The sequence below is a fragment of the Engystomops pustulosus genome, chromosome 1 (genome assembly GCF_040894005.1).
Source record: "Engystomops pustulosus chromosome 1, aEngPut4.maternal, whole genome shotgun sequence".
In the NCBI taxonomy this organism is placed as follows: domain Eukaryota; kingdom Metazoa; phylum Chordata; class Amphibia; order Anura; family Leptodactylidae; genus Engystomops; species Engystomops pustulosus.
This window is the reverse complement of record NC_092411.1, coordinates 256615080-256759258: the sequence shown is the minus strand read 5'-3', so window position 1 is coordinate 256759258 and position 144179 is coordinate 256615080. Positions and strand designations below refer to the sequence as shown.

At 41.8% G+C, this 144179-nt stretch overlaps 2 protein-coding genes across 9 annotated transcripts in view; both read left to right on the top strand.

The window, feature by feature from the left end:
- Nucleotides 1-17929, top strand: part of PGM2 (phosphoglucomutase 2) — an 18180-nt gene extending 251 nt beyond the window's left edge. Inside the window, exons 2-14 of the mRNA XM_072125860.1 lie at nt 1354-1521; nt 2985-3091; nt 5231-5315; nt 5635-5718; nt 7550-7743; nt 8337-8526; nt 9778-9875; nt 10961-11141; nt 11232-11325; nt 11802-11931; nt 13660-13849; nt 17245-17378; nt 17531-17929. Coding sequence (XP_071981961.1) covers nt 1354-1521; nt 2985-3091; nt 5231-5315; nt 5635-5718; nt 7550-7743; nt 8337-8526; nt 9778-9875; nt 10961-11141; nt 11232-11325; nt 11802-11931; nt 13660-13849; nt 17245-17378; nt 17531-17633 — 1758 coding nt within the window. The 3' untranslated portion in view covers nt 17634-17929. The remainder of the gene's footprint in view (nt 1-1353; nt 1522-2984; nt 3092-5230; nt 5316-5634; nt 5719-7549; nt 7744-8336; nt 8527-9777; nt 9876-10960; nt 11142-11231; nt 11326-11801; nt 11932-13659; nt 13850-17244; nt 17379-17530) is intronic.
- A 7493-nt stretch (nt 17930-25422) lies between these two features.
- On the top strand, nt 25423-142592 carry TBC1D1 (TBC1 domain family member 1). Of its 8 annotated transcripts, none has more exons than XM_072125801.1 (22): nt 25423-25504; nt 31343-31857; nt 70905-71420; nt 74778-74867; nt 77304-77408; nt 79996-80128; nt 81182-81273; nt 86885-86995; nt 88226-88351; nt 90201-90287; nt 90686-90963; nt 100696-100845; nt 102635-102751; nt 102975-103114; nt 118623-118808; nt 121763-121924; nt 122576-122734; nt 127464-127708; nt 128906-129065; nt 139115-139284; nt 140249-140422; nt 142113-142592. In XM_072125801.1, exons 2-22 carry the CDS (start codon nt 31444-31446, stop codon nt 142299-142301), a joined length of 3804 nt encoding a protein of 1267 aa, XP_071981902.1. In that variant the 5' UTR covers nt 25423-25504; nt 31343-31443; the 3' UTR covers nt 142302-142592. The 8 variants fall into 8 exon arrangements, with proteins under 8 accessions (XP_071981902.1, XP_071981893.1, XP_071981919.1 ...); XM_072125792.1 differs by lacking the exon at nt 25423-25504 and adding an exon at nt 28968-29063; XM_072125818.1 differs by lacking the exons at nt 25423-25504; nt 100696-100845 and adding an exon at nt 28968-29063.
- The last annotated feature ends 1587 nt before the right edge of the window (nt 142593-144179 follow it).

The window sequence follows — 144179 nt, the reverse complement described above, 5'->3', positions numbered from 1 at the left end:
TTCATTCCTCATGTCAGTGAATGACACATTATACTCCGATGGGAGATGACAGCTGACAGCCTAGTTATCCGTCACCTCTGCGCGCGATCATGATCGCTCGACCACCTTCCGATGAGATCGGTTAAAGGATCATGACTTTAATTCAGTCTTTATATCCAGGAGTAAGTCTCCGGGGATATCGGATGAACGATCATTGTAGGTAGTGTCTGGTTATTTCCGATTGTGCCATAGAATTGTATGCAATGTAGATTGCACAAAATAATTGCATCAACATCATAGTATGTGATTGTACAGAGTGCTGCAAGGCAGATGAGACTAGTTACATCCAAAAAGAGCGCCACACCTCACTCAGGTGGTGTGTGGTATTACAGTACAGACTTGTACTGCAATACCAGACATGACCTAAGGACTGGGATGGCGCTATTCAGTCTGTGAAACTCTGTGTAGGATACATGGAGGATTGGAAATCGCTGCTTCTAATTGCAGACTGTGATGTGGGGCAGTAACCTTGGCACATCCCTGTGTTATCCGATATCTTGTGTTGTGTCTGCTCTACCCCAGTCCTATACCCTGGCTCTGTCTTATACATCCCTAGGATTAGAAAGCAGATGTGTATATAGGTATATGGAAACAGCGCCACTCTTGTTCATGGGCAGTGCCTGGTATTACAGCTCCATGTACTTGTACCATACAAAACTCAAATGTGGTGCTGTTCCTGGACAGGCTGCTGAAAAGAGATAAGTAAGGGTACACGTGCTTGACCAAGTGTGCGTGTAGTTGCAGTGTTTGGTGTAATAGCTATTGGACAGCCGAGTATATGGCACCTTGGTTCATATCACTACTTGTGAATGATAACCTAATATAATAATAATAATAATGTGAACGCTGACTATTAATGTTGTAATATCCTGTATTCTAATATCTTGTGAAATTTGAAATAATTACATTGAATGTACAGGCAGTCCCCTACTTAAGGACACGTGACTTACAGATGTCCCCTAGTTACAGACGGACCCCTCTGCCCACTGTGACCTCTGGTGAAGCTCTCTGGATACATTACTATAGTCCCAGGCTGCAATGATCAGCTGTGAGGTGTCTGTAATGAAGCTTTATTGATGATCCTTGGTCCCATTACAGCAAAAATTCTGAAACTCCAATTGTCATTGGGGCAAAAAAAAAATTTTGTCTGGAGATACAATAATAAAATATACAGTTTCGACTTAATACAAATTCAACTTAAGAACAAAGCCAAGGAACCTATCTTTTATGTAACTGGCTGTTTATGTAATATGTGACAGGATTCTGATACATTATGCATGTTATAATGATGGGGTTTCCTTCTTCTTTTTGTAGAATCCAAAAACATCTGAGGTGGTGAAGAAATTGGTCTCTGCCGGGAATAGGGAAGAGCTGGAGAAATGTTTCGGTTCCAGGATGGAGTTTGGGACGGCAGGACTTCGAGCGGCCATGGGTCCTGGAGTGTCACAGATGAATGACCTGACCATCATCCAGACCACACAGGTACTGACCTTGTGGGCACCTACCTGACCCTTACATTATCCAGACCACACAGGTACTGACCTTGTGGGCACCTACCTGACACATGCATCATCCAGAACACACTAGTACTGACCTTGTGGGCACCTACCTGACACATGCATCATCCAGACAACACAGGTACTGACCTTGTGGGCACCTACCTGACACATGCATCATCCAGACAACACAGGTACTGACCTTGTGGGCACCTACCTGACACATGCATCATCCAGACAACACAGGTACTGACCTTGTGGGCACCTACCTGACACATGCATCATCCAGAACACACTAGTACTGACCTTGTGGGCACCTACCTAACACATACATCATCCAGACCACACAGGTACTGACCTTGTGGGCACCTACCTGACACATGCATCAGCCAGACCACACTAGTAATGACCCTGTGGGAACCTACCTAACACTTACATTATCCAGACCAGACTAGTACTGACCTTGTGGGAACCTACCTGACACATACATTATCCAGACCACTCTAGTACTGACCTTGTGGGAACCTACCTGACACTTACATTATCCAGACCACACTAGTACTGACCCTGTGGGAACCTACCTGACACTTGTATTATACAGACCACACAGGTACTGACCTTGTGAGAACCTACCTGACACATACTGTACATTATCCAGACCACACAACTACTGACCTTGTGGGAACCTACCTGACGCTTACATCCTCAAAAGGTACTCACCTCATGAGAACCTACCTGTCACATACATCATCCAGACCACACAGGTTCTGATTTTTGATACTTGAGCCCCCAATATGTCATTCTCCTCCTCTGGAGCTTTGATCTTCTCCATGGGTGGTATATGGTACAGTATATGATGACACTGAAAACCTTTCATTGGTCATGGTCTGGTGTGTACACAGAGCGTTCACTATGTTCCCATTCAGTATTCATTTCTATCATGTGAATTTCCTAACCGGTCGGAAGTGACATAATCTAATTTCCTGGACGCTGTGATCCTGCGGGGGAATGATTTCCTGATTTTCTGTAATGAAAGAAATCTAGTATTAGGACAGTGTGACGACATGCGGTGACCAGGACTAGTCCTCTACATAAAGGGATGGTAGGAGGATCCTGGACAGCCACAGTAGCGATCCCATGATCAGCTTGGCTGTAGATGTAGCAGAGCCCTCCGCTATTCTCAGTTATTGGTCACTGACCTCCTGAGCAGGTGATGGCTGAACTTCACCTCCGCACAAGCCTCTCTCTACAATCTCTAAACAGTGATGTATTATATACGCGGAGGCTCTTCTTAGGTCATAAGTTAACTGGTAGGTAGGTCAGAAGTGTCCTATATGTCATGAGTTCGCTCCTATCTGAGGACAGAAGAGACAGAGAAGATGATACTCCTCCACATCGTCCAGGTTCTCTGAGTCTCAGGGTCTCTTCCTTTTTGTTTTACTTCCTCAGGGATTCTGCCGATACCTTGAGAAGAACATCAGCGACCTGAAGGAACGAGGGGTGGTCATCGGGTATGATGCCCGGGCTCACCCAGAAAGCGGAGGCAGCAGTAAGAGGTACTGATGGACATTCACATTGAGTGTAATAAGTAAGGTGCACACTCTGCCCAGCCATGGGTCATCATTCAGCAGGTAGTGATGCACATTTGGCTGAGTGCACACTTTCTCAATGAGCTCTGGTTACTTTTCTTCCACAGTGTAGGGGTTAACATGCTCTACATTCACTGAATGGAGCAATGGATGTAAGTACTTTACCCCTGTCTAGTTAAACATACGAAGAAACTGGCTTTTCTGGCAGTCCTATACAGAATAGGTGGAGATGTAACAATCACACAGTAGAATGGGACCCCTGACCCCATGATCTTTTGGGGGTCCCAGTGATGAGAAAGTTATCTAACAGGGATAACATTTATACATTGTGTATTCCTATTTACAAAATGTAGTATGTATAGTCACGGTGAGGAGGCCACGCTGTCCGCTCCAGGACATGACGCTCCCTCCATTCATTCCCCATGTCAGTGAATGACACATTATACTCCGGTGGGAGATGACAGCTGACAGCATAGTTACCCGTCACCTCTGCACACGATCATGATCACCTTCTGATGAGATTGGTTAAAGGATCATCACTTTAATTCAGTCTTTATATCTAGTTGTAAGTCTACGTGGATATCGGATGTACGATCATTGCAGGTAGTGTCTGGTTTTTTCCGATTCCGCCATAGAATTGTATGCAATGTAGATTGCACAAAATAATTGCATCAACATCATAGTATGTGATTCCTAGAAGATTGTACAGAGTGCAGCAAGACAGATGAGACTAGTTACATCCAAATGAGCGCCACACCTCACTCAGGTGGTGTGTGGTATTACAGCACAGACTTGTACTGCAATACCAGACATGACCTAAGGACTGGGATGGCGCTATTAAGTCTTTGAAACTCTGTGTAGGATACATGAAGGATTGGAAATCGCTGCTCCTATTTGCAGGCTGTGATGTGGGGCAGTAACCTTGGCACATCCCTGTGTTATCCGAATATCTTGTGTTGTGTCTGCTCTACCCCTTTCCCATACCCTGGATCTGTCTTATACATCCCTAGGATTAGAAAGCAGATGTGTATATAGGTATATGGAAACAGAATCATATAGAACAAACCTGCACAGCTAAAGAGTAGTACAAAGGTACCAAGAACGGCCAACACACTATAGTACCAAATTTACCAAACAAGAAAGAACAAGAGAAGTGTGTATAGGCAAAAAAATCTATACAAATCTTTATTTATTATTGACACGTATTTTCGCCCACATTGCCCCTTGCGCACGCTCTGTTCATCTCAATCATTATGGATGGGTAACTATGTACCGCTGATCAGTCATTTCTCACTTCAGAGTGTGCCTTTTGTTCCTGTAGCATCATATGCATATTGTCAAAGGTGAACTGTATATACTCACTTCAAACATTTTTATGTACGATTTAAAGTTCCCACTTATTCATTATTTTTGACAGGAACAATAAGACAATACATCTATTGTTTATTGGGGTGATGTGATTTGTATTGATCTATTGTGATCTCAATACATGGGTCAAGGTTGTATGTACTTATGTACTTTTTAGTTGTTTTTAAATGCTTGTTATGTGGTGTCAATAATAAATAAAGATTTGTATAGATTTTTTGGCCTATACACACTTCTCGTGTATATGGAAACAGCGCCACTCTTGTTCATAGGCAGTGCCTGGTATTACATGATATGTTTAGTCCGGAGGTGGGGCATGCTGTAGTATGCTTAGTTATGTAAGTGGGGAATGTCATACTACATTTAGACAGGAGCGGGGGTATTTTATAGTATGTTTAGTCATGTAGGTGGGGCATGTCACAATACAGTTCGGCATTTGGGGCATGTCATAATATGTAGGTGAGGAAAGTCATACTATGTTCAGTCATGTAGGAGGGGCATGACATATATTAAGTCTTGTAGGAGGGGCATGTCATAATACATTTCGTCATATGGGGAATGTCAAAATATGTGTCTCACGTAGGTGGGGAAAGTCGTACTACGTTTAGTCATGTAGGTGGGGCATGCATTGTATATTTAGTATAGATATTCCCCATCACCAGTCCTGGGTACTTTTAGACAATAAGAAGTGGGACATCACTGAATCTTCGTATAAGTATGAATATAATTTTTTTCCACCAGATTTGCAAGACTTGCTGCCACAACCTTTGTCAGTCAGGGTATTCCAGTCTACCTCTTCTCCGGGATCACTCCCACACCATTTGTGGTAAGTTGTACGTATCTCCTCATCTTATAAGGTGATGGGAAATCTCTTGGATCAGCCATTTGTTGCATTTCTTCCTCTCATGGTCCCTAAGAAGAAGTGACCACAGTGGCGCCCCCCTGACCTCCTGGCTGTACAGTGAACTGCAGCTGGCCCTATTGTAGTGGCTTTTCAAAGCTTAGAGAATTTTGAGTGTTGGGAAAGCCTCTTCCAGATTCCTAGATATTTCCATTGTATATGTCTTGTGTCAGTCCCCTATTATGTATTATTATTATTATAACGTTTCTATGAAGCAGACCTCTCTCTTTTTGTTTCTTCGTAGCCGTACACCGTGATCCACCTTAATCTGTGTGCTGGGATAATGGTCACTGCCTCCCACAATCCAAAGCAGGACAATGGATACAAGGTAAGTGGTGCTATTATCACAGCTCTGGAATATTAAAGAGGTCGTTCCATCGATACAATAAACTTATAATGTGTTTTGTTGTTACTAGATTCCTTGTAGATAAAGGTTGACAACGTAATTTTCACAGGTTTAAAGGTTATGGCTAAAGGATAAGATTACCATATGTCTACATATAGGAGCAATTACCTTAAAGGACATCTACCAGGATGAAGGGTTGTACACCAAGCACACTGACATACTGCTGTGTGGCCATCTGGTAGGATCTCCGATTATTTTAGCTTCTTTTTCCCTTGTTTAAAAAAAATGCTTTAACAATTATGCAAATTAACCTGAGGGGCTTCAGTCTCCATTAACAGTATTTGTATCATTTTTTAAGACTTATTATTTGTAAAAACAAGGGCATAAGAAACTAAAAGAAGAGAGGATCCTGATAGAGGGGTCACACACCAGCATCTACGTGTACTTGGTTTACACTTACTCATAGATCCAGGCACCGTGACTGTGGTAATCTTCTTATATTTGTTAGCCATGCCTTCCTTGTAAAATGATCTTTGCAGATTCACAGGCTGTTACACTGTGCAAGGAGAACTTCCCTCCCCCACTGTGTGCTGATCCTGTGTTGCAGTGAGATTACATCGGGAAAAGAGGAAAGGGTCAAGGGCTGAGCAGGAACAAAGTGGGAGGGTGAGACAGTGTAACAGCTTGTAAAGCTACAGCTTGGAGTGTCTCTGGTAAGAGCCCTTCTGGCGTATTAGCATAAATTTGCAAGTTGATATTAGAAGGAAAATTAGCCAAAGATTACTACAGTCACGGTGCCCGGATCTAGGAATAAGTGTCCCTGGTTTAACATGATAGATTTTGATGGTAGATTTCCTTAAAGTTAAAAAATGTTAGGCAGCATATTGCATGTAAACAATACAAAACATACAGTACTAGTTCCTGCAAGAGTTCAGCTATAAACACGTATTGGGATTAAATCCTCCAAGTGGTGTTTGAATTGCGCTTCAAAACACAGTTCAATTGCAGGGTGTGAACGCAGCCTGGGAGTAATACAGTCTGAATGTGAATCGTATACATTGCTGCTACCTACAGCAGATCTCATGAACTGGAACAACATCATTCCTGCAATGTTTAACCCTCGTGACACTGCTCGTGTGTGTTATCTATAGCTTATCTCTAGTCGCCTCCACCTCTGCACTCTGCTGTAGGCCTCGTGTATCTCTGCTGCTGCTACTGTGTGTAGGCGTTCACATTCTCCCTGTCTTTACTGTGATTGAGCCTCTCGGTACATAGCAGGGGGAGCAGACTGTCAGCTCAGTACGGAGCACACCTGTATAATGCTGTCATTCATACAAGAGCCTACAAGTCCTCTCCCGGGAGTTAATTGATGCTGATCCTAATACTCTTGCTATAGGCAGTTATAGAAATGTATGGAATAGACTGTAAGCTCTTGTGTCACCCCCTTCATCCTCATAGACTGTAAGCTCTTGTGTCACCCTTCATCCTCATAGACTGTAAGCTCTTGTGTCACCCCTCATCCTCATAGACTGTAAGCTCTTGTGTCACCCTTCATCCTCATAGACTGTAAGCTCTTGTGTCACCCCCTCATCCTCATAGACTGTAAGCTCTTGTGAGCAGGGCCCTCACTCCTATTGCTCCATATGACTGTTTGTACTCTGTATTATATGTCTATACGTCCCCTATGATTTGTTAAGCGCTACAGAATATGATGGCGCTATACAAATAAATATTTTTATTGTTAATAATCCAAGCTGTATTATACAGGGGTCACCTCCTCCCCGCATAAATGTACTTTTTATTCCTAATGTAGGTTTATTGGGAGAATGGAGCTCAGATCATTCCTCCGCATGACAAGGGAATTGCACTGGCGATTGAGGACAATCTGGAGCCATGGCCACACGCCTGGGATGACTCTCTTATCGATGACAGCCCCCTCCTCAAAGATCCTTTCAGCTCCATCAACAAAGATTACTTTTCTGACATACAGACACATTGCTACCACAGGTAAGTAGGTGGATTTCTAAGACATCTACAAGTAGTATGTTATAGAGCAGGATGAGCTGAGTACATAGTATATGTATATAGTGTCCTATCTGCAGGCTGTATGTTATAGAGCAGGAGGAGCTGAGTACAAAGTGTCCTATCTGCAGGCAGCATGTTATAGAAAAGGAAGAGCTTAACAGATTGCACATAGTGTCCTATCTGCAGGCAGCATGTTATAAAGCAACAAGAGCTGAGCAGATTGTACATAGTGTCCTACCTGCTGGCAGCATGTTATAGAGCAGGAGGAGCTGAGCAGATTGTACATAGTCTCCTATCTGCAAGGCAGCATGTTATAGAGCAGGAGGAGCTGAGCAGATTGTACATAGTGTCCTATCTGCAGGCAGCATGTTATAGAGCAGAATGAGCTGAGCAGATTGCACATTGCACATTGTGTCCTATCTGCAGACAGGACGGTCATGGGTGGTTATGACCATTACTTCTGGCTATTACTAGTTACCACCCATACTTCATTGTGTGTATTAATGTTGCTGTTGTTTGGGGGTTTTTTTGTTGGATCTTGTGTTGTTATTGTCATGAATCGCTGTTTGTTTCAGAGACATAAACAAGAAGTCCAAGCTGAAGTTTGTGCACACATCAGTACACGGCGTGGGCCATGAGTTTGTACAGTCGGCATTCCAGGCTTTCAGCTTCAGCCCCCCACTCGCCGTCCCCCAACAAAAGGACCCAGATCCAGAATTTCCTACAGTCAAATACCCAAATCCTGAGGAGGGCAAAGGAGTTCTGGTACGCTAAACTACACCTCAAATCTTACCTTCAATCAGTTACTAAAATAGCTCTCGTGGCTATGGTGATTCTGCTCTTACAAGTTACTACATGACACACTGACCATTTAGGAGGCCCAATCATTGCTGAGATACACTAAAGGAGTAGAAGCATGCAATGCATTGTCTGGGGTTTTAAAATATGCTGCTTTCCATCAAAAACAGTGCCACCGTGACCATGGGTAGTGTGTGTGGTATTGCAACTAAGCTCCATTCATTTCTATACCGATGAGCTGCAATACCAGCACACACCATGGTCAGATGTGGCGCTATAACAAGGCTTAATACGTGTGGTTAGTTGCTGAATGCAAGCTTTAGGTTTTAATGCATCAACATTCAGGAATTACTTATCCCCGATGCTATTGAATTGTGTTTCTAAATGCAACCAACATACGGGTTAGTTTCCACGGGCTCCTTCACAGAGATTGTAGAGATGTGTTACTTGTAGTCAGAGCTGTAGAGGGCGACATACTCTGCATTGCTTCAGTGTAAGCTGTGCTTTGTCAGTATCTGGCCACCAGGTGGCAGTGTAAGGAAGCTTTAAGGTATAATACACATATTTACTGTATACCAGTGGTGGCAAACCTTTCACATGGGTCCCAGGGATGGCACTCAGACCCCTCTCTTTTGACACCCAAGCCATTACCCAGACTGGACCTCCTCCTGCAGGCCAATGATGTGCTATTCTAAAACATATATTTAATTAATAATAATAATTCTTTATTTAAATAGCGCACACAGATTACGCAGCGCTGCACAGAGCAAATCAGTCCCTGTCCCTTATGGGGCTCACAATCTAATCAAACTGCCAGTATGTTTTGGAGTATGGGAGGAAACCGGAGGACCCGGAGGAAAGCCACACAAACACGGAGAGAACATACAAACTCTTTGCAGATGTTGACTCTGGGACTTCTATTTGGCTGCCTGGGACAGAAGGAGGAGCGAGAAGGTTTGGACAGAGCTAGAATATCATTACGATTGAAAGCTGTGACAGAAAAGGGAGCAATAACTTACTACTTGAATTGCTGTGTTGGCACTTTGCCATAAGTAAGTGGGCTTTGGTTGTAGTTTGTGCACTTGGTCTCTAAAAGGTTCTCCATCACTGGTCTCAAGCCTCATTCACACTGCCACATCATGTTGTACCATTTTACCCATGTGATTGGATAGAAATCACAATATTATCTTGGTTATCTCATAATTCTAAAATTTTCAGAAATTATCCTTCGAGCTGGCTGATAAAGAAGGCGCCCGGATTATCCTGGCAAATGACCCCGATGCTGACCGTCTTGCTGTGGCGGAGAAGCAGGAGAGGTGAGGCGGTGGAGCGGTGCTGAGGGTATGGTCTTATATTGTGGGCAGGACAGATACATTGCAAGGATATTGATTGATCAGATCTGATCAGTGAGTGTGTATTATAAGGGGGTCTGTAGGTTGTTACCTACCAATTATAGTTACACGTGATAACTGCTATTGGAAAGGGGGGGTTTATCCATGTTGGCGCTTGTGTGCAAATATAGGCCACGGCCCCCCTATTGTGTTAGGTAAATCAAGAGTCCTATGCTTCTTGATGTATCCGTTGGGCAGCCACGTCGCTGGGCAAGACTGCGCCAGGCATAGTTTTGGATAAAAACCTGCAAATGTTCACAGATTTTTAGAATGTACACAGGCAGGGGGCAGGAACGGCACATATCGGCAGCCACGTCCACATGGCGTGGAGGTCGCGTAGCTGCAGAAATAATCGCAATGTCTTGCAGTGCACAAGAAATTGCACTTATTTCAGGGCTTCTATGCCAGAAACTAGCATACATTTATGGTTTATGTACCTATATATGATCTCCCCTGACCAGCCACAGTTGCAGACATAAATCTTCAGGACATCATCTTATTATTCAGTGAATAAGATCTGCCGTGACTCGCGAGGATGAATTATGTGATGTGCGGCCATGTGTACATGCTGTGTTATGGGATCCTGCTCACACATCACAGCAATACTGAGCAGTTATTATTCGGGTGGGTGCCTAGAACCCGGACTTATTCCAGAAGTTTCGGCTCACCATTGCCAGTTAACGCTTTAAATGCTGCTGGCAAAATCACCATTTACCCTGGGACTTCTCACTCCAAATGACATGGGGAGTTCCTTGTGAAAAAGCAGCTTTGCTGTTGCCATTTAAGTGTAACATCCACAATCGGCGCTACTAGTGGAAGTTATGACGAAGAAGAGATGATGCAGAAGAGCGAAATACAACGATCTGTAGGTGGAAGTGTAATCCCTAGGTTATACTTTCTTCTTAAAGGGATTGTATCACAAGTGTAGACTATAGAAGGGGCTTGTATCAGATCGTACAGGTGTAGATGGCGCTCCTTCTCTGCACCCAGTAATGTTCATTACTTTTCAGTGGCGACTGGAAGGTCTTCTCTGGTAATGAACTTGGCGCTCTCCTCGGCTGGTGGATCTTCACCTGCTGGAAAGAGCAGAACCCGGAGCGCGGCGCTGTGAAGAACGTCTACATGCTGGCCAGCACCGTCTCCTCCAAGATCCTGCGTGCCATTGCCGTGCAGGAAGGCTTCCACTTTGAGGTTCTCTAAACCCCCTTGTATCTATAGTCAGTATAACTATATAATAATATACTACATGATGTACTAACCGTCCTGATCTTCTACCTGCAGGAAACACTCACCGGGTTCAAGTGGATGGGAAATAGAGCTAAAGAACTCATTGACCAAGGGAAGAGCGTCTTGTTTGCATTTGAGGAAGCAATAGGTGAGGGAATGAAGGGTATGGGGGGGTCGCTGTGGATACACACGGCAACAAATGGATTATTACAAAGGGCATCCATGTCATACTTTACCAGGCACAGCGCCACACACATGGCAGTGGCTGTTCTTGGTTTCCTATATTTTTGTCATATCTTTTATTCAATATATTCAGGAAATGGTGGATGTTCTAATGGAATCCCCATGGACCCCATTATAGTTAGTGGGATTTTTTGGCCTCTATTGGTCCCAGTCAATTTACACATCTGGCCCTGAATTTTCAGTATAAATGTAGCCAAGTATCCATATAGAATTGTACATGTATATGGAGCCTATCTGCTGGACACTATTACTATAGAGACTATGACATGTTGATGGGTTGGAGTAGATGCAGCGTTGTAATGTGACGTGGTAAGTGAATGATCTGTCAATCATGGTAAAGCATACAGTGACTATTAACCTTTTACTTGTCTGATGTCATAGGCTACATGTGCTCCCCCTTGGTGTTGGACAAAGATGGAGTAAGTGCCGCTGTTATCGCTGCAGAAATGGCCAGTTATCTAGCGACCAAGAACCTCACCTTGTCTCAGCAGCTGGATGCCATATTCAACAAGTAAGCTGTGTGTATTGTATGTGCGCTGTACAGTGATTATAACCCCTCACGTCCGTCTATGTGCCTTGTGGAGCTCACAGTCATACACACAGATGAGCGCAATGTTATAGAAAGCCCATTGACATGTCGCTAAGTTGTTAGGTTGTGGGATGAAGACTGCACATAGGGAGACTACATTGACTCCTGGCCGGGCTCTGGTTGTGTTCACACCTAGTGGCCTGCGGTTTCTGTGCTGTTGGCTATAAGTGGATGGTATCAGAGAACACAGAATAGATATAAATATCTAATCACTGAGGGTCCAACATTTTCAAAAACAGGGGGGACTGGAAGTACGACCCTGACCTCCCGTACCCAGAATCTGACTTATTTGCTGTGCTATTTCTGTTTTTATGGGGCTTACAAATTGGTCCCATTATGTATAGGAAAGATAATAATAATTATAATAAATCTTTATCTATATAGCTCCATAATATTCTGCATCCACATGCAGGAAGTACCCGGGTTACATACAAAATAGGTTCTTAAGTTGAATTTGTATGTAAGTCGGAACTGTGTATTTTATGATTGTAGATCCAGACAAAAATTTTTTTGTCCCAGTGACAATTGAATTTAAAAATTTTGTACTGTCATGAGAACAAGGATTATCAATAAAACTCCATTACAGACACCTTACATCTGATCATTGCAGCCTGGGACTAGAGTATCGTATCCAGAAAGGTCACATTGGCAGAGAGGTCCGTCTGTTACTAGGGATCGTCTGTAAGTCGGGTGTCCTTCAGTCGGAGAACGGCTTACAGACAACATAAGACATTGCAGAGTAATAACATAAGAGCATACACATCTAAGATCATGGGGACTTGTGGTCCCTTATTCTGCTGATTGCCAGTAGTCTCAGAGGTTAAAACCCCCTCGCAATAAGACATTTATCCCGTATGCTTTGGATATAAGATAAATGTATATTCACTGATAACCCCTTTAAGGGGGTGGGGTAAAATATTGGAGATCTCTCAATCAGTATCATAGCTTGATTTGCTGTAGCATGTTCTGTGGATAATAAACCTGGCATTGCAGAGACAAGTGTATGAGTCAGACCCCCTTGATGACGTATCCGAAAAACAGCCATCAATCTTGAATTCCCGGAAAAGCCACTTGGAATTCATTTTTTGTAATAACTTAAAGTGGTTGTCTCATCCCAGACACGTCACATCGAGTAGCCTCCTAACAAAGTGACAGGGAAGCTAGAAATCCATCTATTAGCATTAGAGTCTAATTTATCAGATGTGTCTGAGGTAAAACTGTTCTAGTTGCCCATGGAAACCAATCAGAGATCAGCTTTAATTTTATAAACAGCTGTGGGAAAATGAAAGATGAGCTCTGATTGGTTGCCATGGACAACTAGAACAGTTCTGCTCTCAGACATTTCTGATAAATCTCCCCTTATGGGGCTATTCTATGTATATTCACCCAGGGCTTGTTATACATTAAAGGGGTTGGCCACTTTACCTCACGTTTTTGTAAATTTTTTGATATTGGGAAATTTACCAATATACATCTCAATAAAGCAGTGGAGAACTGTTATACAGATGTAAAGTGAAGCCTCCTGTCTCTTACCTTATCAGACATAAAATGTCTGGCTCTTGTATCATTTTGTTTGGACTATATGTTATTATCATTATTTTTTTTTTTTTTACGATTATTTTTTAATTTTTTCATATTTTTTTGTGGCAGGTATGGCTACCACATCAGCAGGAATTCCTATTTCCTGTGCTACGACCAAACCACTATCCAAAACTTGTTTGACAACTTACGCAACTATGATGGAGACTCCAAATACCCCAAACTGTGTGGTAAATTTGAGGTGACCGGGGTCCGTGACCTGACCACAGGGTATGATGACAGCCAGCCTGATAACAAAGCTGTAAGTTTTGAGGTTTCCTCTCATCTTTATCTTGTAAAAAGTTGTGATCCAGTTATGTTTTCAGAGAATTTTTACTTCAGGTGTTTCAAGGGAACTTTGTGGAATATGTGCATTTGGATGTGAGAAGCTTGAGTTCCTTTGTCATAGTAAGATTCATCCCTGCTCCTTGGTTGCAGTCTTACTGCTTTGTAAGAAGAAGGGTCAAATGTGAACAGTCACAGAGACACTCCAGAAATAATACTTGGTTCCTTCCCTGTGTGGACATGCTGTGTTCAGTTCAGTGATTCTAAATTACGTCTGGTAAATCCTGTAAGGAAAAGAGCACTTTGTCGGAGCAAACTCACTTGTGTACAGGCTTTTTACAGTTATCTACCTGTGTGTTTTATTTTATGTTACCCATGATGCATCAGGAGAGCATCACATGGGCAACTAGAGACTGTATCATCTTTGCCTGGTGGGAGGACAGTGGGATAATCCTTCTCACTATATTCTCACACCAAATCTTAGCAATCCTGGGAAGTCAGAGGCGTAACTACAGCGGTAGCAGCCATAGCAGCCACTATGAGGCCCACAGTGTCAGGGGGCCCCCTGACATCTGACCTGACACTAAAGAAGACGAATGTGCACCATTATATACATATTACGCTGCACATTGTGGAATATATTGTTTATGTGTGTGTATCTGTGATGTTTATATGCTGTATGTGTATATAGTGTACATTATGTGTGTATGTAAGCTGTATGTCTGTATATGGCACTATATGTGTGTATATGTGATGTGTATATGTTCTATATGTGTGAAACAGTATATAAATGTGTATGTATGAGTAATGAACTGTATGTTTATGTATATAGGAATGTAATATGTATATTTTTAAGCCTGCAGGGGGTCCCCTTCAGAAGTCTGCTATGCTCCTAGTTATGCCACTGAGTGAAGTTTATCATGGGGAATATTATTTACCAGAGCAAAATTGTCAGGAGAGGTGAACCTTAAACCTAAAGCCTCCCTCCATTTATTATAATTTAATGCTTGCTGGTGTTTCTTGTTGTCAGTTTAAGTGGTTGTTCTGAACTAAAGTGGAAAAACTCGATGTTGCCAGGAATAGACGTGCGGCCCCACAATCCATTCAATCTCTGCTTTACTACCTGTAACTAATAGGCTCATCAATATGCTGCAAGTGTGCCTGAGCCTCTCCTTATAATAAACCTATAATTCAATCAGGAGAGGCGCCCGCGTATACACTGACGTCATGCTACAAAGCCACACAGGAGATGTAAGTGGTGCAAGAGTGATATCATGACTTGTATTAACCCCTTATCACCGACACTAGTTTTCAGCTCAATGACCAGACTCGATTTTTCAAATCTGCCCTGTCTCACGATAATTGGTTATAACTTCGGAACGCTTTAACATATCCGGGTGATTTTGAGAATGTTTTCTCGTGACACATTGTACTTCATGTAAGTTGTAAAATTTAAGTGATAAGTTTTGCGATTCGTTCTGAAAAAAAGTAAAAATTTGGCAAAAGTTTGTAAAAATTCTTCATTTTCCAAGTTTGAAATGTTCTGCTTTCCAGACAGGAAGTAAAACTACCCAAAAAGTTTGATAATTAACATTTACGGAATGTCTGCTTTATGTTGAGATGATATTTTATGCATCCTCTCACTTTTCTAGGATGTTATGAGGTGCAGAACTTTAGTTAGATTTTAGTGAGATTTTTCTCACTTTAATGAAAATTGCCAAAACTCACATTTTGAGGGACAACTCAGCTTTCAAGTGACTTTGAGAGGCCTAAATAATAGTAAAACCCCATAAATTACCCCACTATAGAAACTTCACCCCTCAATGTATGTAAAACAACTTCTATTAAGTCCATTAACCCTTTAAGTGTTTCACATGGGTTAAAACAATATGGACCTGCGATTTAGAAACTATGGAATTTTTTTTGAAAATACATTCATTTAGGCCACACTGACAGTTTCAGAATAAATTAAATGATGAAACGCACTGCAACCTTTGATGCCCAATTCCTCTCGAGTGTACTGATACCCCATATGTGGTGGTAACTGCTGTATGGGCGCACGGCCGGGCATAGGATGAATGGAGGTGCCATTCACAGCAGATTTGTATTGTCTCATTGTACGACCTATACATTTTTTTTTTTTTGGTAATGCAAACATATGATATTGATAATATTTTATCTTTATTCTCTGGTTCACTACGACTGCGGTGATACCTCATTTATATAGTTTTTCTTATCTTTGCTCAATTTTCCTGAGCAAAACCAATATTGGAGAATATCGCATTGTTTTTACTATTGACAACTTTTCAGGGCCATAACTTCTGTATTTTTCTGTTGTCAGATCTGGTTGAGGACTTATTTTTTGCGAAAACAGTTGTTCTTTTCAGTCGTATCATATTAGGGAACGTAACTTTTTTTGATCACTTTTTAGATTATTTTTTGTGATGGTGTTTGATGGAAAATTGTATATTACGGTTTTTCAAGTTTTTTTTTTACGTCGTTCACCGAGCGGGTTCAGTATTGATTTAGATTTATTGTACAGATTAATACAGACGGGTACCAAATATGTACGTGTTTTATTTACTTTATTTGCATTTCATGTGTAACAGCGGAGATTATGGGACTTTTATTTCATTTATTTAATTATATAATAAATTGATTTCTCTTTTTTTTTTTTAACTTTTTTACATTTTGTACTTCTTGGCTTGAACAAACGATAGTCCGATCACTTGTTCAAGCCTTTACACTGCAATACACTTGTATTGCAGTGTATAGTTTACACTGCGCATGCTCAGTTACACACAGCCGGGTCCCCCGGCGGGTAGAGGAGCCAGAAGCCCCGGGTCACTCGCCGGACCCGGGGGCAGCAGCAGGAACGATTGGATCCCCCCGGTAAGCACACCGGGGGGTGCGATCCCTGGGGACACACTTGCACGCCGCGTTCATGCTTGACCGCGGCGTGTAAGGGGTTAGACACCCGGGATCAGAGTTCTTCTGATCCCGGGTGTTAGTGCCGGGTCTGGGCTGTAAGACAACAGCCCGACACCGGCACTTGCAGGACCCGGTGTCCCGAAATCTTCTTCTGACGCGCCGCCGTAGAAAGGCTTGTAGAATTGTGCCTGAGATACCTCAGCAGTTTCCACTGCTCCCACAGTCTTCTTTCAATTAGTGAGAATGGAACCCCCAATTTTGCAATCAGCAGACATCCCATTCTTGTAAATGGTGGGGATCGGAGCAGTTGTACCTCCACCAATAACACTGTATCCCCTGTCCATTACAATTCTACTTGGTACAACCCCTTCAAGGCACTAATTGAATGTGTATATCCAGCCTTGTTTATCCACCCCATTAAATCCTAATTGTTTCTTGCAGATTCTCCCAACTAGTAAGAGCAGTCAGATGATCACCTTCACATTTGGCAATGGTGGAGTGGCAACCATGAGGACCAGCGGTACTGAACCCAAAATAAAATATTACGCAGAGCTGTGTGCCGCACCTGGAAACAGGTATATTGTGTGATTCTGAATGTATCCTATCCCGACAGAAGACTTGGATGTTGTTTTATTGCATTGTTATTGTTTTGTATCCTGGCAGTAAGTGCTTTCATGTATTATGTGCGGAGCTGCCCTTTAACCCTACACTATTAATGTCTTCACAGTGACTACAATCAGCTGAAGAAGGAGCTGAACGACCTTGCGGACGCCATTGAAGAACACTTCTTTCAGCCGGAAAAAAATAAATTGCAAAGAAAAGTGGATTAAAAACCTCACAGGCATTGGTCTCATTTATCAGAACTGAGAAGCTGGGTCACAGCAACCAATAAGAGCTCAGGTTTTATCTCTTAAACTGCTGCATAAAAATAACAGCTGCGCCATGATTGGATGCTGTGGATCGTGGACCGTTCTGAGTGATACTGATTATATATTATTACATTGTAGTGTTATTTTATTAGAACTTCAGATTTCCATTTGTTTTCTGTTTAGGTCTTCTAATGTATTATTATCTATGATTTTATATACGCCGTCTATGCTATCATTAAACCCTGCGGTTCTCATTAGTCTTTGGTTTACTCTTGGAACATCTCAGTCTTCAAATGTTTTCTATTAACATAAAATTAAGATGGCACTTTAAAAATCCAGCAAGACCCCCTGCTTTTAGGCACTTGTCACCTATTCTGTGGGTAAAGCCCAAACTTTGTATCTACTCTGTATGGATAGAATTCATTAGGACATTAACACATTATACTTATTTCCCCTTTTGTAGCTCAATTGGTTTGACCTCTTCTTGAAAAGCTTTCTATAAGTTTTTTAAGTTCATCTTTTGGGTGTCCAGTGGGGTTGAGATCAGGGCTCTCCGTGGTCAGTGAACTTCTTTCATGGACCTTCCTTCATTTTAAAATCAACTTTTATAATTAAGCTAATGAGCCAGAAGGGCTTTAGGGGTGTTACCAAAGCTTCACAAGCTGTTACACTGTGCAGGAGTCCTTCATGGGTTTTAACCATTTTAAATGCCACAAGAAAAGCTACCATATTGGAGCCACCATAGTGGCTTTGATTGTCACCTCTCAAGGCATGATCAGGAGGCAGTGATCAGTTTTTACAACAGCCGGGAGTCTCTCCAAGACTCCCAGGCCTATCATTCAGGCACCTCTGTTACAATCTTCTGGAGTGATCAGGCCCAGCAGGGCTCTAGGACCCTAGGGGGTCTGTTTATTTTTTGTACAAAAGTTTAAATATATCAAAACATAATCACACCTATATAGATTTGGTATCTCCGTAATGATACCTACCCAAAAAATATAGGAGAGGTGATATTTGGAGCACAGTGTGAAAGCCGTATATAACAGAGCTCACGAGAGAATAGCAAAAATGTGTTTTTTGCCAATTTTTGCCTCATTTGGAATTTTTTGCCAGCTTTACAGTACATCGCATGGAATACTAAGTGGTGAAGCTAGAAAGTACAGTTTGTTACAAAGTTATGTCTTTTTTTTGTTTGTTTTTTTATAAAGACGTGATCAAAATAACAAAACCCAAAAAGGAGCATTGGAAGGAAGAGATTAAGCCTCTGTATACTTAGGGGAAGAGGTTAATCCCCTGCTAGTACTTAAAGGAGTTGTCTACTTTCAGCAAATAATTGATATGGTTTGTGTAAGAAAAAGTTATACAATTTTCCAATATAATAATAATTTCTTTCTTTATATAGCGCTACACAGATAACGCAGCGCTTGCTGAATCGGTCCCTGTACCCATGGGGCTCAAAATCAACCTACCATTATGTTTTGTAGTGTGGGAGGAAACCAGAGGACCTGGAGGAAACCCACACAAATACGGAGAGAACATACAAACTCTTTGCATATGTTGACCTGGGTGGGACTTGCTGCAAGACTGTGATGCTACCCACTGAGCCACCGTGCTGCACCACAATATACTTTCTGTATCAATTCCTCACGGTTTTCTAGATCTCGGTTTGTTTTCCTTCTATAGGAAGCTTTTATGTTTACTTCCAGTGGATAGAAACGTGTCTGACTATGGAGCTCTCTGCCACAGGAGGTTGTTATGGAGGACTCTATGTACATGTACTAGAGAGGCCTGGATGACTTTCTGGAGAGCAAAAATATCACGGGTTATGGGTATAAAACATTTATGTAATTCTTAAAGTTTGGACTTGATGGACTTGCGTCTTCTTCCGGCTATGATACTTAGGTCACACAGGTGCACGGCTCGTTATAACACACAGCTCTGATTTCTCTCTGTGATACTAATGAGACATGCACGTGACATCACATGACCAGGGACAGATTTCCATCCAGTGGAAGTAAACAGAGAAGCTTTCTATAGCAGGACAGCAAGCAGAGATCGAGAGAACTGTGAGGAATTGATACAGAAAGTGTATTGGAAAATTGTATAACTTTTCATTACACAAACAATATCAATTATTTGCTGAAAGTGGACGACCCCTTTAATGTCCATATAATTTGACACAATGGGGCAGATTTACTTACCCGGTCCATTCGCGATCCAGCGGCGCGTTCTCTGCGCTGGATTCGGGTCCGGCCGGGATTCATTAAGGTAGTTCCTCCACCGTCCACCAGGTGGCGCTGCTGCGCTGAAAAGCATCGGAACGCACTGGAATACACCGAGCCGGGCTGAGTGAAGGTAAGTGCAATTTTCGCGACACATTTATTTATTTTTTTAAATGCGCCGTTTTTTCCGAATCCGTCGGGTTTTCGTTCTGCCACGACCCGCGTGCATGCCAGCGCCGATGCGCCACAATCCGATCGCGTGTGCCAAAATCCCGGGGGAAATCAGCGCAAATCGGAAATATTCGGGTAACACGTCGGGAAAACGCGAATCGGGCCCTTGGTGAATGACCCCCAATTACTTTAGAACAATTCATTTCTGCTGCACAAAAAATAAAAAAAATTACTCCAAGCCACTTCAGTCTCTTGTCAATCCCAGAAGATGATTTAATACATACTGGTATCCTGATGTCATCACCGGATTAGACTTCTGAAAGTAGGACAGTCAACTCGGTCACAAATACCTTTTGAGTCTGTATTTTAGTGTGAAATCTGAAACCCTAAGTACAACCAATACAGTGTATTTATAGCCCAAGGACTCCTCTCCTGACAGAAGCAAAGTCATAGGGTTACTACAGATTTCCCACTTCTCACTCCAAGAATTATTCTGTTTAGAATTTTCGATAAAATATTTGTGTGATGTACTTTGTTACTTGTGGGACCTACACTTCTATATTGGGAGTATAAAATAGTGGTGGATGTGACAGGGCCAGATTAAGATATGTGGAGCCTCTGGTGGAGGCTCCCACTGAATGTAGATCAGACAACGGTACACATTACTATTCTAAATTATCAGTAATATTCTAAACTTTCTCCTACTTGCATGTTGGCCTAGCTGCTGGTACAGTGGAAGTGGTGGCATCCTAGCTGCTGGCCTAGCTGGCACAGTGGCAGTGGTGTTATCCTAGCTGCTGGCCTAGCTGGTACAGTGATGGTGGTGTTAGCCTGGCTGCTGGCCTAGCTGGCATATTGGCAGTGGTGTTATCCTAGCTGGCATAGTGGCAGTGGTGTTATCCTAGCTGGCATATTGGCAGTGGTGTTATCCTAGCTGCTGGCATAGTGGCAGTGGTTTTATTCTAGCTGCTGGCCTAGCTGACACAGTGGCAGTGGTGTTATCCTAGCTGCTGGCCTAGCTGGCATAGTGGCAGTGGTGTTAGCCTAACGGGTATAGTGGCAGTGGTGTTCGCCTGGCTGCTGGCCTAGCTGGCACAGTGGCAGTGGTACTGACTACTAGTTCTAGTCGCCACACCAGTCCCAAGATCCACTGCTTTTCTTTGTTCTCACTACTCTTCTTACAGATCAGGCCAAATTATCAGTGAGGAAGTAAACCTGATTGGCTAGGACTTGGCTGGCAACCAGTTCAGCCAACCAGTGTTGGCTGCTGTAAGCTGGTGAGGGCCCTGGTGCGTGGGCCCCTGGATCCCTCCCTATAATTCGGCCCTGGGATGTGACAGGGAGAAGGTTAGCTCCCCAGGTTTCTTTTCCTCATCTCCTATGTGGTTCATCTTGGTTATACAAAGATTGAAGAAGTTGGATACTTTTGGCTCATTTTTCTGGCAACTGTTAGACCCCTCCAATATATTTGCCCTAATGTTTAGTTCCCTATAGGAAAGACTATTCTTTAGTTTCTTGAGGCTCAATCTCATCTTCCTATCTCTATAGCTGTATACACTGGCACAACAAGAGGTCAGCCTTGGTATCGGAGTTCAGATCTAGCATCAAGCTTTGCTGTAATATATTTTCGGAGTAGTAGCTCACAATTTGTCCAGGACACGGGGGCTCTTACAAATTACAATCTATAATTATCCCACGTTTTCCCTAAAAGACACAGAGAGGTCTGTCTGCTAGGCAGCTGCTGTGTACAAGTGACCAGCAATAGACATCGTCACTGCTTTATGACTGTGACCGGTCATTACATGGCAAATTACACATCTAATGGCAGATACCACTGTCTACTATTACTCCGCACCTACATAGCAAGAATCTATGTGACAGGAGAGAGACGGCCATGGTAAGTCATATGGCACCTTACATAGTTATACCCCTGTGTATACTTTACAAGAGAGACTGTATCTTCTGTATATGTCCCAAGTAACAAGAAGTTATCTTCGGCACTGCTGGACCTGGTTCCTATGACCCCAGTGCTAGCATATGATCTGTTACAGATATAGCAATGAAGCAAGAAATTATATTTCTGTATGTTATAATCTAAAGTGACACTTGAGATGTTATGGTGAAATTGGGTGGAGGATTAGAAAACACACATCTGTGTGACTTAAAGGGGTTGGATAGGGGATAACAAGGAGATTGGATGGGTCTTACTGATGGGTCCAACTGTGTGGATCCCTCACGTTTTTATGATTGGGAGGGGCCCCAGCAATCGGATAAGAGAGAACTTCTAGACCTGGGGCGACCCCTTCAATAGTAACACAACAGGGCCAATCTCAAAAAATTTCCTCATCGCATCCTCCCTCGAAATAAATATGACATATACATATATATACAGTGTCTCAGTGTCTATACAGCTTCTTCCCCAAAATTTTTTTTTACAATATACAATGATGCCCTAAATTCATTACAGGCAGTACCCGGGTTACGTACAAGATAGGGTCCGGAGGTTTGTTCTTAAGTTGAATTTGTATTAAGTCGAAACTGTATATTTTATACCGTATATACTCGAGTATAAGCCGACCCAAGTATAAGCAGAGGCCCCTAATTTTACCACAAAAACCTGGTAAAACCTATATATTTTTTTACTCGAGTATAAGCCGAGTTTGGGTTTTCAACACATTTTTTTGTGCTGGAAAACTAGGCTTATACTCGAGTATATATGGTAATTGTAGTTCTAGACAATTTTTTTTTTGTCCCACTGACAATTGGACAATTTTTTTTTGCTGTAATGGGACCAAGGATTATCAATAAACCTTCATTACAGACACCTCACAGCTGATCATTGCAGTCTGGGACTATAGTAAAGCATCCAGAGAGCCTCATCAGAGGTCATAGGGGGCAGATGGGTCCGTCTTTAACTAGGGGTCGTCTGTAAGTCGGGTGTCCTTAAGTAGGGGACCGTCTGTATATAATCATCCATCAGCTGAAATCATTGTATTGTATCATCCAAGGAACAGGTTAAGTGACACAGACTAGTCCTTTATATAGGAGTTGGTTTATTAACCCATTCGCGTCACAGCGTTTTTTCGTTCATTTTTTGCTCCACACCTTCACAATGCTATACCTTTTTAATTTTTTTTTGGTGTACCAAGCTGTTTATTCTGTGTAACAAATTTCACTTTTCAGTGATAGCATTTATTATTTCATGTCGCGTACAGGGAAGATTTCTTGTGGGCTCAGTTTTTACATCTTTCACTCTGCGCTCCAAATGATACTTATTTATTCTTTGGTTCGGTACGGTCACTGTGATACCAAATTTATATAGGTTTTATTGTGTTTTAATAATACATTTTCAAAAATGAAAACAACGAGTACAAAAAGAAAAATCGTTTTACCATATTCTGACGCTAATAACTTTTTTATACTTCGGTGTACAGAGCTGTGTAAAACAACATTCCATTTTGAGGACTGTGCCACCTTTGGATTTTTTTGTTATGTAAAATGTTGTAAAAGTAGTGTTTCGGACATTTGGGGGCTCTAACAGTTTTTGTGATTGTTACTGTATAGTTTTATATCAGTACTAAGGAAAAGGGGGTGATTAGAATTTTAAGTCTTTTTTTATTTTTTTAACTTTTTGTTAATATTTTTTTACTATTTTTACAGACCCTCTATGGTACTTTAACCTTAGATGGTCTGATTGTTCCTACCATATACTGCAATAATACCGTTGCAATATATGGTTTTTTTTTTACATAGGATTCATTACAATGATCCAAGGTTGTCGATCTCAACCATGTGCAGGTGTCTTTTAAATGCAATCAAGGGGTTAACACCCACGATGGGTGTTTTCTGCGAATATGCAGAAAACCCCATATCTGTATGAAGAGGGCTCCAACCCATGAGCCGTCTTCATACATCCTTAGCAGCTCCGAATATATATATATATATATATATATATATATATATATATATATATATATATATATATATTTTATATCCGTTAGTGAGCATTAAGGAGTTAAGCAAGTCTACAACCAAAATCCATCATGATAAACCAGGGACACTTACCCCTAGATCCAGGCACTGTGACTGTGGTAATCTCCTTATATTTGTTATCCATGGCCTCCTTAGTACTAAAACCAACTTTTTAAATTATGCTAATGAGCCAGAAGAGCTCTGTGGGCGTCTCCAGCGCCTCTCCGTGATGTATCTCCACAGCACATAGGGGTTCCGGTAACACCCCTAGAGCCCTTGTGGCTCAACAGCATTATTTTAAAAGTTAATTTTAGATTGAAGGAGGCCATGGATAACAGATATAAAAAGAGGATGTATGAGCAAGTACATTCAGTAGTCAAGAGGTAACTAGAGACCCATTGGCTATAAGGAACCCGCGGGCATTAAAAATGAAGTATAATCTGTCAAAATATGTTATAGAGCAGGAGGAGCTGAGCAGATTATACATAGTATCCTAAATGCAGGGAGCGGAGTAAAGTGCACATAGTGTCCTATCTGCAGGCAGCATGTTATAGAGCAGGAGGAGCTGAGAAGATTGTATATAGCAGTGATGACTAACCTATGGCACTGGTGGCACTCCGAGCCCTTTCTGTGGGCACTCAGGCCATCACCAGAGATGACTCCAGGTATCTTCCTGCAGTCCCAGACAGCCCAGGACTTGCTGTGCACAGAGCTATTTTAAAGTGACAGCTCTACCGGGGACTATTTTCTGCTATATTGGTGCCTCTGAGTGCTGGTATCAATGAAAACTGTGACAGAGCAGGGAGTATAAATCACAAATTAAATTTCTGTGTCGGCACTTTGCGATAAATAAGCGGGTCTTGGTTGTAGTTTGGGCACTCGGTCTCTAAAAGGTTTGCCATTACTGGTATATAGTATCCTATGCTGATTATGTATAGTGTCCTGTCTGCCGGTAGCTGGTATAGAACAGGAGGAGCTGCACAGATTGTTCATAGTATCCTGTATGGCAGACCCAGTTGAAATTAGCTCCAGGAATATATTTGGTTAATCTGCATTATTTTTCAATACGTATTCATATAAAAATGCGACAAGGGAAAGCACATTTGCTAATTGACTTAGAGAATTGTATTTGCACATGTAAAAGTAGCAAAGAGGCTACATGACACGTATCTCACCCATACGTGTCCTCTGGCACACCCTCACCAGGCGCTCTGCCCAGCCTAATCCTCTCTGCTATACATATAGCATCCTATGGATCATGCACATATCTTCTCCCATCGTCTCCCTCCACATGACCCAATCAGACCGCGCTGATCCTTTTTATGTCCTCTCCTGTCCCTCCCCATCCCTGTCCCTCTGTGCTTGTTGCTTTGCAGTGTAATGAGGGGGAGGAAGGGGCTCTGCTTCTTCTGGGGGTCAGCGGGTGAGTCCTGCAATGCTTCATTCATCCCCAGGCTCTGCAGTCAGGTAGGTGACACTGGATTTGTACTATCTGCAGTATATGGAGATGTGATGCTGTGCCCGGGATGGATGTGTCATGCACATAGACATAGTGTATAATTCAGCCACTGCTTACATTAATAATCCATATGGTGGAAGCCATGGCAGTATATTGGGCATGCCCGGGGTTGTCATTGATAATAACGTAATGACTGTGTGTGATCAGCCTTATATATAGAGAAGACAACAGAGATGTGATGAATAATTGATTGGATGCGGAGCTCCCTCTGGATAGTGCACTGTTACTGTTACACAACCGATTGTGACACATCATTCTATAATGACAATTAACCCCATATCCAATTATGGGAAGTTCTCCGAATTAGATGTCATATTTGCTGTTACCTAAAAGGGAACCTGTCATCAGGAGCCCTTTTCTGGCTCCCCCCGTGTCCCCATAGAGAATAGTGTACACAATGGCAAAGAGTTTTTAAAGTAAAACTGTATTTAAAAAAAAAAAAAAAAGTTAGATGAAAGTTTACCTTTCTGTATGCGGAGTTGTGTCTCGTGTCCTCTGGGAGTGGCCAGTGAGGAGGGGGCAGACATGTATGACGTCCTGAGGGGGGAATCTATGAGGAGAGAAGATATGGGGGACATGGGAGGTTTTTAAAATTTGAAATCGATGCATGACGCAGCGGTATCCCGAGGGTGGGGGAGGGGAAACCGCTCCTCACTGGCCACTCCCAGGGGACTAGGGACCCAGCTCTGTTTACACATATACAGGTTTCCAATCTTTTTTTTTGGTACAAGACAGTTTTGTTATATTTCTTACTTAAAACCTCAATAGTAAAACCATGAGCAAATCTCATCAGTGTTGCCCATAACTTTTGTATTTTTAAATTGAGTGGAACAGGGGATTATTTCTAGTGGGGCAAGCTGTAAGTTTTTATTGTTGAAGTTTGTAGTTTTGATAATATTTGAGGATGGATCTGACACTTGCAGTCTATTGGGGAGAACATTTTACATTGTTCTCACCTCTCAGATGCTCTGGTTGTAATTGACCATGGCATCTACTGATCCTTTATATGTTTGCATACAGAGATAGCTATTCATCTATAAGTTGCCCCAAGTGAGGAAACAGCAGAAGTGTGCTCCATAACACGCTGCCTGCACATCTTCAACTTGAAAGTTGCATTTACATCTTTGTATTTCATTAGTTTTGTTCTGAGTTCCCAGAAATACTGAGCTGGCATAGAAATGGCATGGCTGTCTTGGACCGCAGGAGAAAGCCACTCGTCACAACTAGCAAATTCTGTGCTGGAGTGAAGGCCTGGGTGCCCACAGAAAGGGCTCTGAGTGCCACTTCTGGCACCCGTGCCATAGGTTCGCCACCCCTGCCCTAGGACTATATCTGGTTTATCTGCTTTTTCTTTGGAATCCTTTTTTTATGAATATTAATGTTTCAAATTATTTATGGAAAATTATTTATGGAAAGTACATTTGCTAACTGACTTAGGCCCCTTCCACACTAGCGTTTTTCAGGCGCGAATTCTGCGCGTGCTTTTGACGCGCAGAACTTGCATTGCACTCTGTCCCATTGTTTCCAATGGGTCTTTCCTCATTTGCGTTGTTTTTCATGCGCGTGCTTGCGTTTGCTTTGCGTTTTCCTTTGCGTTTTTCCCGTCCCATTCAAGTCTATGGAGACGCATCAAAAATGCATTGCACTCGCAAGCATTGCAAGTGCAATGCGAGTGCAATGCGTTTTAAACGGATGGGTTGCTAGGTGACATGAATAATTCCCCTGCTCGAGATCGAGCATTTAATTAAAAAAAGACAGTGAAGAATAGAATAAAAACAGTGAACACAGGATCATTTAAGTGAAAAACACAGTAAAGAACACAGTGAAGAATAGATTACAGATGTTCGGCACATCTGCTTACTTGTCGGGAGATACGCGCGGAACGGTGCAAACAAAATAGCATGTGAAGAACAATATATATGTGTGTAAAGAACACATTGCAGATGTTTCCATACATCTGCAATGTGTTCTTCACACATATATATTGTTCTTCACATACTATTTTGTTCGCACCGTTCCGCGCGTATCTCCCGACAAGTAAGCAGATGTGCCGAACATCTGTAATCTATTCTTCACTGTGTTCTGCACTGTGTTTTTCACTTAAATGATCCTGTGTTCACTGTTTTTATTCTATTCTTCACTGTTCTTCACATCTGCTAACTTGTCGGGAGATAATATACGCACGCGGAACAGTGAAGAAAAGATTGTAGAAGTTTGCATACATCTGCTAACTTATCAGAAGACATTCTTTTTCAATTAAATAAAACATTTTATTCCCGAACCATGGTCCCTTTGAAAAAGTCCAATTGACTTAAAAAACGTGCGTGAAAAACGCACCGAAAACGCAAAAAAATGCGAACAACACACGCGTGAAAAACGCAAAAACGCTAATGACTCCAAGGAAAAATGGAACAAAAATGCAGCCAAAAACGTCAGTTTTTCACGCATTGCACCCTGATGTGAAATGCAACGCTAGTGTGGAAGGGGCCTTAGAGAACGACATATTACACCGCACCTCACAACTCAAAACTAGATGTAACAGAGTAATATCCTAAATGGTCAATGACTTTTCAATAAACTTTTCATGAACCTGTTGTACAAGTTATTGGTAGAAATTCTGTAAGGCTGGGTTCACATCTTATTTTTTGGCATACATTTTAAGGACAGAGCCGGTGATTTGCTGATGATGATGTTGGGGACAGTGACATCCCTCCTGCTGAACGACATATCCCGAGGATTGAAAGGCATAGTTTACTACGCCATAGTTTGCTCAAAGTGTTGTTGTATACTATTATAGTTTACTACGTCTTTCCATCCTGTCTGAAGTGGTGAAGATAGAGAGGGTTAGAATATTAATACTACATAATGACCAAACACAGTGACAGTAAAACTGCCATGGGCCCTGGGGTGTATGTATATTATAGTCCCTACAAGTCTGGAATCACTTCCTACATATGAAACTAGAATCAAGTTTCTTGGGGAATGAAGAGGTGTCCCTTCTGCTGCTTTCATCTGTGCTTGTGAGGACCTTCAAAGGTCCTGAAATGTCTCTTGTGTACATGTGCATTGAGAGCAGTAACAGATGTATGTGGATTTAATTTGGTGGGTGGCCATGAGTCCCGGGCTACCCCCCCAAACCACCTGTATAATCCCCTACTGCACTCTACAAAGTTTGGTAAGCGGTACAATACAAAAGAATATGCATAAACCCTATTTTAAATCATGAATTGTATAATATCTAGTCTAAGTCTATAATTTCCTGATCCTTCCTATTACAGAAGCGATTGATGTGTATTTTTTCATATTTTTAGCTTTGCCTGTTTCTAAATATGTTTGTGTGTCTGATGTTTGTGACACGTTCATGTAAGGTGATACGGTGTGAGCCGGGGCGGGCAGTCTACCATTTCTACTTTAATAACCTTGACAGTAGTTTATACATGACATCAGGGGCCGCATGGAGAATATGTAACAGCGACAAACTTCAATGGAAACGCCACAAGCAATAAGGTCAGAAAAGTCCATAATTCTCCTTTATAAGTTAATGTGACATCTTAGTGAAGGCAGCTGGTGGTTCTGTATCACTTCAGCAACTACAACTCCCATCATACACACAATAGCAGGGTTCAGCAACTACAAACTCCCATCATACACGCAATAGCAGGGTTTTACTGTCTTACTACAAGGAAAATTTCCTCTTTCAACTCAGTTTACAGTTAGGAATATAACTTTAAGGACATCCGAAATATCACAATAATCTGAATTTTCCCTTTTGGTCAAAACTTTATAAGGATTGTCCCACATTTTAGTGGATATCCTGGCAAATTGGGCTCTTTCCAAATTGAAAATAGTATTGCCCAAACTTGATTCCAATATCTGGATATGACTAGACTTTAATGCTCCAAGTTTTACCTTGGAAAATATTGGTAAATCTTAACAGTGTACTGAATCCGCTTTTTGGAAACCTATTCACACTATGCAGTTGAAATCTTTCCAGGTTTCAGGTTTGTTCTCTGCATTTTTGTTTCTCAATGATTTCTTAATCATCTTTTTTTCCTCCCCCGTTGATTTCAATGAGGAGAATGGCTGCCTGGGAAATGGCAATGTGTTGTTTGCCAAAATTATTACAATGCAGTTGTGCTGTGAATCTCTGTTGGATTGATGCAGGAGTAGAGTCCATGAGCCTTTGAAGGACCATTCCTTCCTTGGTTGAACTTGATGGAAGCAACTTCCTCTGAAGAGATGCATTACATTTCTTAAAATCCCGTTTTATGCAAGATCAGTTGAAAAGTTAGTGATTACTTGAAGAGGTTTTGCAGGATATTGGAAAAACCCCAATGTTGCTGGGATCGGGTTGGGAAAAGAACAGAATACATACTTACTCTGCTCCTGCACCTTGTTACTATGTCACTCCAATACTTCCAGTTTCGGGGGTCAGTTGGTAGTGTTGGGGGGGGGGGGGGAGTTCTCAGACAAAGAGACAACAAAGAAAGTTAAGTCTCCTGGACAATAGAAGTCCCTATGGTCCTTAGAGGCCATTAGTTGGCTGAAGTAGGTCCCCTGACCCCCAGAATTTTATTTCAGTTGCAGTTCCAAAACCTGGAAGCAGTGGATTGATGTGTGAAACAGATCCCATTACTCCTTTAAGTTCACAATAAATCTGGTTCCAAAAGAGTTTTTTATTTTTATTTTTTTAATCAAATTTTTATTTTAAAAAAAAACTTAACTTTCTATTTATTTTCATATTTAAACAACATGAACAATAAACATACTGCTTGGTGGGTAGAATGACTAGGTGCCCATATAAAGCAAGTGTCCATACTACTCAGATGTTATCTGGTTGGGCTCATGAGGCCCAGGAAGAGTCCATCCGGAGGAGCCTTAGGCTTTTTAAGATTTGCATATTGCTCGGTAGATCAAATAGTAATATTCATGGGTGGAGAAGAAACGATTTGGTTTAGCATCAAATAGATCTATATTAGCGCTGCATGCCATGCTGTAATAGGTTTAATGGTGGCGGTTAGGCTACATGCACACTGCCGTGTGCCCACCGCGCCGTAGCACGGCGGGCACACGGCAGAGCAGGGAGAGGAGGAGGAGGGGAGCGCCGCTCACCCCCGCCCCTCTCCATAGGGATGTATGGGCCACGGCGCCCTAATACGGGAAAAGATAGGACATGTCCTATCTTTTTCCGGGCTATGCAGCGGTACGGTGCCGCACGTGTGCTGCACTGTACCGCTCCCATACCATGCCGTGAGCCCATAGAAGTGTATGGGGGACGTATATCGGCCGTATATATGTCGGCCGAATATACGTCCCCCATACATGTGTGTGAATGTAGCCTTAGCTTGTAATACCTTGAATTATTCTGTCCCTACATCAAGCCAGGGGCACCATATATGGCAAATTTTGCCCTGTACACAAATTCTGAGATTTGTGGGGGTTCAGTGTCCTTCCAATGGAGCGCGATAAGTTTCTTGGCTATATAGAGCAGTCACAGTACTGCCAATCTATGACTCTAAGACAGCTGCAATTCAAAACTATAGCCTAGGATACAAACAGGAGGATTTCGTGTAATCGCCATAGAATAGGTCTGATCAATCAGGTTAATAACCTCTCGCCAGTAGCGTCATAGCCTTGGACAGTTCCATATCAAGTGATCAGGTCTGCATTAGATCTGTTGCATCTAGGGCAGCAATAATCACTTCTATATTCCATCCTGAACACAAATTATGTTTTGATATTTATTGAATTATATATAAGTGACTTTCTGTTCTTCTCTCACACAGATGTTCTCATAATTGAAATGCGGGAACCACACTAGACTTGTTCTTCATCTGCCTAAAAACTGTGAAGACTGAAAAGCTCAAAACAATACTCCCTTCTTACCATGGATCCTATATCATTTACTGCTCCAAAATCCTCACCCAATATTGTCCTAGAATACAGACTGCAGCTCATTGGCTCCTTAACGCTCAATGCATTTACTACGATGCCCATGTTACCTTGGGTGGTGGCAGAGATCAAGAGGAAAAGCTTACAGAGGTCCAAGGATTCCCAACCCATGCGTCCTGTCCGGCTGTATGTGTCATCCACCTGTATCTGTTGTGAGCCCGATCCTGGGGAGAGCCAGCAGTGGGATCCCCTAATCTGCTGTAGCATCTTCGAACACAAACCACAGTTTGTCCGGAAATTAATACACAATAGTCAGGATCCCAATTACTTTGCCTGTTTGCTGAAGGAAGAAGATGTCTCACATCAGCAGAGCACATGCTATGTCTTCCGAGCCGCTGACCAAGCCAAAGTAAGACATTATTTGTTAAAATCATAGATAAAGCCCATGTTTATCACCAATCCCATAATCTCAATACCAATATTTATTTTTAAGCCAACTACGGGCATAAGTTTTCTGCTGCAGATGAAAGTAGATATGGCTGCTGCAGGGTCATGAAAATGAATCATCTCATCACTAGGTCAAGTACTGTTTGTGTTCTCAGGGAAGATATCACACCAATTCTACCAAGGTTGCAGCTGTCCGAGGTCATGAGATTAGAAAATAGAATATCATGATGTGTATATGATCACACATTTACAGTGACAAGCAAAGGGGAAACAAGGTTAAGAACTTTTGGCTTCCATGCTCCATATCTCACCATCCACTACAGCTCTGAACGTGAGATCAACATCATTCTATAGCCAATTATTTTGGCTATTTCATACCTTCATTTTACGGTCAACTACCGTATATACTCGAGTATAAGCCAATGCGAGTATAGGACGAGGCACCTAATTGTACCACCAAAAACTGGGAAAACCTATTGACTCGAGTATAAGTGGCATTGGTCACAGCCTCCCCAGTATATAGCCAGCCCCATGTAGTATATAGCTAGCCAGCCCCCAGTAGTATATAGGCAGCCATATATCCGTCAGTAATATATAGTCAGCCAGCTCGCAGGTAGTATATAGTCAGCAAGCCACCTGTAGTATATAGCTAGCCCCATTTAGTATATAGCCAGCCCCCTGTAATATATAGCCAGCCAGTCCCCTGTAGCATATAGCCAGTCAGCCCCCTGTAATATATAGCCAGCCAGCTCCGTTTAGTATATAGCCAACTCGTCCCTGTAATATATAGCCAGCTCCATTAGTATATAGGCAGCCAGCCCCCTGGAGAATATAGCCTGGCAGCCTCCAGTAAGCCCAGCACATAAAAAAATAAACGGAGTACTCACCTTTCCGTCGCCCCGGGCAGGTCCTTCCCTTCACTTCATGTGCGCCGGCACTAGCTCCAGGTCAGCCACAGGTCCGTGGCTGACACCATAGTTTGTGCGCCAGTCTTGTGCACAAACCTGTTGCTGACCTGGAGCTGGCTCGGGGTGTCGGGAAGGTGAGTCCTCAGTTTATTTTTATAGAAAACCGAGTATAAGCCAAGTGAGGAATTTTCAGCACAAAAATTCAGCTTATACTGGAGTATATACTGTATTATGTGTATGCTTAGTTATGCAGATTCTTCGTGTGTGACTGCGTTACTGATTGCTACTAGTGATGGAACAATCTTATTCTTCTTGTATACTATTAACTACAACTTGTTGTCACATTTCCTAATAGCTCAGTGTGTTATTAGGTTGATTCTCAAGTCGGCTCATCACAAGCTTTATCAGTTCTGACAACAAACACAGCAGTGGCTGCGCTTGTGTTATTTTTAAGAGTGAGATGCAAATACCCTGCATAAAGTTGAAGGCCTGGACTAAAATTTTGTCATAAGAAGATTCAGCTTAAGCAAAAAAGTACAAAAAGTGGATAGTAGGACATTGATTTTGATTGATGAGATGAAAGTCAATAGATTGGGTCTGATTGTCCAAATGTGTCTGGTAGGGTCAAGGAATAAAGGGGCTAACTGATCAAGAAATTTAATGAACTGTCTAGTTCAATGAAAGATAACAGGTGGTCGTTTCATGGACAACGGCAATGGATATTGACCAGAATCAATGGTGGTCTTAAAGGAAATCTACCGTACTATCAGAAAACTACTTTCAAAAGTATTTTCAGATGCAGATTTCCCCTCCCGGCAGCTGCATCCCGGTTTTGCCTAATTCTGGGGTGCAGCTTCTGCACTGATCAAGATCACGTCCAGAAAGATTCAGGCAGTGCTTAAAGCAAAATGTGGATTCACAAAATAATTACATTTAAAATATCAATTTTTAGGAGCAAAACAGTAATAATGAAGTTTCATGGTAAGGATCGGCATAACTAAGCATATATCATAACTGCTGATTTACAACTGAGAATACAGATCAATTCTGTGGTCCCCAGCATTGATTCTGCGATAAGATAATGATATGAGTCACATGTCAAGGCATAAATCTATTACCAGAGAGGTCAAACCTGATTGAAAGACCTTCACATACAGATCTGATGACACTACACCAATGTGGAGATGTTATGTTACATTTCATATATTGCTCTAGAGGTGACAATGTTACACACAATATATCAGCCAGTGTCAGTGTCCATTGTTATTATAGGGCAGTTGTGGTCTGTGGGTCCTCTGCTATGTGTGCGGGCACAGCCCTGGCATTCCACTCATTGCACTGCATTTATTTTTAACCACATCATAAACATGACTGGTCAAAGTTCACCATCCTTCAGTGTCTGGGAAACCAGAAACCACAAGGGGCACATTCTTCAGAACAAATACCTAAGTGCCCTCATGTTCAGACGTGCCCACCTCAGTACCCACCGCTTGTATAATGTACATATATTCTCCAGATTCTACATACAGAAGTCAATGAGGAGGTGCAGAGAAGTTTCAAGTTTCCAAAGTCTGTATCCACCATATTATTTGGGATAGGAGACTATATTCATATTACTATTATTACTGACCACATAGAGACCAGGGACTTCTTCACTTCTGACAATAGATGATGTCACACCTTATCTCCTCCTCCCTGTACAATGACCTCTATATAGATATCACTGACCCATCATTACATCACTACTGACAATAGATGATGTCACAGCTTATCCCCTCCTCCTCCCTGTACAATGACCTCTATATAGATAACACTGACCCATCATTACATCACTACTGACAATGGATGATGTCACAGCTTATCTCCTCCCCCTCCCTGTACAATGACCTCTATAGATAACACTGACCCATCATTACATCACTACTGACAATAGATGATGTCACAGCTTATCTCCTCCCCCTCCCTGTACAATGATCTCTATATAGATAACACTGACCCATCATTACATCACTACTGACAATAGATGAGGTCACAGCTTATCTCCTCCCCCTCCCTGTACAATGACCTCTATATAGATAATACTGACCCATCATTACATTACTACTGACAATAGATGATGTCACAGCTTATCTCCTCCTCCCTGTACAATGACCTCTATATAGATAACACTGACCCATCATTACATCACTACTGACAATAGATTATGTCACAGCTTATCTCCTCCCCTCCCTGTACAATGACCTCTATATAGATAACACTGACCCATCATTACATCACTACTGACAATAGATGATGTCACAGCTTATCTCCTCCTCCTCCCTGTACAATGACCTCTATATAGATAACACTGACCCATCATTACATCACTACTGACAATAGGTGATGTCACAGCTTATCTCCACCCCCCTCTTTGTACAATGACCTCTATATAGATAACACTGACCCATCATTACATCACTACTGACAATAGATGATGTCACAGCTTATCTCCTCCCCCCTCTCTGTACGATGACCTCTATATAGATAACACTGACCCATTATTACATTACTACTGACAATAGATGATGTCACAGCTTATCTCCTCCCCCCTCTCTGTACGATGACCTCTATATAGATAACACTGACCCATTATTACATTACTACTGACAATAGATGATGTCACAGCTTATCTCCTCCCCCCTCCCTGTACGATGACCTCTATGTAGATAACACTGACCCATCATTACATCACTACTGACAATAGATGATGTCACAGCTTATCTCCTCCCCCCTCTCTGTACGATGACCTCTATATAGATAACACTGACCCATTATTACATCACTACTGACAATAGATGATGTCACAGCTTATCTCCTCCCCCCTCCCTGTACAATGACCTCTATATAGATAACACTGACTTATCATTACATCACTACTGACAATAGATGATGTCACAGCTTATCTCCTCCCCCCTCCCTGTACGATGACCTCTATATAGATAACACTGACCCATCATTACATCACTACTGACAATAGATGATGTCACAGCTTATCTCCTCCTCCTCCCTGTACAATGAACACTGTATAGATAACACTGACCCATCATTACATCACTATTGACAATAGATGATGTCACAGCTTATCTCCACCCCCCTCTTTGTACAATGACCTCTATATAGATAACACTGACCTATCATTACATCACTACTGACAATAGATGATGTCACAGCTTATCTCCTCCTCCCTGTACAATGACCTCTAGATAGATAACACTGACCCATCATTACATCACTACTGACAATAGATGATGTCACAGCTTACCTCCTCCCCCTCCCTGTACAATGACCTCTATATAGATAACACTGACCCATCATTACATCACTACTGACAATAGATGATGTCACAGCTTATCTCCTCCTCCTCCCTGTACAATGACCTCTATATAGATAACACTGACCCATCATTACATCACTACTGACAATAGATGATGTCACAGCTTATCTCCTCCCCCTCCCTGTACAATGACCTCTATATAGATAACACTGACCCATCATTACATCACTACTGATAATTGATGATGTCAAATCTGTCTGTATGTCTATAAAACTCTAATTAAACCTCAATGAGTTAGCATCAGAATATATCTGTCTTTGACCATGAAGCTGCTGTAAATTATATCTCTTACTGCTGTCAACAGAGCTAAAAAATATGGATACCCCAATGCTGTGTGTAACTTACATATATGTGTAAATTGTAACCACCACACATTTATAAAGTTTACACCTGCCACCTCTTCTGATTTTTCCCATAAGATAACAGTTCAGTTTTTTTCATACTGAATAACACATGAAATATTATTTTGACTGGATATTCCCGTTAAATCTGTGTGGCGGGATACCAGTAAAGATGTCACTTCAAATATTCCCTTTACTGTGGATTGGTTTCTAAAAATTCAGACTAGAAGTAATAGAATAGCACATAGCGTCATCTAGTGTTCATAGCAAGGAAGGGCAATGTATTCATTACTAGACGTAGAAGGGTTGTGCAGAAGAAGGGCGATGCGGGGTGCAGGGGTAGCAGTCACACAACATCTTGGGGCCCTTTTGAATGCAGACCTCAGGATTTCCTAGCAATATGCTTTTAGTATCATAGTAAATAAGTTTAGAAAAAGACATCCGACATCCAGAAGAAGGCAAACACCTGGAAGGCTAATATGACAGTCAGAATAACTTATAACTTACTAGTTTTATTCTCATAAGAAAGGCATCCGGGTCCCTCTTGAACATTCACAAAGTATCAGCTATAACAACCTCCTGCAGCAGAGAGTGCCATAGTCTCGCTGCTCTTACTGTAAGAATCCCTGTCTATGGTGCCTCTTCTAGGCGTAGAGGATGCCCCCTGTCTATGGTGATGGTAGAACCTCCTCTCCTATAGGTGTAGAGGATGTCCCCTGTCTATGGTGATGGTAGAAGCTCCTCTCCTCTAGGCGTAGAGGATGCCCCCTGTCTATGGTGATGGTAGAACCTCCTCTCCTCTAGGCATAGAGGATGCCCCCTGTCTATGGTGATGGTAGAACCTCCTCTCCTGTAGGTGTAGATGATGCCCCCCGTCTATGGTGATGGTAGAACCTCCAATCCTCTAGGTGTAGAGGATGCCCCCTGTCTATGGAGATGGTAGAACCACATCTCCTCTAGGTGTAGAGGATGTCCCCTGTCTATGGTGATGGTAGAACCACCTCTCCTCTAGGTGCAGAGGATGCCCCCTGTCTATGGTGATGGTAGAACCACCTCTCCTCTAGGTGTAGATGATGCCCCCCGTCTATGGTGATGGTAGAACCTCCTCCCCTCTAGGTGTAGATGATGCCCCCCGTCTATGGCGATGGTAGAACCTCCTCTCCTCTAGGTGTATAGGATGTCCCCTGTCTATGCTGATGGTAGATCCAACTCTCGTCTAGGTGTAGAGGATGCCCCCTGTCTATGGTGATGGTAGAACCCCCTCTCCTCTAGGTGTAGAGGATCCCCCCTGTCTATGGTGATGTTAGAACCTCCTCTCCTCTAGGTGTAGAGGATGCCCCCTGTCTATGGTGATGGTAGAACCTCCTCTCCTCTAGGTGTAGAGGATGCCCCCTGTCTATGGTGATGGTAGAACCTCCTCTCCTCTAGGTGTAGAGGGTGTTCCCTGTCTATGGTGATGGTAGAACCTCCTCTCCTCTAGGTGTAGAGGATGTCCCCTGTCTATGGTGATGGTAGAACCTCCTCTCCTTTAGGTGTAGAGGATGCCCCCTGTCTATGGTGATGGCAGAACCACCTCTCCTCTAGGTGTAGAGGATGCCCCCTGTCTATGCTGATGGTAGAACCTCCTCTCCTCTAGGTGTAGAGGATGCCCCCTGTCTATAGTGATGGTAGAACCTCCTCTCCTCTAGGTGTAGAGGATGCCCCCTGTCTATGGTGATGGTAGAACCTCCTCTCCTCTAGGTGTAGAGGATGCCCCCTGTCTATGGTGATGGCAGAACCACCTCTCCTCTAGGTGTAGAGGTTGCCCCCTGTCTATGGTGATGGTAGAAGCTCCTCTCCTCTAGGTGTAGAGGATGCCCCCTGTCTATGTTGATGGTAGAAGCTCCTCTCCTCTAGGTGTAGAGGATGCCCCCTGTCTATGTTGATGGTAGAAGCTCCTCTCCTCTAGGTGTAGAGGATGCCCCCTGTCTATGTTGATGGTAGAAGCTCCTCTCCTCTAGGTGTAGAGGATGCCCCCTGTCTATGGTGATGGTAAAATCTCCTCTCCTCTAGGTGTAGAGGATGCCCCCTATCTATGGTGATGGTAGAAGCTCCTCTCCTCTAGGTGTAGAGGATGCCCCCTGTCTATGGTGATGGTAGAACCTCCTCTCCTCTAGGTGTAGAGGATGTCCCCTGTCTATGGTGATGGTAGAACCTCCTCTCCTCTAGGTGTAGAGGATGCCCCCTGTCTATGGTGATGGCAGAACCACCTCTCCTCTAGGTGTAGAGGATGCCCCCTGTCTATGCTGATGGTAGAACCTCCTCTCCTCTAGGTGTAGAGGATGCCCCCTGTCTATAGTGATGGTAGAACCTCCTCTCCTCTAGGTGTAGAGGATGCCCCCTGTCTATGGTGATGGTAGAACCTCCTCTCCTCTAGGTGTAGAGGATGCCCCCTGTCTATGGTGATGGCAGAACCACCTCTCCTCTAGGTGTAGAGGTTGGCCCCTGTCTATGGTGATGGTAGAAGCTCCTCTCCTCTAGGTGTAGAGGATGCCCCCTGTCTATGTTGATGGTAGAAGCTCCTCTCCTCTAGGTGTAGAGGATGCCCCCTGTCTATGTTGATGGTAGAAGCTCCTCTCCTCTAGGTGTAGAGGATGCCCCCTGTCTATGTTGATGGTAGAAGCTCCTCTCCTCTAGGTGTAGAGGATGCCCCCTGTCTATGGTGATGGTAAAATCTCTTCTCCTCTAGGTGTAGAGGATGCCCCCTGTCTATGGTGATGGTAGAAGCTCCTCTCCTCTAGGTGTAGAGGATGCCCCCTGTCTATGGTGATGGTAGAACCTCCTCTCCTCTAGGTGTAGAGGATGTCCCCTGTCTGTGGTGATGGTAGAACCTCCTCTCCTCTAGGTGTATAGGATGCCCTCTGTCTATGCTGATGGTAGAACCTCCTCTCCTCTAGGTGTATAGGATGTCCCCTGTCTATGCTGATGGTAGAACCTCCTCTCCTCTAGGTATAGAGGATGTCCCCTGTCTATGGTGATGGTAGAACCTCCTCTCCTCTAGGTGTAGAGGATGCCCCCTGTCTATGGTGATGGTAGAAGCTCCTCTCCTCTAGGTGTAGAGGATGCCCCCTGTCTATGGTGATGGCAGAACCACCTCTCCTCTAGGTGTAGAGGTTGCCCCCTGTCTATGGTGATGGTAGAAGCGCCTCTCCTCTAGGTTTAGAGGATGCCCCCTGTCTATGTTGATGGTAGAAGCTCCTCTCCTCTAGGTGTAGAGGATGCCCCCTGTCTATGGTGATGGTAGAACCTCCTCTCCTCTAGGCATAGAGGATGCCCCCTGTCTATGTTGATGGTAGAAGCTCCTCTCCTCTAGGTGTAGAGGATGCCCCCTGTCTATGTTGATGGTAGAAGCTCCTCTCCTCTAGGTGTAGAGGATGCCCCCTGTCTATGGTAATGGTAAAATCTTCTCTCCTCTAGGTGTAGAGGATGCCCCCTGTCTATGGTGATGGTAAAAGCTCCTCTCCTCTAGGTGTAGAGGATGCCCCCTGTCTATGGTGATGGTAGAACCTCCTCTCCTCTAGGTGTAGAGGATGCCCACTGTCTATGGTGATGGTAGAACCTCCTCTCCTCTAGGTGTAGAGGATGCCCCCTGTCTATGGTGATGGAGAACCTCCTCTCCTCTAGGTGTAGAGGATGCCCCCTGTCTATGGAGATGGTAGAACCACATCTCCTCTAGGTGTAGAGGATGTCCCCTGTCTATGGTGATGGTAGAACCACCTCTCCTCTAGGTGCAGAGGATGCCCCCTGTCTATGGTGATGGTAGAACCACCTCTCCTCTAGGTGTAGATGATGCCCCCCGTCTATGGTGATGGTAGAACCTCCTCCCCTCTAGGTGTAGATGATGCCCCCCGTCTATGGCGATGGTAGAACCTCCTCTCCTCTAGGTGTATAGGATGTCCCCTGTCTATGCTGATGGTAGATCCAACTCTCGTCTAGGTGTAGAGGATGCCCCCTGTCTATGGTGATGGTAGAACCCCCTCTCCTCTAGGTGTAGAGGATCCCCCCTGTCTATGGTGATGTTAGAACCTCCTCTCCTCTAGGTGTAGAGGATGCCCCCTGTCTATGGTGATGGTAGAACCTCCTCTCCTCTAGGTGTAGAGGATGCCCCCTGTCTATGGTGATGGTAGAACCTCCTCTCCTCTAGGTGTAGAGGGTGTTCCCTGTCTATGGTGATGGTAGAACCTCCTCTCCTCTAGGTGTAGAGGATGTCCCCTGTCTATGGTGATGGTAGAACCTCCTCTCCTTTAGGTGTAGAGGATGCCCCCTGTCTATGGTGATGGCAGAACCACCTCTCCTCTAGGTGTAGAGGATGCCCCCTGTCTATGCTGATGGTAGAACCTCCTCTCCTCAAGGTGTAGAGGATGCCCCCTGTCTATAGTGATGGTAGAACCTCCTCTCCTCTAGGTGTAGAGGATGCCCCCTGTCTATGGTGATGGTAGAACCTCCTCTCCTCTAGGTGTAGAGGATGCCCCCTGTCTATGGTGATGGCAGAACCACCTCTCCTCTAGGTGTAGAGGTTGCCCCCTGTCTATGGTGATGGTAGAAGCTCCTCTCCTCTAGGTGTAGAGGATGCCCCCTGTCTATGTTGATGGTAGAAGCTCCTCTCCTCTAGGTGTAGAGGATGCCCCCTGTCTATGTTGATGGTAGAAGCTCCTCTCCTCTAGGTGTAGAGGATGCCCCCTGTCTATGTTGATGGTAGAAGCTCCTCTCCTCTAGGTGTAGAGGATGCCCCCTGTCTATGGTGATGGTAAAATCTCCTCTCCTCTAGGTGTAGAGGATGCCCCCTGTCTATGGTGATGGTAGAAGCTCCTCTCCTCTAGGTGTAGAGGATGCCCCCTGTCTATGGTGATGGTAGAACCTCCTCTCCTCTAGGTGTAGAGGATGTCCCCTGTCTATGGTGATGGTAGAACCTCCTCTCCTCTAGGTGTAGAGGATGCCCCCTGTCTATGGTGATGGCAGAACCACCTCTCCTCTAGGTGTAGAGGATGCCCCCTGTCTATGCTGATGGTAGAACCTCCTCTCCTCTAGGTGTAGAGGATGCCCCCTGTCTATAGTGATGGTAGAACCTCCTCTCCTCTAGGTGTAGAGGATGCCCCCTGTCTATGGTGATGGTAGAACCTCCTCTCCTCTAGGTGTAGAGGATGCCCCCTGTCTATGGTGATGGCAGAACCACCTCTCCTCTAGGTGTAGAGGTTGGCCCCTGTCTATGGTGATGGTAGAAGCTCCTCTCCTCTAGGTGTAGAGGATGCCCCCTGTCTATGTTGATGGTAGAAGCTCCTCTCCTCTAGGTGTAGAGGATGCCCCCTGTCTATGTTGATGGTAGAAGCTCCTCTCCTCTAGGTGTAGAGGATGCCCCCTGTCTATGTTGATGGTAGAAGCTCCTCTCCTCTAGGTGTAGAGGATGCCCCCTGTCTATGGTGATAGTAAAATCTCCTCTCCTCTAGGTGTAGAGGATGCCCCCTGTCTATGGTGATGGTAGAAGCTCCTCTCCTCTAGGTGTAGAGGATGCCCCCTGTCTATGGTGATGGTAGAACCTCCTCTCCTCTAGGTGTAGAGGATGTCCCCTGTCTATGGTGATGGTAGAACCTCCTCTCCTCTAGGTGTATAGGATGCCCTCTGTCTATGCTGATGGTAGAACCTCCTCTCCTCTAGGTGTATAGGATGTCCCCTGTCTATGCTGATGGTAGAACCTCCTCTCCTCTAGGTATAGAGGATGTCCCCTGTCTATGGTGATGGTAGAACCTCCTCTCCTCTAGGTGTAGAGGATGCCCCCTGTCTATGGTGATGGTAGAAGCTCCTCTCCTCTAGGTGTAGAGGATGCCCCCTGTCTATGGTGATGGCAGAACCACCTCTCCTCTAGGTGTAGAGGTTGCCCCCTGTCTATGGTGATGGTAGAAGCGCCTCTCCTCTAGGTTTAGAGGATGCCCCCTGTCTATGTTGATGGTAGAAGCTCCTCTCCTCTAGGTGTAGAGGATGCCCCCTGTCTATGGTGATGGTAGAACCTCCTCTCCTCTAGGCATAGAGGATGCCCCCTGTCTATGTTGATGGTAGAAGCTCCTCTCCTCTAGGTGTAGAGGATGCCCCCTGTCTATGTTGATGGTAGAAGCTCCTCTCCTCTAGGTGTAGAGGATGCCCCCTGTCTATGGTAATGGTAAAATCTTCTCTCCTCTAGGTGTAGAGGATGCCCCCTGTCTATGGTGATGGTAAAAGCTCCTCTCCTCTAGGTGTAGAGGATGCCCCCTGTCTATGGTGATGGTAGAACCTCCTCTCCTCTAGGTGTAGAGGATGCCCACTGTCTATGGTGATGGTAGAACCTCCTCTCCTCTAGGTGTAGAGGATGCCCCCTGTCTATGGTGATGGAGAACCTCCTCTCCTCTAGGTGTAGAGGATGCCCCCTGTCTATGGTGATGGTAGAACCTCCTCTCCTCTAGGTGTAGAGGATGCCCACTGTCTATGGTGATGGTAGAACCTCCTCTCCTCTAGGTGTAGAGGATGCCCCCTGTCTATGGTGATGGAGAACCTCCTCTCCTCTAGGTGTAGAGGATGCCTCCTGTCTATGGTGATGGTAGAACCTCCTCTCCTCTAGGAGTAGAGGATGCCCCCTGTCTATGGCGATGGTAAAATCTCCTCTCCTCTAGGTGTAGAGGATGCCCCCTTGTCCTGGCCACAGGCCTAGGTATGAAAAGAACTTTGGAGAGATCCTTGTACTGCCCATTCAGGTATTTGTACATTGTAATGTTGTCTTTTAAAATACATATAACTTTATTAAACCCCTTTGGGAAATAGGTTTGTACACACGATGTGGGAAACATAAACACATAAATCAGTATGATGCTACAAAACCCATCCATTATCCGTTATCCATTGTATAATAAAAGCAATATTTGTCTAGAGCATGTACATATATGTGAATGTTTCTGTGCTGCGAACCCATAGCCATATCTGTGACACGTCATCCTCTTGACAAAATCCAGTGTACGCCTCTGGCAATATGTAATGTATGAAGTAAAGCGTCACCATCTACTTAATATACTGGCAGTACACAATTCATCACAGCTCTGCTTTCCTTCTCTGAAATGATTAACCCAAGGGGAAGTCAATGTTTACTGCACAATTTAGACTTTCCAGTAAAGGCTGCTTAATATTGCACTAATGCTATGTACATACAGTATATATCTATGTGTGTGTGTGTCACGTATGTGTAAGACCACAATGCAATCATTATACTAATGACAATCTGTGTTATTATAGTTATAAAATTATTGTGAATAACTCATTATTTGTCCCTTAGAAGGTCTAACCAACCAATACTCACCGGTCCCGATCTATTAAAGTGTTTTGTCTGACTTTGCACTGAAAAGAACGTCTTTGGAGCTCGCACATGTATTTAAGAAGTGTTTGCGCCAGTTTTGTGTCGCGGGTTCACTGTGTCCGACAAGACAGAAAAATGTGCACCTAAATAGGCGGTTACTGCTTATTCAGAGTATGGGACACATTTATTATTGTGACTCAACAGAATTGTCACACGCTGGGGCACATTTACTTACCCGGTTGCTGGAGTTCACGGAATTGTCCGTTCTCAGGGAAATTAGTATAAACATGTCTGTGAACAAGGTCTATTAGCCTTTTCTGAGAAATGTGCTGGTAAATTCATTATGGCCAATAGCATCTCAGTATTCTATCTCCTTGTCACGCCCACCAATGCTGATTTTTCTGTCTTTTTTATACATGCATTTGAGAGATTAAACGGGGGAGAAGATCTTTACATACACTGACGTGTGTCTTGGTTTTATGTTCAAGTTCCGGTACCGGGACAACCATGAAAGGGTTCATTTGAAAGTCACCTGTACAACATGAAGTGCGGTTAAGCCCTAGATAAAAATCTCTAACACCGTCTATAGTGCAGTGTGCCGCAATTCGCTAACATTGTGCGCCCAATATCATGAATGCGTCACTTCCCCCGCTCAGGTCCCACAGAGTTTGCCATCTTTTAGTGGTGCATCTAAGTGCTTGGGCGTGCAACACAATTTGAAAGTTTAATCCTGCGCTCAGTCCGAATCAGACGGATCAACTGACGGAAAAACCCCTAAATTGTGTTGCATGGAAGCCAGCGCAGCTGCGCCAAAAAAAGGGTTGCTTGTGACACAATCGCAACGCACCCACTAATTAAGTACCTGTGCAGGCCTTTTTTTTTTTCATTGAAAAAAGATGCACAGTCTGAAAAAAGTGCATGCAAAGTGCCGCAAAGCTGTTGTAAATATGCCCCAATGTATGTTAAAGGTGCAGGCCAGCACTGGGCATACCTGGGAAAGTGCCGGGCCCAGATTTACTTGAGGGGGGCCACACAAGACTGTACATAAGGAATCCATATGGGGTGATGTTGGGGGGCTGTATCGAATGAATCCATAGGGTGTGAGGGGGACTTCTATAAAATAACCATAAGGGGGCCTAACCAATTTTGATGTTTTTCTGGATTTTTGAAACATTTCTGTGAATTGTGGAACCTTCATAATATGAGATCAGTGTCTAATGGATGGGAGTCTGACTGCTGAGACTTCTAGTGATCTCAAGCACTGCAGGTCCAAAAGGGAATGTAGCGGTGAGTACCGTATGTGAGCACCTCTACATTCACTTCTATGAGACTGACCATAGGCTTTCTCTGACCGTCTCCTACAAGTAGCCGCAGCCTCTGCATTCATGGGGGGGTAGGGGATGCCTGTTCTAGTGATCAAATGGGGTCCTATTATGGATAACAGAAAACTTGTGCACTTGCAGATAGGTGATGATTAGTAAAGTCAACTGTAATAAAAAGGGAACAGTAAAGGTAATTGTATCTGATTTGCTGTAGAATATAATCTATTGTTCTCTGTAAGCAGCCAGAAGCTGCCTAATGAGTTGTGGGTTACTCACAGGAAATACATGACAACTCTCCTATCTCCCGTATCTCCAGCGCTCAGAATCTAACATAACTTTTTTATTATATTTACTTCTCAGCAGACGAAGGTGTTTCCTAACATGTGAGCAGAATCTGCTTTATCTTGTAGTCTTATTATCTGTGTGCGCAGCAGGAATGCCCGGCCTTCTATGGTAACAATGTCTGACATCTGGGAGTGTTATAAAGCAGAGGTGCTCTCAGCTGCACCAGACTGGGCACTCCACCAATATACCACATATGTGATTAAATCTGAATTTGTAACTCTCCCAGCAGACGGAATGTAATGGTGAAATCTCTGTAATGTTACTGCTACTACTTAATGTAACATTAGTATTGTGGCCACTGATGCATTGTGCTGCAGAGACATACCATAGATGGGCGTATGGGTACAAGATAGCATGAGAAGTTTCTTTCCATTTCAGTGTTATATATTACCTTTTTCATCCGCAGACACTAATAAATAACGTGCAATGGGAAGGGGGTCTTTCTTACCTATTATGCTCAGCAGGCTTGGTCTGGCCCACAGGTGAATAGGTGGATCAACCAGTGGGCCCCCAGGTTCTCCATTAGTAGTGCTGGACAAGGTACCATCTTAGTGAATCGCGCTGGAGTCCATGAATGTTGGACAATGCAGATCGGGGATTGCACAAGGAACGGGTAAGTAAATGTGCCCCCTTATGTATATAATGGTGCAGATCCCTCATTCTTTAGTATGGCAGGTCGGATACTGAGGTCCCCTGACATTATGGGCCCCCTAGCAGCTGCTATGGCTGTAGTTTTGACCTTGGAGTAGGATGATGGTGGAAAGACGGTGCCAGACACTTTTGGAGATGGGTTGTCTTCCCACAAACAAAAATAAGTTGAGAAAGTTATTATCCAATAGACCAATCCCAATGAATGTTGGGGTCAGGGAGATCCCATATGCATAAGGCATAATTTACTAATTTGGAGAGCCCCCATATCCCTGAGGTTTGTCACATCAGTTAAACAATCTCAAGGTGAAGAGATAACAGCCTGGATCTGTTTCATTATTTTCTTAGTCCTTGTGATATTTTGGAGTGCACACCACACAGTCTACAGTACAAAAGTTGCAATAATATTTCATTTCTAAAAATACAACAATATTGGTGCAAGACCTTTTAATCTACTGGAAAGACAAAGTACACAACATTCAAAGTAGGGTCAACTAAGGAGGAAATGTTGCTTTCATCCACAATAGTGTGTGGAAGTCTCCACAAAGACCAATGATTGGCTGCAGCAGCAACAAGGTACATGAGTAGGGGGCCACCAGTAAGACCAATGATTGGCTGCAGCAGCAACAAGGTACATGAGTAGGGGGCCACCAGTAAGACCAATGATTGGCTGCAGCAGCAACAAGGTACATGAGTAGGGGGCCACCACTAAGACCAATGATTGGCTGCAGCAGTGACAAGGTGCATGCGTAGGGGCCACCAGTAAGACCAATAATTGGCTGGAGCAGTGACTTGCCCCATGTATAGAGGTCACAGCTAAGACCAGCGATTGGCTGCAGTCGTAACTTTCTACCTGTGTAGAGTTCACCACTAAGACCAGCGATTGGCTACAGCAGTGACTTGACACATGTGGAGAGATCAATACCAAGGCCCATGTTTTCCACAGGATAGGGGATAACAATCTGATGAATGGGGGTTTTAAATGCTATAACCCCCACAGATAATGATAACGGGGGCCCCATTTTCGCTAATTGAATGAAGTGACCAATGGCTTAATCCATTTCTAGGCTTTAGGATAGTCACCACCATCCTGGTGAGATTCCTTTCTGTTGCTACCATTTCTTATGTCAAACTATGGAGGAACTTTCTAACCACAACTTTTACAGCTTCTTTAATGCTCAGTACATACAGACTTAGCCAGACGTCTGAAGAAGTAACACCGTAGTAGTGATTCACCCTGTACACACTGGCAGCTGTATACATACTTATGGCCAAACCCTTCCCCCTTTCAGGCCAATACAAGATACATTTGCTCTGATTGTCTGAAATCTGAGACTATTTCAGTAATGTTGAGGTTGTTGGCAAGTGTCTGCCTATGCTGTACAATGTAATGACCCGGTCAGTGATGTTATATTTGACTATGGTATCTGAATGTAAATATAATGCAGACTGTTATGTGAAGCAAGATAAGACATTCTAGATAAATAAGACATGAAGTGAGGTGATTCCAGGGAATGTTGTAGACTTAGGGAACTTGTTTTATGCCGGCCTTGTACAGAGAATGTCCTGGAATGGAAGCAATAGGCAACATGGAAATTATAGAACAACTGTAAAGTATAAATCATTTTGTCTAACTCTGCACTAAGCTAAAATAAGCAACTTTCCAATTTACTCTCATTAGCTATCTTCAGCCGTTTTCCTGCTAGCAGGGGTTTTACCTTGTCCCCCTGGCTGCTCTTCCTTCCTTTGTGTTGATTGATTGCCAAGGAAATCCAAATCTGGAGATGACAGGAGGGTGGGTGGATCTTGTTGGGAGGAGCACTAGGACCACTGGGTGCAGGAGAATATTAGGCTGGTTCTGGCAAAGGAGTTCTATAACTTTTACACAGTCTTTGCCAACAAAGACCTCCTGACCTCACTCTCTGATTATGCATATCATGGTCTAGACACAATTGCTTTTCTAGAGGTCCTTGTAGCCTTGACAGGCTTGTTGCTTTATCTATATAGCACCATCATATTCTGCAGCCCTGTACAGATCATGGGGTACATATACAATAAAACAAGATTTTACAGAGTAATAACATAATCAGATGAAATGATAGGAGTGAGGGCCCTGCACACAAGAGATTGCAATCTATAAGGATGAATGGAGTGACACAGAAAGCTAAAAAAAAACATCACCTCCAAAGTCATATTCAAATGAGCAGAAAAGAGTTTTGGGGGAGCTTGACTTCAGATTCGCCTAAGTTGAGCTTTATAACAGGTAAAATTATGTTTTTTGGACATAGTTGGGAATATAATGTGGTTCTTATCTTTTCAACGATTCCCTGGTTCTAACTGTTATAGAGCCCAAGATAGGATTGTCATAATTGATGCTCACCCTGCAGCCGCTAAAAGAAACTCACCTCAGGCAAAAAGTGACTCTTCTCAGCAGTCTAAGGAACTGCCCAAGGAGCTCAGAGACTTGTGGGAATTATGGCAAGGCACAGATCTGGCCAAGGTTACAAAAGAATTTCTGTAGCACTCAAGGTTTCTAAGAGCACAGAGGTCTCCATAGTCCTTAAATGGAAGAAGTTTAAATGGAAGGACTCCCAGACATTGAGAAATAAGATTCTCTGGTCTGATGAGATGAAGATTGAACTTTTGGTGTACATTCTAAGCGGTAAATGTGGAGAAAACCAGACGCTGCTCATCACCTGCCTAATACAATCCCAGCAGTGACACATAGTGGTGGCAGCATCAAGCTATGGGGGCAGGGACAGGAGGACTGGTTGTAATTGAAGGAAAGATGATGTGGCCAAGTACAGAGATATCCTGGATGTAATCTCTTCCAGATGCTCTGGACCTCGGACTGGGCAGAAGGTTCACCTTCCAACAAGACAATGACCCTAAGCACACAGCTAAAATAACACAGCAGTGACCTCAGAACATCTCTGTGACCATTCCTGACTGGTCCAGCCAGAACTCTGACCTAAACCCAATTGAGCATCTCTGGAGATACACGAAAATGGCCTCCACCAATGTTCACCATCCAACCTGAGGGAACAGGAGGATCTGCAAGGAAGAGGCAGATGACTCATGGCTATACTGGCTCCAAAGTTGCTTCTACTCAATACTGAGCAAAGTGTCTGAATAATTATGTCCATGTGAGATTTCAATTTTTCTTGTTAAATAAATTAGCAAAAATATCTACATTTCAGTTTTTTTCTGTCAAGATGAGGAGCAGAGTGCACATTAATGAGCACAGAAAAGCCAATCTTACCAATTGGCTGCAACGAAACAAAGAGTGAAAAATGTTAAGGGGCTTGAAGACTTTCCGTACCTAATGTGTATTCTCATGCAATATGATCCACACCTGCTTTTAGCTCGGAAAACGCCATCTGAAAAACTGAATGTGTGAATACATTGTGTGGGCGTGTTCTCACTTGTTGTTTTAGGCCGGTGACACACGTGGGTTTTTGTTGCGTTTCTGCTGCGATTTCAAATGCATTAAAAATGGATGCGTTTTAGCAAATGCGGTTTTCAAATATTCGCTTGCGTTTCTGGTTTTTAAATCGCAGTGCTTGATGTGCGGTAAGTGCAGGCAGCTGTGCCTCTTGGAATTTGAAAAAACGCAGTCATCTTCTCCCTGCTGTTTGTGCTGTAATGATATGAGTTTCAAACGCAGACCACAAATGCATGTGTTTTCAAAAACACAACCACTTGCAATGAAAACGCACCTCAAAACAAGCAGACAAAAAAAAAATGCAGAAGAGAAAACGCTAAGTTAAGACACTTAACTTTTAAAAGTATCCAAAAGAAAGTGGGAGGGGGTTTGAACAAAACCCATATGCCTGAGGGCACGTTCACACGATGCGTTGCGTTTTTTGCTGCGTTTTGACACATTCAAAGGCTTCAGGGCGCATTCACACGATGCGTTCTTTGCGCATGCATTTTGGACGCAAACAAAGACCATTTTTCCAATGCGTTTTCTAATCCCAATCAGCTGAAATGAATTGCTTTTTCGAATCCAAAAAAACGCATATACATCCGCAGAGCAAACACTATGGATGAAAGTGCCGAAAAAAGCAGCCAAGCACCGGCGTCGCAACATGCTTTCCAGCAAGAAAAACGCAACGTAGAACACAACGCATCAATTAAAATTTACAATGCAACTAAAAACCGCAACGCATTGGTAAAAACACATTGTAGAAACAACAATGAAGTCAACACATGCATTTCAATGAAAAAGGTACAGAAGCTTTTCAAATGCGTCAAAAAACGCAACGCACGACGCAACACATCATGTGAATGTGCCCTCAGCCTTGATCACATGCTGAGGTTACATTGGGTTTTCACTGCATTTGCTAAAACGTACTGTAACCTCAGGATCTGATCAGGATTCAAGCCTTTGAAATGCGTCAAAAACGCAACAAAAAACATGACACAACGCATCCGCACACATGTCAGGTTTTGAGATGCAATCCCAGGTTGAAATGCGATGCTGCCTCAACTTGTGATCACGGGGAAAGCCCTAATTCAACAAAAATGCAACAAATCACATTATTGTATAGTCACATGAAATATGACCATGGATTGCGTCCGTTTTATGGCCAGTGTCATATCACTGTTTAACCATGTGCAGTTTCTGCTACATGTGAATACACACCTATAGATTCGCTCATAGCTATACATACTATAGCCTGAATTCTGAGACTTCTGGCACTAGGTTCTCATCTGATGTCTCCAGTGTCATGTGAAGACACTTGTGAACTTTGTGTCCCTCTCTTCTCCTATGTGTCAAGCTGAAACTCATTAACTATTCATTGGCTGGATGAAACCTGCAGCAGTGAGAGTGTCAGCTCCCCAGCACATTACTACTTCTGCAGCTTCTACACTCAGGAGGACAATGAAGGCTTTGAGGAACTGCCTGCTCTCCCCTAATCCAATGAAGAGTGTCGGATTTTGTGAGGCCTGATCAGGATTGGTCAGGGCAGAGCAGTTACAGCTTGAAAGCCTAAGGAGCTGAAGCCTCCCATCAGCATGTATAGGAAGTGGCAGTTACATCCATGAGAAGTCCTGTGCTAGGAGTGGAGACCCCCCAGACATGAAGGCCAGGCTGCAGAAGCTCATCTCCATCCACCTGGACACCGGGCAGGAGAAGGAGAACAAGGTAGGTGGCTCCTGCTCTGCACCCTGGATATTCATGGCCAAACCCTGCTGTGCTGGGAACACCTACCTGCTCTGTGCACTCCTAGACTACTGCACAGGATCTAGTTTCAGGATCTTCTCCAGAACTTTGTATCATTTACTAAACTTATTGTGTCACTTGTGTAGAATGTATAACTGTGTCCCTACACGTGGAGCAGAGCTGAATGTGTCACTTTCATGGGGGCAGCTGTGTCATTGTTCATGTTTGTGTATCTAAATATGGTCTATTGATTATACAAATAGATTTTCTGATATATGCACTTAATTTGAAGATCGTTTACAACCCCCATGGGTGTGATTAGGGGTAATATCATGTGACTGTGATGGCCAAATTCTGCTAAAGTTTAGCCCATAGTGATGTCTGTGGTTGCTATGATGACATGATGTGACGTTACTATGGATGTCATGTCATATTGACAAGCAATGTATTAGAAGACAAGTATGGACTGCATGTGAATTTCTTATTAGATTAAATATATATATATATAATTCTTCTATAGCGCCATCATATTCTGCATCACTTTACAATTCATAGGGAACATGTACAAATATAATACTACATTACAGAGTACAAGCAGTCATATGGAACAATAGGAGTGAGGATTCTGCTCACAAGAGCTTACAGTCTATAAGGATGAGGGGGTGACACACCAGCTTACAGTCTCTAATGTTTGTAAGGATAGCCCTAAGAAAGGCAGGTCCTCGTAGCTGCGCGCTGTAGATATATGGGTAGGAGCATCAAGGAGGCTACTAGGGCGTGGAGTAGCTGCGCGGTGTAGTCTCAGCTCCGGCTACTCCATGCCCCCATAGCCTCTTTGGTCAATTTGCATATTATAACAATTTAAAGATAAAGGGGACTAAAGGGGTAGCCCTTAAAAGGGCTATCCTTACATACATTAGAGGAACCTACCCTGGATCTTCCTTAAAGGAAACCTACCACTTGAAGTGGTAGGTGTAAGATGCAAATAACGAGCACCAGCTTAGGGTGAGCTGGTGCCGGAGCTTACTTTCGTTAGTGTCACAAACCGCTGTATCGCGGTTTAAACACTTTTTAATCTTTATAGCTGTAGGCGCTTTGGTGCACCAAGCACATGAACGCCTACATAAGAAGTGCCGGAGAGAAAGTGACGTCACGTGCGCACGGTCGCGCTGCTTGGTGAGCCGAATCTGCTTCAGCTATAAAGATTAAAAAGTGTTTAAACCGCGATACAGCGGTTTATGACACTAAATAAAGAAGCTATGGCACCAGCTCACCCTAAGCTGGTGCTCGGTATTTGCATCTTACACCTACCATTTCAAGTGGTAGGGTTCCTTTAATAGGTAGATCCGTGGTGGCAGGTTTCCTTTAACGCAATTGTTTACCAGCAATGAAGAAAACTCTTTTAAAGCAGCCAAACGCATGGTAACATGGAAAACGCATGTCCAAAACACCACGTGTCAACGCAATCTAAGGCTGGTGCCACACGCTTTGTCTGCGTTTTAAAACGCGGGGTGGGCAGCGGCCCGATCGCATTGGTGTTTCTATGGAAACGCCTGCGATCGGGAATGAGCCGCCGGTGTTTTGCGTTAATTTAATGCAAAACACTGCAGCTCGTTCCCGATCACAGGCGTTCCCATAGAAACGCCGATGCGATCGGGCTGGGGCCCGCCCCGGTGGGCGTTTTCAAACGCAGACAAAGCGGTGCGTGTGGCACCACCCTGAATGAACTATGAAAAACTCTGATCACCATCTGATCAAACACCCATGATTTTCACTGAGCAAAGTTGTTCAATTTTCAACACAGTTCGTGGGCAAGAAGCCTTATTGCATAGACTGCGCTCTGAAACATCTGGAACGGTAATGGTGCCGGATGAGTACAGTATGTGAGGACGGTTCCCTAGTGCTCTAGCTCTCACTACAATGCAATTATTTAGGGCGGGTTCCCACGTGGCACTTTTGTCGCGTTTTTAAATGCATCCAAAAAGCAAGTGGGAGGGGCTTTGGCCAAAACGCATATGTGTTTCCAGTATAGAAAACTTCTGTTTACTCCCCACAGTCCTTCATGATTGTGTTAAGGTGCTGCCTTTCAAGGTGCCAAAAGGAGGCATTGCTTTGCAAAATATATTTGCATATTTCCTAGACTCCCCTAGTGGAGCATCAATGGCTATAAGTCTCCACACGCCTACAAGGCGGCCATAACTGGCAAACTCTCCAGAAGGAGATATCTTACTTCCTGATCCAGGTCTCTCTCTGATTTTGAATATGACTGCAATGTCTGAATAAGTGCAGAGGACCGGATGAGGTGAGGGGGCGGGGGACAACATTCAATATATAATGTTAGGATTTTTCCAGAATGGATACTTTTGCTCTTTCTGGTCTGCAGGTAGCACATTTACATACCCGTCCTGTCGCGTTGCAAGAAGTGCATTGTCCAACCGGTATGCACTCTGGCGCGATTCACTAAGATCGTGCGCCCGATATCCTGCATGTGTTGCTTCCCCGCTCAGGTCCACTGGAGTTCACCTTCTTCTTCCTGGTGCATGTAAGTGCATTGGCTTGCGACACAATTTGAATTTTAAATCCCGCACTCAGTCCGAATCAGTCCGACGGCACGCCCCACGATTTCTGTTGCATGAAAGCCGGCACAGCCACGTCACAATCCGATCGCATGCGACACAATCCCCAGTTGAATTCCTGTCCCATCCGTGCAAATCCCGAAAACTTTGAAAGTGCTATCCGCGAACCCTTAGTAAATAAGCCCCATGATGCCATGGGAATATACCATAAATATATAATGGATGAGAGCACCTCAAGACCTCAACTCTCCTACTGTCTAATCCAAACTGTTCATTCTCTGTGTTACACTGCTCTGATACATGTGTAATGGCTGGGGACTTACTGCTGGGGCCCTTACGCCGTGTGTGCAGTTACCCAGCCACTGCTGACAATTTCAGAATGATAATCTGGCCCTGTGTGCACTGTGTGGGTTCCCTGCACCTTGGAAGGAGAGGGTTTTCTGTGACTTTGGGCCCCTTCTCCTCCTTGGGTTGTGGGGGCCCCCTGAACACAGTCACACTTAACTCACCCTGATGACCGCCCTGGCTGGGTGTAAAGGCAGCAATTGCTTCTGGGACCCTAGTGCAGCCCAAAGGACCCTCTGTCACTCAAGAAGATAAAGGGATATACAGTTATGCTGCATGCTAGGGCCCAGCTGCTTAATTTAGCAATGGTTTAGGATCCCTGTGTATACACCGTATATAAACACTGCACACATTTTGTATCCCTGTGTAAGCAGTCGTCATTTCTTCTGGCCCCAGCACTGGGTTGTACGTGTTTAGGGTTGCGCTGTGTGGGAGATCCTCTAATTCCTTACATGCTGCACACTTGAGATGTTTCTAAATGTTCAGAGAAGGAACCTGGCAACCTTCTCTCCTACTGTTAACTCCTGAGGGACTTGTTGGAGGTCTTCATCGCTGGACAAATGTTTCCTGTCCAAAATTATGGAAACGCAACAAGTAGCACAATTATAAATTTGGTGCCGTTTCACACTTTCTGGTTCACTTTTACCCTGCGTTATGTTTGGATGGCAATTTTTTGAATAGACCATAAGTGGCCAGGAAAGGAACTAAACTTCAATACTATGTGCAAAATACAGTCCTCTGTGAACATTGAAACGACTGAAGCATTATCGCTAGGAGGGGCCCTAGAGTTTTTTCAGATCTGAGAATAGGAAATGGCATAAAAATTTAAGAAACTGGCACTTTCTGAAGTGTTGACATGCTGCTCCAGCACCGCAGCCCCAATGGTCCCTAACAGTGTTTGATGACTTCCATGCAACATCAATGTGACTTCAGCAGTGGCCTAATGGAAGATGCAACCAAGACTGCCAAGCCAGTGATTCAATGTGGTGTTTAGCACAACACAGACTATGGAGAATAATATACATCTTACACCAGTCCTGCCTATGGACAAGACAAACTGCCATATCAGAACATGGTGTACTAATATACATAATCATGCTTGACATAGCTCATGGGTTAGGAGTTGTGGGCTTCTAGCTATTTGCTGATCTATTAGACCTTTTCCATATAGACATCTACTATATAGGGTTACAAACAGGCCTGTGGTCCACTGTCTGTGGCATATGTGTCATGGCATGTGAGGTCCACTCATGCACCAATGACATTAGAAACGGATGGACTGTCAGAGCCGTAAACGCGGGCATGAATAGGAGCTGTTCTATAATTGATGCGTTGGGCGGTTGGCTCCTTAAAGGGTTTTCCCACAAACAAAAGTTAGACCCTATGCACAGGATAGGTCCTAACTTGCTGATCATTGGGGGTCTCAGTGCTGAGAACCCCACAGATCATGAAAACGCTCCTTAGACTAATGGAGCAGACGACCGCACATGACCGCTCTGCTCCATTAATCTCTATCGAGCTCCTGGAGATCGCCGAGCAGCGTGCTTGCCAATCTCCGTCAGCTCCATAGAGTTTAATGGTCATGCGCGCCCGTCTGCTTCAATAGTCTGACGGAGCGACGAGGGGCCCTCTGGATAGGGCCTCACTTTTGTTTGTGGGGAAAACCCCTTTAACAAGACCTTGGAAACCAAAGCTGTGTGTATGAGCCCATAAAAGTAAATGGGAATATGAGCTAGCCATAAAAACAACTTGTGTGCATGAGGCATTATTACATTAGACCAGCCTTGATTCATGTGTAATAGTGCCTTCAACAACGAGATCCCCTTATTAATCTCTTCCACGTGTTTTTAATGCACAAAAGAATTCCCAGTCTCTTAGTAAATGTAAAATCTGTTCTTCAAGTATTACAAGATTTTTTTTTTTTTTTTTTGACTTCACTCTGTCTTATCCTCCCTGGGGTAGATTTTCTTTGTTCACAAAGTTGAAGCCTTCCTGTTGGTGACTCACTTCCTTACAGTGTGGAGGATGCTCGGCTTGTGGTTACTCACTGCAATGAGCACAAAAAATAGGAAATGAATAAAGGAAACATAAGTTGGGATTCAATCCCTTTATAAGGTTTGGCAGTGATCTTATTCTTCACTTTTAACAAGATGACGACAGCCAGAAAACGGGGAAAGAAACTATCATGTTGTGGGTTTATGGACTGATCCCATGCCATGTATAGCAGGTGTCATCAAGTCCAAGACATGTAACACCATTAAAACCAAAGCAAAATAGAAAGTTCTATACAAGTTTGAAAAAGGAATTAAAGGGAACCTATCACCAGGGCCCCCGTTTTTATCCTCCCCGTATGCCTTAGGCACATCCCCCAAACCATTTTTATAAACACGCTGTTTTTAGTTGTAAAGATAAACTTGTTTCAAAAAATAAGTTTGTCTCTTGATGTCAATGTCCCAAGTGTGTGTCCTAAGGAGTGCGGTGCCCCTGCGCTCTGTCACCAGCAGTAGTAATGTGTCGTTCACGAACAAGTCGGCTCACTTAATCCCACCCCTAACTGGCTCACCATGCCCCCTTTAACCCGATACAATCTGGTTAAAAGTGGAGTGGCATGGGGTGATTGGCTGGCCTACGGCTCCCTATTATATATTTAATAGGGAGCCAGAAGAGCCAGCTCTTCTTAGTGAGCGGAGCATAATAATCCAGCTCGCTAAGAAGGGACGTAATTCCCATCACTAATTGGCTGGTTTAAAAAAAAAAAACTCCCATTTTGCGGCAGACAATTTTCATCCCTCTATGATCAGCTTGTTCTTGCAGACATGCACAGAACAAGCAGTGCTGGACGGCAATTCTCCACTTTGATCTGTGCATGCGCGGCACTACCCCTGGGGTTGCTTGGCATAGAGCGGGTGGTTAGACGGGTAAAAAAGGGTCTTTGTGACAAGATCCCTTTTAAAAAATTGTTTTTCAATGGGATAACAGAACAGTGTTTTTATTCTGTAAAAGTTAAGAACCTTAAACTTAAAAAATTACCCTGTAAAAGAAAGTTTATATACTCCAAAGCTCTCTTAAAAAATTTCTGAAGAAGGAAAACATATCTTCATATGGCTACAAAAATATATCTCCTAGCCCTCTAAATCCAGGAATGATAAACCTGTCCTGAGTGCCAGATTGGGCTACATATTAGGCCAGTTGCCCACGAACCGAGTGTCAAATCATATAATTTTGATCTTGGTATGGTCCATTTCTGTCCTAGTGTTATCCAACCATCTGTTTTCATAGTCTTAGTATCATTCTAGTTCAATCAGTTTTCCCATTCAAGTTTACCAGCTCAGATCTACTTCTGTGAAACACGTGCATAAAAAAAAAACTGACGCACTGCGATGGCAAACTTTTTTTTTTTTGTGCACCAATCAACTTCAATGACCGATTTTTCATGCATAATGTTTGGGTGCAAGGGATTTTAAAAATCTATTCAAAACATGATCCCATATTGATGACGCCATCCCTTATGCGTCATGCCTAGTTTACTATTTCGGAAACCCCCTTTAATAATAATTCCTTTTATTTATATAGTGCACACAGATTACGCAGCGCTACCCCTTTTAAGATGGTTTGGGACAAGCAATGGACGTGCAGTATCTGTGATGGGTGGGGGTACTGGCTCCAGGCACCCACACTGATCAGCTGTGCAGTGACATTTATACAGTACATACAAATATAAACTTTAATACACCGCAGATGTAAATGTGATCACTGAAGGAAAAGTTTCTAATTTCTCCTGGTAAGTAGATGAAAATATATAATTGAATACAGGCAGTCCCCAGCTTACGTATAAGATAGGTTCCGTAGATTTGTTCTTAAGTTGAATTTTGTATGCAAGTCTGAACTGTATATTTTATAATTGGGACCAAAAAATTTTTTACAGAGACAATTGGAATGAAATTTTTTTTTTTAACAAGGGTTATCAATAAAACTTCATTACGGACACCTTTCAGCTAATCATTGCATCCAGAGGGCTTTAGCAGAGGTCACAGCTGGTAGAGAGGTCCGTCTGTAACTAGGGGTTGTCTGTAAGTCGGGTATCCTTAAGTAGAGGACCGACCTGGATATTCATTGGCACATATGATCTTCTGTGTCAAAAGTTCTTAAAAACAAGAGATGTGCTCTGTTTATGTTGTGCAAGAGCTTGTTCACCTATTTTTGGCATCCTGAAATCCATGGATTATACAAGTAAGGACTTGAGTCTAATTTACTTGTATTCTTTGAAAAATAACAATTCTGAAACATTCATTCTTAGAACTCTGCAATGTGCTGTTAGCTTGTTCCTCCTGGAATTTTATGAATTTCTTGATGTCTTAATCCGTGCTGGTACAAACGTGGGACGTTCTTGTCTTCTCTTAAATAGCTGAGCCATCATTGGAGTAGTATGTATAGCTGCGTATGCAAGTCTGATTCCAAAAATGGCTGGATCGCTCTTTTTAAAACCTGGCTTGCTGCAATTAATTTTCCTAGAGAAAGGAAATGGTTCCTGGAATACACGGATGAGAGAGGGCATGGTGATTCTACTTTATTGTATCCAGTATAAAATCACAGCCGCAAGTAGAGACCATCAGTAAGACGATATATTAGTCGTGTTTTGCCTACTTACTGCTGTGATCCAGTTATTATCATCTCCTGTATTCTTGTGACAGGAACCAGTCCCTTTCTCTCTGAGCTCAAGTGGCTTTGAGTCAGTGGCCTCAGCGTTTACAGGAGAGGAATCGGTAAAATATCTGCTTTTCCAATGTCTTTCATAAACTGTGCCATATTTTATTAACTTTTTGTAAAATATCTTTGCAGGGCAAAGTTTATCTTTCTCCACCTACTTTACCCTTTACAATCATCCCTCCTATTCTTTTTACTCTAAATTTTCTTCTGAATTCCCTCTTCCTAGTAACCAGACAGAAGCTCACTGAGGTGTCAGATTATATAGCTGCTCTATGCAGGGAGAAACCATGAGTGACAGTAGCTAAGTCTCCTTCTAGCATCTGTGAGAACTGCTTACCTCTTCACAAGCACTGCAGAGATAAGTGCTGGAATATGCACTCACTGCGCATGTCGGAGGTACAAGGCTCACCACTCAAGCGTGAAGTTTGCTTGTGGGGTAAGGGGCTGAAGCCCCTTATGCATCCCAGTGAGGAGCTGCAGCCCTGTATAAAAATAATAATTCCTTTATTTATATAGTGCTCACAGATTACATAGCGCTGCACAGAGCTTACCAAATCGGTCCCTCTCCCCAATGAGGCTCACAATCTAATCAACCTACCAGTATGTTTGGGAGGAAACCGGAGGACCCGGAGGAAACGCGCACACGCACAGAACATACAAACTCTTTTCAGATGTTAACTGGCTGTATAGAGATGCAAGGCTGTATAGAGCCCAGCGAGGGGCTGCAACCCTGTATACAGGCCACTGACTTATTACAAGATTTTAGACCCCTGTGATGCTTATTAGTGGAGACACCGCCATTTTACATGTCCCTTTGCTCAGTGTTTTTGTGACCACTGTCGGTTTTTCTTTCATTAAACGAGGGGTACCAACAATTTTGTCCACAGGTGTGTAAACTGGCAGACAGCTGCATCCTGTTTGCCTCTGTCTGACCAGTATACATTTTATATACTATGAGAAACACAGTATCTTTCCATCCTCCTCTCGTCTGCTGAGCGACGTATACGCTGGATGTCACTGGTGAAACACCCTGAACTCCTGTTCACTCCTCCATCTGCTTTTTTGGGGGAGGAGTAGGACACATCCTATCCCTCCGATGTAAGGGCACATCAGGAATCTTCCTGATATTGATATTGAAGGGTCAGTCTACGAAGAATATAAAGGGTAGTAATTTAAAGGGAACCTACCACCACGAAACTACCGATAAAGGTAGAACGGGTGGTAGGTGGATGTATGGGACGTGAGGATAACCCTTTTTAGAGCTAATCCTCACGTCCCCGCTATCTTTTTTTAAAAATCTTTATTGCCCTAATATGTACATTTTCTTAAGCGGCTACTGGGGCGTGGAGTAGCCGGACATGAGGCTACACGTCGCTGCTACTCCACACCCCAGTAGCCGCTTTAGAAAATGTAAACATTAGGGCAATAAAGATGGCGGGGACGTGAGGATTAGCTCTAAAAAGGGCTATCCTCACGTCCCATACATGCACCTACCACCCGTTCTACCTTTATAGGTATCTTGAGAACAGAGACTTGTATATTTTTATTTGCCACAATATAAAATTTATAATAGAACTTTATTTAAACTTTATCATAGAAAATATATAAGCGCTGGTATAATTATGGTTGATATTCTCTGGAGCGTTCTGGAGTCCACCAATATATTGTTCTTATTGTATATCTGGCAGATGCAGTTGGGAGATTAAAATCACTTATTAACCTCAAAGCAAAATTGGCAGTGACTTGCATCTCGTAAAATTTAATAAACTTAAATTTATCATTTAAAATCTAGATCTGCTCCTTCATAACTTTTATATAGTTCATTTTTGCATTTGGCTAGATGAGGCTGTGCTAGGGTAAATTTTAGAGGCAACGTTTTTTTTTTTTTTTTTTCTTTTTTTTTTCTGGCCAGAGACCAAGCTTGGAGTCTTATACCATTGCACTTGCTATTCCTCCTGTGTCTGTGCAGCCTCCTAGTGGTTGAGTTGTGAACTGCAGCCTAGGGTTTTATTAACTTCTTGTACTAAATTGATTTGAGTCTTGCAGTTCAGATCCATTCACTTTTATGGGGATCAACTGCAATATCCAATGTAGTCCATAGACGGAAGTATTACTGTTTCTTTAACAAATGTCTGCACAGTGACTAATGTGATTGTCCATAAGCTTGGTTCGCACAAAGAAAAACCCATGAGCCTATGGGATTGTGATGGAATTAAAGAATTAAACAGTGTTCCCTGGCATATTGTTCTTGTATCTAAAAATGCCATTTTACGGTAATTTTTTTTTCCATTATTTTTGTTAATGCTAAGCTTTGCTTTTGCTAACCTTGTAATGCAGCAGGAATGTTGGTCCATGAGATCATAAGATGTTTATAGGTGGCTTCTGTAGCAGTGGGGAAAAGTTTGGCAAGTTGGATGTGCGGTGCGATTATGTAAGACTTTGTGCTGCCAAAAATACAAGATGTAATGTGATTGCTGAAAACCAGAGAGCAGCGGTGGCTGTTCTGTATGTGTATCCACTTTATAGCTGATTCCGGGATAATAAAAGCACAATCCTTTTGGGTAAAAAAAACCCCACTTTTATATATATATATAATTTATTTATTTATTTTAGTTCTGGTGGGGGGCTTCATTGGTCTAGATCTTTCATGATGTTTGAGTCCGTTTTTTTTTTTTTACCGGTCCATAACAAGGTCCAATTGATGGTATAAGATGTTGGTCTCTGCTCATATACAGTACATGCCTTGTGCTCACACAAGATGCCTTCATGCTCTGTACTACTGCACAATTTTCTCATTGGCTTATTGGTCTTTGCTCTGCTCATATGGGGCAGTGGTCATCATCGGACTATGAAAAGGGGTATTGGTCACCTTTAGTCATCACAATGAAGGCCTATTCGCACATCAGATTTATTTATTTTTTTTTTTTTTTTCTCCCAGTATGCTCTGTGATTTCCAAGGATAAAATACTCACCTTTTTAAGTGTGTTTATTCACATTCCATTTTTTTTCCCCAATGGGTTAGTAGAACATGGGGAAAATATTTACAGCATGTCCTATTCATTTTTCATATTTGTTGACCACCAACTTCTATAGAAGTTAATGGGGCACATGTATCACTCTTTAGTTGCGACGTTTTATACTTGTAAGGCTCCATTCAGACAGCCATATAGGGGACGTATATACGGCCGATATACACCCCCCCCCCCCCCCCCATAGACAGCAATGGGCGCACGGCGCCCTACGGCAGCGGTACCGTGGAGCACTGATCCGTACCGCGGGAAAAGATAAAACATGTCCTATCCTCTCCCTGTGGAGAGGGGCAGGAGTGAGCCGATGTGTGCCCCCATACTACAGTACTGAGGGCAACGGGCGTCTGAATGTAGCCCAAGACAGCATGACACTTTTTAAAACTTTGCAGCTAAAGTGGTGTGATCGTGTTTGTGTTCCTAGTTTGCTGCAAAATTGTGGCACATCTTTGTAAGAAATGTAGCAAAGTGCACAAAGAAAAAAATAGGTACAACTTTGTGTACATTCTGAAAACAGACCAGATAAAAGAGAACCCGTCAGGTCAATTTGGGACCCTAAACTACCTACACGTCCATATGTGTCCCAAATTGACTTGTATATAAGCTGTGAGTGGCTGCAATAAAAAAAAAAAAAAAAAAGCTTCTCTGCGCATGTACCTACCGTACCAGCTTCACTAGCCGCAACACGGTTAATGACCTGTAGGGAGCGATTTGGGACACCAAACCACCGGTCCAAAAGGTCCAGGGGGTGATTTAGTGTCCCAAATTCCATTGACCCATTCCTTTTAACTAAGAGGATGGAATACTATTAAATAATGTGGCACAACTTGCACAAAAAAGTGCAAACTAATGCACAGTGCATATATATATATATATATATATATATATTTTGGGCCAATGGGTCTGCAAAAAAACCCCAAAAATGGATGACATCTGTGTGCAGTTTATTTTCACTGTTGCTGCTGAAGAAACGGGCTATGCCTATTAATTATTGTAAATACTTTTTTTTATGTTCAGGAAAAAATGGTGTGAATGTGAATACAAAAACTTGCAAAAATTGGAAACTATACAGATCTGTCAGTAACGGATGCGCAACGAATCCTTTAGGCTTCACGCCTGTATACAGTATTATCCATTTTAACAGATGCCTCAATGGTGCATTAATTTGGTGGGGGGTTTTTATTTTGTAATGGACCTGTGTGGAGTCTGTAGAAAACTCAAATCCGGTTCTATTCCTGCGAGTGTTTGCAGCTAAGGCCTTCCCATAGAAGTTTTAATTTGTTGTCCACATGTGCAGATCACTTGCTGTTCAACACAAAACGTGACCCCCTCAAGGGGTGTGGACAAGCTAGCAGCATCCTATTGCCAGTATTTTATTTTTCTTTGCATACCTGCAAAAACTGAGCATTTAATGGAGGGGGGGGGGGGGTATTTATTATTTGTGGTGTTTTTTTGGTAGCCCAATTTTTATCTTGTTGTTGGACACAGAAGAACTAATGAGAACGAGAAATGACAAACCACACTCCATGAAGGGGTTTAGAAGCTTGTATAAGCTTTTTGTTGGTATGCGCCAAAAAAGTGTCAGGGAAACTAGAAATGTAGTAAAAGTGTCAGGATTGAAGCGCTGCATCCAAATTTGAGCGTCAATAGTGAGTATTGGAAAAATAAAAGCTAAATTGTGGTGCCACCGTAAATTTGGCAAAACGGGCGCAGCAACAAAAGAAAAATGCACCCTGATTTTTGCAAACCTAGACTGCAAAAACGGACCATGGATCTGTTGTTTACAAACCAAAAACAGTGAAATTTATTGCAATAGTAACCAAAATAAAGCTTTTATTATATTATCCTTTGTACTGAAGATAAGGCAGTTGGTTATAAACGTCTGGATATGTATGGCTGTAACATTATCCTCTTCTGTGAAACAATCCCTGGAAACCTGAGACCTGTGTCATGGAGCTGTGCACTGCCCCGGCTGCTGATGTATAAGTTTCCTGAGTCATGAGAAACACTTTCACCTTCTGAAAACTTTTTGTAGTTGAACAGGCGGGATCTGTTGTAAAAACTTGCTGGGTCAACTCTTTCTCCTCCCAGTTCTCAGACTGGGATGTCTTAGGCAATGACATCATGCTGGCTGTGGGAAGTGATCAGTCAGCTGCAGAATGGGGCTCTCTAGTGCCAGGACTTTGTCTCTAGCATGATGTCTTCTGTCACCTGGAGGAGAGCCGCTCACAGCTGAGACATGTCACCTTTATTTAGTTGGGTGGCTAAGGTGAGCTTACACTTCATTTATACACCTGCACTCCTGTAACTTGTAGACACTAGTTTCTTACATATAGTGTGCAGGTTTTTAGCAATACTTTAGTGCTTTGAGGAAGTTGGTCAATATTTCCATTTCATGTACATGTAACAGTATTATGTTTATTTTGCTCTTTTGTCTATTATGTGAATATCCCTTTTTATTTCATGTTTTGATAAAAAGTAGTTGCCCTGCGAACGAAGGTGGTCGCAGTATTGGCTGCTTTTGGTTTTGTCCGGGTCAGCTGCTGCGAATTTTACCTGTGGTGATTTACACTTGTAGTGCATTTGGATTTTAACTAATCTTCTACACGTGCTGCCTTAAACTGTGCGATTTCAATATTTGCAATGTAGAGAATTTATGACTCCAGTTTTATTTTAGGATTTTTATTTTTTTGCTTTGGTTGTTTCTACAATGGACATTCTGCAAGTGATGGTCAAGTATACATATCCCAAGTATGTAGGAACTGGGTCCATCAGGACCCCAACTGTACTTATTGTGGGATTTGCAATAATCACCTATGGGGTAGGAATATGTTTTGTATATGGGGCTACTGCTTCTTGGCAGCTGCCTTTCGATTTTTGGTTTGACCACTAAGTGTGTATACAAACTTTTGGTGTACTAAAACCACCATCTTCCATAGCTACAGATTTGTTCCATCTTGTGCCCTCTCTGCACTGCTGCACATAACCAAAGTAGTACCCTGTCCCTCTGGCAGCTGTAGGGGTGTGCTCTATTGTATTCATACCCTTCATTGTATTGTAATATTTGGTGGTGTGAATACACTGAGGGTTATAGGAGGATAGGGGTGATAGTTATATATTGTCAGATGGAGCAGCATTGTGTGCCTCCATTATTTGGTCTGTGGCTTCTGTCTTAGGTAAACATCCATCCATTGTACACATATTACAGCTCGCCTCAGGATCAGGGCTCGCATGTTTCCAGAGTGACTCATCTCTGAGGAATACGCTTCTCTACAAAGACACCTGGGGAAATGCATGTTATAGGCGGCTGATAGATATTTAGTGAACGTGTGCTGCTTCCCCTGGGTTGTAGGGATTACATCTGATAGAGGTTACACATACAAACTAGGCCTTTTGTGTGTTGTGAACAAGATAGTGGCCTGTCCATTCTACCAGTCAGAATGAATGGTTTATTTTTATTGCACAGTTTACAAAATGAAAGCTGTATTTTGATTGGTTGTCATAGGTAACAGGTTTAGGCCTCCTTGCACAGTTAGGCCTTACAACGCTAACATCAAAAAGGGGCCTGATTATTTCTGCCATATGCATGCAGATGTATATATAATATTATAACTATCTATTTTCTATTAAAAAGTGTCACAGATTTACATGAAGAGATTTATTTATTTTTTTTAATATATGCACACAGTGGGCCTCATTTATTAAAACAGTTCTAGTTGTCAATTGGAGATCAGCTTTCGTTTTATAACCTGCTGTGGGAAAATTTTAAAGCTGAGCTCTGGTTGGTTGCCATGAGCATAAAGAACAGTTTTGCTCTGACCCTTTTGATAACTTCCCCAAATATGTGCGGTTGTATAATATATATTTCTCAATCGCACACACCCTGTTTGTTGCAATTTATCCCCAATTTTTTTGTGCAAGTTATGAAAGTGAACCCTAGTACTCAGGAATAACAAATGTCCAAAAAAAAAAAGCCTATCGCTTCATGATCCAAAGATGGAGGTTCACTACCCCTCAATCCATAAAAGAGCACTACCATCTCTACTCTGTATTCCTATGTACTTTGTGTTCAGTGATTCTGGGTTTCCCCTTCCACGCAGGGGTCCTCTCAGTCACATTATCTCTTCAGTGTGTACTGTCTTATCGCTTTGCATGCTGCATTTCCTATCTCTCCTCTGTGCAGCAGACCTCCCTTCCCTGGGATAAGCAAAAAAAAAAAAGTTCTACACAATAGTCCTCCATTGTATGTAATAAACCATGCAAAAAATAAAAACCTTTTCTGGTGTGTAATTGTGGATCTTGGATAAACTCTTCCTTCAAGTACCCTGCTATTTTTGTGCTTCGTTAAATGAGATTTTTTGGGGGGACTAAAACATTGGAGCCTTATTGTTGGGGGGTTGACTTGCGCTACAATAGTTGTACATATTCTGAAGCTTACAATACAGGGACAGATGCAAAGGCGTAACTTGAGGGGGTGCAGAGGATGCTGTCGCACCCGGGCCCAAGAGGCATAGGGGGCCCTTATGGTGTCACTTTCCCATATGAGAAGACTATTACTATAAAACATACATTATAGTCGGGGCGCGGCACAGTCTTTGCACTGGGGCCCATCAGCTTCTAGTTACGCCACTGGATAGATGGCCCATAGCAGTGCTATTATGTAGGTTTAAGTAGTGAAGGGGCTCCATTGGATCAGTTTTATCCTTTGTCTTTTCTAGTGTTTATACCGCTGTTTTTCTTCTGCACTTAACATTGGAGCACTTCTTGCATTCAGATGGTTTAGTTTACCATCTATATTACCGTAATTGTAAAAATGAATTTCTAAATCGGTGAAGCCTAAATGGTCTGCAGGTTAATGTCAGTGAATATGGTAGTGGTATTCTACACGGTTTGAGGCAGATTTATCTTTTTATTTCTTTACATTTCTGATAAGGAAATAGATGAGCCCTCTTATAGAAGTATTACATATTTATATGCAAAGTTTTTCCAAAAAAAAGGAAGATTTTTGCATGAAAATCTACCTAATTTGTCTGTGTCTCCTTCCACCTCCTCTATAGGTGTTGCTTCCATAGAGCTGTATAGGTATATATTGGTTCTGATATATACGATTCCTCCTTACATCGTTTTATGTGTCATTCCTCTTAAAGTGACCAAGTCACCATTAAAATGCAGTGTAATCCTCAGGCATCATGCAACAGAGCAGGAAGAGCTGAGACGATTGTTGTATAGTCTTCCCATGCTTGTCCATGTCTGTCTTTAGTATATACATTACATTTTTTAACTTTCTGAGAGAGAATCTGACTCTACTGCCAATAACAACCAATCCCTGCTCTTAGAGTTGGCTGCTATGGGAAATAAGTTTTTCTTAAAGATGGTGTAACCATTGTCCTTACTGTGTACAGAAGATGGTTGCATTCAAGTGATCCTGAAATCTGCACAGAACATTCATCGCTTCTGTTCCCTCCCCTTAAAATCTTTTCAGCACTTTCTAATAAACTGCTTACTAGCCCAAAATGTGATGTGTATAGGGTTACAGGCTGTGGTTAAGCACACTTTGTTCCCGAGGAAGGTAACAGAGTGGAATTGATGTCATCAACAGGGAATTGAACTCAGCACCCCATACAGGTGGCACTGCAGTCACCTTAAAGAAGGGGTTCACGGTGGCTCAGCGGTTAGCACTACAGCAATGCAGCGCTGGGGTGCTGTCTTCAAGTCCCATCCAAGTCAACATCTGCAAAGAGTTTGTGTGTTCTCTCTGTGTTTGTGTGGGTTTCCTCCAGATCCTCAGGTTTCCTCCATCTACTGGTAGGGTGATTTAGAGTGAGCCCCACGGGGACAGGGAGTGATTTGGCAAGCTCTGTGAGCACTATATAAAGGAATTTAATTTAGGCGTGCACAACCTTTTTATTGGTCCGAGGGCCACATTGTTATACCACTCAACTTGGTTGGGGGGAGGGGGGGCTCTCTAGCAACTAGCACCCTAAATGTGCCAGAAATCACACACAGCTCAAATGCCACGCATTTGAATAATAACTACTGTAATACACAAAGGCACAAACCAGACGGTAACAATACTGGGCACCACCCCTACAATAGACCTTTAATACAGTGAACCCCTAGAGCTGTCATAAAATACTGGAGACCCCCTTCTCTGAATAGGCACATAGTTTGGCAACCCTGCCTTCAAAATTGGTGAGTAATTTCTTTTTAGACATGTTAAACTGCAGACAGTGCTAGGTATAGGCCTGGGGATTGGTGTAACTATACCTTTTTGTGTGTAGTAAATAGCAGCAGGAATTGTAAAAGTGACTTTTTAATCTGGGTTTGCAGCTTCTGGAAGTGTGTTGGGCTGGTCTATCAACCTGAAGAGATTTCTGCTCTTTGTATGGAAGTGTTCCATGGCCCCTCCCCTCTGCTCTGAGTGACTGCTGTAAACCTATAACCAAATCCTGATACAGCTTCTACATTGAAAAGGGGAAAAGACTGTAGAGCAGCAGTGTGCATGACTCTTTATCACTCAAGGCTCTTATTACTATCAGTGATATTAATGTGCCATGTACCTGTGTGACCCCACATGGAGTGGTTTTTATCTACAGGAAGTAAACACTGAAACTTCCTGTTGAAGGTCAACAAGCAGAGATCTAGAAAACGGTGAGGAATTGATACAGAAAGTATACAGTATTGGAAAATAACTTAGCTTACAAACTTATATGCGTAATTACTGAATTTTAATGTGATTTAAAAAAAAATGTTGGGATATATTATAAGTAATTTACTATAATTCCTGATTTCGGGTATTTATTTTGCTTAACAGGTCGGTGGGACAGTCAGAACTCTTAATGGGTTGTGTCTCTTAATCTCAAGTTATGCAGCAACCTATGAGTCTGGAGACAAATGTTTTTGCATCAATTGGCTGTTTTTAGAAAAGCCATAATGTTAACTCAGCATTTTCTTAACCCGACCTTGCATCTTAAGTTCATCTTTAATTGTGGGAAGCGGCCTCCTAAGCTTACTTGGCAGAATAACAAGGGGTTTTTCTTTCCCACACAACATTGCATATTGTGGATACTAATGTTGAGATGTATCGTCTAATTCCACCCCTTTCTGATTTTGTATTTGTATGAATATTAATATTCCATTGTTGTGTATGAATTGGTCTTTATTGTAGGGCTTAGCCTACCTGGATATTTTCTAATATTAGCTCCAGAGAGAAAAAAAAATTTAGTCCCTGTGACGATTGGTTTTCCACCCCCCCCCAAAAAAAGTATATACTCGAGTATAAGCCGCCACAAGTATAACCGAGGCCCCTAATTTTACCACAAAAACCTGGTATAAACTATATTTTTTTTTACTCGAGTATAAGCAGAGTTTGGGGTTTCAGCACATTTTTTTTGTGCTGAAAAGCTAGGCTTATACTTGAATATATATAGTAATAATAATTTTCACTGTGATGGGACCCAGGATTATCAATAAAACTTCATTATAGACGCGTTTCAGCTGATCATTACAGCCTGAGATTAAAGTCATGTTTCCAGAGAGCTTCACCAGAGGTCGTAGTGGGCACAGAGGTTCATCTGTAAGTCGGTTGTCCTTAAATAGGGGACCCCTGTATTAATCGTCACAAAGGATGAGCGTGTGAATGTGATTTTTCTTTCAATTTTCCATAGAAGGCGGCATGAGCAGGTCCCAGGTGTGCTTAGAGGGCTTTGTGTTGTCGAGACATAGAAATTGGGAACCAGTTTTCTCCTAATCTCTAATTTAACATTCCAAACAAAACCGTAACAACGCTCCGCAGTTCTTTGCTGCGAAACTGGGTCAAAAAACACTGCATGAATTTGTAATCGTCTGCAAAAAGCTGCTTTATCACTTTCCCGGTGTATGATCTCTCGCAGAGAACATTTAGTTACATGTTGCACTAGCAGCCATTCTTTACAAAGAGCCCAGTATTCAAAATGATTCCTACACTGTAATGATGAGGACAAACAGATGGACAGCTTTCCTATCCCTACTTATAGCCCAAGGCTTGTGAACAGGTCGGCCATTCATGTAAGGAGAGGTATAAATAAGTACAGTTCGTGAGATATAAATGTTACCTTACAGGGGTTGTCCACTAATAATAATGTATATTGTTTGTGTAATAAAAAGTTTTTTATTTTCACAACTTTGCAATATACTTTCGGTATCAATTCCTCCGTTTCTTTTAGATCTCTGCTTGCTGTCATTCCATAGGAAGCTTCATTGGTTAAAATCAGTCCATGGTTGACAAAAATGGTTGGGCCAGTTAACCCTCTAATGCCCCTATTACAGCAATGCACAGTGGTTATTACAGTTACCATATTTTTCGGACTATAAGGCACACCGAATAATAAGGCGCACCTGATTATAAGGATGAATGACCAGCAGGTGGCAGACCTGTGCACAGTTCAAGGCAGCTGTTGTCTGTAAGTACGGTTCATCTATAAGGCACACTGGACTATAAGGTGCACCTTTGATTTCTGAAAAATATGGTACTAGTCTGCTGATGTAATCATACAGGGCAGTGAATCAGTACAATCTTGTCTTGGTATCTGGTGACTCATGTAAGAAGTGTCAGCATTTCTCATTCTCCTGCCTCTTGACTTTTTTTTTTCCCCTCATATCTTGTTGTTTTTATTACATCAATCCAATTTCTTGAGTGAAAATTTTAACCCCCAGCTGCTTTTTAAGAGGACCCATCGTACCTTGTATTTTCTATGATCTGTTCATCTTTTAGTCTATTTTGTGCTGGTAAAACCTATACATCTCTCTATATATAAAATTTGGTCAAATTTTTCTTTTCAAAAACATGAAGCCATATTGAAATTGCTGCCAGTTGTATGTGTTTGCTAAAAAAAAAATCCATATTTTCTGTATTGCAGGTGCCTGAAATAATTGGCTCTATCCGACAAGCTGGAAAGCTAGCAAGACAAGAGGAAATCCACTCTCATTTGTGTGACGGGGATGATGCTTTCTCAAAAAAGTTTGAGGTCTTGTTCTGTGGCCGAGTTATTGTAGCTCACAAGAAGGCACCTCCTGCCCTCATCGATGAATGCATAGAAAAGTTCAATCATGTCGGCTGTAGTAGACCCAAGGACATTGATGTTCAGCTTCCGCTACCAGACGCCAGCGCTGGAATCACGTTTGGAGATAAATTACGATCGGTTTTCCAATCGACTTTTAATGAGGAGGATAAAAATAAACCAATACGTAAATCTTATTCGCAGCCTGGATTAAGGACTAACTCGTTTAAGAGGGATTGGGAAGATGGGCGCCACAGCCTTCCTGGATCTTTTGAGGAGGAAAATGACTCTTCTTTGGACTTAAAAAGTTCTGGTGAAGTACAGAATTGTGTTCTGCCGACTGACATGGGGGAGAACCAGACAATGCTGTTTACGGTATGAAAACTTATACGTGATGGCATAAGCCCGCTGCTTTATTTTATTTTTTTTTAATTAATGATTCTGTGTAGGTTAGCCAGATGTAGGTGTTTAAAGGGGTATTCCCATCTGGGCATTTACATTTAATTTAATTTATTTGCCATATGTAAAAATGTCTTCAATTGGATGTTAATAAGAAAAATGTTACTGTGTGAAGATAATTTCTCATAGATGTTGTCCCTTAGAAACGAGATAGCGTCCTCGGATACGACCACCTCACACTCTGGCAGCAGTGGCCAGACATGCGCTATTCAGCCTTGGCTAACCTCCTGGATTCAGCAATCATTACCACAGGACAGCTGTGGGATATGTAGTGACTCCCGGACTTTTCATATACAAAAACCTTTTGTTTCTTTGTGCAATCCCTCCAGCAGAGGTGGCCGTACCCAGGTGACAGTCTTGTTTCTAAGGGACCATATGACTGCATTTATGAGAAATTATCTTCACAGGAACTTTTTTTTTTTTTTTAATAACATCTAATTGAAGAAATGTGTATGTGTGATATATATACACTCACCGGCCACTTTATTAGGTACACCATGCTAGTAACGGGTTGGACCCCCTTTTGCCTTCAGAACTGCCTCAATTCTTCGTGGCATAGATTCAACAAGGTGCTGGAAGCATTCCTCAGAGATTTTGGTCCATATTGACATGATGGCATCACACAGTTGCCGCAGATTTGTCGGCTGCACATCCATGATGCGAATCTCCCGTTCCACCACATCCCAAAGATGCTCTATTGGATTGAGATCTGGTGACTGTGGAGGCCATTTGAGTACAGTGAACTCATTGTCATGTTGAAGAAACCAGTCTGAGATGATTCCAGCTTTATGACATGGCGCATTATCCTGCTGAAAGTAGCCATCAGATGTTGGGTACATTGTGGTCATAAAGGGATGGACATGGTCAGCAACAATACTCAGGTAGGCTGTGGCGTTGCTCAATTGGTACAAAGGGGCCCAAAGAGTGCCAAGAAAATATTCCCCTCACCATGACACCACCACCACCACCAGCCTGAACCATTGATACAAGGCAGGATGGATCCATGCTTTCATGTTGTTGACGCCAAATTCTGACCCTACCATCCGAATGTTGCAGCAGAAATCGAGACTCATCAGACCAGGCAACGTTTTTCCAATCTTCTACTGTCCAATTTCGATGAGCTTGTGCAAATTGTAGCCTCAGTTTCCTGTTCTTAGCTGAAAGGAGTGGCACCCGGTGTGGTCTTCTGCTGCTGTAGCCCATCTGCCTCAAAGTTCGACGTACTGTGCGTTCAGAGATGCTCTTCTGCCTACCTTGGTTGCAACGGGTGGCGATTTGAGTCACTGTTGCCTTTCTATCAGCTCGAACCAGTCTGCCCATTCTCCTCTGACCTCTGGCATCAACAAGGCATTTCCACCCACAGAACTGCTGCTCACTTGATGTTTTTTCTTTTTCGGACCATTCTCTGTAAACCCTGGAGATGGTGAAAATCCCAGTAGATCAGCAGTTTCTGAAATACTCAGACCAGCCCTTCTGGCACCAACAACCATGCCACGTTCAAAGGCCTCAAATCACCTTTCTTCCCCATACTGATGCTCGGTTTGAACTGCAGGAGATTGTCTTGACCATGTCTACATGCCTAAATGCAGCCATGTGATTGGCTGATTAGAAATTAAGTGTTAACGAGCAGTTGGACAGGTGTACCTAATAAAGTGGCCGGTGAGTGTATATGGCAGATTAATGAAACTGAATGTGAATGCCCAGATGAGAATACCCCTTTAAGTATTTATCTGGAAGGTAATCTGCCTCAAACCTGAAGGGGTTGTGCAGTACTTTATATTGATGTCCTATTCTGTGGTTAGACCATCAGTGTGTGTGTGTGATTGTTGATTGACCTACACCCATCCCCCTCCTGCACATATCAGAAGCAATGTGGCTCTGTGTAGTGGCCGGGCATTGTAACTACAGTTTTGGCTCCTGTTGAAATTGGTGATCTACCTGAAGTTACTGCACCTGCTTATTACATGGAGGCATCTGCACTGAACAACGCTAAAACCAAACGGTCACTTAGTATGGGATTTGAGTTTTTGCCCTGGTTGGTTATGAATAAAATATCTCATACACTTGTCATGGTGACGCATGACCGTTCAACCAGCCACTAGGGAAGTAACATGCAGACAATTGGAGACATTTATTACTGGATTTCCGACCAGTTTTTTTTAAATTTATTTTATTAATCCAATTTTATTTATAAAGTGGAGGCGCCACAATATTTTCTCCTTTTCAGACACTTGCCCCCATTTTTATTAAATTTTTTTGGGGGCGCACCTTGGGAATCTTAACACTTTTCCTGCACTTCTCGGTTCCCAGAACCTTTTTTGGCACAATTTGTAGCCAAATAATTAGATCATCTAAAAGCTGGCCTACCAAGTTCTATTTCTCCTTCATGATTGTGGTGTCAGTTACGACCCTTTTTGACCATGTGCTGATTCGTTAATTCCCTGCGCCAAAAACTAAATTACTGCACAATTTGTGCGCACAATAACAGACCCTACGACACTTAATGAATGCTCACCAAAAACGTTGGCCTGTTTCAAAGTGGACCAAGTCTATCAGTGGCTGGTTCTGAATGATAAATCTAATGAAAATGTAAAACCTTTGCAGTTTTAAGTAAACCCACCACAACTTAGCTAATTAGAAGAGGTATCTGTATCAGTTGATCAGAAAGTATTCAAAAGATGTATCTTTTGGGTACCATTTTATTTGACAGAATTGTAGCATATATTCATAAAAAGTCTTATACCGTACATAGTCGTATATAAGCCGACATTTTCAGCTCATGCACGAGTCAATAAAAATTTTTAAAAAACTTACTCTCCGGTGCTCGGCGCAGTTCCCCGATGTCGGCGGGGCTACTCTTCTTTCTTCTCCTTGCTGTACTAGCCGGCAGAGACGCAGAGTATGTAAGGTGTGTGTTTGTTTTTTTTTTTTTTTTTTTTTTTTTTGCTGGCTGGCTGGCTGGCTGAATACTACATGGGGCTGGCTGGCTATATACTGGGAGGCTGTGACCAATCCATTTCCCACCCTCGGTTTATACTCGAGTCAATAAGTTTTCCCAATTTTTGGTAGTAAAATTAGGGGTCTCAGCTTATACTCGGGTTGGCTTATACTTGAGTATATACAGTACATTTGTTACCCAGGGGCCTGCTGAAACCTGGCATCGCCCCTGCCCATACCTGTACACCTACTAAAATCCATTAGTTACTAGTAGTTCTATCCTTTTCTTTAGGATACTGTATATGATTGTGTATAAATTTGCTTTATTCCTTCCAGATTGGTCAGTCAGAGGTTTACCTGATCAGCCCTGACACAAAGAAAATAGTTATAGAAAAGAGCTTTAAAGAAATTTCCTTTTGTTCTCAGGTAAGAACCTCAGTGTTGTTAAGAATTTAAGTGATTTTAAGGTGGTTGGTAACACATCAAAAAACTTTAAGGGGTTCTCCACTTTCAGCAAATAATTAATATTATTTGTGTAAGAAAATGTTTTACAATTTTCCAATATAATTTCTGTATCAAATAATATCCTTTTCTAGATCTCTGCTTGCTGTCCTGCTATAGGAAGCTCCTATGTTTACTTCTTGTTGATAGAACTCTGTCCATGGTCACACAGGTGCACTGTGCACTCGTTATAAGATACCGCTCTGATTTCTCTCTGTGATGTTAACAGTTCATGCTCCTGTGTGACCTCACATGACCATGGGCAGATTTCTATCCATTGGATTCAAAAAGAAGCATGCTATAGATAGAAGGACAGCAAGCAGAGATGTAGAAAACTGTGAGGAATTTATACAGAAAGTATATTGGAAAATTTTATAACTTTTCATTACACAAACTATCAATTATTTGCTGAGAGTGGACAAACCTGCTTCTCAATAAAAATTGGTTAATTTAAACCTTGTCCAAAGATGAAGATAAAGCAATAACTTTCTAGATCTCTGCTATGAGAAGCTTTGCTGTTTACCTCCTGTAATCAGTCCCTGGTCATGTGATGTCACACAGGTGCATGTTTGTTAGTATCACGCGGCTCTGATTACTCTGTGATATAGTGAGCCGTCCATCCGTATGACATCACATGACCAGGGACCGATTTCTATACACAGGAGGTTGTTATTGGAGTTTTTCTATAGAATGACAGCAAGCAGAGATCTGGAAAATGATGAAAAAATTATACAGATAGTATAAAGGAAAACTGTATAACTTTTCATAATACAATAACGTAACATTTTATTTGCTGAATCGCGAATGCCACTTTAAGACTCCACATGGATTTTCACATTGCTTCTGGGAAATGTTTTATGGATGGATAAGCGAAATTCAGCTTTTTAGCAGAAATGTACACCATGTTTGGAGAAAAATTATCACTGGACACCAATACCAAAAGCTCCTCCTAAGGCTAAAAACACATCCCCGTACCCAGTCTCTGCATACAGGAACTTGTGGTGGCCGGATCTAATGAACAGAACCGTGTGCTAGGGACCGAAGTCTAAGGCTACATTCACATGAACATACGGGCCGGTGGGCATACGTTTGTCTCGGAGAGGAGGAGGGGTTACCCCTCCCTTCTCCATAGCGATGCACGATGCTAAAACACAGAGTGTGGCCCTTTATTGCTCCGTGCGGCCACTGCCGTCTCTGGGGGACGTATATACGGCTGCAAGCTTGCGGCCGCATATACATTCCCATGATGGTCATGTGAATTCAGCCTAGGGTACACTCACACGGCGGTATGCCCCTCCCCCTCCATAGAAAACAGAGGTGCACAGCCGCACACACAGGGAAATATAGAGCATGCTCCATCTTCTCCAGTGTGCGTCGCAGAACGGTGCCACACATGTGTGGCACCGTACCACCGCCGGGCTGGCATTAACGTCTATGGGGACATGTATGCCGCAACAAATTTGCGGCCGCATGTACATCCCCACATACGGGTGTGTGAATGAGGCCTAAGGCTTCATGCACATAACCGTGTGGTCTTCTCTGTTCTGTAAGTACGGCTGTATTCTGGCTGTAAATACAGGACATATAGCAACAGAATGGCAACGCATTGCACCGTATCTGTATAAAATATGATGGGCTGGCAGATGATGGATTGCTGACTATTGGCTGGCTGACAAAATGCACCTCCAACTGGTTCTGGATACTGCACGTATATACAGCAGCATACGTTGCAGAGCCGTATGCAGCACGTATTGTATACGTTCTCATTGTCTTCTATGGGGCGTATAGAACAAAATTACGGTGGAAAATAGGACATGCTCTATATTTTTATATGGCTCGTTTACAATGCGGTGGACAATACAGCCATGTACATGGATGGCCGAATTGCCCATTGGAGTGCATGGGGTCATATTCCGGCCGTGTATACGGCCGTGTGCATGGGGCCTAAGCGTCATAGTTCTATATGATGTAGAGAGTTTCTGCTTTCCCACAGAACGCCAGTAACGAAATGTGATCGTGATTACAGTTCGGCAGGGTTATCCTTGGACTCCTGTTGCCAGCACAGCAATCGATTCGATTCACACACCGATCCAATCTTGGTTTCGGAACCTTTAAAAAAAAATTGTAACGGCAGAATTCATGTAGCTGAAAGAGATGCTGCATGGTACCACAAGACAATGACTGACTAGTCAGTTAAAAAAAAAGATATAACAGTATATATTTGGGTGACCAATCCCGAGTCCAGGCTCCTTACATTTTCCTAGTTTTAAGTGTTTTCCCTTGTTAATGAATTTTTTTTTTTTCTTTGCTGTCCCCTTCATATTTTTTATTTTTTTTAATTTTTTTTTTTCTTCCTTAAAGGGAATCCAGCACGTCGATCACTTTGGTTTCATCTGTCGGGAGCCTCTACATTCTGGGGGCTGTCACTTTGTCTGCTATGTCTTTCGGTGCGCAAATGAAGCGCTGGTAAGTACATTATTTCTTGTATTGAAAATGACAATTATAGCACAAATCACTCAATGTAAAGGTTACTCTTTTTATAATGGGGCTCATTTACTAAGGGCCCGAATCGCCATTTCCGTATAAGCTGGACATGTCTTGATATTCGTGATACTTTTTGATATAGTACTATGTGCTTGTGGCCACCCAGTAGTTGGATGGTGAATCTGAGATGACCAGGGATGTAATTATCCTGTTGTTATAAAGTGTATTATGAGAAACAGTGGAGACTTCTGTCTGTGCTTGTGTCGCTGTAGGGCTTGTAACAATAGGGCAGATTATATAACGGTCTGTCTAGCTTAATACCCAGCTCCATACAGAGGCTTCTCTAAGTGTCCATTGTTGCAGATATCGAGGTTCATCATGTAATAGTCTAAATGAAAGTGTTACCTCGTATCCAGATGTTCCTGAATCGGGGTTATATCTTATCCTCCGAGGAATACATTTGGCATATGTATGTATGATGTTTTGTCCAAGGATCTGTATATAATAGTTTTATCCAGTCTCTGGGTTGTCTGTAGGGTAAAAGCTCAATTAGACGTCCTAATGACTGATAAGACACAACGTCTGGATCCACTTTACCGTATATATCTACAACCTAATTACTTGTGACCATTGATTAGGATGGTGATTAGACCTTGCAAGGTCTCCATGGCAGCAAGGCACCTTGCACTTCTCAAATATGACGTGAATGGGACATCATTGACCACCTCCTGTGTCTTAATTGGTTGGTTATCCTGGATTGATCTTTTATGGCTCAGGACATTACAAAGTACTTGACACCTAATTTCCATCTTGCTTTGTGGACAGAAGACTACAAAGAAAAACCCCTTGGACCAGTCTTTCTTTCTCTGTAAGTCTTCGTTGGAACATGTGTGAATCCAGCATGAAGCAGTATAAAGACTAAGCCACTACGTTGTACAATGCCCACATCTTCATGTAGTGAAAAAAATCCACCCAATAAAGCAACTTGTGCAACAACTTTTCTACCTAACCCAGGCTAGATGGCTTTCAGAAAAACTCTACTAAATGTCTTTATTGGGTCCTAGCCTGTGTATATTACATTACTCGAATATGAGTTTATTTTGCCTCTTGAGTAGGTTTGTGGTTCTCAAAGGTTTGTGACATCCAATAAGTATAAAGGCAGAGGGAAAGAAGTGCAAGGGACAAATCAAGTGGACTATTTGGTCTGTGTTGATATAGGGCTGAGGGTGCGGTCACACGTCGCGTTTAACGCATGCGTTTAAAAACGCATTGCAATAGCTGGAGAGTGATTTGCCGAATTAAACAGCTGCTAACACCTGTGTTTACAAAACGCAACCGTTAACGCATGCGTTAACATCGCGGTTAACGCATGCGTTTTGTAAACACAAGTGTTAAGAGCTGTTTAATTCGGCAAATCACTCTTCAGCTATTCCAATACGTTTTTAAACGCATGCGTTAAACGCGACGTGTGACCGCACCCTCAGAATGAGTGGCAGCTCGCCACCTGTGTGTCTATCACCTTGTTGATCACTGACAAAAACCCTGCATGCCCGGGAAGGTATCCTGGTGGCGTGTTGCTTCCAGCTTGGGCACCTTACATGGATTAGATGGACCCTCTCTATAAAGGGGCTGATTCCATCATCTACAGTTAAAAAGTTTTAAAAGCATATTTCAGTGCAGGTGTTGAATCTTTATACACCTGGACCAAAACACATTGGGGCTTATTTACGAAGGGTCCGGGGAACTCACTTTTGGATTTTGGGAATTTTCTGTGAACAACTCTGGACAGGTATGTACATTTAAAAAGGTTTACTTATCACAATGGGGCACATTTACTTGACAGATTGGGGTCATTTTATCGAGAGGGTCCATCCCTTCTGTTGTTGAGTAAAAGACCGTCACATGGAAGTGGTAGTGGAGCAAATGACAAAGAGAGTCTTATGACCCTGAAAGATTGTTGCCATTGAGAAAGACCTGCACTAAAGATCATTTTTGTGACTGTATGGCTTTCCTTGGTGTAGAACCCTGAGGGCCATGTTATGGTTAAAGGGGTATTCCCATTTCAGTGAATTAATTCTATTGTTTGTATTATGTAATTTGTATTCCTCACAGTTTTCTAGATCTCTGCTTGCTGTTATTCTATAGAAAGCTTATACGTTTACTTCCAGTGGAGAGAAATCATACCATGGTCACACAGGTGCACGGCTCGTTAGTATCACAGAGAGTAATCAGAGCTGTGTGATATAACGAGCCGTGCACCTGTGTGACCATGGTCAGATTTCTGTCCACTGGAAGTAAACGTATAATCTTTCTATAGAAGGACAGCAAGCAGAGATCTAGAAAACCGTATGGAATTGATACAGAAGGTATGTTGGGAAATTGTATAACTTTTTATTTCTCAAACAATAACATTTATGCTGAAATGGTAACACCCCTTTAACTTTCCCTATCACTTCTCTGCTTCGATACAAATCAAACAAAATGAAAAGATGTCCACCAACAAGATCAGGTTTCTGGATATATCTTTGGTCTATTGTTCCTTTTAATAAACGTTCTCCTGTTCTTGCAGGTAGATGAGATCATGTTGACCTTGAAGCAGGCTTTTAGTGTAGCTGCTGTGCAGCAGAATACGAAGACTCCAATGCTCCTGTGTGACGGATGTCCCATGCAATGCATGCACAAACTCTGCGAGAAAATAGAAGGTAAAATAGTAATTTGGGGGTCGGTGATGAGTGATGTTTGGCCTACACTTTGGTCATGGTTTCTCTTTTTCCACCCTTGAAAGAGACAAGAGCCATTGATAATTGCACAAGTCACCGGTTTATCTCAACCTCAGAATCTTAGAACTTTATATTAGTCTTGGGTCTCTTTGTGTCATCCCTAACTGGTGGCCTCCCTTCTGTGGATCCATGTTCTTCTCACTTTTTATTGAAAAAATGGCTAGAAATTTACTTCAAAATACAAACTTAAATTATTTATTATTATTATTATTATTAAACAACTAACGTTAACGAGGTTAGAAAAGTTTCCAGGAGTTTTGAAAAGATAAGACAAAGGGGTTGAAACTTGGGGAAACCCTGGCCTGAATAGATGTACAGGAAGTCCCCGGGTTATGTACAAGATAGGTTCTTAAGTTGAAACTGTATATTTTAGAATTGTAAACCCACCCAAATTTTTTTTTTTTTTTTGGTCTCTGTGGCAATTGGATTTTAAAAATTGTTATGTTGTCATAAGAACCAGGTTTAACAATAAAGCTTCATTACAGACACCTGTGATAACTGTTTCCTGGGTACAGTAAATTACCATCATCCAGAGGTCTGTTTGTAAATAGGGGTCGTCTGTAAGTTGGGTGTTCTTAAATAGGGGACTGTTTGTACTGTACCTATTTTTCTACTGCGTTTTCCTCATCTACTACCTTTACATGGTTTCAAGTAAGATCCGGCATGACCAGTTGCTTGAGAAAAGGTTAAAATTCCCTACTGGCGTACTGCCCCCATGATGCCTCCCCATACTTTTTTTTTAATGATGTTGTGGTAGTATACATTTCTCCGGTTGTGACATGTTGTTGTTTTCATGTATAAATCGGATCTGCTTTGGATCTGTTCAGGCATGGTTTGTCTTGCAGAATACCTCAGATGGAGACTTTAACACTATACAGTTGTAGTTGCAGAATAAATGGAATGTATCTGGAATCTGGAGGACATGTCACATAAATCTTACTTAATGCCCATGTAACCAAATGTTTATTTCTGCAGGTCTTCCCCCTTCGAGAACCAAGCTTGAATTACAAAAACACATCACCAGCTTAAACAATGAAGAGCAGGCCTCCGTGTTTGAGGAAGTACAGGTAAGCCTGTAAGTGCCGGCTATATGACTTCCCTCTTGTACTTGAGGTTTTATGTGTATTCATTGTGGACACTGTACTGTAAAATAGAATGCATCCCTTATGACACAGCATCTTCTCCTTTCCTGGAGAAAGGGGGACGTTAAAGAGAACCTGTTGCCAGATTTAGGGTGCACTGTCCAATCTTTGTTTTCTCAAGTTTAATTCCTTTTTCTATGCTGGAGATCTCTGCGGGGGCTCCTGGTACGTGTCTAATGCTGTGAATGCCAGGCTGGTACATCCTGCTTTATTGCACAGGATTCATCTCTAATCTGTAATGTAACTTGTAATGTTGGTCTCATACCTCCCTCTATATAAGGTTTGGTATTCTATACCCTTGCAGTCCAAGGACTTGAAATGCCATTACTTGGTGGCCATGCCATGCCAAGCAAGTAATGTCCGGTGCCCACTTAATGCCCATTTTTCACCCATTGGTAGATTAACCATTGATAAAGCTAAGGGGGTGAATGTCCGTTAGTATCCCACTTATTTTTAAGAAATTGCTTGAGCTGCTTCATCACTTCATCTGTGGAATAGCCTGCCTCAGGCGCTGGTCACAGCAGGGACGGCAGAGAGCTTCAAGAAGGGTCTAGATGCCTTTTTACACCTAAATAACATTGATGGTTATGTTATATAGAATTGTTTCCCATTAATCTCTTCCTCATCCAATCCCTTCACTTCTTTGGTTGAACTTGATGGACAAGTGTCTTTTCTTAGTATAAACTATGAAACTATGATACTTTGATTATACACCATTGGGCAATTGATCGGTGAGGATGCTAGCTCTTTATATTTTGTGCATTATAGACCATATATGTTGAAATATAATTACTTTAACGTTATTAGACTTAAAGGGGTGTTCCCTTCTGGGCATTCACATTTCATTAAATAGATCTCCCTTGTATATACATATACATCAATAGGATGTTATTAAAAAGATGTACTTGTGTGATGTGGTGTAGCCAGGTTGTCCCTTTAAAAACAAGATAGTTGTCCTTGGATACGACCATCCCCTCACCCTAGCAGTGGTGGCCACACATAGTCCATTTAGGCACCCAACCACCAGGATTCAGCGTTAATTACCACAGGACGGCTGTGGGGACATGCAGTAACTCCCGGACATTTCATATGCAAAAACATTTGTTTCTGTGTGCAATCCCTCTCGCAGCAATGGTGGTCGTATCCAAGGACAGATGTCCTCCATTTATAAGTGACAATATAATAACATGTATGCTAAATTATCTTCACACTGGTATATTTTTTTTAAATAACATCCTATTAATGGAATGTATGTATATTTCAGATGAATTTAAATGAAATGTAATTGTTACAGATGAGAACACCCCTTTAAGGTTACCAAGTGTGAGCACATGAAGTGAATCTTGAGTATTAGTATCATTCAGTATGCCCTTCCTGACTGTAATATGATGCTGGGTTCTCTTTATCAGTACAAAGGTCCTTCAGGAAGTTCTACATCTGCTTGGCTTATCACTTGTGTTGATGGACCTATGGACTTCACAGTCATGATCTAATGCTTTTAGTTTTCACTTTTTCATAAGTGCTGCCCTTGGGCTGTGCAGCTGGCCGACCCCCGATGACTCGCCAAACCTAAAACCTTGGTGAGGCCATGATATCTCTCCTAGCGTGAAGGTATTTTTCATGTCCTGGTGGATGTTCTGCGTCGTTGTTTGTATGGACATTAGATGTAATAGATGCCTATAACTTGTAATTGGTGTTAATCGGTCCATTTCATAGTATGGGCAGTGGTAGAAGGGGCTAGCATGCTGTCATAGGCTAGTCCTCGGATGTGGCCACCCTTGTTTAAAGGTTCTGTAATGTAGAATTTTCCCATCCCGTGTAAGGAAACAATACATCAAATACTTTGCTGTACGTGAATAAGAGACAATTTGCATAAGCTGAATATAGTAACAAAGCAGCTTCTATTACTTAACTCAATGGGGCAGATTTACTTGCCCGGTCCATTCGCGATCCAGCGGCGCGTTCTCTGCAGTGGATTCGGTTCCGGACGAGATTCACTAAGGTAGTTCCTCCGACGTCCACTAGGTGTCGCTGCTACGCTGAAGAGCATCGGAATGCACTGAAGTTCACGAGCCATCGTGGGTGAAGGTTAGCGTGTGTCGAGCGACACTTTTTTTTTAAAAAAAAAATGCAGTGGTTTTTCCGAATCCGTCGGGGGTTTTTTATGGCCACGCCCCCGATTTCCATTGCGTGCATGCCGGCGCCGATGCGCCACAATCCGGTCGTGTGCGCCGAAATCCCGGGGCAATACAGGGAGAATCTGCGCAAAACGGAAAAATTCGGTTAACCCATCGCAAAAACGTGAATCGGGCCCTTAGTAAATGACCCCCATTGAGTAGCCCCATCGTGGTCAGTCCTCCTGCATGTATCCTTCAGCCGTGTGATATCCCTTACAATTCCCTTCTGCAGATGTCATTTCACATTACATCCACAGTACTTAAAGGAAATCTACCATCAAAATCAAGAGTGGATAAACCAGTGACACTTACTCATAGATCCAGGCAGCGTGACTCTTGTAATTGTTATCCATGGCCTCCTTTCTTCTAAAATCAACTTTAACTATTATGCTAATGAGCCTGAAGGGCTACTGGGGCAGTTTCCAGAGGGCCTTCGTGCTGCAGCTCCACAGCCTGTTACACTCTCCCACTCCTCTCTGCTCTTGCTCAGCCCTCCCTCTTCCTGATGTTATCTCACTGCAGCAGAGGAAGTTTCCGCACACGGTGGGACCCTGCACAGTGTAATATTCTGTGAAGCTGCAGCAGGAGGGGCTCTGGTAACTGGTCAGTAGCCTTTAAAGGAAATCTAGCATTTAAAAAAAGTAAAACGCTACAGATACTCTCCTATTCATCCGGATCCCGTCACTTGTCTTCACTAATCTTGACACACAGGGATCAACTTAAAAAAGCAGCGCGGGGACAAGATTTCTGGGTCTGCTAATTATGCATTCCCCTGCACCTCCCTCTTTTATACTGGGAGAGGGAGGTGATGTCACGCAGGAGGCATGAATAATAAGCAGCCTGGAGCACTGGACATTGTGTTTTTTTTTTTTTTTTTTTTCTTTCGGTGATCTTGCCGTGTCAAGATTAGAAATGACAAGCAACGGGATTGGGATGAAGATGAGAGTAGGTGATTGTGTAGGTGAATTTTTTTTTTTTTTTAAATGGTAGATTTCCTTTAAAGAGAACCCGTCATGCAAAATAACCCCCCTAAACTAAAGATATTTTCATAAACTGCCATTAGAGAGCATTACCCCTATCCCTTCATTGTCCCTCTACAGGCCTGTAAACCTAAGCAATGAGGTCCTAAAGCTGTATGCAAATGACCTGTGAAATGTCCAATGAAGCATTAGCATATTCAAGCTGTCCACTCTATTCATGAGTGGGAGGCACAGCCACACCCCCAGTGCATGACTGACAGCCTGTGTAATGGTGTGAGGCTGTATAATGATGTGCTTCCTGGTGCTGGTGGCCACGCCCCCTGCAGCCTGTGTGTGTATAGGAGAGATACAGCAGCTCCAGGCAGCCATGTTACAGCAGAACATGTCAGATTCATGTGTAGCTGATGTCTGTGTCTCTCACCTGTGTATTAGGAGGATGCAGCATGTCAGCAGGTGCAGCACACACACTAGCCATGCTTTACTATACATTACACACAGACATGAGCAGGGGGAGGAGAGGGGAGGGGTAACAGGGGTGACATCACTGCCTCTGACCATGTGACCAGCCTCATTTATATGATAAAGAATGGATGATTTTACAATGAATAATGTATGAAATAACTAGATAAAGGCTGGGATGGGATCCTTGTCCTGTCACTACTACCTGTTGGAGCAGCTCACAAGTGACACAGACCTGATGACAGGTGTCCTTTAAGACTCATTAGGATACTTGTAAAAGTGAATTTTGGAAGGAAGGAGGCCATGGATAACAAATAAAAGAGGATTACCACAGTCACTGTGCCTGGATCTATGAGTAAATGTCCCTGGTTTATTTTGATGGTAGATTTCCTTGTACGGTGTATGCCATAATAACTTATTTTCTTTATGGAAAATCCATTATTTTTGTGGAATAAAGCCTTGTTGTGTTACTTGCTGAGATGGTGCCATCTTGTGGACACCATGGCTCGAAATGCATTGAAAATTCTGTCAAGCAGAGTTGACCTTGTTAAGGGTGTTGACTTGTTGTTTACAGCTGTCCTTGACTACTGGAGTGTTTTTGTTTTTTTTCTTTTCAGCACATATACCTGTTATATCCATCATGTCAAATGATTATGGATCTGTTTTTTTACAGTTTATTTTAACTTCATTTTCTATGGTGTTCGAGGTGTGGGTGTCTTTTATATTCGATGCCATCATTATCAAGAAGTTCCTGCTGTAGTTGTTTTGGGCTTTCTTTTAGATTTCTAGTATGTATTATTGTTATAAAGAGACTCCTGGAGAGTAAACTGCATTAAGAGAAACTAGACTTAAGATGATTTTGTGTAAATACCTACGATTTGTGAACTAACTTTCTAATATATCTTCTGTGCATCTCTGTAATCATACCATACAAACAGTGACCAGCCCCTCCAATAGGGAGATACCAAAGAGAGCAAACCATGGGTATTGTGAGCAACAAAAAGCTTGCAAAGTGTAAATGTTTGGTCTATAGTAGAATACACTAACTTGGGGCTAACTAAACAAATCCTGTAGGTAAACCGATTCGTAGAATGTTCTCTACTCCAGATGTTTACCGAGCGGGGGATGAGTTTACTGAGTGTCCACTTCTACAATTGTCTTGGTCCAAACTTGGTGAATGGTGGATAACGGTGACCTGGCATTTGGCTAATAGGAACAATTTTCTGAAAAGTAGAGAACACAGTGGACTTTATCAAAGTTGGGGCTCTATCTAACTCATTTATAAGGCCTTATTGCATTTTTCATCGTTAATGTCTTCCTTCTATATAAAGCCCCTTCCACACTTGCGTTTTTCACGCGTGTGTTCTGCGTGTGCTTTTGACGCGCAGAACTTGCATTTCACTCTGACCCATGGTAATCAATGGTTCTTTTCAGACTTGCTTTTTTTTTTTTCACACACACACTTGCGGTTTTTTGAACACGTGTTTAAATCTCGGCATTCTCTACTTTTGCAAGTCACACGCGTGAAAAACGCACCATACCATAAGTCTATGGAGATGCATCAAAAATGCATAACACTGTGAGACACTTGCAAGTGCAATGCATTTTGCACACATCAATTCCCATGGAAAAGATAGACCTCAGTCCTGAGTCCTTTTCACACTCGTTATCTGCACGTGAAAAACGCATTGAAATTGCATTGAAAACGCGCGTGAAAAACTGAGACACTGAACAAACTCTGACTGAAAACTAATTGAACTCCGATGGAAAATGTCAGTTTTTCACTGACCAAACCCTGATCGCACCCTGATCAGACTCTGACGTGATCTGCAACGCAAGTGTGGAAGGGGCCTAAATGGACAAGATCTCATTTTAAAATTTACCATATGAGTAACTATTTATTTTCTATTTTAACTTTAGAAAATCCGTCCCCGATCAGAACAGAGAGAGAACGAGCTGATTATCTCCCGACTGAGGTGTCTCTATGAGGAGAAGCAGCGGGATCATGTCCACTGTGTGGAACCAAAGCAGGTGACGTCTTTCTTTCAGGTTCTAGATCTGTGTTTCTTCCTTTGGCTCAGTGAAAGTTCTCAAGTGTTAAAAATGCTCTGACTACTACATTTTTCTGTAATGTTAACCCAAGAGGGTAACTGGAGGCAGGTCAGATGGTGCATTGCATCAGGGCCCGGATGCCCTTAGGGGCCTAGAAGTTGCCTTTGCTTCGTATTAAGGGATCAGTATTGTAAGGTCTCAAGCACACCGTGTACTTGGACAACATACGACACCTATTTCCCTGCCCTGTTGCTTTCTATTGGTCAAATTCAGCGCCGGTACTGCAAAAAATAAGGCATCTTCATCTTTGAGGTATTTCCTATGGACATCAGCGGGGTCTGCACCACTTATCCGCTTATGTCAGACCAGCCACAAGGTGAGGGTTCACGTTTCCCTATTTTTGGCCTGCAAAATCCACATGTTTTGTGTGTAGAAGGCCTATAAAATACATATAATTAGCTGGTCCAGTATAGCTTGTGGGGGCCCAGCAGATTCTGAAAATCATATACTTGTTCAGACGGAAGAGTACTGTCTTTGTCTTTCCTCTTTGGCTGATTCATAAGCCCCTTATCTGTCTGGAAAAAAGCAATGTAAAAAATGTAGGGGCTGTTCAGGATATAATATTAAACGTATATCCATTAACAGTCGGTGGGGCCCAGGGTACATCATGCTATATCACCTTTTAGACCTGCAGAAAAAAGGTTGTCCCGCAAACCAAGTTAGGCCCTATCCACAGGTTAGGGCCTAACTTGCTGCTCGGTGGGGGTCTCAGTCATAAGACCTCCACAGATCAGGAGAACGAGGGGTCCGATGGGGTCCAAAGTACCTCAGTCGGACCCCTCGTTGCTCACAGAGATTTATGGCGCAGACAGCTGCACATTATGGCTCTAAGGAGCTGATGGAGGTCGCCGAGCGGGGTCATGCGAGGCCGTCTGCTCCATTAATCTCCGGGTGCGATAAGGGGTCCAACTGAGGTACCTGGGACCCCATCGGACCCCTCGTTCTCGTGATCTGTGGTGGTCTCATCACGGAGACTCCCACTGATCAGCAAGTTAGGCCCAACTTGGTACATGGGACAAAACCTTTTAAGCAAGTCCTGTTTCCTGTGTGGTCAGACCAGATTACTGCAGTTTATCTAATATTTTGAGCCAAGAAAAACACTTTTAGGATTCTAGTCTATTTACCCCTCTTATTGTATTTGTTTTGCAGGACTCTCTTATTTCTATCAATCCCCTGAATGAGCTACAGATCAGTGCCCCGCGCTTCAGGTTGGAACTATTTAAAAGCAAAGCAAAAAAATCTTTAACGGAATCTCTAGAAAGTATTTTATCAAGGGTAAGTGTTCTGTTCCCTCCTTTCCTGAACCATTATATTTTCTAATGGAGCCAGTGGGAAAAGAGTGGTGCTGCTTCTGGTATTTTTATCAAGGTTTCATGGCGATGCTGATGATTTATGCTTATTATCATAGTTCTGTTATCAGGATCTTTGTAGGAAACCAGCAGCAGTAAGTCTGATGCATATCTCTGTGGTGGGATTGCTGTGCACCGGACCAGACAATGGTTTTAAGGTGTCATGGAAACCAAGGGCGAGAAATAAACCGTGCCGGAATGGCAGAGGGGCAGCGAAGTGTTTACTCCAGTCGCCTTTTCTGTGTCAATTGTTTATACAGAAGTTCTGGATGTTTGGAATAGAATTTCTTTATTCTACAGAGAAACTGGAAAGCGAACAGGAAAGCAAAGCCATTACTGCATGCCTGGAGGAGTCAGGAGCCAGCGATGACACAACAGTAGCATACCGTAGCACGTCAGCTGGAAATCTTCCATGCTGGATGAAAAACCAAATAACTAACCTAATCGGATGATCCCTTAAAGGGGTTGTTCAACCTGTTATGTTTAATGTGTAGTGGAGAGGAGGAATGCAAAATTTTAGTGTGCCTGCCCTTCCTCCGCAGCTCCCGAGTGACATTAGTAGCAGCCATTCACAGGCCTCATCGGGGGAATAGGTGAATAGGGATCTGTTCAGACCCCACCACCAATGTAAAGCCTTTCTCAGGGGCGGCCATAGAGTAGAAACGTCTTACTTGTAAATTTGTTTTAGTAATAATTTAAAGTTAAACACCAAAAACTCATATAATTCCCTATAGCAGCCATTCCCTTAATATATGGCAAAATGTGATCTCCAATAGTACACATTTTAGGTATATTTAGGTAATTGTTCTTGATGATTGATCATATGTTGTGATGTACTATTGTGTGCGTGGGTGTGTTGTTTTTTTTTGTTTGTTTTTTTTTTTTTGTTGTCATTTTTACCGTTTGCTTTAATCTCTATTCACAAAAGCAAGGCCACTGGAATCTTGTACATTACTGTATCCCAGAACATTAGGTTTCTGTTCCTCTGGTCTTGTAATTGTTGGATCCTTTTTGTCTGTCTCTAGTACAAAATGGGGGTGGGGGATATTTCTGGCGCAGTGGCATCCTGGCACTGGTCCTGAATAGTCATGCCAATCCCAAAATAAGCTGCAATACATGATTCCTTCCTAGATTTGAAGCTTCCTAATAGCGGCAGCACAATGGCTGTGATTTTATAAGTGGTTTCCTAGCTGTGGTTTGCTTATCACAACGAAAAGCTGATGTTCTAAAAGGAGGTGTTATGAGAAATGCATTTTACAATTTGCCCAAAAAGGCAAGATTTATTGATGTTCATACCATCTCATTTCTCTAGACTGAGGACTTTCTATATTTTGTTTAATGGCCAGTTTCCAATAAATGTTATTTTGTTAGACTCTGCATGTATAAGTACCTGTACCTTTGTCTCCTTTCATAGCTTCAGCTGTTCCCCCTTCCTCTCTCACTGCTCTTGGCCATCTTCATAGCATCACCCACTGTCTCTGTAAGTGAGGACCGACTGAGAAAAGAGACCGGAAGAGGGGAGAATTGGGGAGCATGATGAGTCCTAATTCTCCCACTACAGCTCCTCCTATTCAGCAGAATTCAGACAAAGAATCATGTAGAGTCTGAGAAGTTAGTAGCAGAACATTCAGGGATTATCCACAAGGCAGTAAAGGCACAATGGCCACTTATTTAAAAAAAAAATGGTCAATCCGTTTAATTAAAGGTATTTTCCTCCTAAAAGTTTTATTTGTCTAATATAAAATTTGACAATTTCTTTTAATTTTATTTTATAGGGGATTAAAAATCGATCTCAGCAGGACAGTATTGGGAGCATCGATTATGAGAGTTCTCTATGCAGCCCATTGGAAAGTAGTAGTAAGGTAAATTCTAAAAACTATACCGCCCATATTTTGTTCTTTAGTGATGCTTCACAGAATCCTTTAATAAAGTAAAGTATATTGAATGTGTGCCTAATGGTAAACTGTAATATGTCTCTGTCATTCTTATGGCTTTGGAGAACTTGCATCCAAGTTTTCGGCAGTTGACATGACGGAAATTAATTGGGGGATATTTTTCATCAGGTGTCTTGAAAGGGTGTTTTTTTTTTGTTTTTTTTTTTGCCTTTTTGTGTATTTGGTTAATCAAATTAATTATAGTGGTGTAGATGGCTTGTTAAATGATTTTGTGTTTTAAGTTGGACTATTTAATTCCTTGTTTTTTCATGCCGCTACAATTGGACCAGAAAAGAATATTTTTTTTTTTCTATGCTGAATTTCAGGAACCTTCCTTAAGTGAAGTAGAAACAATCCCTTCTCCAGAAACGTCTCTGAAGAGTCACGGCTCTATGGGTGATTTACCGACGCTGGCAGAGGGATGTTCCTCCGAGCATCCTGGAGAATTATCTCATCAAGGATTCCGACGTCGAGCTAACACTTTGAGTCATTTCCCCGTCACATCTCAGGATTTACCAGAGCCTGTGCAGAAAACCCCATCTGTTCCACAGAGGAAGCTTATGCGACACCACTCCGTGAGCACAGAGACCCCGCTCAAGAGAAAGTGAGTTGTAATTGTCTTCTGTGAAATAATTTATTACAATTCCTCATTATATGTTGATGTTTTCTATTTAATTCTGTGTGATTTGTCTTCTGTCGGGTTAATATAGCAAAATCCTGTTTTATCTGTTCTTTAAAAGCCTCGGAGACGAGCCCTGATCTGGGGAATGAAACAGATGGCTAAGACGCCAAGTACTGCACATCACCTCAGTATGGAAGTGACTATTAGGTCTGGGTATTCCTCTTAAGTAGCCAAAATAGTGAAAATATGGTATTGGTTTTTGCTCTGTGTAGACATTTCCCATTGTTCAGATATTAGGAGATGGTAAGACACTGACTTGACTTAGGAGACCTGCAAGTCTAAGATTTCATCCATGTTATTTAATATGAAATCTTATTGCAATGACATTAAAGCAAATATACCATCAAAATCAGATAAACCAGGAACGCCTTCTCGTAGATCCATGCACTGTGACTCTGATAATCTTCTCATTATCAGTCGGTGCCTGGTTCTATAAGTAACTGCCGATGGATTTTGATGGTAGATTTCCTTTTAAAGGGAGTTTCTCGTTATAATATATGACCTTTTTGTTGTCTGGTACATGGAAATTTAAATCCTCGCCCCTGCATCTGAAAGTCCATGGCTCTCCCCATTATTTCATGTTCAGGTTGATGTAAATAAAGAGTGTGTGTATTCAGAACTTTGAATGACATTAAATTAATAGATTTGCACAGCACATGTGTGACCACCTTAATAATTAGGTGCCACCAGGCAGGGCTGTTGGTTGGTGGTGGGTCCTAGATGTGAGGTCCTAGATCTATGGAGACCTTTATTACATGTTCTACAATATCAACCTGTCCCTGTATATCTGTATAAATTTTATTGATAAACCATCAACCTTTATTTCTAATTCCAAAAAAGCAGGGGGATGGGGTAAAATCTGCTTTGTGTTTTGCAGTAAAATCTTGAATATGTGGCAGATCCGTCACATTGCTTCTTCTCGTAAATGGCACTTAAAACTATTTTGCACAGATGTTCATAACTATAATATTCTATGTAATATTTATGCATACAGCTGTCAGAGCCGCTAGTACTGTTACCACGGAGAACTACAGTCATTCACCTAACAGCTTGTAGCCACCATAGGCATTTCATCATTTTCACCACAATTAAAACTGGAGTAGGTTTCCCTTATTGTGCTACATGCCTTCATCCGGTCAGTTCAGCACCATTATGTGTCGTATGTACTCGCTCCACTCCATCATTGGCCTCTTTTTCCTTTCCTTTGGTCTACTTGTATGTAGGCCTTAGACCATAGGGCAGATTTTTTCAAAAGTTAGACACACAGGGGGACATTCATAATTTTTGGCGATGGTTGTTCTTTTTGGCGCCCAATTTTATCAATGATTTGCACTATGATGCCAAAATGTGGAGCCAATGGGAGTCAGGAATGACAAACCACATTCAACAAAGGGTTTAGAAATTAGCAGACCTGCTTTTAGTTCTAATTATGCACCAAGAAGAGCAGGAAAAGTGTCGGGATTGAAGAGCTGCGCCCAAATTGAACAAAACGAAAACCGTGTGAGCTTTGGAAAATGAGCTAAATTGTGATGCGAGCTCTTCTTAAAAAGGTGCAGAAACACAAAAAAAAAAAGTCTGCCAAAAAACTGGAGGAAAGCAAATGATAAATGCCCCTACAGTTCTATACTGCTTTATGAGAGGGTGTCCGGGTGGATCATAAATCTGGTGGAGATGATTAAATTTAATCTGATTTGGTACATCCTGTTTGTTGTAAGATAAACCAACAAAGATAAATGTAGTGCCGGGTGTTTACTACCATTTTTTTGCAACAATTTACAACATATACAGTCGGTCCCAGACTTACAGACGACCCCTAGTTACAAATGGACCTCTCTGCCCCCCTGGATGCTTTACTTTAGTCCTAGGCTGCAATGATCAGCTGTAAAGTGTCTATGGAGCTTTATTGACAATCCTTGGTCCCATTACAGCAAAAAAAAATTAGAAAATATTTGAAATTAGAAAATAAGCGTTTACGACTTGCATACAAATACGATTTACAAACAAATTCAACATAAAGCAAATCAACCAGTGTAAAAAAAACACTACAGATATTTACCCCCGCTCTTCTTTATAATCATCCCGGCGGTGGTCTTTGCTAGTCTTGACACGCAGGGATCACCTAGAAAAGAATGTTCTAAGCTGGGAGAGGGCGATGCAGAGGTGTGCATAATTAGCAGCCCGAAGAGCTGGACATCTTGTCCCCATGCTCCGTGCTGATTTTTAGAAGTCTATATTCTAGCGAAGACCACTGCTGTCATCAAGACAAAGAGGAGCGGGGGAGAGTATCTGTAGTGTGTTTGTGAGGGTTTTTTTTTTTCCTTTCAAGAACAAACCTCAAGAACCTATCCTGTACATAACCCAGACTGCCTGTATCTGCTGTCCCCTATGTTTCCAGTAAACAGATTAGCAATGAAGCCACTAGTACACACCCACATGCGTTATCTTTATATATTATCACATGTATAAAGTGCATATAATGTGGCCATTTTACAAGGATCTTAGTTTTTTTCTTTTTTTTTCTTTGGATAATTTTTTGATCTTTCCATCTATGGTAGGCTTCAGTGATGGGAAAACAATACTTTTCTGATTCAGAAAGAACATGCTTCTTCTTTTATGACTTTCATCTTTTCCAAATGACATTTTAGAACACTAAATAAGAAAATCTTGGATGGGAGATAATTTATAAAAGCATTCTTCTGCTTTCAAGCAAGAAAAATGTACGGTACATTTGCCTGTTTTATAATTGCTTAAGTTAGTCATCTTCTGTTCCACCATAAGGATTAGTGGGTGTATCAGAGTGTGATTTTTAACCCTTTCACATTTTATGGGATAGTAACAGAAGGAGACTGTCTGTCTGTTTTTGTCTTTTAGTAAATGTGGGGCTATAAGTTGCCATCTTTTTTACAATGTAAAAAAAAATATATTCAGGAAAGTACTTTCTTTTATATCCGCCAAAATCTTCCACCCTTGTAGTACGGTCAGCTACCACAGTCGTAGCTCAGGGATGTACCAAGTCAGCAAGTTATTCCTCCATCCACAAGATTGGGAATAACAAGCTGATCGATAAAGCTCTGAATGCTGGGTCACCCACCCATCAGAAAATTAGACCCCTCCCCCCCAGCAATACGGAGAAGGGGGAGGGGCATTCACACTACGTACCGGTTGAACGTACATCCTGATGCTCCATTCAATAGTAGATGGAAGTATTGGTAATCTCCACCGCGTTGATTGGGACTGTTGAGGATGGCCACAAGGTTCTGTTCTTCTTCTGATTGGCGGTGGTCCTACTGCTGGGACCTCCTCCAATCACCTTGTTATTCCTTATTCCTAGCTTGTTTACAAAAACATGACTGCTTTCTTCCGATAATGGCTCCAGAATGGGAATTATGTATGGAATTGAAATGTAGTTACCTTCTTTTAACTTTTTCCCAACAGTTTGTATGTAACTGGCCAACAGAGGAGCTTCTCAATTTGATTGTGGTCATCAGTGTAGGGCTGGGGCTCTTAGACCCACCAGGTAAAATTATTCTGGTGGGCCAACCTCTCGCTTCTCCTAGTAAAGAGACTCTAAATAGATGCCACTTTTTCCACCTTCACTTAGACATCAGGGACCACTATTGGATTAGTCTTGGCCCACTGAAGGCTCCCCTGGGGGTCTTGTCTGATGCAATTTATGGCTCATGTGAACTTTTTAGTCCACCAGGTCAGTGCAGGGAAATGTAGATATTGACCCTAATGTGAGAAAGACCTGGTCATATGAATATGGTAATATTAGTAAGATGAATTTGTCCCCATGGCAGCATTATCTGGGGGATAGTTGTGTCTTATTATAAGCTATATGCTGATAAACTACCAACTTGGAGCTTGTTTGGCATGGAAACATCCCTTGTTAATCCCATTCCGATGCAGCAGTTGTTCCTCTGTGGGTTCCTATTTTCTTTTTCAAGAAAGACGAGACAAAGAAGAAGAAACTGGCAGGGGACCCGTAAACTGAAGGAACCAGAAGAAGATTGGGTGAAGGGAATGATGCTTTTATATGTAACCCAGGAGGAGCTTGTTTTAAAAAATAAATGTTCCTGCTCAAGGTAACCTGTCACTGGTTTTTTACCTCATTAAGTGAACAGCCCCCTCAAGTACGGTATGTAATGCCCTTTCTAGAATTCCCTATTTATTAAGTAAAATATATATATATTTATTACTGCAGATAAAAAAAATCTAACTTTTGCATCTTCGGTTCTGTAGTCCAAAGATCCACAATACCGGGTACTATAGAAGAGAGGTATCTGAAGTGACACCCACTCCACAGCCACTAAACTTGACTTCACTAAAAAAAAAAATATACAAATGTGCAATGAAGAGTTATATTTTGCCTATGATTTTGGAGGAGATTTTGAGTGAGTTCTCATATAAAAGAGGAAAGAACATTTCATACCCTACTGAGGGGGCTGCTAGTTTGATGGTTCCCTTTAAAATTATATAGATTGTAACAATCCTGATGCAGACGTATTACATGTAATGTGGCTTTATTTCAAGCTGCAACTATTCTTCTAATTCAGAATTAGAAAATTGTATGAGGCAGTTTTGTCTGCTGGTAAAATCCCTAAATCCAGCATTGCGTGAAGCTGTTATAAAGAATCTACCTTTGTGCAAATTAGGTTCTTGGTGCACAGGGGGTGTGGCTGTGCCTACTGGTGCACTTGTTCACAGGAAGTCCTGCTGCCAGCAGGTCCCTGTGGCTTAACACACATTTTACCAGGGTAAGCGCAATATCTGTACCCTAGTACGGTCTTGTACTTATCCTGGTTAAGTTCTGTAATAGTGGCCACCCATTTTAATTCCTCTATCATAGTGAGATTTTTTTTTTTGGATCCTCAAAAACTGGAGGCTGGCTCAAATGATGTAATTGAATAAGCTGTCTGAAAAAAAACATTAGACCCATAGACTTATATGAAAAGGCACTAGAAAGCAAAACAGATAAAAAAAAAATAGTGCAAGCAAAGGAACAATGAAGAAAACAACTTGCAGAATATTTTGTTTGTCTTGGAACAACTGACTTGGAAGTGAAGGTCTAATATTCACATCCTGCTCTTTTACATATCCTCTTTACTGGTGGCTGTGTATGAATGAACATTCCTATATCTTAGCCCCTAGACAAACTTCCTATGGCCTTTGCTATGCTTCAAGGGTGTAACTAGAGGGATAGTAGCTGCTGTGGGGCCCACAGTATCTGGGGCCCTGTCATCTGTCCTGACACACTAAAGAATGGAGGAGCTGCAGTGTTCTATACATATGCGGCATATTGTACATCATAATCTGTATATATCATGTATGTGATGTGTATCTAGTGTATGGTGATGCATGAGTGTATAAATGTTTGTAAAAAGTATATAAATGTATGTATGTGTACCAAACATACTTTGAGTATGTACATAAATGTGTGTGAGTTTACAAACATGTATATTCATAAAGTGGGAAGGTGGGCCGCATTAGGAAACTTGCTATGGGGCCCTGCCTCGCCTGCTATGCTGATTTAAAAAATGCCTTTGTCCTCCTGAATCATTTCAGTACTTTTATATAAGTTTAATTCATGGCTCCCTGCCAGCAGGAAGTGGTGAGTCCCGGGGGAGGAGCAGCTTCAGCATGTGTGTGTGCCTGTGTAAGTCTCCTCTCTTCCTCACTCATGTGCAATGAGCAGGCAGGGGAGGGAGGGGGTTGGTGTGGAGGAGACAAAGGTTGCATGAAGAAACCCATAGGCTCCAGCTGCCCATCCCCTGGGACTCGTCACACGCTGAAGTCAGGGAGCCAGGTAATGTGAAATATATATATTAGTTTACTACTGAGATGATTCAGAATGCGGACAAAGGCATTTTTTAAATCTGCATGGTGTAGGCCATTGGAATACAAGTCTATACAACAACCAAATCAACTGCATTAGATGAAATGGGTTCTTATGTACAATATTATGATGGATTGCTATATACTGTATATACTGGCGTATAAGACTACTTTTTAACCCCTTAAAATAATGGCTACAGTGGGGGGTCGTCTTATACGCCGGATATACGGGGGCCGCACTGTGTGAGGTGTTTTTTTTCCCCGTCAGCGCGCAGAGAGCCGCTTCCTGGGACCGCCGTGCATGCGCGGCAGTCCGCCTCTCACAGTCATTAGAAGAGGCTTAGTACGCGCTGACGGGGCGGCGCGCTGTATGCTAATGCAGCCGCCCTGTCACAGCGGTCGGCGTCACAGAGCTGGGGGTCACAGGCGGCACTTACAGAAGCATGTCGGATCTTCATTAATATTGCAGCTTACAGTTATGATGGCACTTGCTCTCTTGTTTGTTTTGCAAAGTTTTAAGCAGACTTTTTTCATTTGGGAGAGGGGTAGTCTTATACAGTGAGTATATACCAAATTCTATATTTTTAGGGCAGTCTTATACGCCCAGTCGTCTTATACGCCCAGTCGTCTTATACGCCCAGTCGTCTTATACGCCGGCATATACGGTATATTTTTTTTATTATTATTAATTTTTTTTTTTTTTTTTTTTTTTTTTTTTTTTTTTTTTTACAAAGGCAGGTTTTCTACCCTACATAAGGACTGCTGGATATTCGCAGGCCAGTCAGCACCCTTTGGGTCTGTGTTTGCATGATTTGTTGGTTCGCATACAGCAACAGATAGAGTGATATTCTGCCGCCAAATAGTGATTCCATTATTGTCCAAGAAAGTCCGAACCTCATCCTGGTGACACTTGCATGACTGTCGAGATTTGCATCTATGGGACATCTAATAACTGCTATCTATAACTGCACATACGAAACCAATGTTATACTTGGTGCCAAAATGGGAGAGGGGTTAGAATATCCACCTGCATCTTTCCTAATATGGGACCTTACTTTTCAGAAAGTGAAAAAAAGAGATGTTTCATTAGATGGTGATAAATGCAAACGTTTATGTGACATATAGGGAAGCTGCAGGTGCGGTTTTGACTATGTGTGAGCGATTACATTCTCCATAGATCTCTTCTCTGCACAACTTATAAGGTCATGTTGTACAGCGCTGGCACCTTCCATAGACCAATATTGACACTGGCTGTGTGCATTGGACACGTGGATTTTTTTTTTTTTTCTTTACTTAACGTTACATTTCTCTTTGTGTAAAATTTCTGAGCTATATTTGATTGGTGGCCAAGTACACCTATGTGGTCTAGTTATGGATGATTCACCTGAAATCCGTTTTTTTTGCACTGTACTTTTAGATCTGTTGAATATTCAGTAAATATCTGGTAACTTTTGTCACAGGTTAAAACATATCTGTACAAATAGCCAAAAAAAGAAAAAAAAGTTGGGGAAAAAGTCATACAACTTATAACCGCCCCCATATATCTCTATGCAAATGAAATCCATCTACTGCTTCATATTGTTCAGGATCAACAAAGTTTGGTTAGGGGCTGTTTTTGTGCTACGTGAATGTAAAACAGATCGTTCTGTTTTTTTCTATGTATGATTTCTTAATTATTGTTGATGTTATATTGTGTGTAACGTGTTTTTATGTTACATGTATAACCGCTTGTATAGTGAGGAAACAAAACCAATTTCCTTTTTAGGAGAATAATTATCATCTCATCTTACATGACCTTTAAGTATTCTAGATTTTTAAGCTGTATATGAACCCTTTGAATCAGAATGTGTTTCACAGAGGTGTTACTTGAGGACACGGTCATACCTGGGAAAGAAAATCTACCATCAAAATCCATCACGATAAACCAGAGACCGTGACTGTGGTAATCTTCTTATATTTGTTATTCACAGGCTCCTTACTTTTAGAATCAACTTTTTAAAATGATTTTAATGAGCCTGAAAGGCAGCTGGCGGTGTTACCAAAGACCCTCCGTGCTGTAGATTCACAGACACTTACACTGTGCAAGAGCACTTTCCCCTCACTGTGTCATGAAACTTCCTCTGATGCAGTGAGATTACATCATGCAGAAGGAGTAGGAAGTGCTGAGGGTGCAGGGGGTGGGGGTGGGGAACAGCCTGTGAAGCTACAGCATGGAGTAGCATTGGTTACACCCCCAGAGTCCTTCAGGCTCATAAGCTTAATTCTAAAAGTTGATCTTTGAAGGAAGGAGGACATGGATAACAAATATAAGAAGGTTACCACAGTCTCGGTGCCTGGATTTATGATTTGGGGTCTCTGGTTTATCCTGCTTGATTTTGATGGAAGATTTCCTTTACAGGACATGTGCAATCAGGTTTACTGATGGTAGACTGCCCTCGCCTAACTGCTCGCTACCTCATCCAGGGGAAGGCACTGGTTTTTAATAGTTCTAGGATGGCTGTATTGTTGAGGAAATAACTTTATAAAATATGCTAATGAGCTTCAGGTGCTCCGGCCGACGTCACAGGAGTGCTTCATGGCTCCAGCCACTTGTAAATTATGCACACCCCCATAGAAAATACTCTCCCCTGCTCCAGCCCGTTTGGTAGGTGTCTTTTAAGGGGGCAGAAGCTGTCTCCTCCCCCAATAATGATTTTTAGCAATGTAGAGCTAAGTAAAGATTGGGGGGGGGGACAGCTTAAGACTGTGCCCCTGGTGCGCTGGCAAGAATGTAATACTATTTATATTAATATTATTAGCTTTACAGATGAAATGGTTAAATGGATTTTGGAATTTTGTCTTTATTGACTACATTTTGTAATGTGCGTAGAACTTTTTGCCACATTTGTATGTATTTTTAGACCCTCCGCCTTGTCCCCACTACATGTACAGGCAGTCCCCTACTTAAAGAGGACTTGTCACCTAAATTTTCGGCACTAAAGTAAGCAACTCCTAGTGCTTGATCAAACGCCGCAGTGTTATATTGATAGCGTTACCGGAAACCTCCAGTAACGCTATCAAACACTGCGGCGGAGTACAGTGTAATCATTGGACAGCTCGCAAAGCTGTCCGACGTATTCATGAGGGAGCGGTCCGAGGCGCTGCCTCTTCCCCGGACCACCCCGCTAGCTCCATAGGCCGGCAGTGACTGCCGCGCGCTAGGCGTCAGTCACCGCCCTAGCCACGCCCTAACCCCACCCCTCATGAATACGTCGGACAGCTTTGCGAGCTGTCCGACAATTACATCCTACCCCACCGCAGTGTTTCCGGTAACGCTATCACTCTAACACTGGGGCGTTTGATCGAGCACTAGGAGCTACTTACTTTAGTAAGCAGCTCCTAGTGCCGATAAATTGGGTGACAGGTCCTCTTTAAGAACACCTGACTTGCAAACGTTACTAACGGACCTCTGGATTTTGGTAATTTACTGTACATTAGCCTTAGGCTACAATAAACAGCTGTAATAGTTATCACAGGTGTCTGTAATGAAGCTTTATTGTTAATATTCTTCTGACAATCCCAACATTTTTAAAATCCAATTGTCACAGAGACCAAAAATTTTTTACTAGGGTTACAATAATAAAGTATACGGTTCCGACTTGCATACAAATTCAACTTAAGAACAAACCTACAGAACCTATCTTGTATGTAACCCGGGGACTGACTGTATTACCAGCTGGGGTTTGTCATAGTTTACTACCTTGTCCATAATCTCTACCTGTACTGAAACCTGTCTCCACGCTCCCCTCCTCCCTGGCTGGCTGGAATGCTGGTGTCTAGTTCCAGCTCAGCTTCTAGTGATCCTGAGAGCTCACAATGTGACGACGCTGCCCCTTCTCCTCCTGTCACTGCAGCCTCCTCTCCTAGATTCCTCAAAAAGCTAAGGCATCACTCCGGTGGGGAACCTAGTGGTCCTGGCACTCAGAAGAGGTGAGAACCTGTTGTCATATCTGCATGTGTCCCGGGGTCCGGCAATGAGATGTGTGCAGTCATGTACTAACCTATAACCACCTCTAATAGGAGTGCATAGACCTTCACATAGCTTCTTGTCTGCTGTATGCGGAGTGGATCTCCATAAGGGGGTGGTAATAACCTGGAATGTAACATGCAGGGATATGGATGAGCTTATGACTGCTGTGAGCACTGATAATTGTCTTAATGATGTGGAATAGAATGCAATTTTTAGGGGATATTCTGTTGATATATATGTGATGTTACTAATGGCCATGCTATTTACACAGTGTAAACTTTGCCTCTAACCTTATATTTCCATTGCCCTGACGTGTTACGATCTGTTTTGTGCTTTCCTGTTACTTTAGTTTTTGTAGAATTCTGAAATATTGTTTTACATTTAGTTTTATATCGTTTGTGTTTATGTATATGAATATTTTAGTTTTCTTTTTTTTTTTTTTTTTTTTTTTTTTTTTTTTTATATTTTGCCATCGACGTCCTTGGGCACTTATTTATAGATCCAGGCAAAACTCTGGTAAATCTTATAATTGTTATCCATGCCCCCCTTCCTTCTAAAAGAAACTTTTAAAATTACGCTAATGAGCCTGGAGGGATCCGGGGTTGTAACCAAAGCTTTGTCTTTGCTGCAGCTTCACAGGCTGTTAGACCGTCTACCCCTCACCCTGCTCCCTCAGCACAACCCTCCACCTCCCGCCTGATGTAATCTCGCTGTATCAGAGAAAGTTTCAGCACATGGTGGGAGGCGGGAAGAGCTCTGGTAACACGCCCCAAAAGCAAGCATAAACCAGGGACACTTACTCATAGATCCAGGCACCATGACTGTGGTAATCTTATTACATTTGTTATCCATGGTTTCCTTTGAAACATTTAAAAGTATGCCAATGAGCCAGAAGTGCTCTGGGGGCGTTACAAGAGCACTCCCCCCCCTCCAACTATATGCTGAGCCTAATGATCCAGCTCACTATAAAGAGCCGTCTCTTCAGGTTCCTGAATGATGTACAATATAATTAAATAGGGAATGGTTTCAGCCAACCGCTGGTCGAGACCTGCTGCAGTGTAACAGCCTGTGAAGATGCAGCATGGAGGGCTTCTGTTACACACTCATAGCCCTTCTGGCTCATTTGCATAATTTTGATTTTATATAGGAGGTCATGGATAACCAATATAAGAAGATTCCTATAGTCACACTGCCTGGATCTATTAGTCCCTGTTTTATAGTTCTTGATTTTAATGGTAGATTTCCCTTCAATCTGATGATTTGTATTTCCCAATGAGTTGGGGGGGGGGGGGGGGGGAATAATTGGGGCAAGACTGCAGAAAAAGACCACACAGGGTATGTTTGGGGTCTGTTACCATGGAGACTGAAAGTAATTTAGTGTGAATACTTTTTATGTAGACTTCTAAGTTACTTCGATTTTTGATGCATTGATTTACTTAAAATGGTCGCACAGCTGGACACAGACTTTAATAAATGGTCAATGGGATTTGTCCAAATTCTTTTAGATTTGTTTAAATAGATTTTTCTTAGGAAATGCCTGGATGCATTGCAATTAAAATGAACAGAGCCTAACAATAAGTTATGTTTCTCTTCTTTGGAATGTGAGATATGTAATGGTATTGATGGTTGTGTCCACGTCTGTTCTTTCTTTTTTCTTTATTTCTTTTATTTTTTTTTTATTTTTTTTTTTTTTTATTCGTTTTCTTTTTAATTAATTTAATTTCCTCCTTTTCCGGTCTGTGCTCTCAGCCTCTTCTACCGTTCTTCTTTTCGGAAGAAACTTCACTCTTCCTCTTCCGTGCCAAACTTTCTAAAGTTTCTTGCTCCTGTAGCAGAGAATAGTGCGTCTGAATTTAACAAGGAACGGTAGGTGATCCGTGTGATTTGTTTCAGCTCTACTTCCATCATACACTTTTATTTTAGAAGAAATTGCTATGGTCATTCATTATCCTGCTCATAATTTTTTTTATATTTTTTTTGTAAATCTGAAAAACTTAAATCATTTTTTGTCACATGAATTTTTTTTTTTTTGTGCCATAATTATTTTTTTTATACATTTTTTTTAATTCTTTGCTTAACTGTCTTTCAGTGACTTTGAGTGCGCATCCATTCAAAGTGAAGCGGCGTGCAGCACTCCAGTGAGGACGCGACGACATTCTTGGAGACAGCAGATTTTTCTCCGAGTGGCAACTCCACAAAAGGGATGCGATTCTCCGAACAGATATGAAGGTAGGTGATCTTTTTATAGTAACCTTTCTTTCCTAATAATAAAAAAAATTCAACTAGGCTCATTTGTATTCAGTAAAACAATCCACCCTCCATGTGACATCACCGGAGCTCTAAAGAGACAGCCCACCTTTACAGCAGTCCTGTGACTGGTGGCAGCTGCACTGGTTTTTCACTGTGGGAAAATGTTTAAAAAAATTCTGATTATAGAATTAATTAATATTTCCTTTAATGGGAGGGAAAAAGAAATAATGTATTCAAAAAAACTCTAAAAAATATTTCGTATTTTGCTATTTTTAACAACGCGTACACTTTAATAAAGTTCAGTCTGGGTATGGATAAAATATTAAGACCGTTGACCTAATACTGCATCTCTGGTTACTATACGGACATTATGCTGGTCGCTGATATATATATATTTATCCATATGGCTCAAAATACTGTGATGGTTATGTTCTTTATTACACTTTCAGCACCCACAGTCTACCTAAATTGTTATAGGGAGGTTGTCATATGTTCTACTGGGGGGTTTTAATAACGAGACCCACCACCCCTCATATGAACTGCATGAAGTGGTGTGAGCACGATGCTAATAGCTGATCATGTTTTGCTTCCCATCGAGCCATCGTTGGCCTCTTTTTGGCAAATTTGGAAATTTTGGTCCCACCTCTGGTTGCAGTTGCAGGCTGATTTTGTACATTTATATGAAGATGATCGCCTATGCTTTGGTTTATCAATTTGTGGCCATAAATCTGTTTCAGCTTCTTCTTCGGAACCCTCTACAACACTATTGTGGGTTTTGGGGGTATATTTGGACATGACTGACCCTGATGGGGAATAGCATCTTAGCTATGATAGTGTGACAATAACTACGGTAATCCTGCATTGCTGCATATAACGCGTGTCTGTAATGTGATTATTCTCCCAGTGGAAAATTTCTGCCAAGTTGGCACATTTATTTTTTTTTATTTTAGGAGCAGCCAGTTACTTTGCTGAAGTTGTACTTTTATCTGAAGATAAAATCTAAAGGCATTATGCATATGGAAAATATAGCTCCTGTGTTCCTATAGCTCCCGGGCAGTGGCTTATTATAGAAGATGTGTTTTTCCGAAAAGCTTTAGATAAAAGGGGGTCATGATGCGATGCATTGGTGGAACAGTAGACTTCTCTCTCGGATGCCTTTTCAGGCCTGGTTTAGAGTGGTTGATGTTAATGTACCTACAGTGTGACAATGAAGACAGGGCTGGACATGCCATTGGCATAGCTGCACAATGACCCAGCGGATAGATCACGGTCATTAACGGCCATAAGTGAAGGCTACCTACCAAGATGAAAAACGCCTTTTTTTCTAAAAAGTTTTTCAACGACCTAAGTTTTTTTTTTTTTGTTTTTTTTTAACAAATATTGAAAACTTATAAGGAGTCTTAGTCATAGTGTTTTTTCTTTTTATTAACAATCATAACATTCAAACAAAAACAACCCCACATTGATTTCCCCCCTCCCATTTTGCTCACTTGGTGATTGTAAAAGTTCTCTGTTCATGGAAATCGGGTGCCCTTTATTATAAGGTAGGAAGATCTGGAATCTTTGTTGTAGAATGTGAAAAGAGAATCCATCCATAGGTAAACAGGTAGTTCGAGGTCATCACGCTGTACATTACATATCCGCATAAGGAAACTTATTCAACAATATTATTAGGTCTGGTGGCGCTAGAGAGTCATAAACTGGTATTAATGCAGCTTTACATATTCCAACAATTACAATAATAATAATTAACCCATTATGCCGCAGAATATTCTATCTCTACTGAGATTCTACAGAGCAAGCCCTGGGCATCAAGTCATGCTCCCAGATAGCTTCATATTTTTAAATAAGATAAATTTGTTTACCATAAGATATAATTTCAGAAACTTGAGGTGGGGCAACTCCACATCTGATGGATTAAATCTGCAGTAAACAGAACCTATGCAAATGGTATAGATTAGACAGGCGATGTTCCAAATACCTTGGGTGCTGACTCCAATATCTCCATCCATTGATCCTCAGAAATGATGGACATCAGATTCCCACTTGGACTCTAAGGGGAATTTTTAAGATGCGCATCTTGCAGGTAGGAATAATTCATTGAAATAATCCCTGTAGTGTTTTCCTTTTTAATAATCATATCAATGAAGACGTTATGGGTTGACTTTTTAATCTGGTTAGAGCGCCCTGGTGAGTTAAATCCTGTCAAAGCTGTAGGAACTGGTAAAAATAGGAGTGGGGAAGGGCAAATTCCAGGCGTAGTTGCTCAAAGGATTTTAGGGCAGTACCCTCACAGAGTTGGGTCATTTCAGTTGTTCCCCTAATAATCCGTTGAGTAAAATGTGTAAGTTCAGGGTACTGTACATTTGGCCAAATAGGGGAATGGGCGATGTAACCATCCATCCTCCACAGGCTTCACCCCCATATCTTATCTAAGTGTCGCAGTGTTAATAAATCTCAAGTATCTGGTTTAAAGAGCCCCACTTCCAAGTCTTCCAGCAAGTTATTAACTCCAATTAAGTGTCGAACTTCTGTGATGAAAGGTCCCCTGAAGAATCGCCCCAGCCCCTCCAGTGTTGCAGCTCATCTGACAATCATCATCATTTTAAAATCTCTGCTGAATTCCATCTTGCTAGCAAAAATAAAAGCTGTCATGGTGTCAGATTACACAGAAGGTCAATGGAGAGAGGGAGAGTCACAGCATCTCCACCCAGCAATACAAAGAGGAAGTCCGAACCAAAAGATGGACTGCAGAGCTGAAAGCTGACAATGAACTTTAGGTCACGTAATGAACAAAATTGGTGGTGTTATGTGCTCAATGGACATAATTTTTTTTTTAATGAAGTGCTCTTAGTTTGCCCCTTAGTCTTGCCCCTATGACCTATCTGGTCCCCTCTCTAAACCTAATGGAGCTGCCCACAAGTCCTACCAATGGTTAGAACTGAGACGTCTATGGCAATTGTGTAATTCCAAAGCAAAACCTTTTGTTACTGATTTTAGTATCTGTATAGAAGGTGTTATGAGGGTTGTACTTCATACATTTACTTGTAGTGTGTGTGTGTGTGTGTGTTTTTGGTCCAATTTCTTGTAGGATATCCCTATATGTAGTGAGCTTATGAATGTTACTCCTTACTGTGTTCTTAGCTGTACTTCTTCCTGCCATAAACTCCTACAAAGTCAGGTCCCTACATGATGGTCTGTAGTGATCCTCTGAATATCCCCTCCTTGTAATGTGATTTAATACTTCTTGGAGGCTCTTCTGAATGTTGGCATCTGATGAGATATGGATATTCTTGTACTAGCAAATAGTCTTTCTTCCCTAGTTAACAATACTACTATTTATTTAGTGCTAAAAAGAGAACATAACTAAATAATTTCATAAATTGAGGTTACAGGTACAGCACCAGCACCGATGAACGCTTAAATGCACAATATGCTAGTTTCTACAGTCCCACAGTTATATAGAGGCACACACTGAAAGGGAACCTGTCACCATATTTTCACAGCTAGTGACAGGTTCCCATAGAGCCCTATTAACTAAATGGCACCCTTCTTTTAGCTAAAAATTGTTTCCCTTACATCTCCATAAATCAACTTTATTATATTACCTGGCATCAGAGGGGGAGTGTCCTGCTTGTCTGGCCCCTCTATTTCTCCCCATCTCCTATTCAGCATTCAGCACTTAATGTCATGTGACCAGGGTGGTGCCATCTAAAACCCAGTTACAATTGCAATTGCCTTCCAGCATGCCTGCATGGAGGATGGGGAGTTGTAGAAATACAGAGTCTGCTGTGATTTCATGTGATCAGAAACCTACATTTGCAACGTCTACACCATGTAACTGGCTAAAGGACCTTTAGAGCTCTGTTACATAATTGGGCAGTTCATGTCATGTGACCAGGGTGAAGTCCTCCCTCTCAATGTTCCACACAGCAGCATGTCCTAGCAGTGAGACCTGTCAACAGCTGAAGAGAGATTCGCCTAATTAAATTGATGTTAACATTGAGTTAATGGACGTGTTTTGTCAACATGAATGTTAACACAATTGTTAGCATACTCCTAGGTATAAGGGCCATGTTTTTTAATCCTAGTTTTTAATGGAGTATTTTTTTGGGTGGGTTAATTTTAAATGGCAGGTTTTCTTTAAGTGGTTTGCTTCTCCCCAAGTAAACAGGTCATGGAAACCAGCAGATCCTACTAAAGGAGTAGTCTCTTTCCTTTGCTGGCTGCAGTTCAATCTTACCAGGCCCCAAGCATGTGTGCTATAAACAGCCCAGCACACCCAGTGATAAGCCCTCACTTTATGACCTGGGAATGTCTCTTAAATACCTGAGGGATCAAGGTGACTACTATTTCTTGCAGCACATTACATAGGTTAAGGGGTTGTGCTATGCTTATATGTTATTGTCTGATCATGTGGGACGGACCACTTGGACCCCAACAAGATTTGTTACAGTATCTGCTATTGTTACATCCAGCAGCAGATTATAGCACCCCTACTGGTGTATTATCCGCACTGCAGCTGTTCTGTACTTTGTACTTGTCAGGTCTATGACTTTTTTTTTACCTAGGTATTTCCATTATAGAATAACTTTAGGTGTTGTAAAGGTTTACAGATATTTGATGAAATTTCTTTTTGGAAAGCCTGATATTTCCATCATTGTCCATTCCACTTCTGACTCTGGAACTATGGAGATTGTTTCGGACTCCACTATTTCTTACAAGTAGACTAGTGCTGTATGTGTAATTGTATGGCTCCATTCACACATCCGTGTGCTCACACGGGCCGGGTGGAGATGGGGGGTGGTTGAGCGCTCCTCACCCCTCTCCTCTCCATAGGGAACTGAACACCTGGGATGCAAATCTGAGCCAGAATAGGACCTACCCTATATATATATTTTTTTTTTTTTGTGAGGCACGGTGTGCTCACTGTATCATGACTATGGCAGCTGTTTTTGCAGCTACCTCACTGCCAGGGGTGTAACTAGGAGAGATAGGGTTCCATACCAAACTTCCAAATGGGGCCCCACTTATGCCTTTAAAAAAAAAAAATATATATATATATATATAGTATATACAGTACCATATACAGACATACAGCATTTTCACACCCAATACCACAAATGCTGGCCCCCCTGACACTGTGGGCCCCATAGCTGCTATGGCTGCCACCCCTGTAGTTACTCTTGCTCACAGCCACCATATATGGATGTGTGAAGGCGATCCTCTGTTTCTAATGCAGACATTTACCAAATCCACTTGGTGGTGCTAGAACACTTTTTTAATACCTTTTTTCCATTGTTTTTTAACACGCTGTATGATCCTTTATTGTGTATTTGTACAAATGTATGTAGAGCATGTTGTGTTTCTGCAGAAGTATAGAGTTATAGTATTTTTTGGTACAAAGGTGTCATGTAAAAATAAAAAATAATATCTTGTAAGTTTCATCATAACCCCTGAGGCTAAAAAAAGACTTACATTTGCATATTCTGTAAAGGGTTTTCTTCACAGCAGTCACCTCATTTACATCAATAATACAATAGAAGGATCACATAACTATTAAAAACTGTCATTTCTTCCCCCTCCTTGTACAATGACCTCTATATAGATAACACTGACCCATCATTACATCACTACTGACAATAGATGATGTCACAGCTTATCTCCTCCCCCTCCCTGTACAATGACCGCTATATAGATAACACTGACCCATCATTACATCACTACTGACAATAGATGTCACAGCTTATCTCCTCCCCCTCCCTGTACAATGACCTCTATATAGATAACACTGACCCATCATTACATCACTACTGACAATAGATGTAACAGCTTATCCCCTCCCTGTACAATGACCGCTATATAGATAACACTGACCCATCATTACATCACTACTGACAATAGATGTCACAGCTTATCTCCTCCCCCTCCCTGTACAATGACCTCTATATAGATAACACTGACCCATCATTACATCACTACTGACAATAGATGATGTCACAGCTTATCTCCCCCTCCCTGTACAATGACCTCTATATAGATATCACTGACCCATCATTACATCACTACTTACAATAGATGATGTCACAGCTTATCTCCTCCCCCTCCCTGTACAATGACCTCTATATTGATAACACTGACCCATCATTACATCACTACTGACAATGGATGATGTCACAGCTTATCTCCTATGTCACAGTCGTGTACATAAAAACGCAAAAGAAGCTGATTAAATGTTTTGACATTTGGTGCTAGTGAGGCAATTGAAACATTTGTGCTGGATTATCATTCTAAGGTGGTAGATGGTAATGACTGCATCTTCCCCTTCTCTTCTCTTCGTATTTACATGCGTTATTTTCACCAAAATGGACAAATCACCTTTTATTGGCCATTCACTGCAAACCCAAATAATTGCTCAAAACTTAATATTTGAATGCAAATATCTGAACATAATTAAAAAACATATTTTTGTTCATAGATTGTTGTTGTATGCTGTATAGATCTCTTCCTGAACACCATCAGATTTGGGCATTGACCCATACTGAAAATTTAGCCTCCTAATCTAATCCTTTGGTCCACATTTTGTAACCTGCTAGGAATAACTTTGTCAGCTGCTCATTCACTAGTCACTAGGGGGCAGTATAGCTCTGCTTGAGACTTCAGAGTTTCTTCATTTGCAGAGCTATCATTGTATCATTTACAATGGTGTCATTTCTTCATGATCTTTGGATACCTGGTCTACCTATATATGATTTTACCTTTTTATAAGAAGTGTCATGTAAAGGTAATGTCAGATACATTAATACTTTTAATGATTCTTAAGGTGTCTGAGGAATGATAGTGTATGGATGTGTAGAGTTATTAACAGGCGGCATTATTGTCACTGTACCACCATATCAAGTTAGACTTTTTCCATTTTAGGAAAAATGTGAATCATTCCTGGAAATTCCTTATCCATCTCCTTGAAGTGTGAGCTATAGTAACCTTTTCTAGTATGTTGTTTCCAGTTCATATGGCGCTGATATTTTGTAGAGTGTGGATACAATATAGATACACTACTCACAGATGTACATTATGAGAGGGTAGATGAACATTGTTGGCAGACCCCGTTGTTTGTGTCTTCTGACAATTTCAATTTTTATGTGATATGTATGATGGTCCCGACAGTGCTAATATTAGAAACAACCCGACATCAGAATTGGGCTGGAAAGGCAGTTTTTCATCTTTTCAGTCTCCTTTAACATAGATCTGAGCAAAGCATAATATGTCTGACTGCCACTTGCTTAATCAATATCAAAAGTCATGTCGCTAGTCGTAGTATAAGGGGATGTGAATGTGTGGCCTGGGCAGGATACCAAATAATTTACCCTGCTGTGGTTCCCGATTCCCGTGTTACATCAGTACGTCCTGTCTTTGTCCACAATGGGTCACAAAACCCCTTCTATTTCCGACTTAACCAATTGGTGGCCTCATTAAACCTCGGTATATCACTTGTGGCCAAGGAGTCCACTAATTGGCCAAAGTGGGAGCTGTAACCTCCAACATTTTGAGGTGATTGTCCGTTCCAAAGATCAGAATTACCTGTGTGCCTTGGGAATCCCTTTTTATTTTTAAACCCAAACCTACTGACCCCCCCCCCCTCCCATAATGTTATCCCAGATTTTTGCAAAACCTCTTTAGATGCTGTTTTACAAGGTCTATTTTATAGTTCATTTCTTTGTCCTCTCAATCTTGAGGATGCTTCCTGGATAATGGAGGTGAGCGGACCCAGTGGTCGGGTCCAGACATATGGACGGATTGGCAACCGAACAGCCAATTCGGCAAATGGCACCCTTAGCAACTAGCCATGTCTACTATTGGCCAGACCCCTCTGGCAATATATGCTGGTAAGGAGGCCAAACCTGACCACTGCTCATCTCTACTGGATACTATAATTCAGTATTGCTCTTATATACACATGGTTGCCTCTAGCCAGCGTTGGACACATTTTTATTGTCCATTCAGGTTATTTGGAGCTCTGTATCAGAAAAAAAATAAATAAATAACTCAGACCGCTATAATGATGAACCTCAGATGTCATTCTGTTATAAGGAAGAGAGTTTTGGCACCATATACAGGAGTGTCCCTTCTAGTCTCTGACGCCTCAGTCTAAAAAAAGAAAGTCCTGATAACATCACCTCCACGCAATGTTATTCTGCTGCTTATCTTCATTAGCTGTAATCTTGTTTCAATGGCCTTTTACAGCAGCCCCACCTATGTGTGTTTACTGTGTCCAGTTTTATCATGGTGACTAATTTCCCACCATCCTATGTACAGCGCATACGAGTAACCAACACCGCCATATGTATTACATAAATTACGTGTTATGCTACTGATTTGTATCCTCGGTGTGAATCTTGGTTTTACATTTATGAAAGTCCCAAAATAACAAATCTGGTCAGTGATGGAAGGCCACTGCCTTGGAATGAGATGATAGAGATTTCAAATTGTGTTCTAAATGTATATCTTATGTACACAAATTTACTATGTAATGGGGGGGGGATTATGTATACTTTTTGGAATGTAGTTGGGAACAACATCACAAAAGTTCTGCACAAGCATTTTCCGGGTAGACCTAGCTTAAGTATGCATGTGTACGGGTAAGTTGACAGATATTGAAGCATTATGTGCACGTTATAGAGGTTGTTCAAGAGGGAAGTATCTATAGGTGTTCAATTGGGGGTCTGTCTTTTGTTCTCCTTTTAATCTTTTATTTGCTTGGGCCCTAGCATAGCAACATTGAAATAACTCTGCACACAGTATAGTGGCTGTAAAAGGTACTGAATGTTCAGTCCTATTCAAGAAGGTATGTATTAAAGTTGTGGACAAATCCTTTGATGTCTCCTTTTACTTTCTAGAAAGTGGCACTTTCATTTACTTGGAGGTATGTTATGGAATAATCAGACTGAGCTGCAACACATTAGTCACATATGGGGGATGTGTAACTGAGCCGTGTACAGGGAGGGGAGTTGCGTGATCCATATATTTGCTTGACCGTACCGAGTATGAAGGTGGTACGTGGCTGTGCCGTGTGTAAGGGGGTGGGGTGGGTACGTGACTGTGCTGTGTGCCATGTATGGGAGTAGGTGCGTGACTGTTCCGTGTATAAGGAGGGTACCGAAGCCCACAAAATCCTTAATCCTGTGCACAGAAGATATAATAATGTGTAACTTTACTATTACTTTACTGGGCTTTTAGCTTAGCAGTGGTAGGACACGGGACGGGAAACTAGTACCACATAAATATTACTGACTCTCTAGTAACATATTCTCCCCAAACGTTTTCAGCTTGTAGCCTCCGTATCCACCCAACTACTCCTTATGTCCATGCAAGAAAGTTGGGGACTTGACCCAGCCCTTTCACCCTAATGACTGGTTATCCAGTGCTCATGAACCTTGAGGGATTCTCTTTTCTTCTTCCATGGATAACTGCCCCTTTCAACCAAGGAACAGTGGAAATTCTTGGTCAAACTGGACTATAGGTTGGACCCGAAGAGGAAGCTTCTCCGTAAATGAATGATCTGTGTATACGCTTTACTTTTTCTCTCCATTGTAGGTGAGATAAAGACTGTTTGATAATTTTTTTCAGATAATCTGCCACTTGACAACTTATCTCCACCATCCCCTATACCTTCTCTTCCTGACTGACGGCTCCGAGTGGAGACTAAGCATCTTGTCAGTCATCATACGAAAACTGTACATGACCCGTCTTTCACACACATTCCAGCTTCCTGAAGAAGTATAAATTGCCTCAGGTTAAAAATGGCTGACATAATCACCTGCACTGGCACAGAAGCCGCTCTCACATAACGCCTCTTTGTTTCACTCGTCTTTCAGAGAGCAGCTGCTGTAATATATGTACATCCTTTAATTAACATCTCCTTTATCAATACATGCTTGTTTTCTGAAGAAGCCCCAGACTTCCAAATATTTCCCTCCCCATGCACTACAAGACTGGACATGAAGTGTTTTTGCTGTTTTGAAGATCTGCTCCATCTACTGTATTTTTAAAAAAACATACTGTGCTACTGTTGTATGTGTTAATCAACTTTTACATTATCCAATTTTTGTGAATATTAGAAAAGTCTGGATACTTTTATTTATGCTGATGTCCGGTATTACAGCATCACAGTAAATGGTGTTGGCCTGCAGTGCCTCATACGGCCTGTAGGCACTGTCTTTAGAAGTAGGAAGCCATGATATGTCTCTGAAAACTTAGGTCATCTATACTGATCTGGTAGTTGATGGGATTTCAGGTGTTGGCAAATACTTACATGAATCTCGAACATGTGAAGAAACGTCCCGGTACTCGCACAGAATTTTATCCAAGATATTTATTTTCTGAATGTAAATTACAGGGAATCGTGACCTGTCCATAAGTTAGTGTCCAACCAACAAGCGTTTCGACAAAGTCTTTGTCTTTAGCTTTGTAACAATACTATTTGTATATATCGTTTGATACTAGTTATTTGCGTCACGTTGGGCAAGGAATCCAGTGATTTTATATCACAAGAAACTCTTTCTGGTTCTCTGGCCGCTATTTGGATCTGAGAGGTAAAATGGTTGGGATCACCATAATCTTGGTACAGTTGTAACTTTGTCACACCTGACACCGGCTCCTGAGCCCACACCATATACCAGGTCTTGGTGCAGGAGTTACCCACTTCTCACGCCCTATTATGGTATGAGAGGGAATCAAGTTTCTCAATATTACTGGGAAAATGAGATGACAAAGCCATGATTTGACCAAGAACGTTGGGAAGTAAACTTGTTGTGATCTCACCTTGCCAACGGCAATGGCCGCGCTGACCATGACTCTCCCTGTGTCCTTTGGTGGCCATTTGTAGCATCTGTCCTCTCCTGCCAGTCAAAAACAAAAAATTGTGTGCGTGTGCCAATCATGTCTCAGCCAGGTTGTGCTGTACCTTTCTACACCTTGGTAAGAGGTTTCCAGGCCTGTCTAATATTATTTTGATACACGAGTTCTTTGTATTTTTGAGCATTTCTTAAGGCTAAATAGCTCCTTGGGGTGGTCACCCCTGGACAAAAGTTGCAAAAGTCAGTTGCCACCAAAATCTTAAGAAATAGAAATAAAGTTTTGTGCTTGAAGATGAACTTTGGAGAGTGTTGACAATGATTGTTGCATTGGATATTTCTAAAAGCAATAGCAATGTTGTGCTCTATTGCGTAGCTCATTTCCAAATGGAAGGCCAAGACTTATATTGGTTCCTTTTCTGAGTATAGTTTTGAAGGATGTCAATATGGGCCCCACTGATCTCCAGGCCCGAAACCAGATACCTGGATTGCCTTCTAGTTAAATGGAGGGGCTAAAGTGGGAAAAGAAAATTCGTAATTACCCTGCCCTAGTTACACGATTTTCAAAATCTCTCTGGAACTTCTGGAAGTTCCTGATTGGTCACCTGACTTTCTTTAAAGGGTCATTTCTACATTTAAGACATTTGATTCTTAAATATACTAAGGATAACAAAATAACACATTCTCTAATTCACTGTTATAAATGTGAAATGCTGTATTTATGTTAATATTACAAGTTGTCCCTATCAGTCCTGGTGTGCTCGATTTTGGCTGCCCTGGATATGACCGTAAATCTTCTGACTTTAGGGTCAGGAAGACTTATTGTTCTCCTGCATGACGCCTGAGCTCCTCTCTGCACTCTACACCCCTTAAATCTCCTAACTCTCTTAAAACTCTAATTTTTACAGTTTTATGGTATAGCTGATTGGAATGGTTAAAACATATTCAAGTTAACCTTTAGGAGAATGTATCCCACTATATGTTGTAAGAATGTCATGAATCTCACCATCTATAAATGAAGGCTACAGGGAGATGATAACAGAGCCAACGTTTTGTGATAAGATACGGTGACCTTTTTTCATGACCTCATATCATCACTTTTATAATAACAGGTAGGCCAAGTGTCCCCGTTTCACTCCCTGTATTTGGCATACACTAATAGCAAAATAAGTTCTGAAGAAGTACAGACATATTGACCTAGTGCTGTGACTAATAATTTGTTAAATCAACAAGGAAATAAGCTGAAAGTACAATAACCCAATACCATGTGATCCACTGTCACTTTATACAGTACATCTGCACAAAAATATTAACATCAAGTAATTTACACGCCAGGAGGTATTGACATTATCAAGTCATTGTTTAGATACTTATATCTACAAAGTGATATCTTAATTTTAGGCATCACCGATTGCAGTGTCTAAAAGTAGCTCTTTTCCCATTCCATGATTATGCACCAAGGGAGATAATCGGGAACATCGCCTTTACAGCCTTCTTGTTTGTGGCCCACTTTGACAGGGAGTGTGGTGGGGGGCACTGTTCCCACCGCCGATCGCAATGGGTAATTATTGGCCATGGCCACTCGGGACAGTCATGGTGCTACCACACATTGTTGTGCACAATACAACTCTATGGAGCCCATGAGTTTGCTGCCGTTTCCGCGCCAGTTCATGACCTAAATAAACTGTTTTGTGCATGAAGCCTTAAAGGACACCTGTCATCAGGTCTGTGTCACTAGTCCTGTCACCTCTACCTGTTGGAGCAGCTCACAAGGATCCATCCCAGACTTTATCTAGTTATTTCATACATTATTCATTGTAAAATCACATATTTTTTATCAAGTAAATGAGGCTGGTCACATGGTCAGAGGCAGTGATGTCACTCCTGTTACCCCTCCCCTCTCCTCCCCCTGCTCATGTCTGTGTGTAATGTATAGTAAAGCATTGCTAGTGTGTGTGCTGCATCTGCTGACATGCTGCATCCTCCTAATATACAGGTGAGAGACACAGACATCAGCTACACATGAACCTGACATGTTCTGCTATAACATGGCTGCCTGGAGCTGCTGTATCTCTCCTATACACACACATGCACACACAGGCTGCAAGGGGCACCAGCACCAGGAAGCACATCATTATACAGCCTCACATCATTACACAGGCTGTCAGTCATGCACTGGGGGTGTGGCTGTGCCTCCCACTCATGAATAGAGTGGACAGCTTGAATATGCTAATGCTTCATTGGACATTTCACAGGTCATTTGCATACAGCTTTAGGACCTCATTGCTTCGGTTTACAGGCATGTAGAGGGACAATGAAGGGATAGAGACAATGCTCTCTAATGGCAGTTTATGAAAATATATTTAGTTTAGGGGGTTATTTTGCATGACGGGTTCTCTTTAAGTGGTCATTGTTAACTTTTTGGTTTGTTTAATATATATTTTTTTTCTCCACTGTCATCTTCGAATGTTTTCTGTAGCCATTTATGAATCATAATTTGGGGACCCATGTGCTATACCTGTAATCTTTGTACGCAGAGTATAGTCTCTACACTGATTTTAATATGTTATCTGTGAATAAACTCTAAGTAATGGGTTCAGGTGGCAAATGAGGTTGTCTTCTTCTGGACTTCTGGTACCCGCTATTGTCTTAACATGTTCCTATGTTCCTACATGTTCTGGTGGGCCAGACCAACCTGAATGTGAATATTTATGATTTTTTTTTTCTAGTTTAATTCAGTATTTCATATACTGTATGTAGGTGTCTATCCATAGCCAAAGACAGTGTTGGACTGGGTTTCCTTAGGCCCACCAGAGAAAAATCAATCTCTGGGTCCCCTTTTCATTATCCCCCAGGAAATATACCCTAGCAGCCTTCTAATTGTGTTGTTTTCTGATGGACCTCTGGGGCTCAGTATTGGGTTGAGCCAGGGCCTGATGGATCCTCTGGTACTCTGGTGGGCCAGTCCGACACTGGCCAAAGGTGACATCCTATAAGCGGTTGTGTGCATCTCAACAAAAATGGCTGCGTATGATGGATAAGATAGGTGAGCAGATCCTATAGTACCATGGAGGAGTCTGGCCGCACCTCTGTTTATATAATGTTCACAGTTCTCGCCCATTGTGTGTGCGCTCATCGTGTTTGCACTTTCCTCAGTTCCAGGCAGACGGCTATGATGGTGTTTATTGTGTAGTTTGACCTGTGAGGTATGCCTCTTTCTTGTCCATTGCTGGTAGCACCATTGTTAAATATTAACAAGTGTTGTGTTCCTCACATTGAGTAATAGTTTGTTAGTTCACCACACACGGCTCGACTGCCCACCCTTTCCTACATGGGATTTTAGGCTTACTTATGCTGTGTTTTTGGAACTTTTAGCAATGCAACATTTACTTTGAAGTGAATTATGTATGTGCCTCTTCAGTCAATATCGTAATGCAGTGCATCTCTCAAATGACCAACTAGTTATGGCCAAAACCCAATTGGTTGTTACTTTGATACCAGTGTGTATGGTGCTCCCGGTAGCTGTTTGGCCAAATAATGACTGTGACATCTAAGGAGAAAAATGCATGAAATGCCGAAACTAAGGTCTCATTTCTTATCATTCTGGTCTGAATGCTGGTCTAGAGCAGTAGATTTTCTTTAGCTCACCACAAACGCATGTTATTAGGATTTCCTTAACGTCTTTCACGGGTGAAAGTTTATTGTCCGCACTAAATTTGTCCTCTCTATGGGATATCTTTATAGATCATGACCCGTTGGAGTTAATTCCAGAATGTTCTCGATTGGGGTAGACCCTAAAAGATCAGAAATGGTGTTTCAATTCTGCTTCACAATTCCACAATGACTGACGGTACCAGCCATCTAATGTGCCATGAGCATCAATAGATATAAAAAGGAACAGGAGATCTTGGCAGACTGGATTCACAAAGATATCCTTCAAAAGGAACCACGTGGATGCAGTGCATCGAAACCAAGCACACTTACACGCTGGCATGTGCCTCCTGTAAAAGGATCTGTTCTTCTTCTTTTTGTTTCTAATGGCTTAGTTTTTGAGATAAATGTCTTTTAAAGTTATACAAATGAAACTCAGGAGTTCCTATCTGCTTCACAGGAAGCCCTTCTCGATCTCATTGTTCCCATTGTCTGTCTGCTAATTTGTCTCCTCCCTCCAAATGGAAATGCAGAATGGAGGTGTGAATAATTAGCAGATGACTGAGGCAGAAGGGACTTGTGTGACCTGGACAAGAGCCCATGAGGCTCATTTGCATAATGGTAAAAGATGTTCTTTTTGCTTCGAATGGCTTAATTGAGAAAAAAAAAAACTCCTGTTTTCGGGAGGCACACACCAGTATGTAAGTGCGCTTGGTTTCGTATCGCTGCATCCATGTGGCAGATTTCCTTTACTATAAGGATCATACAATGGTTGAATTTGCTGGTCTAATTACCTATATTTTCTGCATCATTTACCCTTCTGAAACTAGTGTCTTGATTAGGTCCATATAACAAAGGCATTTTATGACCATGTGAATATAACTTACATTTATGCCAGCAGTGTTTTTCTAAAGAATTGTTCCAAAAAATTTAATTAATTGAGATATGAAATTATATGGTGCGTTTGTATTGTGTTTTCACAGAACGTTCAGATGTTGGCGATATCCCTCCGAGATCTCCTCTACAACCTGTACGAGAAGATGGACCATTCGGTACTGTGTCGGCAGTAAGACACCGCACTCCAGAAGAACTGAGAGAGCTCTGGAAAAAAGCCATTATACAGCAGATTCTTCTTCTCAGGATGGAAAAGGAAAACCAAAAGTTACAAGGTAAACCCTAAGGCATGATCGTATTCATAGCTGTGCTTTTGGTCTACCCCTATGCTGGCTGGTCACTTTACCTCGTGTTGTGTGTAACTTCGGGTAGAGGGCACGATATTGGATAACTACCAGTATACATCAATGTTCTGCACTGCTTTTTTGAAATATTCAGAAATATGTTTTCCCTCATCAGTTGCCATTCCTGTACATAAAATGGCAGCAGATGGAGGGTCAACTTGAGAAGAATATTTAGATTTTGTGGGGGCGCTGGATTATAGTTGACCACCAATCTTATATAAATAAATGTACTTAAAATTGGTCTTTAATCCTTTTGAAACCCCCTTTCCTACCTTAATTGGTGTCTAATTTCGGGGGTTCTTACTGGTGGGACATTTAGCAATCATGAGACTGAAGGTCACCAATGGACCCTTTAATCATGCACTATTGAAGTTGCCCATACAGACCTCCTAGAGTTTTATGGACATCCCTTCCTGTGATCACTAGGGGTATAGTGGTCAGTGACACTCATTCTCCTATCCTGAGGATATGTTTTGCAGCCTGTATGTAGTAAGAACAAAGAAATCGTAACCTCCTGTTATCAACGTTTCTCTTTCTGTATGTTGCAAGAATTATTTGTCTTATCATGATAAGTACATAGACGTCACAGGTGTCCCCTCCCTTCAGCCATTAATCTCTTTATCTTCTGTCTGAGCTCTGCTGCCAGTCTCCACTGTGTGAAAGCCGCAGGGATACAATACCTTGCTGTGAAAATGTCCTCGTAATACAATAGCCTGAGGGAAAATGTCCTATGTAATATAATAGCTTGGGCTATTGGCCAGGGGACAACTTCTGGCCAATCCTACCCACGGCTAGTTGCTAGGTTTGTCCATATACCGGATTGTCTGTTCAGCCGGCAATTTACCAAATTGGCTGTTTGGCCAATCGGGCAATATGTCTGGGTCATACGGCCAAACCTTAACCTGACAATCAAGACCGCACATCTGTAGATGGATTGTTTCATTGAATGAATGACTTGGTGCAATTTTCAAGAGAATCGGTAAAGACTAAGCCAGTAAAGGAGCCATCACTTTGTATGCAGGGGTAAAATATTAACAGATTAGTAATAAACAAGAATTTATAGGTTATGAATACAGGAAGTGCACAGCCAAACTATGCAAGTCGGTCATGTAATGAGTAATGGGTGTCAACGAAAAAAATATTAAGGCAGAGAGAGGAATTGGGAAACTGAGGCCAAGCTTCTATTATTGAGTTAATGTATACAAGTCATTGGGGAAGATTTACCGTATATACTCGTGTTTAAGCCGAGTTTTTCAGCACACAAAATGTGCTGAAAAACATCCCCTCGGCTTATACACGAGTCACAACTTAAAAAATAATAAACTTATATACTCACCCTCCGGTGGCCCCGATCTGCAGCGCTGCTCCCCCAACGTCCTCTTTTGCAGCGCTGCTCCCCCGATGTCCTCTTCTGGCTTCCCGGCGCCTGCTCTGTCCTCTGTACATCGCGCTGGGCGCCGCCATTGCTGTCTCCCGCGCCGCCCGGGAGACCGCAATGGCGGCGCCCAGCGCGATGTACAGAAGACTGGTGCGGAAGCCAGAAGAGGACATCGGGGGAGCAGCGCTGCAGATCGGGGCCACCGGAGGGTGAGTATATAAGTTTATTATTTTTTTAATTCTGGGCTGTATACTACTGAGTGCAAGCTGGGCCGTGCTGCATACTACTGGGGGCAGGCTGGGCCGTGCTGCATACTACTGGGGGCAGGCTGGGCCGTGCTGCATACTACTGGGGGCAGGCTGGGCCGTGCTGCATACTACTGGGGGCAGGCTGGGCCGTGCTGCATACTACTGGGGGCAGGCTGGGCCGTGCTGCATACTACTGGGGGCAGGCTGGGCCGTGCTGCATACTACTGGGGGCAGGCTGGGCCGTGCTGCATACTACTGGGGGCAGGCTGGGCCGTGCTGCATACTACTGGGGGCAGGCTGGGCCGTGCTGCATACTACTGGGGGCAGGCTGGGCCGTGCTGCATACTACTGGGGGCAGGCTGGGCCGTGCTGCATACTACTGGGGGCAGGCTGGGCCGTGCTGCATACTACTCGGGTCGGCTTATACTCCAGTATATACGTTATCTGAGCTGTCTGAAAGTCTGGTTGCCTGAGCATATTCTGTCACTGCTCCCCTTTAAAGGAAACCTACCACTTGAAGTGGCAGGTTTCCGATGGCAATACCGAGCACCAGCTCAGGGTGAGCTGGTGCCGGAGCTTATTTTAGTTAGTGTTTTAAACCGCGGTATCGTGGTTTAAAACACTTTTTAAACTTTATAGCCGGCGCATGGAGGTACGCACTCGGCGCTTACCATGCGCGCGGCTCTCATTCACTTCCTATGTAGCCGCGTGCACGGTAAGCGCCGAGCGCGTACCTGCCTGCGCCGGCTATAAGGTTTAAAAAGTGTTTTAAACCGCGATACTGCTGTTTAAAACACTAACTAAAATAAGCTCCGGCACCAGCTCACCCTGAGCTGGTGCCCGGTATTGCCATCGGAAACCTGCCACTACAAGTGGTAGGTTTCCTTTAAAATAATCATGAGCGTTGGTAAAACGAAAGCTGAGCTGTAATTGGCTGCCATGGGCAACTAGGAATATTCTGACTTTCAGACAGGTGTGTGTGTGTGTGTGTGTGTGTGTGTGTGTGTGTTAGTTATTATTCAGCATTCACCATTATAGTTTGTTTTTAATATTCCTGTGTCCGCCTCTGTAGTGGAGAGAATGGAAATGAGATTTTTATAGGGAGTATATAATAACTGCCAATTCTTCACATATGCAAGAAAAATAATGATATAAAATAAATGAAATGTTTTTAAATGGCTGCATTGCAAGGTAACTGTTGTAGATTACCTTTAAATTCATTTTTATTTATAAATTTTTTTTATTTTCATTTTGCACAGCATCAGAAAATGATTTACAAAATAAAAGACTGAAGCTGGACTATGAAGAAATCACTCCCTGTCTTAAGGACGTGACGCTTGTCTGGGAAAAAATGCTGAGCACCCCTGGAAGAGCGAAAATAAAGGCCGATATGGAAAAGATTCATGCGGCTGTGGGACAAGGTAATCCTGGAGGTGCCTCCTGGACATTACAGTTGCGACATTATTTGCGATGATGTTGCCTCCTACAGCATTTATGATTTTGGCTACATATAATTTCTGCCCAAAAAGTTCATAAAAAATAAGGCCAACATAAAAAAGTATTAGAAGAATACTGTCCAATACTGAAAACTCAGATAGTATTGTAGGTAGATGTGTTTCCGCTTGGCTTCAGTTGAGTTACATGCAGACTCCCTCACCCCCTTAAGAAGCATTGCCAAACCATGGAAAACAATACACAGCTAGAACAAGTTGCATCAAAAAGTAGTGGACGTCAGAATCGAACCAAACAATCATTTACCGAAATCCACTTTTTTCCCCAGGAAACATCTGGCCTTTGTGTTTTATTATCTGAAATTGCCAAAAACACGCTGCATAATTTAAAAAAAAAAAAAAACCCTGAAGCTAAACCTTGAGTGTATCCTCTATGCAATTTTCTAATCTTGGTTGTAAAGTGCAAATCTATATGACTTTTACTAGAACATTTTTTTATTTATTATCATTAATATTATGATTATCATTGATATTATGTTATTATTGATCTGCTTTTTTTGTAATTATAGTTATGCATTTATAAATAAATATTTGATGATTTGTTGTTATACATTTTATCAGGTGTTCCTCGCCATCATCGAGGAGAGATCTGGAAGTTTTTGGCTGAACAGTATCAGTTACGACATCAGATGCCAAGTAGAAGTCCTGTAAAAGATGTTCCCTACAAAGAGCTACTAAAGCAGCTGACCACTCAGCAACATGCCATTCTTATTGATCTGGGTAAGTTGTGTTAAATATTATTTTATTGAGCATAATTAGAAATGAGCGGACCCAAAGTTTCCATTTTGGGGTTTGGGTATGCGACCCGGACATGTTGCTGGATTGGCTGAAGAATGGCCACTCCGCCTAATTAACTCCCCTACCAACTAGCCATTGCTATGATTGTCCAGGGGTATCCCCTTGGCCAATCACAGCTATGGCTAATAGCTAGAGGCGTCAGGTTGCCGGATTGGCTGGTGCACAGGACACACCCAGACCCTGAACCTAAATGGAAACTTTAGGTCCACTCATCTCTAGGTATAATCCATATATTTGTCGGTAATGATCTGTTCAGCTAAATAGCGATTTCAAGAGTTACATTTAGATTTTAAGAAGGCAAGAGTAACTTTTTGAAATGGTTTTATCTCAGTCACAGAGATATTCCTTATGCTCCCCTTCAGCTCTAGACAAATAACTTGTTCTTTGGAGCACAAATGACATGCAGCGTTGTGGTGTTTGTTTGGAGGTCACCCCTGAGGCCAGTGGTTGGATAAAGTAGTGACCTTCAATTGCCAATTAGTCAATTTTTTTATTAGTCAGACATTCCCCTAGCCATCTGCTGTAATTTGTAGTAAAACCCAACCCGTTCTCTGCAGTGCCTCTATAGGGGAAATAAGGCATTACACTCTTTCTACTGAAGTTGCTGGGCTGCCTGATTGAGACACACTATGGGTTACATTTATCATATGCTGGCACTAAGTGTGCCAGTGTATGACTGTATCCTGGCAGACGGCAGATCTCTATCAGGAGGCTCTAGCATCCTGGTAAATCCCGGTGGGAAGCTGCGATGCGCTGCTCCGACTGGGCACTTCTATGCCTGGTGTAAAATTGCGCCCTAACCTGCACTTGGATAGGTGCCCCATAAAGGCAGTGCCCAGTCCAGGCCTACAACACAACCCAGCAATGCCACCACCCAACTGGCGTAGAGGGGGAATTGCGACTAAATCACGTACAAGCTGTGATGGAAAATAATTGAAGCAATGCCACGTGATGACCGTCATGGTTATGGCTGTAATAATGTTTACACCCAGGTTTTACATGATTGCAATCTCAACTTTTTAGAGAAGTGCTCTCATGAAAGCTCGCGGTGGGATGTGGTTTCAAGCTTTGGAAACCAGAAAACTCATGAATATTTTCACAGCCCGGAAGAGAGAACCATTTCTATTTTTTTCAGCCACTTTCATACACCATAGATGTCACATAACCACTGATAATAATATCTTCTATCAATTTCTGGATCCACCGAAGTTTGTGTTACAATTTTTTTGCACTCTGTCCAGGTCTTGGGATATTTCAGGCCTTTGATCTGTGACTTTGTCAGGGTGAGAGGAACTGTAATCTTATATTGTAACGGCATTATTGTTGCAGCATTCCTGAAACTCGAGGGTGGGGTAGTGTTTACCAAGAGGGCTGCTGTAAGCAACGCTTCATTTACCTTTACAAGAACCCTTCCCTGTTCTACGTGGAGATAGATCGGAGAATGCAGTCAAGAATACGCTTGCTTCTACTTGGTCTATACTCTCTGCTACATTACCTGTCAATAATAGTTCCTGCCCCCGTCACTTTTCTATGTTAGTGTCCTCTTATTCTTAGGAAGTGTCAAGACAGTAATGATCTGACTTACAGGAGCAAGTACCGGCATGCTTTAATTCCAGATAATCATTCACGCATCGATCCGCAGAACCCAGCCCTTAGTTTGCTTTGTCCCCTGCCACTGCTTCAACAATATATAGCTACAGATTTCTAACATTTGCTTACTCTGTGAAATCTTTAACTAACTTCAACTAGAAGACTATTGTAGATAATTTAGTCCCAATATATATATATATATAAAAAAAGTTTTTACATTGTCTATATACTGTAATTGCTAAATGCAAGATGGTGGTAACCTGCTTTTATCTCCTGTCCTCAGGATAGGGGGTCAGTATCAGGTTTGGGGAGAGTCTGGCATATGGCGACCCCAAACGATCACACAATTGTCATTGATGTCATATTAATTCACATCACACGGCCTGGTTAAAGTTACCTGGTTGGTAGATACTAAAGAGGGCGCTGTATGTCAACAATTCTCTACTCTGTTGGGGTGATATGTTTCTGATCCCTTTCAATCTGATCTAAACCAAGTTTATAAAAACACCTTGGAATACCTTTTTAAAGGAAAATATACCATCAAAATCAAGCATGATAAATAAGGGGCAGTTACTCAAAGAACCAGGCAAGTGACTGTGTTAATCTTCTTATATTTGTCATCAATGCCCTCCTTTCTAAAAATCAACTTTTAAAATTTTGCTAATGAGCCTGAAGGGCTCTGGGGTGCATTACTAAAATCTCTCGGTGCCACAGATTCGCAGGCTGTTACAATGAGCAGAACATTTCTCACCCAGCCCTTCTACTCTCTGCCACTACTTTCTGCCTGTGTGATCTAGCAGCAGCGCTGCTCATTGTAACAGCCTGTGAAGATACAGTACTTCAGGCTCATCAGCATAATTTTAAACATTGATTTTTAGAAGTAAGGAGGCCATGGATAACAAATATAAGATTAACACCGTTTAATCAGATTATCATGTTGGATTTTGATGGTTGATTTCCTTTAAGTTTCCTTATTCCCTGCACCGGAAGAAAGTCTCCACATCCCTAATACTCCCCAGACAGGACTGTTCTGTAGATTAGCCAGCGATGGGCACAAGATTACATAAAATAACATAACTTGGCTGACAAGTCATTTCAAAAGTGTGTGTGTGGGAGGTCAATTCCTCGCCCCAGCGATGCATACTTTCGACTGAGTAGGTGAGCTCTTCCGGGGGTGATGTCAGAACTTATCTTCTGAGTCTATCCATACCGTTCCTGTCTGATTCCCTTATGTGGCTTCTCTGAAACTATAGAAGAACGGCCTCCATTTTCCTGTACTATTGATTTTTTTTTTTTTTATTGGATGTTTATCACAGCGACTACGAGCTATAAGACGATGAGGACGGCTCTATTGCTTCACAGGTCTACAGCATTCAATAAAGACTTTAACAGAAACTATTATCAAAACCTCCTTCCACTGGGTCATCATTGTCAATGTCTTCATATATTTTTTTTTTCCCATTATTGAGACAAAACTGATAGTACAATTTTTAAGCTATGTAAACATTTGACTTCTACTTTGTTCTGAAGCCTACTAGCTGCAGGGATATGAAGCGTAGATGGCAATTTATCTAAAACTTTTCACCTTGAGGCCGGCTCCGAGTGTTTAAGGCTGATTCATTGAGATGAGTGATGCCTTATTGCTATATTGAAGAAATTGGATTGTAATGTTCATCGTAAGCTTCTCAAGCCGGGTAATGGATACTGTTGAGTTCTATTGTATTTAGGAGGGATCCTATAGAGCAGAGAATTGCTATAGCATGCGACCAAACCCAACAACCTGCAAGGTGTAGGGACATATATCAAAGCTTGATGTTAAAAGTGCCCTCTATGTGGAAGCCATGTAGCCTATATAGTGACAGCAGTGCCACCTTGCTCTTCATGAGGCTCATAAAACACCCATTCTTATTCCACCATGATACATAAGCTGCACTTTTTGAATGATAATAATAATTCCTTTATTTATATAGCGCACACAGATTACGCAGCGCTGCACAGAGTTTGCCAAATCGGTCCCTGTTCCCATGGGGTTCACAATCTAATCATCCTACCAGTATGTTTTTGAGTGTGGGAGGAAACCGGAGGACCAACCCAGAGGAAAACCACACAAACATGGAGAGAACATGGAAACTCTTTTCAGATGTTGACCCTGGCACTTGAACCCAGGTCTCCAGCGCTGCCAGGCTGTAATGCTAACCACTGAGCCACTATGCCTGTATAACACTTTCCAATACTTTCTACTAATACCAATATTAGTCGTCACAAAAGCAGTAACCATTTTATCAATGGGTCCTTAGCTATACATTTTAGACTGCTGTCAGCTAATTACTACTCTTTCCAGGAGGACAGCGGAGGAAAAATCTGCCAGCGGCTTGTATTTCTTCAGAACATAAGCAATGGTGAAACCTAAGGCCCAGTTCACACCTGCGTAGGGTTTTCTGCTACACTCTCAGTTTTAAAAGTACATAATGGAGCCTAAAAACATAAGGTGAACGGAAAGTCTCCCAATTACCTTCCGTTCTCCATAGACTTTAAAGGACTTTTTGTTGCCTTCTGTTCCGCACCTCATGTCTGGGGAATTAGAAAGTTTCATCACTTTATATCTAATGCATATCACCATCTTTTGTAATGGGCAAAATGTATTTTGGAGTTTTATGTATTTGTTAGAATTTTGTCATTGACTGCGGTCACCATTGGGTGTCACTGTGGAATCTTGTAATGTTTCCAAATTCCATTTGGGCACATTCCCAGGACCATAGAGTAAATGATCAGTGTAATACTCCATTTTGCTGGGTGTAAAGATAGTGTGGAGTTATTCTATAATTCCTTTATCTGATGTGCAGCACTGAACCCTATGAAGTGTCTCGCTTTCATTACCTCAGTACATAATTCATAGGGGCCAAAGGCAAGTTGATTTTATGTTATTTACCTAGTAATTGGTGTTGAAAGTTTACTTAAGAAGATAAAGCCGCTTCAAAAGATTCTTGTTTTTATTTGACCTACCCTGATAGCAAGGTTCAAGTAAACGTATTTGAATTACTAACCTCAATTGTTTTCTTAGGACGCACCTTCCCGACGCACCCATATTTTTCGGCCCAGCTGGGAGCGGGACAGCTGTCACTCTACAATATTTTAAAAGCCTATTCCTTGCTCGATCCTGAAGTGGGTTACTGCCAGGGGCTCAGTTTCGTTGCGGGGGTTCTGCTGCTACACATGACTGAAGAGGATGCTTTTAAGTTGTTGAAGTTTCTGATGTATGACATGGGCTTAAGGAAACAGTACCGGCCCGACATGGTCACTTTACAGGTAAAAGCTACATTGACTACGAGCAATTAAAATATATTCAGGCAAAAAAAAAAAATAAGGACTCTCATGTTTAGAATAGTTTCTTACACACCTGGCAAAGCATGGAGAACTGAAGAGGCATTATTTTAGGATACTTGGGTTTGGGGCTTAAACACTAAAATTACTATTGTTCCTTTAGTCTAAACTTGGCCTTACACAAAAATGGATGCCAACCAAACCCACAAATTTCTTTTGGCTCAACCTTTTAACTGATTTCAATTGCCGACCATTTTTTATTTTTAGGGAGACCGTTCTGACCATTCTGTCAGTTAGATCTTAAAGAGAACCTGTTCAACAGCAACTGGCCTAATAAACCACTACCAGAATATTGTCAAGCAGCGTAACATCTTTTCATGGTCCTGTGTGGTGGCATCATCCAGAAAAACAACTTTTGAAGTGATAAGTAAATTGGTTGTGTAAAGTCAAGGAGGCGGAGATTTTAACATTGAAGTCAAGGTGAGGAGCTCTGAACGCCTCCTCCTCTGTGATTGACATCATGCATTGGACTTCAAGAGATCTGGTTAGTGATGTCTCTCGATGCAGGACCATTAATTACAATGAAGCGCCTTTCTGAGGAAGAGAGAGCTTTATTTCAGTGTTAAAATCTCCACCTCCTTGACTTTATTTGCATCTCACTTCAAAGTAGATTTTCTGGGTGATGCCACCACACTGGTTCATGAAAGAAACATGTTCTGGAAGGTGTTCAGCTGCTTGACAACATACTGGTAGTGGTTTATTAGGTCAATTTCTGATGGCAGGTTCCCTTTTAACTCTAACAATGGGATTAAGTTGTCCTGTTCCTATTTTGCTAAAATCCATCAGGTTGTTCATGGAAAGCCCTGATCAACATCCCAGTAATTCTGTCCATCCATCGGGTCAGGGAACATGACTGTGTATATGGTCAACCTCTTACCGTAACGAGACTTATGGGACACCATGCGCTTTCATGTTTGGATGTATAATTTTGTTTTGCTCGGTTATATTTTCTTTCTGAATGTGTTGAAGTTGTGCAGTAGTGTTGATTGACTTGCTAAAGATTATGACAGGTTCCCTTAGCAAAGCCCCCTGAGACTATTAACGCAACACAATTCAGTTTTTGTTGTAGGAAAATATCTTGTGACCTGTAATTTAACCTCTCTCTTCCTATCTTTCATATAGATCCAAATGTACCAACTATCTCGATTGCTTCACGACTACCACCGAGACTTGTACAACCACCTCGAAGAGTATGAGATTGGGCCTAGTCTGTACGCCGCCCCCTGGTTTCTCACAATGTTTGCATCTCAGTTCCCTCTTGGTTTTGTTGCCCGAGTCTTTGGTAAGCTTTGAAGGCAGCACATGTGTTATATTCTTCTCAGACATGGCGATGAAAGATGAGACAGAATTTGACATGGGAATAATAAATTGATGGGTGAAGACTGGGTGAAAAAACAAACCACTTATATGTATTTGTTTGTGAGCTACAGATTTGTATATGTGACCAGTTTACAGTTCATTTAGTGAACATCATCCTGTCACAGCAGTAGATGTCTGGAAGATTTAGATCCTAGATATGGTTCCTATTAATGGAAGAGGTATATGTGTGTGTTTATGCCGTGATATTTCCACAATACAACCCATATAATTGCTTGGGACCTCTGAAATTTGAAAGGGATAGGGGGACATGCATTGGTGGGATGCAGGTGATTTTTCTGGACCAGTTGCACAACTTAATGATATACCATTACTTTCTAAAGAAGAAGAATGCATTTACCTTGCAATGCATTCTGGTATATGTGTGTGTGTATATTACCGTAGAAGGTAAGTTTGTCCTCTTCTCCTCCGGCTCATCTTCTCCCGGCAGTGCAGGCAGAGGCACGTCTGTGCTCTAAGCCTGGGTGCACACACTGTGACGTGAGATGAGCATAGAAGATGAGCCGAAATTAGTGCTAGAGGTAAGTACTAAGTTTTATTATTTTATATGAAAAGGTCTCTGCTGGCTTTTTTTTTTTTTTTTTTTTTTCTTGATGAGGGGAGGCTGCTACTGGACATTTTTTATTAGAGTAGTTGCTGCATTTTCCACCCTAGGTTTATACTTGAGTTAATAAGTTTTCCCAGTTTTTTTGTGGCAAAATTAGGTACCCCGGCTTATACTCAAGTCAGCTTATACTCAAGTGTATATATGGTATTTATTTTAAGCAATTTTTTTAACTTTAAACATGCGAAATGTGCGAGGTAAAATCCTCTGTTCATTTTTGGTTTAATACGTTGAGCAGTTAAACTTTGGAGGCGATGTGTAATCCCCGCAGTGGTTTTGTCTTTCTATCCCGTTTATGGATGTGCTCCTAGAATAACAAATGTTTCATTTTGGAAACACTTCTAATTGTTTATGCGGGTTTAAAGGAACGTGTGGGGATCGCTTGAATAACAATTCTAGAAAATGTTAACAATGGAGGAGATTAATATGGATTAGTAGACTTTGAGGTGTTAGAAATGGTATAGATGTAATGTACTATTAACGATCCCTAGCTCCAAACTTGACTTATGTATACACATACGGTATATACTCCACGTCATTTGCCTGGGGAGAGTCAAAATGCACCCATATACATGAGATAGGTGGTTGCTTTCGCCAAAATCAGTTCACTGTTGACTTTTCTGTCATAAATATGGTGTCTTTTGGGTACACTCCCATAGGACCACTCTAGTGCTGAATTTCTGCATGAATAAGTAGGGTGACTTTATTGCAGTATTGCTTCCAGAATGTCACTTATTTTTTACAAATGAAGGTTAAAAAGCAAATCAGGTCAATGTATGTTGTGTTTTTTTTTATGTAGGTTTGGTAAAACTCATGCATTATCATAATGTACATCACAAAGATTTGGCCACCAGGAAAATCTTTAGTGGCTAACTTGCTACAACTATTGTATGTGCAGTTATCCTAAATCTCCAGGTCTTTCTAAAATAATAAAACAATGAAGGCTTTGCCCAATGGTTGTCCTATACCACAGTCCTCTAGAGCAGTGATGGCGAACCTTTTAGAGATCAAGTGCCCAAAATGAGACCCAAAAACCATTAGCTTTTCCCAAAGTGCCAACACTGCAATTTAGGCAGTAACAAACTTATTGCTACCAGAATCTTTGGGCTCCAATCCGACAGCTTCTCACTCTTCGGACAGGACCAAGCAGCACAGGATGGGTCACTAATATAGCAGGGCACTACCTGGACTGTCTGAGACTGCAGGAAGATGCCATGTCTGGCAAACTCTGTGCCTGGTAGACAGCCCGTGTGCCCACAGAGATGCCTCCGAGTGCCATCTCTGGCACCAGTGCCATAGGTTCGCCACCACTGCTCTAGAGCATAGTCAAGGTAAAAACTAGTCTTAACAAGCGGTAATGTAAGAGAGACCTAACTGTAAACGCTAAAGATGAATCAGGAGAATCCTGAAGGAGTATATTTGCTTCAATGAATGACACTGATGAATGGAAACCGTTCTCCATGGGACACTCCCTATGTATAGATGTAAGGATCCCTGGGTAGATGGTAGAGCGGAGGCTCTAGTATGTGGCTTTCAGGGAGCACACTTTGCCATGTTCTGTGAAAAAAAGGATCACATCCCCTGTCTAAGGCAACAGGCCAAGATAACAGTTCAACTGGCCCAAAGTTACTGGTTGGATTGTGTTTGGCAAATGTTGCTCACAGTTTAGGTATCTTCAGGTTGGAGAGATGAGGAACTGCTATAGCAGTGCTCCAAGGCAGGCTTTGGTAAATCCTGCAGACCATGTGCTGAGATGTGTGCTGTCCCTCAGCACTCACAGGAAGACCTTCTCTCTAGACTGGCCCCTCCTAGAACTTTCCAGCCGCAGGGGGTTATATGAACCTCCCTTAGGAGGTGGCAAGTTCCTTAACCAACCAAGACTTTTTTTTTACAATATATAGGATTAACAATCCATAAATATTTTTGGGTTATTTGATGGAAGATGTCCTTTAAAAACATTAATCCAGAGGTAAAATAGTGGTACCTGTTCCATGGTCAATGTAATTATGAGCAAATTTATTTGATGATGTAGAGCGTTCAGTTGCAGAATAATTGATCTCCACTCTTGTCTATGGTTGATTCACAAGTATTGTATATCCCACTTATTAATTTTATTTGATGAATCGTAGCCTATAGCAGCCCAAGTCGTCTTGGTAGATTAATTTTGGTATTCCCTATAGTTACTATTAATGAGTAATAGCCTCGGGGTTATATCTGCTCCCTCAGTGTTTTCCATTGAGCAGTCCGTTAGCAGAGCATTCACAGCATTTGTTTGTTATTAGGGAAGGATGGAAAAGTCTTGGCATTGGGAGAGGTTTATGGACACACGAGGTTGATTTTGTTGGCTGTTATTACAAGTGTCCCTGTGTTTTGTAAATTCTGAGTACTAAGAAGTAGAAATAAATCTTCCTTAAACTTTTTTTTTTTAAATAGATGTAATGTTCATAGAACTTGAACAATGGGACAGAATCCAAAGACTGAACTCAATTATAACCCTACATAAACTACCTTATAATCTATTGGGTATATGCTGTTGGAAAGTCGAGGTTAGAAAGCTGTTTCCTTGTAAGGAGGTGGTATTTCACCAGTAGTTTTGTGGAAATTGAAGCCAGTTTATACACTTTTCTGAAAAGGTGGATTTAAAGGAATACAGGCTTGGAGACAGGCGGGTGGCATGAAGCAGGGAGTTCTAGAAAAGTGCTGGACAGGAGTAGTGTATGTAAGCAAGTGATTTAGAGTAGTGGAGAACAATGGTTCATTGGCAGATTATAGATTTAGTTTAGGTTACTGATGCCAACATTATTGCAAAAATATAAAGGCAGGAACAGATAGTTTTTTGATATATGAATCTTGACAACTTTAACTTTCACCAAAATTTTATCAATCGGTACTGCAGATTTTAATAGTAAGGCGTACTGTAATAAATGTGTACCCGTGTCCCTCTTTGTCCCCTGCCTTTCTTCCCTATTCAAGCAGTTTCTCACCAGTATTCATTGACAGCTGAGTGATAAGAGCCTGATAAATCACTTATCTTTTTACTGACCGTAAAAAGACCATAGATAGTCTATTCCCCTCCTCTATGAATCTTCAAGGGAAATATTATCTATGTGTAGAAAGATTTAATGATTAGCCTCCTTATCTGTCTAAAGTGGGCCTCAGAGGCTTATCAACACCTGCAGTACCAAATTTATCTTCTAGGTGTGCAATGTGCCTCAGATTATTGAATTCTGGCACGTCCTGCACTGATCGGGAAATTTTTTTTTTTTTTTTTTTTGGTGCCCCTTTTTTAACCCCTTCCCAACATTTGACGTAATAGTACTGCATCGCGGGAGGTGCGTTCCCGCAAAATGCAGTACTATTACGTCAAGCTTCTGGCGCCGGCTCCTGAACGGAGCCGGCGCCAGAAGCTGCGGGTATCTGCTATATATTATAGGTGACACCTGCCTCTAACACCCGCGATCAGGGCTGCGAGATCTTCCTCCGGAAACCGCAGATGTTGCGCAGCATGCTCAGTGTCTTACATTATACAGTGCAATACATCTGTATTGCACTGTGTAACCTGTAAAAAAGCTTGAACGAGTGATCAGAAGATCACTTGTTCAAGCTTAGATGGCAGTAACTATAAAAAAAAATAAAGGTTTTTTACAATAAAAATAAATAATAAAAGAAAGTGAAAGTTCCCCCAAACACCACATTTCCCTGTACACAAGTAATAAAGTATAAAAAACACTAAATCACAAAAAAACCCACTTATTTGGTATCGCTGCGTCCGTAACAATCTGTACAATAAATCCTAATCATAATTGGACCCCAAAAACTGAAACTTTTTATCAAATTGCTTTACAAAAAATGTTCTAAAAAGTGATCCGAAAAAGTTACAAGCACCAAAATGATACCAATAAAAAGAGCAACTTGTCATGCAAAAAATAAGCTTACAACCAGCTCCATAAACCAAAAAATACTATAGTTATGCCGCTATAAAAATGGCAATAATAAAACAAATGCAATTTTTTCTATTCCAGTTTTCCTTCAATAAAATTGGACAAATATAAATCTATATAAATGAGGTATCACCGTAATCGTAGTGATCCATAGAATGAAGATAATATATTATTGTTATGCTACAGTGAACACCCCCCCCCAAAAAAATGCTAAAAATCCAAAACAAGAATTGATGATTTTATTTTCCTCCACATGTAAAAAGTTAATAAAATTGCTTCAATAAGTTAAAACCCACTAAAATAAAGGTTTTTTTACAGTGCATCTCGTCTCGCAAAAAATAATCCCTTATTTGTCTAAATTGCTTAAAAAATAAATAAAGATTGTATAGCCTATTCCCAACGAGCGTTGTTATAGAACGGTGCGGCGGGTAGTGACTTTCCAACACCGGTAAGACGGCGGCTGTTCCTGACAGCCATCCATCCTGCCCCATGGAACAGAAGGGTTACGTCCCCCCCACACACCTCCAGTTTATTATCGCTGCTATTGGCTCATCAATTCAGACTAGCCAATAGCAGCGAATTTACTTATGACGTCAGTAATAACGGTCACCATGTCTGTAGACACGGTGATTGGGGCAGGGTGGCGGCTGTTCCTGACAGCCACCAATTTTGCCTTGCGGTCCAGAGGGGTTTTGTTGCCCCCCTCTGTCCATGCTTGCCGCTATTGGCTGGTCGATTTGGTCCAACCAAAAGCAGCAATATTCGTCACAATGGGCATCGCTAGGGTGAATAAGAGCAACACTTGGCGATAATTTCCCTACTAAAACGAAGATATGGTACAAAAGTGCTGGCCGTGCACATTGTACAGATTACGCTGTACAACTCTTACGAGCTGTTCCAATGTGCACGTCCTGCCGTATCATTTCTCCGTTTTCAAGAGGAAGATATTAGGAAACTAATATTGGGACAAGAAGGACCGGGGCCCCAGTACCTCTGGTTTAGATGTTCCTGTGTTTTGCCAGGACAGCATTTTCCCGGTGAATTCTGCTGCTTCTAAAGGTAGGACTCAATAAAGAGTCTGTTCCAAAAGAGGAGATGGACACTACATACTACTAAGAGACCTGCGACAACTCCAGAGTGACAAAAGTTTAGTTGGTCCCTTGGTATATTCTACCTCCTTATACGCAACACATTCACAATTCACGCCCAACCTGTTGTTACAATTATTCATTTTACCGAAATTAATTCACAACTGTTATGTCCCGTTGCTCCCTATACCCCTCCATTATTTCATAAGGGGCGCCACAAAACGGGCACTGAACTTTCCAGAAATAATTGCAATTTCCATCTTGGACTCCATTGCACATCATATTTGGAAACCACCTGTATGTTCAAAATGCTCATTACACTACACCACATATTACACCTTGCTATATTCCCCAAGGGGTATACATACAACAATTAGGGTCACTTTTTGTGTTTTCCTCTGTTTTGGTACCACTACGGCTCTCCAAATGTATCCCGACACATGTGAAGGATTTCTTGCAAATTTGGCCTCTAAAAGACAAACATTCCTCTTTTCCTCTACTGTGCGCCCATAAAGCATTTTATATGCACATTTGGGGTACTTCTACACTCGGGAGAAATAGTTTTACACTTTTTTTGGGGTTATTTAATATATTATCCTTTGTAGCTTTCATAAATTAGGGGTAAAGTGACATTTATAGGAAAATTTTCACCTTTTTAATGATTAGGGCCTAATTGGATCATTCACCTGTAGGGGCAAATACATATATTACACATTGCAAAATTCTCTAAGGGGTGTGCTTTCCAAAATGGTGACACTAAATGCATCCTGACATATGTAAAGGATGTCTGTCAAATTTAGCTTCTAAAAGGCCAACGCCCCTCTTTCCCTTCTGAGCTTCACTGCGTACCCATACAACATTTTATTTGCATGTGTGGGGCAATTTTATACTCGGGAGAAATGCTAGTACACATTTTTTGGGGTTGTTTCATCTTTAATGCCTTATGGGATACAAAAATTAGCCGTAAAAGTGACTTTTTTGGGAAAATGTTCATCTTTTTCCTTTTAGGGACCTAATTGAAGCAAACACCTGTAGGGGAAAATACATATATTACACCTTGCTGAATTCTCCAAAGGGTGCACTTTCCAAAATGGTGACACTTGTTGGGGTTCCCCTCTGTTTTGGTACCACTAGGGCTCTCGAAATGCATCCTGACACATGTAAAGGATGATTGCCAAATCTGGCTTCTAAAAGGCCAAAGCCCCTCTTTCCCTTCTGAGCCCTACTGTGTACCCATACAACACTTTATATGCAAAAGTGGTGCAGTTCTGTGCTTAGGAGAAATAGTTTTACACATTTATGGGGTTGTTTCATCTTTTACCCCTTGTGGCTTACAAAAATTTGGGGTATAAGTGACTTTTTTGAGAACATTTTCACCTTTTTTCCCTTTTGGGGCCTAATTGAATCAAACACCTGTTGGGGAAAATACACAAATTACACGTTGCTAAACTCTCCAAGGGGAGTACTTTCCAAAATGGTGTCTATTTTTTGGGCTTTCCTCTGTTTTGGTACCATTATGGCTCTCCAAATGCATCCTGACACATGAAAACTTTTTCAGCCATATTTGCCCTTCAAAAACGAAACAACGCTCTTTCCATTCCAAGTGCCCCCCTGTGCCCATACATCAGGGTACAGTGACAAAATGGGTATTGGCATACTCAGGAGGAATTGCCCTCAACATTGTAAAATGCAAGTTCCTTTTTAACCCATTGTGAAGGTGCAAATTTTAGTGTTCAATGAATCTATAGTAAGATAAAATTACATTTCTCTAATTTCACTTTCATTTATCTTTCACCCTCATGAAACGCTCATAGGGTTAACAAAATTCCCAAAAGTTGTTTTGAATATTTTGAGGGGTGTAGTTTCTAAAATTGTCTCATTTGTGGGGGTTTTCTGTTATGTGGGCCTTATAAAGTCACTTCTAACTAAATTGACCCTCAAAAAGTAGGTTTTGATGATTTTCGTGAAAATCTGAAAAATTGCACCTAAAGTTATAAGCCTCCTAACATCCAAAATAAAGGAAAAGATGTTTGAAAAATGATGCAAAGTTAAAGCAGACATATGGAAAATGTTAGTTATCAAGTTATTTTAGTGATATGACCAACTTTCCAAAAAGTAGAAAATTTTGAATTTGGAAAACATTGTTTTTTTTCCAAATTTTTGCCAAATTTCCATTTATTTCATAAATAAATACTAAATATATTGATTAAATTTCTCAACCAGCATGAAGTACAATGTGTCACGAAAAAACAATCTCAAAATCAACTGGATATGTTAAAGCGTTCCAAAGTTATAACCACTTAAATAGGCACATGTCAGATTTTAAAAAATGGGCCGTGTCAGGAAGGTGAAAAGTGGCTTCAGCGTTAGGGGGTTAATGTGCAGCTCGAAACACAATCCTGTGAAGCTGCTGTATTAACTGTGTCACAAACTCCAACAGGGGATGAAGACGTCCTTTTTAGGTGCACATTTTTTGTGTCTTGTCGGACACGGTGCAGCCGCGACACAAAACTGGCACAGATACTTGTTAAATACATTTTATAAGCAAGAGAGAAAACTGGCGCAGCCAGTTTAAAAGATCTGGCCCCCTGCATCTGCTCACTACAGGAGAAAGAGCAGAAACACAAAAAAGCTGCTTTACCCGATGAAGTATATTTAAAAAGTTTACGATTATCACCTGCTCTTTTAAGTTCTGCAAAAAAAAGAGCGCTTAGAATTGGAGCAATTCCTACAGGAGAGGGATATTGGGGGTTAAATAAAAAGGTAAAGTTGTAAAACCAGTCATTTTTGTTTTTACACAATTACAGGATTTGTTGTGTACATTCTCGAGTACAATATTAATGTTCCTGTTAAAGTATGTCACTTGTATTGTGTGTGCCGGGACAGGTATGTTAAACCTGCTCTTGTGGTCAATACAGAGGCACTCCCTTGCTGAGGATTATGCTACAAGATAAGGAAGTAGCACCTAAGAACTTCTCCAGAAAAAGGCGGGACCATACCGCTAAAAAAATGGTTATAGTTGTAAAAGTGCACATCTATGCTGAGATACAAGAAAGTAGATGTGACTCAATAGCCCTCGGAGCTTACAAAAACTTTCCACAAAGGTCATAACCAGAAGATGAAGGTTTGATTATTGACTTCCGAACCTTGTCACATTAGGTAGCATTGTTACTTCATTATAGACTCTGACTTGGGACCACTGGATTGTCTAAACTAAATTTAATTGCAGAGATTTTTATAATCCAAAAAAAATAACTTTTACCTGGAATTTGTAATTTATTAAAACTTTAAGCCAAGTTACTATTCTATTAGTCATCACTTCTGGATTTTCCAGGAGTATTATTTATTTGAAAATGCTCACACATTAACTTTAAAAACGAACTATCCAAATCTGCCCAAATGTATAAAGGGAATCTAGTATCCTTCCTACTAGCCTTGGCTGTGATTGGCCAGCATGTCCAAATTGACCAATCACAGTCATGGCAAGTAGGTAGGGGAGTCAATTTGCTGGGTTGGTTGCATGGCCGACAATTCGCAATATGTTCGGGTTGCGCAGGATGCACCGGAACCCCGGACCCGAAGTTTAAATTCCACTCATCTCTATTGTTGCTTTCAGTTCTGTTCATGCTTACATAGTTTATTTTTAGTTCAGGAGGTATCCTCTGAGGTGAGGTGCTGAACAGTGATTGCAAGGGGGAACTGTTAATGGTGCTCTCTTCTGCTGTTTAAAGGGGTTGTCAGATAGCAAGAAAAAATAGCAAGGTGGTCAGGAGGCTGCATAAAAAATAAACATGTACTTGCCTTCTCCATCCCTCCTGGTGTCCCGTGCCATGGTCCCTCCATGCAGTGTCCCTGTTTGTTTACAGGGTCACGAAAGCCCCACTCTGACAGCTTCTGGGTGAGTGGATGGGCACGCCCGCCTGTCTCCTGTCCCATAACCTGATATAGCGCTGGGACAGGAGATGGGTGGGCATGCCTGGCCACCAGGAAGCTGTTGGAGTGCAGTTAAAGTTCCCCTGTAAACCAATCGGCACTGGGGGACCTCGGTACGGAACGTCCATGTTTTATTTTATTTTTTTTTATGCAGACCAAAACCCCTCCGCCCACCTCATTATTTTTTTTTATTGCTCTCGAACAACCCCTTTAACATGAGAAAAAAATAAAAATCTGACCTGAACTGGTAATAGCCGCATTGTTCCTCAGCCACGAGGCACTCCAGGGTTGTCATTACAAGACGTTTGTTATCTCTTTGTCTTGGCTGGTATGACCTCTGAGGTTACATTCTCCTAAAACTCATTATATTTTTGACTTTTCATTGTAGATATGATTTATCTTCAGGGATCAGAAGTCATCTTTAAAGTGGCTCTCAGTTTGTTGGGCAGTCACAAACCTTTAATTTTGCAACAAGAAAATCTTGAATCTATTGTGGAATTCATAAAGAACACGCTGCCAAATCTGGGTTTGGTTCAAATGGAGAAGACTATAAATCAGGTAAAAGCAGGATATGTGGTCTTCAATATTATAGATTTGCTTTTGTAATCGAGGCATTGCTTCCTATGGGACCTCCTGACGGATGGCCAACTTAAATTTACATATATTTGGAGGCACAGTACTAGCGAAAGAATGTGGACACAGTATTAGGGCTCAGCATAGATTCCCAGTATTGCAAAAAGTATCATCCCAAAAACTGATGTTGCATTTTATTCAAAGAAAATCTACCATCAAAATCAAGCATGATAAACCAGGGGCCATTACTCCTAGATCTAGACACCAAGGCTCTGGTAATCTTTATATATTTGCTATCCTTGGTCTCCTTCCTTTTAAAATCAACTCTTAAATCAGGCTGGACAGGCTCAGGCAACCCCCCCAGAGCCATTGTGACTCATTAGCATAATTTTAAAAGTTGATAACAAATATAAGAAGATCACCACAGTCTACCCATGCTTGAAGTTATAATTTTGTTATAAGCTGTACCCAACTGGGGAGGCTCTTACCAGAATCCTAAAACATCATTATGTTAGGACAATTCTGAACCACTAGCTTTGAGAGATTTAGGATTAGTCTGTCTTTTCAGTGTGGTCATCCTTCTGCCCATCTGTAAAAGTAACCGGCAAAGCATCCCATACATACTTTGCTTTCATTGGGCTGTTACTTAGAGGTTTTCCCACAAATTCAACTTGCTGATCGGTGTCTGTGATGTGATTGCTGGGGGTCTACTCCATTTCTCTCATGGAGCGACAAGGGGTCCGACTGAGGTACATGGGACTCCATCGGATACCTCGTTTTCTTGATCTGTGGGGTCTCCTAACTGAGACCCCCACCGATCAGCAAGTGAGCCCATGATATATGTCTACCCATATAAAGAGTGTCCTAAATGATATGTCTTGGTACAGATTTTGTACAGGGGCCCACCTAAGAAATGTGTTTTTTTTTTTTTTTTTTTTTTGGATTCTAGGTTTTCGAAATGGATATTTCAAAGCAGTTGCAGGATTACGAGGTAGAATATCATGTGCTACAGGATGAACTGATCGATTCCTCACCTCTTAGTGACAACCAGAGAATAAATAAGTTAGAAAAGGCAAATAATACCTTACGCAAACAGAACTGTGACCTGCTGGAGGAGCTACAGGTATGTACACACCAAAAGATACAGATTGTTTTGTTATAATTCTTCAGGGCTTCCTGCTGAATCAGTGTTTGTGTCCTTTCTTTGCACTCCTTCACATGATCACTCAATGTGTAGTCTCATTTCTAGGGAATTTAGAGGATGAATGAATGTTTTTGGGTTTTTTTTCAAACAAATATTGTGAATTTTATAGTTTAAACATGTTATCATATGATTTTAAATTTATGGCTTATCCTTGGGTTGGCCATCAGTGTTTGCCTGTATATGCCACATATCAATTAAAAATTTGTGTTATATTAATAGCCTAAACTTACCCTGCATACACATTTGCCAAATTTATAATTAAAAAGGCTTAAGTGACTTTGCAAATGTTTAGTATTGCTTTTCTATCATTTTGTGTCTACAACTCACATGTAGACTTGTGTATCTCCATGGGTACGGGCAACGAACAACCCAGCTGATCCTGTGACCTTTATCTCCATCTATTCTCTACTTCTATCTAACCAGCCAAATACATGTTGACCAATAAAAAAGAGCTTGTAGTCAGTTTCTTTTGAGAAATAAGTTTTGTATAAGAAAATGGTAGTATACAGGGTGTAACAAAAAGGTAGAGATGGTGGAATATCTTGCAAAATACACATCTGATCGAAAAACTCAAAATATGTGTGTCGGCTATTTTTCTAAAATCTATCCAATGATGCCACGCTCGGGGGGGCCCCCCCTGTGGGTGGGGAAACTTACAAATGTTAAATATGACCCCCCCCACCCCATTTTTTTATTGCAGTTTTAGATTCTCCAGGAATAATTACATTGATTTTTCCTAGGTCTTTTTCAATTTTGGTGACAGATGGCACTATAATCGCCAAAAATCGAACGTGTTGAAAAAGGGAAATTTTGATGAATACACATTAGATCCAAAATCTAAAAAAAATGGACATGTGTAATATTTTTCTAAACGTTTTCAATGTTGCCCATTTTGAACACTTAAAGGACATCTGCCACCAGGATGAAAGACTGTCCATTAACACCTGTGGAGCCTGGAGCCCATCGGGCTCATTTGCATATAGTCTTGCATCCTGGTGGTAGATACCCATTAATATAGAGAATTCAATATTTGAAAACTTTGGAGGTAACAAGAAAAATCCCCATCGTCAGAGCGAAGGAGGCGGGGGGCACACATTACACCAGCAGCCGAAGAGAACAGAACACCACTTGTATTTCCATTTTGTTCCTGGTTTACCCTGAATGTAACTTCCACATAAAAAATGTAATCTTTCACCTCACCCCCGGGGGTTAAAATACAGGGTCGACTTTAGTATCATTGCATAGATTTTTAAGAAATATTTGTCATATTTTTTTTTTATCTTGTGTGCATTTCCTGAGAAATATTTTCTTTGATCAATTTTTTTTACCCATTTTGATTTTTGGTGATTACCGTTCCATCTGTCAATGAGAATTACCCCAGGTAATGGAGGTAGGAGAGTTTGGTATCATTGGAAATATTTTTTGAACAATATTTTAACACATTTTTAGGTTTTTCGATCCACTGTGTATTTCGCAGTTCCGACTATTTGTTACCTGTGTATATATATATTTTTTAAAAGGTTTTCTAGGTTCACATAGCTTCACATTAGAAAGACTATGTTCTATTTAAATGTTTATTTCAACATGTTTTATTCTTAATTCCTTTTAGGTGTCCAAGGGCAGAATCCAAATTCTGGAGTCCACAGTAGATAATTTACAAACCAATGAAGTAAAATTAAAGCAGTCGGTCCGTACTTTAGAGCTGGAGCGATCGGCCCTGCTAAACACAATTGAGGAACTCAAAAAACAAATTCAAGAGCCTCCAAGTATCCCTCTTCAGATAAACCATGATCCTTAAGAACATTTCATACAGAGCTGACTTTTTACAAAGAGACTCCGGCCCATGTTCTTCCTTATCCATTGCACATGCCTCCTTATGAAAATTGAAAAAAGAAGACCTACTGATAAGGCGGATCTCAAGTCTCAGGAAGAAATCTTCTGACATTTTGTTTTGTTTTTTTAATCTTATTCTTAAGATTTCAATATTTTTTTGAGGTTTCGTGCTCCTTCCTAGATTCTCTTAGGTTGTAAATTCTAGACAGTGTTTTGATGTAGCCTAGTTAGTGAAAACCACAGGTTTTTTTTTTTTTTTAAAAAGGGATTTTATCCAAAAATACTAATTTTAAGTAACTCTAGATGTCTTCATCTCCAGAATACAGTGGAGCAAATATTTAGCTCACTGGCAGCCCATACGGTACTTTGAGGTACCCATAAACCAAAGATCTTTTATCAAGTCTTTCCATAAAGCATAATGCGTAGAATATTGCCGGCTCCAATTTCTCCTGACTGCTAAGATCAGTTGAATAGGTTAAACTGATGGCGCCTTAGATTATCAAATGTTGACAACTGAATTTGGCAACAATAATCTAATATTGGATTCACCTTATTTAACTTCTATGGTTGGTGTTGTCCAACTCTTTGGAGAATTGAGACTACCAAGTGGGACCTGTAATTCTAAAACCACTCGCAAGTTAGAAACCAGTAGTCTAGATTGTTGGCTTGATCTTCAATAACCTAAATATTCAAGTTGGTTACATAGTGGATGATACTTCACCTTCAACAGGAACTAGATGTTGCTGGATAAAAGGATTCTTGTGAAGTTTTTTCAAAAAAATATTACTTTTGTAATCAAAAATATATCATTCTCCTCCGTTTCATGTGTATTTCCTACTGTCCAAAGCAACAGGAGAACAAGAAATTGAGCTCTCTCGTGAAGTATGTTTGCTCCCGTGCTTCCACCTTGTGTAATCTGAAGACCCGTATTTGACACACCATCTCATTTATTGCTGTCATGAATTTTAGGTCAATACTTTCTTAAATGCAGTGTTACATTTTAACGTTTTACATTTTTTTTTCCAAGTAACTTTAATATTTATAACTGTATATTATTATTTTTAACATCAATTTATTTTTAATGAGACATCATTGAGCATTTTGCTTTGAACCTACATAACAATCATCTGTAGTTTTGAACCCCTATCTTTTAGGTATTGTATATTTTATGGTTTACCCAGGGGTTGTCTAACTCCAACACATTGCCTGCTTTAGTAAGTTTGAGTTAATGAGATAACCTGCCGATCTGCTTAACTTAAAGGAAATCTACCATGAATAACCAGGGACACTTACTCCTAGATCCAGGCACTGTGACACTGTGTGTTATCCATGGCCTATTTCCTTCTAAAATCAACTTCTAAAAGGAATGCTAATAAGCCTGAGGGGCTCGGGAGGGTGTTACCAACCCCGCCCCCTTCCCTGCTCCCTGTGCTACAGTTTCACAGACTGCTACATTATCTCCCCCTGTGGTAACACCCCCAGGGCCCCTCAGGCTCATTAGCATAATTATAGAAGTTAATTTTACAAATGTATACATAGCCCATTGATTTAACTATGTGACCTGACCAATTACACATTACAGCATGTATATTTTCTCAGAATGATCAGTCCTAAGATGGGCAAGACTTTCTGTATTGTAATATTCCCTCTGCAGTACTAATTAGAGGATTAGTAAAGTGTATATTAGTAGCCTAAAAAAATGATACCATATTGCTGCTATGTTAGTAGATTTAATGGCTGTCAATGAAATAAGTTAATAAAACACTCCAGGCAAAATTGCTCCCTAGTATTATGTCTAGTATAGTACCAGAGCGGGGCGGTGAGTGACACATGGTGCTGTATA

Excerpts from the sequence above, each read along its gene's own strand:
- TBC1D1 (XM_072125801.1), top strand. The coding sequence starts at position 31,444 with ATGGATCCTATATCATTTACTGCTCCAAAATCCTCACCCAATATTGTC. Across the intron at positions 80,129-81,181 it reads ACTCTGCGAGAAAATAGAAG|GTCTTCCCCCTTCGAGAACC; the intron begins GTAAAATAGTAA and ends TTATTTCTGCAG. Across the intron at positions 90,288-90,685 it reads CATTGGAAAGTAGTAGTAAG|GAACCTTCCTTAAGTGAAGT; the intron begins GTAAATTCTAAA and ends GCTGAATTTCAG.